The 144,179-nt window shown below is 41.3% G+C and overlaps 10 protein-coding genes and 4 pseudogenes across 10 annotated transcripts in view; 11 read left to right on the top strand and 3 right to left on the bottom strand.

The window, feature by feature from the left end:
• The first annotated feature begins 8,676 nt into the window (after window positions 1–8,676).
• LOC119537057 (olfactory receptor 52H1) lies at window positions 8,677–9,636 on the top strand. Its single transcript, XM_037839674.1, has one exon. It carries the CDS (start codon window positions 8,689–8,691, stop codon window positions 9,634–9,636), a length of 948 nt encoding a protein of 315 aa, XP_037695602.1. The 5' UTR covers window positions 8,677–8,688.
• A 12,776-nt stretch (window positions 9,637–22,412) lies between these two features.
• On the top strand, window positions 22,413–23,073 carry LOC119537059 (annotated as a pseudogene).
• A 14,398-nt stretch (window positions 23,074–37,471) lies between these two features.
• LOC119537060 (olfactory receptor 52H1-like) lies at window positions 37,472–38,431 on the top strand. The gene has a single exon (XM_037839675.1). It carries the CDS (start codon window positions 37,484–37,486, stop codon window positions 38,429–38,431), a length of 948 nt encoding a protein of 315 aa, XP_037695603.1. The 5' UTR covers window positions 37,472–37,483.
• Window positions 38,432–47,400: 8,969 nt separating this feature from the next.
• LOC119536333 lies at window positions 47,401–47,969 on the top strand (annotated as a pseudogene).
• A 2,583-nt stretch (window positions 47,970–50,552) lies between these two features.
• LOC119537061 lies at window positions 50,553–57,748 on the top strand (annotated as a pseudogene).
• A 2,136-nt stretch (window positions 57,749–59,884) lies between these two features.
• Window positions 59,885–61,717, top strand: UBQLNL (ubiquilin like). The gene has a single exon (XM_037842064.1). It carries the CDS (start codon window positions 59,885–59,887, stop codon window positions 61,715–61,717), a length of 1,833 nt encoding a protein of 610 aa, XP_037697992.1.
• Window positions 61,718–67,152: 5,435 nt separating this feature from the next.
• On the top strand, window positions 67,153–69,150 carry UBQLN3 (ubiquilin 3). The gene has a single exon (XM_037840130.1). The coding sequence runs from the start codon at window positions 67,183–67,185 to the stop codon at window positions 69,148–69,150; it is 1,968 nt and encodes a 655-aa protein (XP_037696058.1). The 5' UTR covers window positions 67,153–67,182.
• A 7,088-nt stretch (window positions 69,151–76,238) lies between these two features.
• Window positions 76,239–77,789, top strand: LOC119537062 (ubiquilin-3-like). Its single transcript, XM_037839676.1, has one exon. The coding sequence runs from the start codon at window positions 76,239–76,241 to the stop codon at window positions 77,787–77,789; it is 1,551 nt and encodes a 516-aa protein (XP_037695604.1).
• A 9,807-nt stretch (window positions 77,790–87,596) lies between these two features.
• LOC119536471 (olfactory receptor 52D1) lies at window positions 87,597–88,547 on the bottom strand. The gene has a single exon (XM_037839277.1). It carries the CDS (start codon window positions 88,545–88,547, stop codon window positions 87,597–87,599), a length of 951 nt encoding a protein of 316 aa, XP_037695205.1.
• An 11,776-nt stretch (window positions 88,548–100,323) lies between these two features.
• Window positions 100,324–101,274, bottom strand: LOC119536540 (olfactory receptor 52D1-like). Its single transcript, XM_037839391.1, has one exon. The coding sequence runs from the start codon at window positions 101,272–101,274 to the stop codon at window positions 100,324–100,326; it is 951 nt and encodes a 316-aa protein (XP_037695319.1).
• A 10,897-nt stretch (window positions 101,275–112,171) lies between these two features.
• Window positions 112,172–113,116, top strand: LOC119537487 (olfactory receptor 51I2-like). The gene has a single exon (XM_037839973.1). The coding sequence runs from the start codon at window positions 112,172–112,174 to the stop codon at window positions 113,114–113,116; it is 945 nt and encodes a 314-aa protein (XP_037695901.1).
• A 7,992-nt stretch (window positions 113,117–121,108) lies between these two features.
• LOC119537501 lies at window positions 121,109–122,046 on the top strand (annotated as a pseudogene).
• A 5,477-nt stretch (window positions 122,047–127,523) lies between these two features.
• Window positions 127,524–128,468, bottom strand: LOC119537440 (olfactory receptor 51I2). The gene has a single exon (XM_037839884.1). The coding sequence runs from the start codon at window positions 128,460–128,462 to the stop codon at window positions 127,524–127,526; it is 939 nt and encodes a 312-aa protein (XP_037695812.1). The 5' UTR covers window positions 128,463–128,468.
• Window positions 128,469–143,074: 14,606 nt separating this feature from the next.
• Window positions 143,075–144,179, top strand: part of LOC119537063 (olfactory receptor 51I1-like) — a 3,734-nt gene continuing 2,629 nt past the window's right edge. Inside the window, 1 exon segment of the mRNA XM_037839677.1 lies at window positions 143,075–143,291. Coding sequence (XP_037695605.1) covers window positions 143,075–143,291 — 217 coding nt within the window.

Genomic DNA, 144,179 nt, shown 5'->3' on the forward strand with positions numbered 1-144,179 from the left:
CTAAATTGCTTTGAAGGGACTGTTCATGGAATTATGGACTCTAAAGATCCTTCTGATGAGAACTTGAACAGAAATGATGAATGTGTCATTGCCAACATGAAGAAAGGAGATCCTTGTTTTAAAGTGGCAGAGAATGTGGCAAAATTGTGTCCTGGTGTTGGATGGAACGCAGAATCTGAAAGCAATGAGCTGGAATACTTAGCTGAGGAAATCTCCAGAATACATGTGGAACATGTACCCTGGCTTCCCCTTGCAGCTTACAGTAAAATGCAACAGGACAGAGATAAGCTGAGAAATGAATGCTTGGGTACAAAGAAACCAGAAACTGATAGTTTGGAAAATTCTGGGTTTCCAAAAAGTGAGACCCCAGAAGCTATAGCCCCATGTGAGGATTTAACCAAACATGGAACCCGACTGCCATCTCAGTAAGCCAGGACTGGGGATGGAGTTATCCAGAAAGGATTTGTGGAACTCTTGTTGTCTGATGGTTTTGACCCCTGTGTGCTTCACGCCAAGTCAATGAGATTTTTGTGAAATCTATATGAATGGAACCACTGCTGGTCTGGACTAGAGTAGATGAAGAAGGAACAAATGCAAGGAAAAAGTTCCTCGAAGGCAGAGCTATGGAGATTGAGTTCTGTAGTCAAGAGGTCTTGGTCCAGAAGTTCAGAGCAGCCACACACGTAGAAAGGATGAGTTTGCCCCGGAGGCTGAGCACGGGCTTTCCCCTCAATGTTCAGGAAGAGTGCTGCCGTCTCAGGCCCCAGAGAAGGTGGATCACATTCCCTGGGGATCGAGGAGAGCCTGGCTGCCACCCCATTGTTCATAGAGGGGAGAGCATTTGTCCTGGAGAGGCAGAGTCCAGGTGGCACACCAATGCTTGAGAAGGATGGGACCAAGAAAAAGGTGGTCTCCCCAATATGTGGATATATTGGAGTACTCACCCCAGCATTTGGAGAGAAAAGGGCTGCTGCATAAGACTTTGGAAAGTGTTGGACTCCTGTACTCTCAAGTCTCAAGGATAAAACGTCATTTTCAGACTTTGGAATCCAATGAAGTTTTCCCAGCAGGTTTTAGGAACTGTTTTGGTCCCTTAAACCCTGTTTTGCTTTCAATTTCTCCTTATGGCAATGGTAATGTTTATCCTATGACTGTCCCTCCTTTGTATATTGGAAGCAGAATACTTGCTCTAAGTTTCACAGGTCTATAGCCAGAGAGGAATTTTGCTTTAGGACAAGACCACACATGTAACTGCTTTTGATGGGATCTTGTACTTTGCTACTGTTGCTGAAATGATTAAAGTTTCTGTGATGTTGTGATGGGATGAATGGAAAGATCTTGTCATTTTGGCTTCCTGGGGTTGGAATGTGTCAGTTTGAATGTATTATGTCCTCCCAAACTCCATGTACTTTGATGCAATCTTGTGTGGGCAGATGTATTAGTGTTGATTAGGTTGGAACCTTTGGATTAGGTTGTTTCATGGTGATGTGACCAACTCAACTGTAGGTGATAACTCTCATTAGATAATCATGGAGGTGTGGCCCCACTCATTCAGTGTGGGCCTTGGTTGTTTACTAGAACACTATGTAAGAGCTCAGACAGAAGGAGCTTGTGAGCTGCAGCTGAGGGACACATTTTGAAGACGGCCATTGGAAGACGGCCATTGACATTTTGGAGAATCCATTTGGAAATGTAACCTGGAAGCAATCAGATGCCATTCACCTGCCTTCCAAGCTAACAGAGGTTTTCGGACACCATCGGCCATCCTTCAGAGAAAGAACCCTGTTGTTGATGCTTTACCTTGGACACTTTATGGCTTTAAGACTGTAACTTTGTAACCAAATAAACCCCCTATATGAAAGCCAATCCATTTCTGGTGTTTTGCAAAATGACAGCATTAGCAAACTGGAATAACAATGAATCCTGTTGAACATTCTGTACTCCTCCAGCATCAAATGCCTGATCTTCATCTCTTTCTATCTCTTGGTGTCTTCATTTCTTCATTCTTCTCCAAACCACTCTCTCCTGTCTTTTCCTATCTGTCTGCAGCACTCCCTTTAGTATTTCTTGTAGAGGAGGTTTCCTGTTCAGGAACTCTCTCAGTTTCTGTTTGTAAATATTTTAAACTCTTCCTCATGTTTGAAGGACAGTTTTGCTAGATATATGATTCTCATTTGGCAGTTTTTCTCTTTTAGTATCTTGAATATATCATACCACTGCCTCCTCACCTCCATGTTTTCTACTGACAAATCTGCACTTAGTCTCACTGATCTTCCCTTGTATGTGATGGATTGCTTTTATCTTTCTGCTTTCAGAATTCTCTCTTTGTCTTTGACATTTGACAATCTGTTTAGTAAGTGTCTTGGCATAGGTCTATTTGAATCAATTCTGTTTGGGGTACACTGTGCTTCTGGGACCTGTACTTTTATTTCTTTCATAAGAGTTGGGAAATTCTCATTGAATATTTCCTCTATTATTTTTTCTTCCTCTTTTCCTTTCTGTTCTCCTTCTGGGACACCCATAACATGTACATTCCTGTGCTTCTAGTTGTCCTTGAGTTCCCTGAGGCCCTCCTTATATTTTTCCATTGTTTTCCCTATCTGTTCTTTTGTGTGTAGGATTTCAGATTCTCTGTTCTCTAGTTCAGAAATCTTTTCTTCTGCCTCTCCAAGTCTGCTGTTGTATATCTCCATTGTTTTTTTTTCATCTCTTCTATTGTGTCTTTCATTCCAAATAAGTTCTGCCATTTGTTTTTTCAAGCTTACAAATTCTTCCTTTTGCTCACCCAATGGCTTGCTTATATACTTCATCTCTTTTGTCACATTTTCTTTCATCTCATTGATTTGATTTAGAATATTTGTTTCAACATCTTTAATTAGTTGTTTCACCTTTTGAATCTCAAATTTGAGGGGTTAGTTTGTTCCTTTGGGCCATATCTTCATGTATCCTGGTGTGGCTCATGATTTTTGCTGTCTGGGTATCTGATTTTCTTGATTAGTTTATTCTGGAGGTTGTTTACTCTCTTTTGCCTTGGGTTTTCTTGTTGGTTTTCTTTGATCTCTTTATTACTTTGTTTCTCTCACTGACCAGTTGTCAGATTGGCTCTGTCCCCCTTTCTTCCCCAACATCAGGCAACCACCATGGCCTGCAATGTGGATGGGGGGTAGGCATTGGGCATCACAGCATGTTCACTGAGTGTGGTAATATAGATCTGCTGACTTCCAGTGGTGCTCTCTTTCCCGTACTTTCCAGACTGTCCAGGAGATGGTGCTGTTTAGTAACTGACTATTTCTGAGAGGATGCTTTGCCTCCCAGAACAGGGTGCATACAGGTGAGTTGAAGTCACAGGATTCCTATGCCCTCATTTTGCTATCCACAATCTGGCTGGATGTTGGGCTACACCTTTGGCTGAGTACTTCCCCATGTGGCCCAGTACTCCAGCCATCCCCTAGGCAGGTAAACACCTGCCAGCTGCTGCTTCCCTAAGGGTAGGGGAAGGGCTTTCAGACCCAGGGCTGGAAATGCCATCTCTGTCCACATTTTCTCAGTCTCTTTGTCCCTCACTGATCTGGGACTTGAAATATTCTCCTCTGTCCCCTGTGTCTCAAAACAGTGGGGATATTTGTCACTGGTGTTAAAGATTTTAAAATCTGTCCCTGGTGGGAGGGTTCCTGTTTGTTGATTCTGTGCAGAGGATGGGAGAGGATGGGCTGATCTGGGACAGAAGATTCCCACTTGGTATTTCTTCTATTTCTTCAATTCAGCATCCGTAGGGCCACTCTCCAGTATATATCTTCTTCCAGAGTTTAAAACAATTCAGATTTGTCCTTTTTTTTTCATTGAATCTCTGGAGAAGTGTTTTCAGTAGCTGTTTACATTGCCATGTTGATAACATCACTCATGACATGTTTTTAAATTAAGACAAGAAATAGGCTAATGTGCCTTCCACTACCATGAATCCCTGTTCTATTATTACACATGGGCCAGGGATTCAGTTCTGACCTGTGTCACAGTCTATTTGAAGAGGTAAGGAACACCATTTACAAAGTTCATGATGCCTAAAAATTCTAATCCAGTCAGTTGTTCAGAGAAGGAAAAATATTCCTGATATGAAGAACAGAAAGAGATAATTTCAGAGAGTGCTTAGAAAAAGGACCCTGAATAATGTAATTACCCACGTTTTTACAGAGTATACAGTTTCATGGGATACTTCAGTCTTATACCTCAGCTTAAAGCAGGGGAACTCCCTAAATTTCCATTCAATAAAAACTGTATGTCCTGTTTTGGAAGCCAATATGATGCTAATCTCTTCAGGTCTGCTTTCCCCCAAGTGTTCAGAGTACTGGGTGAACTTCAGGCAATCTTTGTTCATTCATTAATCAGTACTGGTCACCAACTACTCCACAAACATTTTCTACATCTCAAACAGTGAGTTAAGTACTCTCAGTTAACAACTCTCTTGCACAGACATGGCCCTTTTTCTCATGGAGTCTTTATTCTAGTGAGGGAGGAAGGTTGGGAAGAAGGCAGGTGGAGTCATGAAAAGGTGTAAATGAACATGTAACTGCAGATTGTGTTATGTTTATGACAGACATAAAGGCAAATGAAATAAACAAACAAAACAAACAAATTGCTCTTGGGGAGAGCCCATCAGAGGAAAACAGCTTTAAATTAGGCATGCCTTCCTGAAAGAAATGACTTTATCTCTAAGACATGAGTCATTCAAGGGAGTGGGGAGGCCATGTTGTAGGTAAAGAAACAGCATTTTTAAAGAAGGATCCATGCATTAAAGGAACTGGAGGACAGTGCTGTTGCAGGGTAAGTTTATGTAGAAGGAGCATCGAAAGGTGAGCTTTCAGAAGGCTGAAGAACCCAGATCATTTCACAGAGTTTGTTTAATATTCTAAGAACAGTGAGAAACCAGGAAGGAATTTTCTTACATCCTGATATTCTATCTATTCTCTATCCATTGTGAAACTGGTGTATTGAAGGACAAATTATGAGGTTAGAGGTGTTTGTTTCTCCCTTTGGTTTTGCAAATGTTTTCCCCATGTACTTCGGGGCACAACCATCAGAGTGGAGATTGTAAATGTAGATTCTGAGGCCTCACTCGGAAAGAGTATTATAATGCTTTGGAGATGACCATGTCATCTTTGTTTTAGTAGGCACTCTGGGTTGTTATGATTTATGTGGAAATGGATTACACATGGAAAACATGAACTACACTAAGATCATGATTTTTACAAGCACCGTCCCACTGAATTTGTCAATTCTTAAGATAATCTTGAGAAGCAGGTAAAAATATTATCACCTTTTTATGGACATTAGGTAACTTGCCCAAAGTCATTTATCTCGTAAGTGAGGACATGGGTTATGCCTAATTGTTCCAATAGGTGTTCACATATGGCTAGAGAGAGATTTGTACATACACTACCAGGTATGTCAGGACATGTATAAATGAACCATTTAACGCACAGGCATGGGAAGGGTTAATAGAAACTGCTTCATCTTCTTCCCTTGAGGATGAGAAGAGAGGTTCTCAGGGTCCCTCATGGCACTAACTACCCACCTCTTCATCTACTTGAGCAAAGACCTGAAAATACAAATGGGGACACAGAATCAACCTCTCTATCAGTCCCTTCCTTACCTCTCCACTCATTTCTTTGGTTGTTGTGTCTTCTCCTTTTACAGATGTGCTTTTTCTCAATCAATACAATCTGCTTTCTTTCCCTTTGGACGTATCCCGAAGTGTAGGTGAGTGCCATTAAGTGTAGTGTAGGTGAGTTTCATTAGAAAGAGGATTTGGAAAGAAACACGGACTGAATGCGAAGATCAGTACCTCATTTTCTAGTGGCCATGGCCTGGGCACTATAACTTCCTTTCTTGAGCAACTCCCATTTGTATGATGAAGTCGTGGTCTCCAGTACTCGTGTATATGCTCCCTTGAATGGACAACAACAGTACAGAAGAGATTGACAGTTACACCACTGGGTGAAGAATGACCACTGCTAGTGTTTCACTGGGACAAGAATGACCACTGCTCTGACTGGTACGTGACAAAGCACATAACCCTAACCTCAGTGTTGGCATAAATGGATGTATATGTGTATATGCCCAGGGGTGTTTCTGTTAGTTTTCATTCATCTAAAACTGCCTGTATGTTTCCTTCTTCACCATGTCATTTGAATGCTAATGATTATAGTGATGATATAAAATATAATCTCATAACATGCAGTAGTACTTATTCCATCTTGCTATGTGCCAGGCACTGCACTAATGATTAATTTTGGGTGTGTCTTATTTTTACCTAATAATATTTGTAAAAACTGGGGGGTAATACGACTTTTTCATCAATGAAGAACTTGAGGGTCAGTAGGTCAAATATCTTGCCTAAATTTTCACAGCCAGTACATTGTGGAGCCTGTAATTCTGGCTCCAAAGGAGGCCTTTGCACTAATAAATTATTCTTGCCCTCCATGGATGCCTGTGTGTGTCTGAATGTGTGCATATGTTTACATCTGCCATAATACTTCATTGCATCCAATAAAAACAACACTAATTCCTTCATAGCTTCTATTGCAAGTTCATATTTAAATCTCCCCAGTATTTTTTAGTTATCTCCTGTACCTGTTTGTTTGAAAACAAAATCCAATTAAGGACCACATTGCATTTGGTTTTGTGTTCTCTTAGATTTATTTTAACCAAGAAACTTATTTCTTTCCTGCCTCCTCCTCTTTTTTAATGAATTATCGAAAAGACCAGACTGAGTGTCTTGCAGTTTGTCCGACATTGTGGATTTGTTGACCATAGAAGGATAGATCTAGGAGTGAACTTTCTGCATGCAGGCCATAGTGTGTCAGTGCTTCTGGTGATATATGAACATCTGTTGTGTTTAAGTGCATGGAAATACAAATCCCAGAGAGGAACCAACCCCTCCTCTCAATGTATGAATAAAAGATCACCTCAGCAAATTCGGGAAGCTGTGACTGGAAACATTATTTTAAGGAAGCTGATACCATATATTGTTGACTGTGTGACTAGCACAGGGAGGGGTTTTCAATGAAGGCTGAACAGCCTAAGCAGCTCTCTAATGTTGGGCTCCTCACTGGAGAAGAGAATTGTGGTGAAACTTTCTGAGCTGGAGAACACAAATATTTAGCAGATGTTTAGGGTGCTCTGCAAAAAGCTATCTGAACTGTGGTCTGTGTCCTCAGAACCTCAAACGTGAAATATCAAGACACTCTGCAGGAGCGTTTCTGTTACTAGAAGAACAGTGCTTTTACTTATAGATACAGGAAGATTTCCAAAGAAAACTATCCTGTTTCTCATATGCTACATGGAGGAAAGAAGAGAAACTCAGCCTTCTTTTCAAAGATAGAAGGTATTGTGAGCTGGTTTCTTACCTGAGAAAGAAGTAAAATGGGATTGGGGGAAGTTTGAAGATGATCACTGGCCTTATCAAGTTAAGAATCTGAAGGATATAGGTATTGCACATCTCATCTTAGAATTGATACTAGGACTTCCTGGCCTTAGTGTTTGGGTATATGTAGAGTAAAAGTAGCGTTCTGTGCATTCAGAGTAAGGGATTACTAGAAACTAGGCTATTTAAAAGAGATAATCATGATTTGGGGAATATAGAAAGTATGTGACATCTTCACAATCCAGACTTGAAATCTTTTATGTCCTTGTGTTCTCTGTCTGCTGTGGATGCCATGTATATATGTGTTTGTCCTTGTGTACACATGTCTGTGTGCTTGTAAGAGACAAAAAGGAGTGTTGTGAGTTTAGTTTCATATAAGATTATGTGTGGGTAAAATATGCGAGCATAAAATGTACTAGAGAATGAAAACATGAATCAGTACATGTCTAAGCTATAGCTGTTAAATTTGCAGGTATTTGAGAGAGTATGTATCTGAGATACAATGGTTTTCTAGGATATTATGTGTTCTAACAAAACAAATTTTGACAGAAATTTTGACTAAAAATGGAGCTAAGTCAAAGGTGTTAGGGTATTACAAACCTCTAATGTAGGCTGCTGGAAATTGTCTCTTTGGAAGAACAAGGACACATGATCCTCAGCTGTCAAGGACTTTTCTAATTTGTGTTTGAGTTGCAAGTTGTACCAAAAATAATACAGGAATTCAGTAAGGTTTTGTTGAACAGATTTCAATTTCAGGAGTACTGAGCTCACAACTCAAAAGCCACAGTCATAGTAGCTTTGAAAGTTCAGAGATGCATATTCCACTGTAGCAGAGTAAGCCAATCTTAAAGAATGATGATCACAAAGGTATATAAATTATAATCAAGCAACCCATGCAAAAGTATGTCCTGTAATCAGGTACCTTGTATCAGGAGAGAGTGTGTAATGAAAAGGGTAATTGTAGGCAGTCTGGAAGGCTTCTTGAAGTTTCAGTGAAGACCAGGGGGTTCGTCAGAAGAGAGAAGATATTCTGTTTAGGTAGAATGACCATTCATCCTGATGTGTCTGGACCAATCGAGGTTTGCGCGTGTTGCCTGATGTCAATATTCATCTCAAACTTCTTTCACTCTCGGATGTATTCTGCTTTAACTAATTTTTTCATAACCATGTTTTAGATGTCAATAATGATGAGTGATTGGAAATGACCCAAACTACCTTTTATCACTCTTTGTCCTCAGAGCCTGGACCTTGTGCTTTCCCAGTTTGCAATGATCATATTCAATCTGAGTAGTTACAACTCAGGTCCTTTCCTTCTGGTGGGGATCCCAGGCTTGGAGCAGTTTCATGTGTGGATTGGGATTCCCTTCTGTGCCATCTACATTGTGGCTCTTGTGGGAAACTGCATTCTTCTCTACCTCATTGCTGTGGAGTGCAGCCTGCATGAACCCATGTTCTTCTTTCTCTCCATGCTGGCCATGACTGACCTCATCTTATCCACAGCCGGTGTGCCGAAAACACTCAGTATCTTTTGGCTTGAGCATCGAGAAATCACCTTTGCTGGGTGCCTTACACAAATGTTCTTTCACCATTCCACTTTTGTTCTGGATTCAGCCATCCTGATGTCCATGGCATTTGATCGCTATGTGGCCATCTGTTCTCCCTTGAGATATACAACCATCTTGACTCCCAAAACCGTCATCAAGATTATTGTGGCCATCTCCTTCCGAAGCTTCTGCATCATCTTGCCGGTTGTATTCCTGCTGACTCGCCTGCCTTTCTGCAGGACACACATCATCCCCCACACATACTGTGAGCACATAGGAGTTGCCAGACTTGCCTGTGCTGATATCTCTATCAACATCTGGTATGGATTTTGTGTTCCCATTATGACAGTCATCTCAGATGTCATTCTCATTGCCATTTCCTATATCTTCATCCTTTGTGCTGTCTTTCGTCTCCCCTCTCGAGAGGCCCGCCAGAAAGCCCTTGGCACCTGTGGTTCCCATGTCTGTGTCATCCTCATGTTCTATATTCCAGCCTTTTTCTCTATCCTTGCCCATCGTTTTGGACACAATGTTTCCCGCAGTTTCCATATTATGTTTGCTAACCTTTACGTTGTTATCCCACCTGCCCTCAATCCCATTGTCTACGGAGTAAAGACCAAGCAGATCAGAGATAAGTTCATACTTTTGTTTTCTTTGAAGAATCCAGGTTGATGGTCCACCGGTTAATGGTAAGAGTAGATTGCAGTCATAGTGTTTATAGATGTAGCAAAAAATCAAATGCTATTTAAAGCAAGAATGGCCTATAGCTACTATTTTGTAGTAGGGAATATGTATAATCTATATGAGATGTTGTTTCGATAAAAATAAAACCCATCATGATGTCTTCATTTGTGGAATAAGCAATTGCACTGGATATAATCTGGAAGAAGGAGGTGAAAGCAGAGAGTCAAATTATTCTAAATGGACTAAAGAAATAGGAGAATTGTAGCTGGGAGGTTAGAAAAAAATTTTAAGTTGGGATAGAGACAAACTAAAGAAGAGAGACTAAAAATAAACATCTGTGAGAAAGTTGTCCTTTGGGGTTTACAAGATGGAAAAATAAGATATTAATCATAATTTTCAATTCAAAGTAGTGCCTATTTTATGCTTCACTGTAATTTCCTTAAATTTCTCAACTCCACAAATTTTGCATTACAAATCTCCTCTAAACAATGAATTCTAATGGTAGTGCAGAAATGGGTATGAGAGAACTAGGATATTGGATATTGCTCTATGCCAGGGTTGTTGGCAGCAGAGCTGGGAGGGGAGAATAGCTGCTGGGCTCCAGATTGCATTAGGGGGGTAAACTACAGAGGTAGTGTCCAGGAGATCATAACCCCTGGAAATAAATGTAGATCTGGGAAAAGAGCTGGACTTTCCACGGTTCATGAGTGTGGTCTCAAGCCAGTTCCTTTGGATAATAAAGTAAAAAATTTAACCTCATTGATTGGAGGACACAGGGATTTCTTGTCTACAGACTATATTTACTTGATTGTAAGAGAGAGTCCATTACTAGACACATTTTGGCAGTGGAGGTGGAGGTTGAGGAGGGGAACACTACAATAAAATAACCCAACCACTTAAAGATGCATCCAAATTTCATATGCATTGAAATTGAGAAAATACAATATGTTGTGAATAAAGAAGGATCCTAGAGACACAATTTAAAGATATTTTTAATTTTTCAGTTAATCTAGTCCAGTTGGCTTTTAACCCTAATCTAAGGAGCCAGGCTATCAAAGTTGCGTGAGGTACATCTCATAGCATGTGTGTCCCTTGATGTTTTCTCTATAACACAGCAGATCAACATCTAGTTTATGTATTAAGTGTCCAAGGAAGATTTTATTTGAAAAATAATGTTCTGACAATAAATATGTTTTTAAAAATCATCCATTTCCATGGAAACTATTTATTTAGTTTATGCTATATTCAAAATATCTTTTTAAATATTCATGATATCAGATTGCTTTCTAGGAGTTATGTTCTAGGGATAGTGACCAATAAAAAAACAAGAAAACAAAATAATTACCTCAAAATAGTGATACAACTGTGGAAAAAATAAAGCTGAATGATATGATGGGTAATAACCTGGCAAGGAAGGTAATGGCACAAGGGCTAGAAAATGAAAATATCATGGGGCAATAATTTCCATGCAATAACATCCTCAAATCAGCTATTATATCAAAGAAACTGCATGCAAACTGGGAGTAGAGATATGAAGTGGGTCTACATGCTGTTTACAAGAAGCTAATAGCTTAGCAGGAGGAAAAAATCATATACAGATAATTTACATAGATTAATTCAGCCTTACATATCACAATGATTGAGGTAAGGTCCTTGGGAAGCACAAAGGAAGCATATCTAACTGTCCTTGAGAGTCAAAGAAAGCCTCTAGAGTTCATTTCTCCCATATGTCTTGAAGAACCCCAATAATTTTAGCCACAAGCATAAGGGGAATGGGACCTCCCAGGCAGAAGGGATTGCCTGAGCTTACAGTCATCAGTGTGTTCAAAGATGAGTAAGTCTAGGTTGATGGAATAATCATCCAAATTGATGATGATATTGCTCAGAGTGGTGGTAGAGGTTGGGTGGTGAAGAATATGGGAGCCTATATGCCAATGTCTCCAGAGAATGCAGCAATTGATTGGAATATTAGTAGATGAAGCTACTAAACTGTCTCATAGCTTGATGCTATTGTTGCTTGATGATTTTGATAACTAATCACAAATCTCTTTCTACGCATCTTCCAAACCCATTTAGAGAAAGGTACTGGAGTTACATAGATGGATATCAAAATATGTGCTTTATTTCTGGTAGTACTGAGTTCAAGAACATGATGTGTCTGCATAGACAGACTGGCTTCTTACTACTTTATTTCCACATGTAAACTTTGGAGGACACACCCAATAATGAGTGGATGGGTGAGTGGGATCCACAGAACAACCACAGTAGCTCCCTGTCTGCAGAGGTGACCATTGTATCACAACCCTCAAAAATGTAGATATACATAAAGTCATTTAGATCATGTCTTCCTGAAGAATCTATGATGAAGAACCAATATTTTTAAAAAAAATCATCTAAATTTGGATTGATACTTAAAAAAAATACAGGAAAAATAATATAAAATATAATCAGATGTAGAAATGCAAGTCTCATTTCTGTTATTGTATTAAAAAAACACAGAATGTCTTTGGTTTCTGAATCAATTGCATCTCTGCAAAGAACACATTCTAATTTCAGCCCTTCACAGTTATGTCTACTAAATGGAATTCTGGATATGAGGAATCATACTTCTGGGTTAAGAGTTTGCAAAGTCTTTAATGATCATTTTTCCAAAATCATTTCGCATATCATCAGTTGGTATACTGCTACTGTTGCCTTAAGAAAAAAAATGTCATGAAAATTTTCTTTGCTATAGATTCATCCAATATCTTGGGTGGATAGTCAAGTGAAGCTTAGCATTATAAATAATACAAATTTTACTTTTCTAATTCAGCTCGTGATGTTAAACTTATAAATGAAGAATATCTTAATGACATTAAAATAATTGCAAAACTAGCATCTTGTAAAATAAATTTTCTCAGATCTTTGTATATTTTTAGATCACATTTGGGAAGGTTCACTTAAAATCTCTTATGCTGATGTCACCAAAGAGGATATACACATGGCAAATAAACATATAAAAAGATGCTCAAACATCAGCTGTCATTAGGGAATTGCAAATTAAAACAACAGTGATGTACCACTTTACACCTGTTGGGATGGGTGAATTTCAAAACCCTGACAACACTAAATGCTGCTGAGGATGTGGAGACACAGGCACTCCCCCTCAGTTTAGGTGGGAATGCAAAATGGTACAGTCACTTTGGAAGACAATCTGGTAGTTTCTTACAAAATAAAACATAGGCTCAACATATGATCCTGAAATCATCATCCTAGGTATTTATCCAAATAAGTTGAAAATTTATCCAAATATGTTGAAAACAAAACCTGCACCAGAGTATTTATAGCAGCTTTCTTCATAATTGCTAAAAATGGGAATTAACCAAACTGTCCTTTAATAAGTGAGTGAATAAACAAAATGTGGCACATTGTACAAGGGACCATTATTCTTTGATATAAAGAAATGAGCTATCGAGTCATGAAAAGATAGGGAAGAATCCTAAATGTATTTTGCTAAGTGAAAGACACCAGACTGAAATAGCTACATACTGCCTTATTGCAATTATTTGACATTCTGCAAAAGACAAAACTATAGAGACAGTAAAATGATCAGTGGCTGCTGGAGGTTCAGGGGGAGGGGACTGATAGTTTTAAGGCAGTGAAACTATTCTGCATGGTACTGTAATGGTGGATAGAAGACATTATGCATTGGTTAAAACCATAGAACTGTACAACACAGAGTGAACTTGCATGTAAGCTATGGACCTTAATTAATAATAATGCATGAATATTGGATCATCAGTTGTACATTCGTTTGAAGTGGCCTCCCTCCCCTTAATCTGTAACAAGAGAGTCCCCTTCCCCCTCAACCGGTAATGACTGCAAAGTAAACATTAAAGCCCTGAGAGGAAGGGAGTGAAACTGTGCCGTTTTAGGGAGTGAGACTTGCGGATGTATGTATTAGCCAAGCGTAACCGTTTCAATAATTAACCATTGCACCGGCCTTGAGAAAATTTCTCAAGGTTGCTAAAGATCTTAAGCACCCATTAATTAACCGCCAACTCTGCTTTTGTCAAAGTAGCTTGCTTGCATTTTCAGGATGTGGTTTCTGCCTATATAAGTCTCAAGCAATCTCCGGTGGGGACTGCTTACTAAACTCCCTGCGCGGAGTGACAGGCGGCAGCCGCCGGCCCAGCTAATAAAAGGCTCTTTAAATTCTGTTTGGCCGTCTCGTACTTTAACTTGCGGGCACCGTAACATCGTTCATCAGTTGTAACAAATGTACCACATTAACATAAGATGTTAATAACAGAAGAAACTGTATTCTGAGGCCAGAGGGAGCATATGAGAACTCTGTAGACTTTCTGTAACATTTTTTCTGAACATCCAAAACTTCTCTGAAAATAAAGTCTTAAAACATGAAGAAATATCATTGAGTAAATACCCTGGAAAAAATACTATGCAGTAAATACACTAGGTATGTAGCTCTCACTCCATGTGTCTCGACAAAGCAACATTGAAACTCCAGAACTGGTTACCTAGTGTCTTCAATGATAGAAATCCACAAATGATGCTCTTGGATAAAGCTGCAATGCTAAATTGCTAGAAGTGTTCATAAACACTCTTAATTTCTGCACGTAACCGTTCCTGAACTCAATCAGTCCTTGGCTGGTAGCACTTTGCAGACTGTCGTTGGTTTTCCATCCACATTTTGAGCAGCACTCCTTTTGACCAGAGTTGGAGGGCAGGCCTGGGACTTCCTGCAGAGCCAGGAGCAGAACAGAGGCCTGAGCTCTGCTGGAGGCATGTTTGGAAACAGATGGAAGTGAGCCCAAACTGTATGTGTTGAGACCCTATCCCCATCTCACGAACCCAACAAATTCTTCTTACCAACTGGATGGACCACTTGTCATGTGGGGAGAAGTGAGTGAAGGAGAATTAGGAAGTGCTTTTCCCAAACCTTTCCCTTCTGGGGCGGAATGGAGTAGAAACTCTCTCTCCTCTATGCAAGAGTAAAGAGTGAGAAATAGGAAGTACCAATTTCAAAGAAGGGAAATTTTTTTCCGAACCTCAAAGATTGATGGTTTGGAAGCACCAAGGGGGAGGAGGAAATGGAGAACACATTCCAATGTGGTGAAACAGGGATATAGGAAAAAGAACAGCTTCTGATAAAAGGCTTTAAAAGAAATGATGTGTTTCAGGGAGAGCTGTTGACATTGTGGGTTTCAGTCTCTGGACCACATCACAGTTACTGTTCCCACATGCTCTGGGTTATAATGCACACACTCACACACACAGAGCACAAGGCGTAGCCTCAGCATGGAAGGCGTTATGTAACTATTCTGAAATATCAAAGCACATGACCACAATAGTACACAGATATTTTTTGTTTGTGTGTTTGTTTGTTTGTTTGGTAAATTTTTAATATGTTCTATAACAGAGCAAATGTATTCAAACTAGGGAACTAGAGATAAAAAACAAAAATGAACTGTCCCTCTAAATGACAGGGAGTATATTTTTTGAGGGTGTGGAGATGCTGTGAACTTACTATTTCCATATATGTCTATAATCACATGTGTGTTTAGCAGGTATCTCAGATGGTCAGAGTATGTTCTCAAACTGAGTCTTTCTAAGTCACATCATGTGTGTAATGTATTAATTTTCCTAAGTTCCTCCTATTGCAAAGCAGCCTTCTAGATAGCTAAGCATGTTATTCTGATCTTCATAAGCACATTTTGGAAAGATGTGTTAATCCTCATTGTACAGAGAAAAAAACTACCATTAGAGGAGTTAAGAAACTGGCTCAAGGGCACACTGTAATGGAGTCTTATTCCAACCCAGTTTTGCCTGAGGCAAAAGTCTAGACTGTTTCCAAGAAGCTACTGTGATTCTTTGCAGGGCTCGGGGGTAGAAACAGTGCTAAACAATGATGACTGTCTATTTATAGGTACCCACTGTCCCTGTCCTTTGAGTAGAGTAAAGCACAGCCCCATCTGGCTTTGCTATGTCTCCATCTGGTGGTTTTGGGACCTTAGCGCCATCAAAGGCCCGGCTACTCAGTCTCTCTCTCTCCCCGTCTTGAGCATGCCAGGAACCTAAGCCTGGAGCCCAGGAAAGTCAGCAGAGGTGACCACAGCCCTCTGCTAACCCTCTTTCACAGTTCATAGCTGAGAGTAGTAGGTTCTAAATCCCTTGGATCCTAAGGACTCAGGGTTCATTGCTCCCTGAGTGGCTCACCAGAAAGCCACAACCCTCCTCACCCCTCCCTCTGTTCCCCAGGATCACCACAGGAGCATCTTCGGAGTCTCCTAGGTCCTGGGAGCACTAAGTACAGAATGGACAAAGTGGAGCATCAGGGAATGGAGCAGAACTGGGTGCCTAGAGGCTGGATGTCCATTCCTTATCCTTAATTCCACCTCCACAGCAGAGGTGAGAGACCCCTGACCCATTAGCAGCAGGAGCTGCTCAGCCAGGATGAGTCAATCACAGACAGGGTTGGGTGCTTCTGAGAAGCTCTCCTGCATTGTCCTGTATTTATACCACATTGTATCAAATGCAGAAGGTCCCTCTAAAAGTGCCAGTCCTCAAGGAGATGCCCCAGGAACCCTCTATGTCCTGATGTAAATGACTTGCTCAGACTCTCTTAAGAGAAAAACTTTGTCATGAAGGGTCAGTAGGGCTGGTAAGTTGGAGAAGCGGGGCTGAAGCAGCATCATTCCCTGTCTCCATCTCCCCATCCCATGTTCAGAATGTTGTAAATGGTGGAGTTTTAGCCAGGAGTAGGGATTAAAAGACAAATGCCCCAAATGTTCCACTTTATTTAAAAAGTCTTATACTGAGCCTCTTTCCCTCTACTCCATTGGCAAAGGAAGTTCATTCTTTGATCTAATTGTGCTCTTTCTGTCTGCCTTTCAGCCACTTTTATTAGAAATGCAGGGCCATTATGCTTTCATATATGCTTGTTCAGTTCACAGCTCATCCTTTTTTTTTTTTTTTTTTAAGAAGCTCCTATCTTAAGGCTGTTGTAGTCTACGAAACTGAGAACTAAATATGCAGTGAAAAGGAGCTGAAAAGAAATGATGTTCAAGGAGTAATATATGTGATAATGATAATGAAAACAATGTCATTTAACATGGTGGCATTTACTATGTTTTAGGCATTGTTATAGCTTATATAATTGCTCTACATATGTTATTTTATTTAATCCTTACATTACTGCCATCAGATAGGCACATTTATTATTATCACCCATTTAGAGATGTGGAAATTGTGGCACAGAGAAGTATATTAGCTCATCCAAATTCACAGAACTAAACATGACAGAAATAGGATTTGAACCTGGGTAATGTTTTAAGAGCCCTTGTTGGATCCTAACTACCATATTTGTGCTGGTTTGGATTTTTTAAGTCCCCCAAAACACCGTTATCTTTGATGTAATCCTGTGTGCACAGAAGTATTAGTGTTGATTAGATTGTAATTCTTTGATTGAGTGTTTCCATGGAGGTGTGGCCCTGCCCATTGAGCATGGGCCTTCATTAGTCCACTGGAGCACTATATAAGCTCAGACAGATGGAATGAGCTTGCTACAGCCAAGAGGGACACTTTGAAGAACACACAGGAGCTGAGAGAGTAGCTGCAGATGAGAAACAGTTTGAAGACAGCTGTTGAAAGCAGACTTTTGCTCTGGAGAAGCTGAGAGGAAAAACACCCAAGAGAAACTAAGAGTGACATTTCTGAGAAACTGTAGCCTAGAGAGGAATGTCCTGGGAAAAAGCCATTTTGAAACCAGAACTCTGGAGCAGAAACCAGCCACATGTCTTCCCAGCTAACAGGTTTTCCGGACACCACTAGCCATCCTCCAGTGAAGGTACCCAATTGTTGATGATTTACCTTGGACACTTTATGGCCTTAAGACTGTAACTTTGTAACCAAATAAACCCCCCTTATAAAAGCCACTCCATTTCTGGTGTTTTGCAAAAAGGCAGCATTAGCAAACTAGAACAGATTTTGGTACCAGAGAAGTGGGGTGCTAGTGCTGCTGTGTTTGCAAATACTAAACATGTTGGAATGGCTTTTTAAATGGATAAGGGGAAGATTCTGGAAGAATTGTGAGGAGCTTGATAGAAAAGGCCTAAAATGCTTTGAAGAGACTGTTTGAGGAATTATGGACTCTAAAGTTACTTCTGATCAGGCATTGAGCAGAAATGATGAATGTGTCATTGCCAACTGGAAGAATGGTGAATCTTGTTTTAAAGTGGCAGAGAATTTGGCAAAATTTAGTCCTGGTGTCATATGAAAGGAAGAATTTGAATGCGACAAGCTGAGATACTTGGCTGATGAGTTTTCAAAAGTAAAATTTGTGGATATAGCATGGTTTCTCCTTGCAGCTTAGCATAAAATGTGAGTGAAGAGAAAGAAACTTAGAACTGAACACTTGGGTTCAAAGAAAGCAAAACTGATGGTTTGGAAAATTCTGGGCTTCTACGGGGTGGAACCCCAGAAGCTACAGCCCAACATGAGGATTTAACCAAATGTGGAACCCTACCACCATTCTAGTACAAGCCAAAATTGGAGACGGAGTTATCCAGAAAGGAATTGTGGGAAGTCCTATTGTCTGACGGCTTTGACCCCTGTGTGCTTCATGTGAAGCCAATAGAATTTTTGTGAGATCTTTATAGATGGAACCACTGACAGTCTGGACTGGAGGAGACAGACAAGGAACGTATTGAAGGAACATTTCTTCAAAGACAGAGCCATGGAAGTTAAGGTCTGGATTCAAGAGGTCTCCGGTTGGGAGAGGGAGTGGCCCACATGCATGGAAATGGTGAGTTTGCCCCGGAGGTCAGGGGTGGGCCTTCCACCTCAATGTTCAGGAAAGCTGTTGGCAACTCAGGCCTCAAAGGGGGTAGAGCATATTACCAGGGAACTGGGGAGATCCTGGCAGCCACCCCACTTTTCTGAAGGGGTTGAGCATATGCCCCAGAGATGGAAGAGAATCCGGGTGCTGCCCCAATGTTTGAGGAGGGTGGGCTGGAAGGTGGTCTCCCCAATGTGTGGATATGTTGGAGCACTCACGGCAGCGTTTGGAAAGGAAAGGGCTGCTGCAAACGCCCTTAGGAAGGGTTAGACTCTTGCTCCCTCAAGCCCCAAGGATACAATGTCATTCTGTTAATGACTCTCAGACTTTGAAATCTAATGGAGTTTGCCCTGTGGGTTTTAGGAACTGTTTTGGTCCTGTTAACCTTGTTTTCCTTCAGTTTCTCCTTATGGCAATGGGAATGTTTATCCTGTGACTGTCCCTCCTTTGTATATTGGAAGTACCAAACTTGTTCTAAGTTTCATAGATCCACAGCTAAAGGAGAATTATGCCTTAGGACTTACCACACCTGTAATTGATTTTGATGGGATCTTGTACTTAACTACTGTTACTGAAATGATTTAAGTTTTTGTGATATTCTGATGGATGGATGTATTTTGTATATGGAAAGATCATGTCATTTTGGGGTCCAGGGGGTGGAATGTGCTGGTTTGTATGTATTATGTCCCTGAAAACTCCATTATCTTTGATGCAGTCTTGTGTGGGCAGGAAACCTATTGGTATTGATTGGGTTGGAGACTTTTGATTGGATGTTTCTATGGAGATATGCTCATTCAACTGTGGACAAGACCTTTCATTGGATGATTTCCATGGAGCTGTGGCCATGCCCATTCAGCATGGGCCTTGATTGGTTAACTGGAGCACTATATAAGCTCAGACAGAAGAAGCGAGCTTGCTACAGCCAAGAGGTACACTTTGAAGAACGCACAGGAGCTGAGGGAGGAGCTGCAGATGAGAGACAGTTTGAAGATGGCCATTAAAGGCAGACTTTTGCTCTGGAGAAGCTAAGAGAGGAAGAACACCGCAAGAGCAAGTAAGAGTGACATTTTTGAGAAACTGCAGCCTAGAGAGGAATGTCCTGGGAAAAAGCCGTTTTGAAACCAGAACTCTGGAGCAGACATCAGCCACATGCCTTCCCAGCTAACAGAAGTTTTCTGGACACCACTAGCCATCCTTCAGTGAAGGTACCCAATTGCTGATGACTTACCTTGGACACTTTATGGCTTTCAGACTGTAACTTTGTAACCAAATAAAACCCCTTTATCAAAACTGATCCATTTCTCATATTTTGCAAAAAGGCACCATTAGCAAACTAGAACAATGTTGTAATGGGCATCAACGGATACAAGAAGAATTTACCATTATGTATGTTTCCCTCCCATCATTGCATCCTGATAAGGAAAACAAGCTGGGTGGAGAACACATATCTTGAGTCCACCTCAGTTCAAAGTGGTTAATGGATTTACCTCAGATCATACAGAAAAGTGGAAACTGAACACAGGCTCTCTCAGTTGTCTGATCTCTTTTTCCACACCTTCTGTTTTCACCCTGGCAGGTGAAAGATGACAAGGGTGCAGCTAAGTTCTGCAGAAAACAGGATACAGAGCAGAGGCTGATGTTGGAGGGTGGGAGGTCCTCACATGCTTCTTTCTCCTCCCCTTCACTTAGCTTTTGGGAGGAGATGAAAGGAACAGAAGTGTGGGCTGTGGACATGGGTGGGTAGGGGGTGTCCCAGGAACTGTACCAAGAGGAGGTGTGCTGGTAGGGCCTGCACCCTGAATACAGGACATTCTTACAGGCCCCCTGCATGTGTATAGGCTGTGCTTGCCCAGTGATTTGGGGAGATATGTTCCCAGGCCCTGAGTGAGCTGTTTTCTTCCTCTGTGGTAAAGGCTGGCCTTCCCTGTGGTTAACTGGGCCCTCGCAGGATGTTTCCAGGATCCAGAGGAGACGGAAGGGCCCCTATTACGAGTGGAGCTGGGTCTGACCCTGTGACTCAGAAAGCCTCATCCTTAAGGAGGAAGCTCTGTTTTGTAAGTCAACAAGACTTCCATGTGTTTCAAGTCCACTTGGTTTATTACCTGTGTGTACTTTGCAGGATATGGGGTGTGGAAGTATGAGAGAAGACAAACAGAATAGTACTGCAGAGAGGGCTGGGGCAGACAAAAACCTTTGAAAGAGAATGGAAGGCTTAATCCAGAGACCCTTTTCTTCACTACTGCACCAGATTCCTCAGTCACCAGGACCAAGTTAGGATAGCAGATTCTATCTTCGATGAAGTACAAAGATATAACTCCGGTCTTTATGTTGGCGTGTTACATGCTCCCTCCAGGCTTTTCTTTCTGCATTTAAACCTAGGTAAGTGAAGTCCACACCCACACACCCCCTCCTCTGTATTAACCTGACCTCTAGCTGCACTGTCCTTATGATATGTGAACCTCGTCCTTCCTACTCTAGCCTTACCTGATGCCCTGCCATGTCCTAGGTGGGCATCAGAACTTTCCCAACTCTTCTGCCCAGAATAAGTTCTGCAGAAGCCAGAAATGAGTTCCATATAAAGTCTTCACATGGAAAGACAAGCCACAAATCTGCATTAGGCGATGGATGTCCATCCTGGGCAAAGAAGAATTACGTTCCATGAACCAGGTACCTAGAACTGGGCCCGTAGACTAGAGCTGGAGGGATCTATGTCAGAGGCTATGCGCAGCTGGGATAACTTAATGCTCAGACTGAGAGGGATATAGTGTTTGGGAGAGCAGGTAAGAGCTAATAGTGTGGCTTCTACAAAGGAAGGATTGTCTCATTATCTGTCAGCGAATAGAGTGGAAAGAAGCCGTTCAAGATTTCCTGCCTCCACATTTTCTTTCTCCTTCTCTGGAGGGAGCACAAAGGCTGCAATGATGCTGGGGGGATTAGGCTTAGATAGCACAAATGACTTCGTCTGATTGCATAGCACAAAAGGAGACAGGTGATCAGGAAAATCCTACCCCTGTCTCCATGTGCCTGAGCCGAGAGGGAAACTTCATGGACAGTGAGGACTATCAGAAAAACATGGTCTTCTGTTACATGGGTTTTGATTCCAATTCCAGCTCTTCCATTTACCACTGTGGGAACTGGAGTGAGTCTGTTAACCTCTCAGAACTGTGTTCCTTGATCCATCATATGGAAATGCTAGCAAACCCAGAAGACTGTTAGGGAATCCATGGGCCAATGTGGAAAGATCTGAATTGTATTTTTTTTTCCTTTTACAAAAAATGCTTACTCTGTAATTAGCCTCTCTCACACTCTTTGGGGCCATAATCTTCCTGGAGTTCCAATATATTATGGAGAAGAAAAAACATGGAGATACAGTACTGAATTCCTGGAAATTATGATACAGTAGATGAGTCTATAAAGACATCAAAATTCCAGATCAAAGCAGAATAATTTGAGAATAAAAATACCACCGATTAAAACTCTTTCTTTGCTACAATTTCATGGTCTAACCCAAGTAAAGAAAACCCATTTCTGCCCCAATTCTAGTATCAGAAAAATCTACAACTGATGACAAGCATGATTAATAGAGAAGGAAAAATAGAATTAACACATCTAACTGTTGCAATCACTTGCTACAGCAGCGGTTAATACAGGTATGACTGGGGCATCACTTTCCAGTTGAGTGGATGCTGTGTCTCAGCTGAGTGAGGTAGTAAAGGGCAGGAAGGATATTCCTGTAAGTGTGAACAACATATGTAAAATGGTAATGCTTGAGAAAATAAATTGTGTATTTTGAACTCCAAAACATTGCTTAGTCTGCAATTTAGTGTGGACTTTGGGGGAGAGGATGAGTAGCAAGACATGGAAATGAAGTGAAAGGCCTGAAATTAGTGGATCTTTTATGTTATGTCATGTTAATGGATGTTAATGCTTTGTCCTGGACTCGGCTATACTGATGGCCATGGCATTCGACTGCTCGTGGCCATCTGCTCCTCCTTAAGGTATACCACTATACTGACCCTAGGAACATTGTCAAAATTGCTGTGGGAATCTGTTTCCGAAGTTTCTGTGTTTTTGTCCCATGTTTTCCTTGTGACTCGCCTACCATTCTGCAGGACACACTTATCCCCCACACATATTGTGAGCACATAGGTGTTGCCTGGCTCACGTGTTCTGTTATCTCCATCAATATGTGGTATGGTTTTTGTGTTCCCATCATGACAGTCATTGGAGATGTGATCATAATTGCTATCTCTTACATGCTCATCCTCTGTGCTTTCACCTCCCCTCTCGAGAAGCCCGCCAGAAGACTCTTGGCACATGTGGTTCCCATGTCTTTGTCATCCTCATGAGTCTATATCCCAGCATTCTTCTCCTTTCTTGCACATTGTTTTGGGCATAATGTCCCGCGCACCTTTCACATTGTGTTTGCCAACCTCTATGTAGTTATCCCTCCTATGCTCAACCCTTTTGTCTATGGCGTAAAGACCAAACAGATGTGGACAAAGTCATTCTTCTGCTCTTTCCCAAGGGGGCCCAGTGACAGAGGCCTGAGATCTGGTGTTTGGAGACAAGTTCATAGCGTATGTTAAGCCAGAGGCTGAACCTGCACCCAGTGTCCCTAGATAAGGGGTGAACAAAAACATTCCCAATTCAGCAGAACTGTGGTTTTGCTTTCTTTGTCATTTTAGGCAGACATCAATGCAGCCATTCCAGTTATAAGAAAGTAAATTCAGAGCTTACAGGATAGTAAATGTTTTACTTTAAATCTAGGAGCTAAACATTTTGCAATTCTTCATGATTGCTTTAAGGCCATTACAAAAGTTTCTATGAAAACATAGAAAAAATCTGCGTTTTTTTCAATATAAAGTTGTTTCTAAAGAATCTAATTATTTTGTAAAATTGTACATCCTGTTAGTTTGTTTATATATCAGAGTAAGTTAGGGAATCACTGTCATGATTACACTGTGAGGCTCTGGACATTTAGCTTGGATTTTTCTGTCCATTTCTGGGAGATAAAGGATAGAATCTGGCTTATACCAGTGCATAAACAACATTTATAAAATAAATGAATGGGATATAATCATGTATGTAATTCAATTAAGAGCTCATGTGTTTATTTTGAACAAAGAAAGGAAGCAATGAAGAAACCGGAAACTCGTTTCTCACTCAATTCTGAGAAATCCAAATTAACTGTGAGTGGCAGAAGTCCCCTACAAGTTAAAACAAAGAAGGCAGGCTAAATTCCTTTATCCAATGAGAAGATGGAAATGGATATACAGACTAAGAAGGGTATTTAAGATTCAACCAATTAAAGAACTTGTGATCCCAAATCTTTTCTTCCTGTACATCTCAATAGAGATGAAGTCCTCTGCTAAAAATCTTCCCATTTGCATGTGTCATGATAATTTTACATCCAATAAGCCCAACTTGGGTAGGGTGAATCATTCACTCATTCAAACAGTGAACAATTAGCTTTAGGTATTTGCCAGGTGTCAATGATAGTTGCTGTGCCAGTTTGGATGTATTATGTCCCCCAAAATGCTATGTTCTTTAATGCAATATTGGGGGCCAGACATATTAGTGTTGATTGGGTTGGAATCCTTTGATTGAGTGTTTCCATGGAGATGTGACTCAATCAACTGTGGGCGAGAACTTTGATTAGATAATTTTCATGGAGATGTGATCCATCCAACTCTACCCAACTGTGGGTAATACCTTTGATTAGATTATTTCCATGGAGTTGTGGCCCTGCCCATTCATGGAGGGTCTTAATTAAATCACTGGAAAAAAGAGCCACACAGGCCCAGACTCTTGGAGCAGTTTAGAGAGAAATCTGAAGATGGCTGTTGAAAGCTGATGCTGACACTTTGGAGAATGCTATTTTGAAATGCAACTTGGGAGCAAGCAGACACCAGCCATGTGCCTTCCCAACTAACAGAGGTTTTCCAGATGCTAATGGCCTTTTTCCAGTGAAGGTACCCAATTGCTGATGCCTTTCCATGGACACTTCATGGCCTTAAGGTGATAGCTTTGTAACCAAATAAACCAGTCTATAAAAGCCAATCCTTTTCTGGTATTTTGCAAGATGGCAGCATTAGCGAACTGGAACAGTTGCTATGTAATTTTGTCTTGTATATAATATGTCCTCAAAACCTTCCTAAAGAGCCTCTTGGATTTACAAATCCCATGTACTCCACTCCTCATGTCTCACCACATTAGTCCAAACACCCATTTCTTTCCACTTCAATCAGAATTCCAGAGTTCTACATGCTCTCTCTTCCTCTAATCCACGTTCCCACCCTGTGCACATATCCCTAGATTTATATTTCTACAGTATCTCTCCATATATAATGTTCATAGGAGAAATATATCTTTGGACACAGAGGATCAAGGCTGAATCTGTATTTTACCTGTTTTTGAGTGATAGCAGGCACATAATCTGATTTCCAAAATTAATGAATGTATTTTTTATATCATAAATAAAAATACTGTAAGTAATAGAGAAAGAGAAAAAGGAAAATTGGGATAATGTTTTTATTTTTTTAAATTAAAATTAAGACAATAAAAATGCCTATTTCTTCACCTACTATGAATTCCTGTTCTTTTATTACACGTGGGCCAAGAATTAGGTTCCGAACTTTGTAGCAGTCTACTTGAAGAGGTAAGCAACATCATTTACACAGTTCATGATGCCTATAAATCAGAAGCCAGTCAATTGTTCAGAGAAGGAAAGGTACTCCTGCTATGAAGAACAGAAAGAGATATTTTCAGAGAATGCTAAGAAAAATGAGGCTGAATGATGTAATTAACCATATCATTAACAGAGTATAGAGTGTCATGGAACCCTTCCATCCCTTTTGCCTCAGTATAAACAAGGGGATCCCCCTAAACTTCCATTAAATAAAAGTTAAAATTTCTGTGGGGTGAGACAATAAGATGCTAATCTCTTCAAGTCTGCTGTCATCCAAGTGTTCAGAGTACAGGGTGGGCTGCAGGCAATCTTTATTCATTCATTACTCAACAATGGTTACCAACTACTCCACAGACATTTTCTACATCTCGAACGCCATGTTAAGTACTCTCTGTTTCACATGGAACAAAACAGACATGGTTCTTTTCCTTATGGAGTTTTTATTCTAGTGAGGGAGACAGGCAGGGAAAGAGGCAGGTGGAATCATGAAAAGATGTAAATGAACATGTAACTGCAGATTGTGTTTGTTTATGACAGACATACAGAGAAGTGAAATAAACAAACGGAATAAACGAATTATGAGATTTTATAAATTTGTCTCATGCAACTGTGGAGATGCATAAGTTCAAATTCCATAGGGCAGCCTGCAAGCTGGGAACTCCCATGAACGTTTTCGAGGAATTCCCTGGGATGAGCTGGCCTGCTGAAACAGAGATGAGCATTCTCCATTCTGACTCCTGAAGTCATCACTTTTTTACAGCATTCAACTGATTGAATGAAATGTCTTTAATTGCTGAAGGCAATCTTCTCAGTTGATTGTAGATGCAATCAGGAATTGATATTGTGGTAGTTTAAAGCTATATGTACCCCAGAAAAGAGCATGTTATTTTCATCCATTCCTGTGGCTGTAGACTTATTGTAGGTGGAAATTTTGATTAGGTTATTTCAGTTGGGGTCTGCCCCAGGGTGGGTGTTAAGTCTCTTACTGGAGTCCTTTATAAAAGGATAGAAGAGACAGAGAATCTCAGAGAGAAAAGTCCCAGAGAAGCTAAAAGAGGATCCACACAAAACAGAGAGGAAGCCACTGAAGCCAGAAGCAAAAGCAATGAAATCTGGGATAAAAGAACTAACAGATGCTGGCCATGTGGCTTCCATGTGACAGAGGTGTCCCAAAAGCTGGCAGCCAGTCTCTAGAGTCCAAGTAACATCCTGTTGATACTTTGTGTTGGACATTTTCATGGCCGAAGAACTGTAGAGTGTAAGTTAATAAACTCCCATTGTAAACGCCAACACATTCTTGGTATTTTGCATTGTGGCAGCTTTACCAATTCAAAACATGTGGTAAGTGAGGACATGAGTTTTGCCTAATTGTTCTGGTAAGTATGTGTATATGGCTACACAGAGATTTGGAAGAACACTCACAGGATGTAAATATTATCAGTTAGTGCACAGCTATGGGAAGGTTAATAGGAACTGCTTCATCTTCTTCCCTTGAGGGTGAGAAGAGAGGCCCTCAGGGACCCCTCAGGACCCTAACGACCCACCTCTTCCTCACCTTGAGCAAAGTCCTTAAAATATAAATGGGGACACAGAATCAACCTATCAGTCCCTTACTTTCCCCTCCATTCATTTCTTTTGTTGGTGTATCTTCCCCTTTTACCGATGTGCTGTGTTTCTATCAGCCCAATCTTCCTTTTCTTTTGGACCTGTCATCAAGTGTAGGTGAGTACTGGCTGCTTAAAGAGGTTTCATTAGGAAGAGTATTTGGAGAGAAATAGGGAGTGAATGAGATCAGTATCCATTGTTTATTGGCCTTGGGCTTGGCACTATAAGTTCCTTTCTTGAGCAACTCCCATGTATACGATGAAGTCATGGTCTCCAGTACTCGTGTATATGCTCCCTTGAATGGACACCAAAAGAATAGAAGCGATTGGCAGTTATACCACGGGGTCAAGAATGCCCATGGCTTGTGCTTACAGTTAATATCTTTGACTGGCATGTGACAAGGCACATAACCCTAACCTCAGAATAAATGGGTGTGTGTGTATATAGGCCCAGGGGTGCTTTTGTTAGTTTTCATTCATCTAAAACTGCCTGTATGTTCTCTTTTTCACCATGTGTTCTGACTGCTAATGAATATAGTTATGATATAAAATATAATTTACTAACAAACAGTAGCACTTATTCTATCTTCTGTGTGCCAGACACTGCACTAAGGAGTAATTTTGGGCCTGTCTTATTTTATCTTAAGAACAGCTGTAAGAACCAGGGGAAATATTCCATTTTCATCAGTGAAGTACCTGAGGGTCAGATAGGTCAAGTATCTTCCCCAAGTTTTCACAGCCAGTACATCGTGGAGCTAGAATTAAAGTTCCTATATTTCTGGCTCCAAAGGAGGCCCTCTGCATTAATAAATTATTCTTGCACTCCATGGACTCCTGTGTGTGTATCTGAATGTGTGTATATTTGTACAACTGCCCTAATACTTCATCGCATCCAATGAAATCAACACTAATTTCTTCATATTTTTATTGCTAAGTTCATATTTAAATCTCCCAGTTATTTATTAATGATTTTCTATACCTGTTTTTTGTAAACAAAATCCAATCAAGGCCCACATTGCATTTGATTTTGAGTTCTCTTAGATTTATTTTCCTATAGAAAGGTATTTCCTTTCCTGATTCCTCATTTTTTTTAATGACTTATTGAAAAGACCAGATTGAGTGTCTTGTATTTTGTCTCATGTTGTGGATTGTTGATTGTAGAAGGACGAGCTGGGAGTAAACTTCCTACATGCATGCCAAAGTGTGTGTTCGTGAATGGTTTGGGGTGTTGCATAAACATGTGTTGTGTTTTAGTGCAGGAAATATAAATCCCAGAGATGAACATACCCCTCCACTGTATGTATAAAAAAGGATGACCTCAGACAAGCTGGGAAGCTGTGACTTAAAACATATTTTTAAGGAAGCTGATGCTGTATATTGTTGAGTGTGTGACTTACCATGGGGGACAGGTTTCAAATGAAGGCTGAATAGCCTAAGCAGGCCTCTAATGCTGGGCTTCTCACTGGAGAAGAGAATTGTGGTGATGGTGTCTGAGCGGGAGAACATAAACATTTAGCAGATGTGGAGGCTGGTCTACAACAAGCCGTCTGAACTGTGGTCTGTGTCCCCAGAACCTTGAACATGTAATCTATGAAGACACTCTAGAGGAGGGCTTCTGTTACAAAAAGAAAAAGTGCTTTTACTTATAGATAAGGGAAGAGTCTAAGTGGAAAAAGTAATTTTCTGTTTCTCATGTACTATATGGAGGAAAGAGGAAAAACTCAGCCTTGGTCTCAGAGATGGAAGGTATTGTGAGCTGGCTTCTTACATAAGGAAGTAGTAAAAAAGGAGTTGGGGGAAGTTTCAACATGATTGCTGGCCTTGACAAGTCAAGTATCTGAAGGAATACACCTATACCAGAGTAGTGGGGTGCTGCTCAGTTTGCAAATACCAAACATGTTGGAACAGCTTTTTAAATGGAGAAAGGGAAGATTCTGGAAGAATTGTGAGGAGCTTGATAGAAAAAGCCTAAATTGCTTTGAAGGGACTGTTTGTGGAATTATGGACTCTAAAGATCCTTCTGATGAGGACTTGAACAGAAATGATGAATGTGTCATTGCCAACCGGAAGAAAGGAGACCCTTGTTTTAAAGTGGCAGAGAATTTGGCAAAATTGTGTCCTGGTGTTGGATGGAAGGCAGAATCTGAAAGCAATGAGCTGGAATACTTAGCCGAGAAAATCTCCAGAATATGTGTGGAAGAAGTACCCTGGCTTCTCCTTGCAGCTTACAGTAAAATGCAACAGGACAGAGATAAGCTGAGAAATGAATGCTTGGGTACTAAGAAACCAGAAACTGATAGTTTGCAAAATTCTGGGTTTCCAAAAAGTGAGACCCCAGAAGCTACAGCCCCATGTGAGGATTTAACCAAACATGGAACCCGACTGCCATCTCAGTAAGCCAGGACTGGAGATGGAGTTATCCAGAAAGGGTTTGTGGAACTCTTATTGTCTGACGGTTTTGACCCCTGTGTGCTTCATGCCAAATCAATGAGATTTTTGCAAAATCTATATGAATGGAACCACTGCTGGTCTGGACTAGAGTAGATGAAGAAGGAACAAATGCAAGGAAAAAGTTCCTCAAAGACAGAGCCATGGAGATTGAGTTCTGTTGTCAAGAGGTGTCAGTCCAGAAGTGCAGAGCAGCCACACACGTGGAAAGGATGAGATTTCCCCAGAGGCAGAGCGCGGGCTTTCCGCTCAATGTTCAGGAAGAGTGCTGTCATCTCAGGCCCCAGAGAAGGTGGATCACATCCCCTGGGGATCGAGGAGAGCCTTGCCGCCACCCCATTGTTCGTAGAGGGGAGAGCATTTGTCCTGGAGAGGCAGAGTCCAGGTGGCACACCAATGCTTGAGAAGGATGGGACCAAGAAAAAGGTGGTCTCCCCAATATGTGGATATGTTGGAGTACTCACCCCAGCATTTGGAGAGAAAAGGGCTGCTGCATAAGACTTTGGAAAGTGTTGGACTCTTATACTCTCAAGTCCCAAGGATAAAATGTCATTTTCAGACTTTGGAATCCAGTGAAGTTTGCCCAGCGGGTTTTAAGAACTGTTTTGGTCCCTTAAACCCTAATTTAATTTATCCTTATGGCAATGGTAATGTTTATCCTATGACTGTCCCACCTTTGTATATTGGAAGCAGAAAACTTGTTGTAAGTTTCACGGGTCTATAGCCAGAGGGGAATTTTGCTTTAGGACAAGACCACACATGTAACTGCTTTTGATGGGATCTTGTACTTTGCTATTGTTGCTGAAATGATTTAAGTTTCTGTGATGTCGTGATGGGATAAATGTATTTTGTATATGGAAAGATCTTGTCATTTTGGCTTCCTGAGGGTGGAACATGCCAGTTTGAATGTATTATGTTCTCCCAAACTCCATGTTCTTTGATGCAATCTTGTGTGGGCAGATGTATTAGTGTTGATTAAGTTGGAAACTTTGGATTAGGTTGTTTCATGGTGATGTGACCAACCCAACTGTAGGTGATAACTCTCATTAGATAACCATGGAGGTGTGGCCCCACTCATTCAGCCTGGGCCTTGGTTGTTTACTAGAACACTATATAAGAGCTCAGACAGAAGGAGCTTGTGAGCTGCAGCTGAGGGACACAATTTTGAAGACGGCCATTGGAAGTTGACACTGACATTTTGGAGAACCCATTTTGAAATGCAACCTGGAAGCCATCAGATGCCAGTCACATGCCTTGCCAGCTAACAGAGGTTTTCGGACACCATCGGCCATCCTTCAGAGAAAGAATCCTGTTGTTGATGCTTTGCCTTGGACACTTTATGGCCTTAAGACTGTAACTTTGTAACCAAATAAACCCCTATATGAGAGCCAATCCATTTCTGGTGTTTTGCAAAATGACAGCATTAGCAAACTGGAATAACAATAAATCCTGTTGAACATTCTGTACTCCTTCAGCATCAAATGCCTGATCTTTATCTCTTTCTATCTCCTGGTGTCTTCATTTCTTCATTCTTCTCCAAACGACTCTCTCCTGTCTTTTCCTTTCTGTCTGCAGCACTCCCTTACTATTTCTTGTAGAGGAGGTCTCCTGTTCAGGAACTCTCTCAGTGTCTGTTTGTAAATATTTTAAACTCTTCCTCATGTTTGAAGGACAGTTTTGCTAGATATATGATTCTCATTTGGCAGTTTTTCTCTTTCAGTATCTTGAATGTATCATACCGCTGCCTCCTCACCTCCATGGTTTCTACTGACAAATCTGCACTTAGTCTCACTGATCTTCCCTTGTATGTGATGGATTGCTTTTATCTTTCTGCTTTCAGAATTCTCTTTGTCTTTGACATTTGACAATCTGTTTAGTAAGTGTCTTGGCATAAGTCTATTTGAATCAATTCTGTTTGGGGTACACTGTGCTTCTGGGACCTGTACTTTTATTTCTTTCATAAGAGTTGGGGAATTCTCATTGACTATTTCCTCTATTATTTTTTCTTCCTGTTTTCCTTTCTGTTCTCCTTCTGGGACACCCATAACATGTATATTCCTGTACTTCTAGTTGTCCTTGAGTTCCCTGAGGCCCTGCTTATATTTTTCCATTGTTTTCCCTACCTGTTCTTTCGTGTGTAGGATTTCAGATGCTCTGTTCTCTAGTTCAGAAATCTTTTCTTCTGCCTCTCCAAGTCTGCTGTCGTATATCTCCATTGTTTTTTTCATCTCTTTTATTGTGTCTTTCATTCCCAATAAGTTCTGCCATTTGTTTTTTCAAGCTTACAAATTCTTCCTTTTGCTCACCCAATGGCTTGTTTATATACTTCATCTCTTTTGTCACATTTTCTTTCATCTCACTGATTTGATTTAGAATATTTGTTTCAACATCTTTAATTAGTTGTTTCCCCTTTTGAATCTCGAATTTGACATGTTAGTTTGTTCCTTTGGGCCATATCTTCATGTTTCCTGGTATGGCTCATGATTTTTGCTGTCTGGGTATCTGATTTTCTTGATTAGTTTATTCTGGAGGTTGTTTTCTCTCTTTTGCCTTGGGTTTTCTTGTTGGTTTTCTTTGATCTCTTTATGTCTTTGTTTCTCTCACTGACCAGTTGTCAGATTGGCTCTGTCCCCCACTCTTCCCCAACATCAGGCAACCACCGTGGCCTGCAGTGGGGATGGGGGGTAGGCATTGGGCATCACAGCAAGGTCACTGTGTGTGGTAATATAGATCTGCTGACTTCCAGTGGTGCTCTCTTTCCCGTGCTTTCCAGACTGTCCAGGAGATAGTGGTGTTTAGTAGCTTACTATTCCTCAGAGGATGCTTTCCCTCCAAGCATGGGGTGTAGACAGGTGAGTTGGAATCACAGGATTCCTATGCCCTCATTTTGCCATCCACAATCTGGCTCCATGTGGGGTTACACCTTTGGCTGAGTATTTCCCCATGTGGCCCAGTACTCCAGCCATCCCCTAGGCAAGTAAACACCTTCCAGCTGCTGCTTCCCTAAAGGTAGGGGAGGGGCTTTCAGATACAAGGCTTGAAATGCCATCTCTGTCCACATTTGCTCAGTCTCTTTGTCCCTCACTGATCTGGGACTTGAAATATTCTCCTCTGTCCCCTGTGTCTCAAAACAGTGGGGATATTTCTCACTGGTGTTAGAGATTTTAAAATCTATCTGTGGTGGGAGGGTTCCTGTTTGCTGATTCTGAGAGGAGGAGGGGAGAGGATGGGCTGGTCTGGGACAGAAGATTCCCACCTGGTATTTCTTCTCTTTCTTCAGTTCAGCATCTGTAGGGCCTGTCTCCAGTATATCTTCTTCCAGAGTTTCAAACAATTAAGATATGTCCTTTTATTCTTTGAATCTCTGGAGAAGAGTTTTCAGTAGCTATTTACATTACCATGTTGATGACATCACTCATGACATGTTTTTAAATTAAGACAAGAAATAGGCTAATGTGCCTTCCACTGCCATGAATCCCTATTCTCTTATTACACATGGGCCAGGGATTCAGTTCTGACCTGTGTCACAGTCTATTTGAAGAGGTAAACAACATCATTTACACAGTTCATGATGCCTAAAAATTAGAATCCAGTCAGTTGTTCAGAGAAGGAAAAATATTCCTGATACAAAGAACAGAAAGAGATAATTTAAGAGAGTGCTTAGAAAAATGACCCTGAATGATGTAATTACCACGTTTTTACAGAGTATACACTTTCATGGGATACTTCATTCCCTAAATCCTCAGCTTAAAGCAGGGGAACCCCCTAAATTTCCACTCAATAAAAACTATACATCCTGTTGAGGAAGCCAATATGATGCTAATCTCTTCAGCTCTGCTTTCCCCCAAATGTTCAGAGTACTGGGTGAACTTCAGGCAATCTTTGTTCATTCATTACTCAGTACTGGTCACCAACTACTCCACAAACATTTTCTACATCTCTAACACTGAGTTAAGTACTCTCAGTTAACAACTCTCTTGCACAGACATGGCCCTTTTTCTCATGGAGTCTTTATTCTAGTGAGGGAGGGAGGTTGGGAAGAAGGCAGGTGGAGTCATGAACAGATGTAAATGAACATGTAACTGCAGACTGCATTATGTTTATGACAGACATAAAGGCAAATGAAATAAACAAACAAAACAAACAAGTTGCTCTTGGGGAGAGCCCATCAGAGGAAAACAGCTTTAAATTAGGCATGCATTCCTGAAAGAAATGACTTTTTCTCTAGGAGATGAGTCATTCAAGGGAGTGGGGAGGCCATGTTGTAGGTAAAGAAACAGCATTTTTAAAGAAGGATCCATGCACTAAAGGAACTGGAGGACAGTGCTGTTGCAGGGTGAGTTTATGTAGAGGGAACAGCAAAAGGTGAGCTTCCAGAAGGCTGAAGAATCCAGATCATTTCATAGAGTTGGTTTAATATTCTAGGAACAGTGAGAAACCAGGAAGGAATTTTCTTATATCCTGATATTCTATCCATTTTCTATCCATTGTGAAACTGGTGTATTGAAGAACAAATTATGAGGTTAGAGGTGTTTGTTTCTCCCTTTGGTTTTGCAAATGTTTTCCCCATGTGTTTTGGGGCACAATCATCCAGAGTGGAGATTGTAAATGTAGATTCTGAGGCCTCACTCTGAAAGAGTATTATAATGCTTTGGAGATGACCATGTCATCTTTGTTTTAGTAGGCACTCTGGGTTGTTATGATTTATGTGGAAATGGATTACACATGGAAAACATGAACTACACTAAGATCATGATTTTTACAAGCACCATCCCACTGAATTTGTCAATTCTTAAGATAATCTTGAGAAGCAGATACAAATATTATCACCTTTTTCTAGACATTAGGTAACTTGCCCAAAGTCACTTATCTAGTAAGTGAAGATATGAGTTTTGCCTAATTGTTCCAATAGGTGTTCACATATGGCTAGAAAGATATTTGTACATACACTACCAGGTACATCAGAACACGTATAAATGAACCACTTAATGCACAGGCATGGGAAGGGTTAATATAAACTGCTTAGTCTTTTTCCCTTGAGGGTGAGAAGAGAGGTTCTCAGGGTCCCTCATGGCCCTAACTACCCACCTCTTCATCTACTTGACCAAAGACCTGAAAATATAAATGGGGACAAAAAATCAGTATATCAGTCCCCCCTTTCCCCTACACTCATTTGTTTGGTTGGTGTGTCTTCCCCTTTTACACATGTGCTGTTTCTTAATCAACACAATCTGCCTTCTTTCCCTTCGGACATATTCCCATGAATAGGTGAGTACTGTCTGCTTAAAGGAGTTTCATTAGGGCTAAGATTTGGAGAGAAATAGGGACTGAATGGGAAGATCAGCACCTCATTTTCTAGTGGCCTTGGCCTGGACACTATAACTTCCTTTCTTGAGCAACTCCCATTTACGCGATGAAGTCATGGTCTCCAGTACTTGGGTATATGTTCCCTTGAATGGACACCAAAAGAATAGAAGAGATTGGCAGTTATACCACTGGGTCAAGAATGACCATGGCTTGTGTTTACAGTTAACATCTTTGACTGGCATGTGACAAGGCACATAACCCTAACCTCAGCACTGGCATAAATGGGTGTATATGTGTATATGCCCAGGGCTGCTTTCATTAGTTTTCCTTCACCCATTACTGCCTGTATGTTCTCTTCTTCACTATGTGGCGTGACTGCTAATGAATATAGTAATGATATAAAATGTAATCTAATAACAAGCAGTAGTACTTATTCCATCTTGCTTTGTGCCAGGCACTGAACTTAGGATTAATTTTTGGTGTGTCTTATTTTGTCCTAATAACAACTTATAAGAACCAGGGGTAAAATGCCCTTTTCATCAACAAAGAACATTAGGATCAGATAGGTCAAGTATTTTGCCCATGTTTTCACAGCCAGTATATCATGGAGCTAGAATTAAACTACCTATATTTCTGTCTCCAAAGGAGGCCCTCTCTACCAATAATTATTCTTGCACTCCATTGGCACCTGTATGTGTATCTGAATGTGTTTATACGTGTACATCTGCCATAATACTTCATCGCATCCAATAAAATCAACACTAATTGCTTCATATCTTCTATTGCTAAATTCACATTTAAATCTTCCCAGTTATTTATTAATTATCTTCTATACTTGTTGTTTTGTAAACAAAATCCAATCAAGGCCCACATTACATTTGGTTTTGTGTCCTCTTAGGTTTATTTTAATCTAGAAAGGCATTTCCTTTCCTGCCCCCTCCTCTTTTTTAATAACTTATTGAATAGACCAGACTGATTATCTTATGGTTTGTCTCATGTTGTGGATTTGTTGATTACAGAAGGACAGAGCTGGGAATAAACTTTCTGCGTGCACACCAAAGTTTGTCTGTCAATACTTTTGGTGATATGTGAACATCTGTTATGTTTAAGTGCATGGAAATATAAATCCCAGAGAAGAACTAACCCTTCCACTGTATATATGAATAAAGGACACCTCAGATAAGCCGGGAAGCTGTTACTGAAATCATATTTTTTAAGGAAGCTGACATCGTATATTGTTGAGATTGTGACTAGCATGGGAGAGGGGTTTTCAGATGAAGGTTGAACAGCCTCAGCAGGTCTCTAAGACAGGGCTCCTCACTGGAGAAGAGAATTGTGGTGATGATGCCTGAGCTGGAGAACACAGATATTTCGAAGATGTTGGGGTGCTCTAGAAAAAGCTATCTGAACTGTGGACTGTGTCCCCAGAACCTAAAACATGTGAACCATGAAGAGACTCTAGAGAAGGGTTTCTGTTACAAGACAAAACATGTCTTTACTTATAGATAAGGGAAGAGTCCAAGAGAAAAAAGTAAAATCCCGTTTCTCATATGCCACATGGAGGAAAGAGGAAAAACTCAGCTTTGTCTTGAAGATGGAAGGTATTATGAGGTGGCTTCTTACCTGAGAAAGAAGTAAAAGGGGATTAGAGGGGAGTTTGAACATGATTGCTGGCCTTGTTAAGAATCTGATGGATATAGGTATCACACCTCTTACTCAGAACTGATACTAGACTTCCTGTCCTTACTGTATGGCTATATGTAAAGTAAAAATAGCTTCCTGTGTATTCACAGTAAGGGATTACAAGAAAATAGAGAAGGTATTTGAAGGGGAAAATCACTGGGTGAAGATTTTGGGAATATACAAATTACTTGACACCTCCGCAATCCAGTCATGAAATCTTTTATATCCTCCTTGTGTTCTCTGTCTACTATGCGTGCTGTGTGTGTATGTGTGTTTGTGCATGTGTGCATAAAAAGGAGTATGGTGAGTTTAATTTTGTATAAGATTTTCTGTTGGTAAAATACATATACATAAAATGTACTAGAGAATGTATGCCTGAAACAGGGTGTGTCAAAACTGTAATCATTAAATTTGTAGGTATATGAGAGATTATGTTCCTTGGGATACAATGGCTTTCTAGGACAATATTTGTTCATAAAAAAACAAACTTCTATTGGACTGAAATCTTGACCAATAATGGTAATAAATGAAAGGTGTTAGGATATTACAAACCTCTAACGTAAGGTGCTAGAAATTGTCTCTTTGGAAGTATAAGGACATATTATACTAAGCTATCGAGGAATTTTCTAATTTGTTTGAGTTACAAGTGGTACCAAAAATAGTACAGGAATTTAGTAAGGGTTTGTTGAAAGGAATTCAATTTTGGGTGTTAATAAAGGAGCGTTGAGCTCACAACCCTAAAACCACAGTCATCTAGCAGTCTTGAAAGGAAAGAGTAGTTACCATGAGTCAGAGATGCATTTTCCACTGTAACAGAGCAAGCCAATCTTAAAGAATGATGATCATAAAGGCATATAAATTATAATCAATCAACCCATGCAAAAGTGTTTCCTGTAATCAGTTAACTTGTGTCAGGGTAGAGTGCATAATGAAAAGGGCGATTTTAGGCAGTATGGAAGGCTTTCTCAAGCTTCGATGAAGACCAGGGTGTTGGTCAGAAGAGAGAAGAGATTCCCTTGAGGTAGAATGACCATTCATTGTGATGTGTTCGGCCAATCCTGGTTTACATATGTTGCCTGCTGTCATTATTCATCTCAAACTTCTTTCACTCTCAGATGTATCCTGCTTTAACTAATTATGTAGTAACCTTTTTTTAGGTGTCAATAATGATGAGTAGTTGGAATTGAGTCTGTCATCCCATGACCCTAACTACCTTTTATCACTCTTTGTCCTCAGGGCCTGCAACTTCTGCCTTCCCAGTTTGCAATGATCATTTTCAACCTGAGCAGTTACAACTCAGGTCCTTTCCTTCTGGTGGGGATCCCAGGCCTGGAGCAGTTCCATGTGTGGATTGGGATTCCCTTCTGTGCCATCTACATTGTGGCTCTTGTGGGAAACTGCATCCTTCTCTACCTCATTGCAGTGGAGCGCAGCCTGCATGAACCCATGTTCTTCCTTCTCTCCATGCTGGCCATGACTGATCTCATCTTGTCCACAGCCAGTGTGCCAAAAACACTGAGCATCTTTTGGCTTGGGGATCAAGAAATTCCCATTGCAGGGTGCCTTACACAAATATTCTTCATCCATTACTCTTCTTTTCTGGATTCAGCCATCCTGATGTCCATGGCTTTTGATCGCTTTGTGGCAATCTGTTCTCCCTTGAGATATACAACCATCTTGACTCCCAAGACCATCATCAAGATCATTGTGGCCATCTCCTTCCGAAGCTTCTGCATCATCCTGCCGGTTGTATTCCTGCTGACACGTCTGCCTTTCTGCAGGACACACATCATCCCCCACACATACTGTGAGCACATAGGTGTTGCCAGACTGGCCTGTGCTGATATCTCCATCAACATCTGGTATGGATTTTTTGTTCCCTTTTTGATAGTCATCTCAGATGTCATTCTCATTGCCATTTCCTATATCTTCATCCTTTGTGCTGTCTTTCATCTCCCCTCTCGAGAGGCCCGCCAGAAAGCCCTTGGCACCTGTGGCTCTCATGTCTGTGTCATCCTCATGTTCTATATCCCAGCCTTTTTTTCCGTCCTTGCCCATCGGTTTGGGCATAATGTCTCCCACAGTTTCCATATTATGTTCGCTAACTTTTATGTTGTTATCCCACCTGCGCTCAACCCCATTGTCTACGGAGTAAAGACCAAGCAGATCAGGGATAAGGTCATATTTCTGTTTTCTTTGAAGTATCTAGGTTGATGGCCCACTGGGCAACAGAAAGAGTAGGATAAGTTCATAGTGTTTTTAAATGTACCAAAAATATCAAATGCTATTTAAAATAAGAATGACCTGTAGTTACTGATTTGTACCAGTTTGAACAGCTACTGGGCTCCAGGTCACATTAGGGAGGTAAACTGCAGAGTTAGTGTCCAGGAAATCATAACCCCTGGAAGTATTTGGAGATCTGGGAAAAGAGCTGGGCTTCCCACAGCTCATAAGTGTGGCCTCAGGCTAGTTCCGTTGGATACTAAAGTAAAATGTTTAAATCCATTGATTGGGGTCAAGGGGAACTCTTGTCTACAGACTATATTTATTTGATTGTAAGAGAAAATCCATTACTAGACACATTTCGGCAGTGGAGGTGGAGGTTGAGGAGGGGAACACTGCAATAAAGTAACCCAACCACTGTAAGATGAATCCAAATTTCATGAGCATTAAAATTGAGAAAATATAATACATTGTGAATAAAGAAGGATCCTAGAAGTACAATTTAAAAATATTATGATTTTTTTTTTAATTAATCTAGTCCAGTTGGGTTTTAGCCCTAAGCTAAGGAGTCTGGCTTTCAGAAGTTGCTTGAGGTGTATCTCACAGTGTGTGTGTTCCTTGATGTTTTCTCTACAACACACAGATCAATATGTAGTTTATGTATCAAGTATCCAAAGAAGATTTTTTTGAAAAATAATGTTCTGACAATAAAGACATTTTTGAAAGTCATCCATGTACTTGGAAAGTTTTTATTTAGTACCTGCTATATTCCGAATATCCTTTTAAACATTCATCAAATCAGATTGCTTTCCAGGAGTTTTTGTTCTAGGGATAGTGGCCAATAAGAAAAGAGAAAACAAAATAATTACCTTAAAATAGTGGTACAAGTGTTGAATAAATAAAGCTGAATGATATGGTGGGTCACAACTGGCAAGGAAGATAATGGCACAAGGGCCAGAAAATGCAAATATCATGGGGCTTGAATCAGTTGGACATGAATTGAGGACAGAAAATAGTGCAGTGTGATTAGAGCAAAGTGAGTAAAGTGATATAAGGAAAGTAAGGGAGGTAGTGGAGGAATGTCAGATCCTTTGAATCTCGTCTTATCCAAACCTCCTTTTGGGATTAGGAAACTGAATCCCAGACTGTGAAAATGATTTGTCCAAGACCTCAGCTTGAAAGTTACAAATGTGGAGTTGGAACATAATCTGCAAACTCCCAACCCAGTGCTATTCCAATTGAATATGTCCTCATTCTTGCAAAAACCGATTCTAGAAGAAGGAAAAATATCATCTAGGAATACAGAGACAGTGGTTTTTGTTTTTGTCTTTTTTTTTTTTTTTTCTGTTGTGAACTGTAGTTGTCTTTAATTAAGTCACATCCAACTTAACCACAATTCTACTTTCTGTTTCTGTACCACTTGGTAAAAACACAAACAGATACCATAAGGGATGACCTCTTCTTTTCTTTTCTTTGGTTTTTTCCACCTTTCTGAGAACATGGATTGACCAAGAGCTGATGATTTAAAAGATTGCTGAAGGAAGAACAAATTACTGTGTCTGAGCAGAGATAATTTTAAAGTACATCCTCCTTTCATCCTACTAGGAACTGAAACCCATATTACTCCCAGACATGCATGAAGGGTTCCCTGGAAGCCAATTGGCCGAATAAAAACAACAAAGGAGAGGACGGTCTCCTGGACATTGTCCTTGTCCTCCCCCACCTGCTGACCCAACTGTCTGTCATGATTTTTCTACTCTCCTTCCCCCAGAAGAGTTCCTTTATTTCTATGGCTTCAACTGTGGTGTCTTTGCTGGTAACTCCAGCCCTTAGTTTTTCTATGTTATCTTCCTCATGAACTCCAATGTGTGCACTCCTATCTCTGGTCAACACAAAGATTAAAAGAAAAATGCAGATGAATGTGATTTGCAGACTGGAAAATATTATTCAAACATTAGGTGTTATTTTCTTATGTCCCTGTGATTGTAAAAATTTTGTGACTGAGACCCCCTTTATCCAGTGAATGGGTAAATGAGTAATACAATAAAGACATGAATGAAAAAAAAATGCAGCTTGTAAACAAAACCTAATCCCTTTCCAATTTTCATCACACAATACATACATTATCTTGCATAAAGTAACTTATTTAAAGTGGAAGAAAAAAATTAAAATTCGCCCTTCACTAAAAAAAAATATATTAGCTATGTTGTTATTTTACTTATTTTACTATTTTACTAATTTTACTATATTATTATTTTACTCATTACTCATCTCTGAATGGGTGACTCATGATCACCTCATGAACTTATCATTGTCATTTAAAATCCTCCTTCCTCTTTTCTGATCTTGTCAGGGACACCTTGGGAGGAGAAACAGGCAGGGCCCAGTTTTGCTCTTCCCCCAAGATCAGATTCACTCCCTTAGCTGCCAGTGGCTCCTTCTGGCAATGGTGGTTACAATATTCTGTCCAGTCCTGACTGTGAATGAAGTTACATGTTCTGGTTTTGATTCAAAAAGAATAATTATACAAAGATCAGCAGTTAACTTTCTCACACATAAACTGACTTCTCCTATCCCTCACCCCATTATGAATATTCTCCATATCATATACTAGATAGTAAGACTGTATAAATAGAGGAATTGTGAATTGTTTTATCTTCTTGTCCCCAGAATTTAGTGTAATATACCACAATTAGTAATAATGATTAATGCATACCTAATACTCTCCTCCTTGATTTTCCACATCTAACCATGTTTTATTTCTTGTGATTCTACTTCCTGTTGCCTCTTGGATTTTCAACTCTGTTCACTCCCCATCCCATTTGTATCACCTTAGTCCAGGCACTTGCACCTTGTACCTAGACTAGATAGTGCATAGATGCTGTAGGTCATCTGCCATGGACAACTGCATGTAGTTTTTGTGTTCAGAAGAATAATGAGGCTATGTCAGTGGTTGTCAAGAAAAAGTAATGGAATAGATTTACGATGTTTGCCTGAAAGAGAAAGGAGGCTCTTCTGTCTTCTATCTGCCATTTTGAATCTAGATTATTAAAATATATTTATAAATCACTAATATGCCACAATTTCCATGCAATAACATCCTCAAGCCAGTTGTTATATGAAAGAAACTGCATGCAAACTGGGAGTAGAGATATGGAGTGTGTCTACATGCTGTTTATAATCAAGAAGCTAATAGCTTAGCAGGAGGAAAGAACCATGTACAGATAACTTACACATATAATTTCAACCTTACATATTGCAATGACTGGGGTAAAATCCCTAGGAAGCACAAAGGAAGCATATCTAACCATCCTTGAGAGTCAAACAAAGCCTGGAAGAGTTCATTTCTGTCATATGCCTTGAAGAACACAAAGAACTTGAACCACAAGTATAAGGGGAATGGGACCTACCAGGCAGAAGGGATTGCCTGAGCTTACAGTCAGTAGTGTGTTCAAAGATGTGTAAGTCTAGGCTGATGGAATAATCATCCAAATTGATGATGATATTGTTCAGAGTGGTGGTAGAGGTTGGATGGTGAAGAATATTGAAGCTTATAGCCAATGTCTCTAGAGAATGGAACAACTGATTGGAATATTTGTAGATGATGCCACTAAACTGTCTCATAGCTTGGTGCTATTGTTGGCTTGAGAATTTTGATAATTAATAACACATCTCTCTCTATCCCATCTCCCAAATCCATGTAGAGATAGGCATAGTTGTTAGACACATGGATACAAAAATACCAGCTTTATTTTTCATAGATCTGAGTTCAAGAACATGATGGGTCTGTGTGGTCAGATTGGCTTCTTACTACTTTATTTCTACACGTAAACTTTGGAGGACACACCCAATGCTGAGTGGATAGGTCAGTGGAATCCACAGAACAACCAGAGTAGCTCATGGTCTGCAGAGGGAAATCTTTGAATCAAAACCCTGAAAAGTGTTGATATACATACGGAAAGTCATCTATATCAGATCTTCTTAACGAATCTATGATGAAGAACCAGTTTGTTTTTTTTTTTTAATTCACCCAAATTCTGGATTGATACATTAAAAAAAAATACAAGAAAAATAGAATAAAACATAAACAGATATAAAAATGCAATTCTCATTTCTATTATTAAATTAAAAAACAAAAATTGTCTTTGGTTTCTGAATCAATTACATCTCTGCTAATAAGAGACTCTAGTTTCAGCACTTCATAATTATGACTACAAAATGGGATTAAATATATGAGGACTCATACTCCTGAGTAAAGAATTTGCAAAGCCTTCATGTATCTCAGATGGTCAGAGTATGTTCTCAAACTGAGTCTTTCTTAGTCACACCACGTGTGTAATGTGTTAATTTTCCTGAGTTTTTCTCTTACAAAGCACCCTGCTACATACACTAAGCCTTTTATTCTGATCTTCATAAGCACCTTTTGGGAAGATGCATTAATCCTCATTTTACAGAGGAAAAAGCTACTGTTAGAAAAGTTAGGAAACTGGCTCAAGGGCACACCATAATGGAGTCTTATTCAAAGCCAGTTCTGCCTGATTCAAAAGTCTAGACTGTTTCCATCCAGCTGCTGTGATTCTTTGCAGGGCTTGGGGGTAGAAACAGTGCTAAAGAATGATGCCTGTCAATGTAGAGGTACCCACTGTCCCTGTCCTTTGAGTAGAGTGAAGCATAGCCCTGTCTGGCTTTGCTATGTCTCCGTCCGGTGGTTTTGGGACCCTAGCGCCATCAAAGGCCCGGCTACTCAGTCTCTTTCTCTCCCTCTGTCCTGAGCATGCCAAGAACCTAAGCCTGGAGCCCAGCAAAGTCAGCAGAGGTGACCACAGCCCTCTGCTAACCCTTGTTAACAGCTCACAGCTGAGATAGTAGGTTCTCAATCCCTTGGATCCTAAGGGCTCCGGGTCCATTGCTCTCTGAGGGGCTCACCAGAGAGCCACAACCCTCCGCCCCGTCCCCCCCCCCACCTTCACTACCACTGTCTCTCCCCCAGGATCACCACAGGAGCATCTTTGGAGTCTCCTAGGTCCTGGGAGCACTGAGTGCAGAATGGACAAAGTGGAGCAGCAGGGAATGGAGTAGGACTGGGTGCCTAGAGGCTGGATGTCCATTCCTTATCCTTAATTCCACCTCCACAGCAGAGGTGAGAGACCCCTGCCCCATCAGCAGCAGGAGCTGCTCAGCCAGGATGAGTCAATCATAGATAGGGTTGGGGGCTTCTGCAAAGTCTCCTGCATCGTTCTGGATTTATTCCACATTGTACCAAATGCTGACTGTCTCTCTAAAAGTGCCAGTCCTCAAGGAGATGCCCCAGGAACCCTCTATGTCCTGCTGGAAATGACTTGCTCAGACTCATTTCAGAGAAAAACTTGGGGGCACAAAGGAGATCCTTTCATGAAGGGCCAGTAAGGCTGCTAAGTTGGAGAAGGAGGCCGAGGCAGCGTCATTCCCTGTGTCATCTCCCCATCCCAGGATCAGAGTGTTGTACATGGTGGAGTTTGGTGCCAGGAGTTGGGATTAAAAGACAAATGCCACCAAAGGTCCCACTTTACTTAAAAGTCTTATACTCAGCTTCCTTGCCTTGGCTCTATTGACAAAGCAAGTTCATTTTTTGATCTAATTGGGCTCTTTCAGTCTGCTTTCAGCTAATGTTATTCCAAATGCAGGGCCATTATGGTTTCAAATATGCTTGGTTCAGTTCCCAACTCTATTTATTTATTTATTTATTTATTTATTTATTTATTTATTTATTTCTAACAAGGTCCTATCTTAGGGCTGTTGATCAGTCTTTGAAACTGAGAACTAAGTATGCAGGGAAAAGGAACTCAGGAGAAATGGTGTTCAAGGAGTAACATGTGATAATGATGATGAAAACAATATCATTTAACATGTTTGCATTTACCGTGTTTCAGGCATTGTTATAGTCTATGTAATTGCTTTACATATGTTATTTTATTTAATCCTTGCAGTACTCCCATCAAATAGGCACATTCATTATTATTCCCTGTTTAGAGATAAGAAAATTGTGGCACAGAGAAGTATATTAGCTACCCAAATTCACACAGCTAAAGACAGAAACAGGATTTGAACTAGGTAATCTGTCTTAAGAGCCCATGTTGGAGCCTAACTACCATGTTGAAATGGAATGAACAGATATAAGAAGAATTTACCATTATGTCATGTTTCCCTCCTATCACTACCTCCTGATAAGGGACACAGTTGGGGTGGGGAACACGCATATGGATTTCACCACAGTTCTAACTGTTAATTGATTTACCCCAAATTGTACAACAAATTGGAAACAGAACACAGGCTGTCTCAGTTGTCTGATCTCTTTTTACCACACCTTCTGTTTTCCCTTAGTGCTTCAAACACTAATATATTCTTTAATATATTCTTGCATGTTTTACTCTACTTTGGAAGGACGATCTTGACCCTCAAGCCTTGTTAAATAGAATACAGTATGTGAGCCACTCTGCATACCTGGCTAGAAACCAAGGCCACTTTGAGGAGGATCAGTGGAAAAAGGAGAGGGAGGTGCTGACCTTGGGGTGAGCTCTGGCTACAGGAGGAGGTAGCAGATGGTGGGCACAAGTCTCATTCTGCTACTGATTCATGCAGGCCTCTGTGCACAGTGCCCCCAACACCCTGTGAAAAGGAGCACATGTGTGAATGGAGCCAGAATGAGGACACCCTTAGGTGGGAGTGGGAGCCCAGGGTTAAATAGAGCTTTAGAGTCTATGTGAGTGTCAGAGTCAGCCTCTCTGCTGGCCAAGAAGAAAACTGCTGCCAATGGGGGAACAAGGTCCAGAATTAGTGAGAGGAAACAGCCCTGGACTAGGATCCAGGAGATCATTTTCTTAGCCCACCTTCATGTGACCTGGTGATGATCCTTCCTGTACATCAGTTTTCTGATGCTAGAAAGGGGCACAAGCTGGCATGACACTTCTGCAGCAGTGTAACCACCAAGGAGCTGTACCAGGTCTTGGAGCCACAGCTCAGAGACATTCCTGTGCCTTGAATCTCAAGGAGAATGGATATCCTACCTTTCTTCTCCCTTCTCATATCCCTTGATGAGCTTCTGATTTATATTGGAAGCTGAGATGTGCGTGACTTAGAGATAGGATGACAGGAGAGAAACAGGGCTGGGGAGACAAGAAGAACTGGCAAGAGAAAGGTGAGAAGAGTGAAGCTAGGTTCTGCAGAAAATAGGATATAGGGCAGAGACTGATGCTGGAGGGTGAGAGGAGAATCACTGGCTTCCTCCTCCTCCTCTTCACTTAGCCTTTGGGAGGAAATGAAAGGAGCGGAAGTGTGGGCTGTGGACTTGGGTAGGAGGATGTTCTGGGAACCTTGCCAAGAGGAAGTGTGCTTGCAGGGCCTGTGCCCTGAATACAGGATTTTCTTACAGGGCCCCTGCATGGGTATGGGCTGTGGGTGCCCTGTGGTTTGGGGAAGGATGTTCTCAGGCCCTGAAGGAGCTATTTTCTTCCTCTGTGGTAAAGGCTGGCCTTCCCTGTGGTGAGCTGGGCCCTTGCAGGATGTTTCCAGGATCCAGAGGAGACAGAAGGGCCCCCATTATGAGCGGAGCTGGGCCTGACCCTGTGACTCAATGAAGTCTCATCATTTAGGAGGAAGCTCTAGTTCCTAAGTCAACAAGACTTCCCTGTGTTCCAAGTTCACTTGGTTTATTACCTGTGTGTACTTGCAGGATTTGGGGTGTCGGAGTGTGAGAGAAGGCAAAGCAGACCGCACTGCAGAGAGAGCTGGGGCAGTCCAGAGACCCCTTCCTTAACTCCTGCCCTATTTTCCTAAGTCCCTAGGACCAAGTTAGGATACCAGATACTATCTTTGATGAAGTACAAAGACATAACTCTGGTCCTCATGTTGGGCATGGGAAACCCATCCTTCCTTAGTTGCTCCCTCCAGGCTGTTCTTTCTGTACTTAAAGCTAGGTAAGTGAAGTCCACACCCACACACCCCCTCTTCCATATTCACCTGACCCCTAGCTGCAGTGTCACTATGGTGTGTGGACCCAGTCCCTCCTACTCCAGCCTGACCTTGATGTTCTGCTATGTCCTAAGTGGGCATCTGAACTTTTCTAACTCTTCTGTGCAGGCTAAGTTCTGGGTTCTGTGGAACCCAGAAACAAGTTCTGTATAAAGTCTTCACATGGACAGAGGAGCCACAAATCTGCATCAGATGATGGATATCTACTCTGGGCAAGAAGGAATTATGTTACATGAACCAGGTGCCTAGAACTGGATTAGTGGAGCAGAGCTGGAAAGATTGATGTCAGAGGTCCTTGGCAGCTGGGATAAATTACTGTTCAGACTGTGAGGAATATAGTGTTTGGGGGAGCAGGTCTGAGCTAATATTGTGGCTTCTATAAAGGAAGGATTGTCTTAGTATCTGTCAGTGAACAGAGTGGGAAGTAGCCTTTCAACATTTCCTACTTTCTGACTCACATCACTACTAAGGTGGGGGGAGCACAAAGACTCTAATGCACTTTGAGGGTTTAGGCTTAGATAGCACAGATGACTGTCTGCCAGGTAATCAGGGAAAACCTACCCTTCAGTCTGCAGGTGCCTGGGCTGATGGGGTAACTTCCACCCAGTGGTGAAGTTTGTCTGAAGAGCATGGCCTGCTGTCAAGATCGGTTTTGGTTCATTTCTCAGCTATTCCATTTACCAATATGTGACCTGGAATGAGTCTATTAAACTCTCAGAAACTGTTTCTTCATTCATCATATGGGAATGTTAGCAAGCTCACAAGACTGTTGGGAATCCGTGGGCCAACATGTGCCAAATCCCTAGCACAGTGCCTGGGATGAAACTGGTACTAAGCCAATGCTATAGCATCATAAGTCCTGATCCTCACCCCCACGTATCTAAAATCTCTGTAAGAAGTGGTGGTTGCTTCATGTGCCCCGTTTATGTCCCAGAGCCGGGTGGAACCAGGAGATGGAGCTGGATCTTGCAGTGACTGCTCTCAACCAGCTTATGCTGATCTCTGGGCCTGGGCTCTTTGCCCTCCTGGGGGTGCCAGGACTGGAGGGCCCTGCATGCCTGGCTTTCTGTGCCTTTGTGCCTACTGTACATGGTAGCTTTGGAGGAAATGCCCTTATTCTGGGGCTGGTGGCAGCCGACAAGACACTTCAGGCACCCATGTATCAGCCGTTGGGGATGCTGGTAGCAGCTGCCTTGGTTCTAGCCACATCCACAGTTCCAAAGGCACTTGCTGTGCTGTGGGGTGTGTCTGGGGGGACCTCCTTTGGGGCCTTCCTAGCCCAGCTCCTTATTGCTCATGTGACCTTCATTGCTGAGTCCTCAGTGCTGCTGGCCATGGCTGTTGACAACTGTGTGGCCATTTGCCAGCTCCTGCACTATGGGACATTGCTGACACAGCTTGTAGTGGGTGCAGTGGCTGTAGTCATTGTGACCCATGGTGCCTGTGACATAGTGTCCCCTGTGACCCTGCTCCTGAGACTGCCTTCCTATGGGTGGTGGGCACTGCCTCACACTTACTCTGAGCACCTGAGTGTGGCTCGGCTAGCCTGTGGCAACACACGCCCCAACATCTGGTATGGACTGGCCACCATCCTGCTCTGCCCAGTCCTGGATCTCGGGCTCATAGGTGCTTCCTGTGCCCTCATACACCATGCTATCTGCCGCCTGCCATCACTTGGTCCCCGCTGCAAGGCCCTTGGCACCTGTGGGGCCATGATCATTCTCTTCTACACACCGGCCCTCCCTCCTGGTCACCGTTTGGCCACCACGCAGTGCCCAGCCACATCCACATCCTCCCGGCCAACCTCTACGTGGTGTTCCTGCCTCTGCCCCCACCCTCAGTCCTGTGGTCTACACAGTACATACCTGGAAGGTCACTCAGAGGCTCAGGCACTTTCTTCGGCTCTGCTGGGCAGGGACACTCAGGGACTGTATGCCCTGAAAGGGCCTCCCCCCTGGAATGAAGGGGCACCCTATTTTCTCCATCCTGTGCTCTCAGATGGCAGAGACATGACCCAGGCCTCTCCATCATCTGCCCCAACCCTGCTCACCGCTGACACTTGGTCAGGGTGCACATTGAACTGTCCTCTCCCTGCCTGGGACCACCATGCCTAGTCTGTTTCTGTTCTTTCAAATTCTATATTGATCTACACAGATTTATTACACCATATGAATGAGTTTGGGTCTGGGCCATAACAGACAGGGAGACCCAGGCCACAGAGTTTTTAAAGCAGGGTGGTAGTCAGGGTCTTGTCTTTCTCTATCATACTCAGCCAGAACCAGATTAGTGAAAGGTGGTTCTGAGGGGGCGTTTTGTATAGGGTGTGACCTGAAGCAGTAACTCTGTGTTTGCTGAAGGGCTGAGAAAATGGTGCAATATGAATAAAATCGAACACAGCTCTGGGAAGTGACATGGTTTCTGACCTGGGTGATTATTACCTGGAGTTTGGGAGGTCTGCTGGCTGTGGGAAGGAAGGCAGTGGACAATACTGTGGCTACCTCCCTTGACTGTTTTCCCACTTTGCTCAGATGCTGAGTCTTCTCCTACTTTTCCAACTTGTGCCACTTGCTGTTGGCAAAATATGAGAAGTTGACCCCAGCACCAGTCACCATGACTCATACTCTTTATGTTCTTCTACCCCTCCTTCCCTTCATTCCTCAAAAGCCTCCATAAGGTGCTGTAGTTCTAGTGACACCCACCTAGATGCTGACCCAGGACAGGTTTCCTGGTCTCTGTAGCTGAAGTTTACCCAGCCCACTCTGTTCTTATCTCCTTGACCTCTGTGGCCTTATGGACACCGTGGTTACAGCAAGGCAAAGCCAGAGAGGTTGATGGAGAATGGATCCCTGGCACTGGGCAGGGGGTCAGAGGGTAAGGATCTGTAGATCTCTCATCAAGGATTAACAGATCCCTGGCACATCTTCCTTTAGTCATTTTCACCTAAGCTCTTAGCCCCTTTCCCCAGAAAGAGAAGTGGAAACTTCACACAGATTTCTCTACTAGGTATGTGCTGGGGAAGGGATTCTAAAGGATGGGATGAGTAACCAGAGACACTTTATGCCACAGTGCCCCTAATATCAGAATTGGGGGTGTATGAAAAGTAGGAGGTAATAAAAGATACAGAGAGCAGAACTATAGAGGCCAAATTTCTCAAAGAAAACAATGCGGGGACACATTCTCCATAAGGCAACTTTAATTCCTTTGGGCATTTGGGTGGATGTGAGACTACCCACTGCTTGAGAAGTACTCAAGAGTGATGGTGGAGGAGGAGAGAGTAACTCAGGGTGGCCAGCACTAGGAACAATATAAAGGTGGTTGAAGGAGCTGTGACTTCTCGTGCAGACCTCAGAAACCAAAATCTTCCTTTTCCATAGGGATGCTCCATTTGAGAGGCCAGGGGACTTGAGGCTTGACAAATCATATAGCTGCTCAGAGGCTATTGGAAGGGGGCTTTCTTGAGTGACAGGCAGTGGAGGCTGCTAGTACCAGGACCTCAGATTAGGGGAAACATTTGAATAGTGGGATGGGATGGAAATGTTTAGAGTACCTGGGACAGTGGAGGGGGCAATTACTCAGGGCAAGGGAGAGACCGAACAGAGCAAGCCGGTTTAGCCACTGTTGATGAAGCAATTCCCCCAGATACACACTTGGGCCTTTATCCAAGAACTTCATAATTAAGTATATGGCTTCTGTCCTAGAGATTGAGGAAGTAGGGTTGCATTTCCTTCTAGAGTAGTCTGTCCTTCAAAGTTGAGGGAAAGACCATAATCCCTTCTGAAAGGAACCTATCCCAAGGGCCCCACAGGATGTCTTACTTTTGCCTTAATCTATTTGGGCAGAGGGGCCCATTCGGTTGGGACAGATGTCAGCTTGAAGATGGATGAGAAAGACTGTTTTTAGTGAGAAACTTGCCTCCAACCCATCTTTGGAGGCCCCAGCCTGTTACAACTCTCTTTTTCCTATTATTCTCTCCCCACACCCGCTCACACTCTCAGTTCTTCCAGATGTTGCAATCTGTGCCTCTCCTGCTGAGATATTTATGTGAATTAGAGATAAAAGCCAAGGGGAGTCCTGAGAGCTCATGAACTCTTGCAGCTGATGCAAGATGCAGCCTGTCCAGGTTCTCCTGGCCACCCTACTGCTGCTGCTCCTGCTGCTCCCCGGACAGCCCCAGGTACAAGCCTGAGGGTAGCGGGATCATGAGCAGACAGGGCAGATGGAGAGATTGTTCTCTGTGTTTTGGGCTTGCTTCCTTCACTGCTTGGAGACTGCTCAAGAATCCCCAGGTTCTGGGAGAGCATGAGAGTGGAGAGTTCTCGGGGGAGAGGGAAGGAGGATGGGACATCCATTCTGCTCTGTTGTTCCCCTGGCTTGTGTATGCACGGGATGCGAGAGTGAAGAAAAAGATGAACATGATGGAGGGGGTAACTCTGAGATGTACACCTTGTTCTTTTTTGAGGACTCATTTTCTGCAAGTGTATCTCACCCTCTTCCTGTGCTAAGGATGCTGGAGCTAAGGGAGGCCAGTGAAGGTTATCATAGGCTATGGGACCTCTACCTGTTATCCATCTAAAGCCAAACTATTGGGCTGGAGTAGCAGGTTGAAGACATAGCCATATTAACTACCAGGACTAGGAAAACTGTGGGTTGGATTTCTCAGAGAAGGGCGGGTATCAAAAATCTTAATTCTTGAAGGTTGTTTAAGGGAACCCAGCCAATGCCACAGGCCCAATCAAAGACTTGGGAAAATGTCTTTGTTATAGTAATGACTCATCCAGCTTCAAAATAGGGGTGGGCATAAGGGAATTATAGTAGCTAATATAAGTAACTCTTAAATAGGCCAGGCATTGTCTTAAGTGCTTTATAAATATTGTATCTATACATATTTACAATTCTTAAAAGAATACAATAAGGTTAGTGCCATTACTATTCTCATTATATAGATGAGGAAACTTATAAACAGAGAGGTTAAGTAATTTACCTAATCTCAAAGAGCCAGAATTGGATCTCAGCTAGTCTGACTCTAGGGTAGGTGGGTTTGGTGTCTGAGTTGAGTCAGTAAGGTGATAGCCAAGGGGAAAAGATCCCAAATAATGCATCTCCTTGCCCTAGAACTGGTCCCCTTCTGATTTGCATTGCGTACCCTCCTTCCTACCCCACAGACCTTGGGGCTCTGCTGGTCCCTTAGGTATAAAAGCATGAGATCTAGAACAAATATGATACTTGAGGGCAGCTCACAGTCTTGTCACTAATTAAGCATGTAACTTAGTAAAATGTTTTTAATGATCAGAACCTCTGGTTTTTCAACTGTATATGTGGATTATAATTCATAAGATATCATATTTCTGTGAATGCTAATTATCAGTCCAGACTCTGGTGCCCCATGGTCCTGTTCTTGTTAACTTCTCTTCTTTGATGATTTGAAATTCTGTCTCTGTCGTCGAGCATGGTGAAGTTGTGGGAATCTGCTAAACCTCTGGTGTGTGTTGGGGTGGGGGGAGATGGTACTTCAGAAAACTGAAGCCCCTAAGCCTATCCCCAAACACTTTTTAAAATAGCTTTGCTCTCCCACAGAGCCCCAAGGAAAAATCTGCTTCCAGCCACAGGAACTGCAGCCAGATCCAGCCAGTTCATGAGGTAAGGTGAGGTTGGTCCCACCAATAGGGGCTGGAAGGGAGGAAATCAAGAGAAGTGTGACTCAAACCCATGGCAGGGGGATGCCCAGACGGGGGTGAAGGAGCCCCTGTTCAGAGGTCTACTTGAGCACTCCAGAGCAGTGTCAGCCTCTTCTACCTCAAGTTCCCAAACAACTTATCATGACCTAACATACATCTTTATGCTTAATATGCCTGTGACCATGTTTTTACAGCTGGTGAAAAGCATGCCAGGCTCCATGGATAAGGATGGCATGTGTGTTGTTGTGTGGTCCAGTTGCCCAACTACTCCATCCCCCTGCAGCACCTGGAGCAGCTACAGAGTCTAGCCCAGCAGCTCATGGGCAAGTATGAGCAAGAGCTCTCTAGGGTGAGTCTGGAGCTGGGGATCAACCAGGCTCGGCCTCTTTGGGACCTAACTGGGGTTAAGCCCTGGGGGTGGAGAAGGAGCTTAAGGAAGTATAGCCCTGATCATTGAGATGTATCCTTTGTATGAGGGGGACATTGGATTACTGTTCTTGTGATTCCCAGTGGTAGTACCAGAGCATAGAGAGGTTTATGTAGGGAATACTTCCTAAATTAATTGGTGAATTAATGGGTATGGATCTACTGGAAGATGAGGAGAAGGCAATTGAGGTACAGATATAGAATAAGCAAAGGCTTGAAAGTAGGATGACCAATAAATGGAGGCTGGGAAGAGATTAGATTAAAAAGTTTAAATAGGAGAAATATTTGGAGGGACATCTGGGCCAATTGGGGAGCTTGGGATTGATCCTCTAAGTAAGGCAAGTGATTGATCCTCTAAGTAATTGCAACAGCAATTGTGATGTGGTTAGGTTTGCTTTTAGTAAAGGTCGCCCTTGGAGCTCCTGGGGAAGGTTGATGGGATGGTATCAGATGGGAAGCTGAGCCCCTGTCCATTTATTCATTCAACAAGCTCTAACCAAGAAAAGGAAAAGAGAATGTGCATGGTGCAGGGTGGAGGGCTATTTTCCTGTGGGGAGTGGGGTGGAAGGGGAACAAATACGTAATGGAGATGACAGTAGCACCCACACTTATTTGGTAGCAAATAAGTTGACAGATATGAAAGTGTTTGCAGGCTATGTGACACTGGGAGGGTATGATGGGGAGACCTGCAGGTGTTGAAGTTTGGGGAACTACCTGACCATCCTGCCCATGCCCAGATCCGTGAGTATGCATGTGTCATTGAAGATCAGGATAACCAGGTCCTGGAAACGAACCATGTGAAGGAGAACAGGATTCCCAGTGCTTCTTCAACCTGCTGCACCTGGAGCTGGAGGGAACACAGCAGCTGGTGACCCAGCTAAAGGCCAAGGGAGGAGTTAGTGTGTCTGGGGGTCTCGTCCACCAACTCCAGAGCCAGGTACATGGATGGATTAAAGAACCCCTGTTCTGTCCCCAGCCTCCCATCTCATCTAATCTCACAAATCTGAACATTTCCAAGATTACTTCTTTCTGGGGGAGAAGACCCTGAACTGAGGAAGATGGGAGCCTGAGTTCAGTTTGGTGTACCAGTTTTCTTAAAAGCACTCAGTGACCAACATCTGTGACATCTCATTTCCTTAGGTGGCTAATGCAAGCCTCATGCTCAAGCTTCTGGTTGACTCTCACAGCTTCCGTGCTCTCCACCAGAAGGTGGATGTCCTCCAGGGCTGACTACAAGAGTGTGAGAGGGAAAGGGAGCAAGAACAGGCTTCCAGCCATGCTGGTCCATCTCTGCCCTCTGGTGAGGCTCTAGACTGAAATTCCCAAGATCTTTTCTCCCCAAGGATGGGGTTGGGAGTGTGAGGTTAGCTATGGCTTACTGAGGGGAGGGTAGTAAAAATCTTGTCAGAGAATACATCTTTTTCTTGTTTACTGTATCACTAAAGGATGCAGACAGAGATTGGTATACTCTCACATGTGGGCATATTCACATACGCAGACACTTTCACACACAATCAAAGATATAAACACACCTATAATCAGATATACACACAAACCTCTAGTCACGCAAAACCAAATCTGCTTCTACACTTATGCGCATATTCAGGTATATGGTCACGTACTCCAATGCACACACAGTTGTGCTTTCATATTCTGCTTTCTGTGGGCAGCATGCTTCACAATTGTTCATCCCTTACCTGCTCCCCTGCTAGGTTCCTGTGCCCATGGAGGCCTGCAGAAAATCGGCAGACCCCTTCTGGTGCAGCTCAATTGGAGAGGCTTCTCATATGAGGCAGGTGCTTGGGGCAGAGACTCAGCATCCAGTCCAGCTTCTTTCCTCTACTGGGTGGCCCCTCTGTGCACAGATGGCAAGTAAGTCCGGGTTGACTTCTGTTTTGCAACCCAGTGCATCCCAAAGGCCTGCTACCCCCACCCCAGCAGGCTCCCTTGTGGTCCCAGCCCACTTCCTCTCCCTATTTCAGGTATACCCCCAGATAATCCCAGCCTAGGCCTGACAGGTTACCTCCTAGAGCCCCTCTCATGGATCAAGTATGGCCTAGACTGTCCTGAGCGTCTTTCATAGATGCACAAATTTCTAATTCCACCCCAAGCCAAAGCTGGTTCTATCCCTAAACTGAGCCTGTTTCAAGAAGAAACTCTTCTGGACTTGAGCCTCAGAATCCCAAATTCCTACTCACAAGAAGCTTTGTTCCAGAGGTTGGGGCTTAGAGGATATGTTAGAAAATGATCCCAGCCAGGCTTAAGGCTTGAAATCAAACAGATCTGAGTTTGAATCTCAGTACTGCCACTTAAGCTAGTTGACATTGGATAAATGAATTAACATCTCACACACATTTTTATCATCTGTAAAATGAGAATAATTAAATATAGGAGAATATCACATGAGATTACATAGCAAAGTGTGGACAATATATTAGGTCCTGATAAATATTTATTAAATGAAAGAGTGGTTAAATGAATCAATGAACAGATGGTGAGCCCCTCATGAACCTGGCAGCCTGGCTAGGGAGGAAGGAACAACTCCCAGGCACCAGGAAGAGTGTTAAAAGTTAGTAGGCATAGACATGTGGTATAGACCCAAGTGAGTAGGAGGTCATGGGAGGGAGGAGGAATGTGGGTTGAACCAGTCATAGAGGAGCCCCAGTAGAAACTCAGCTCAGAAAGACTAGCCTTACTGGTAACAAGGCTTCCCAATTCCTGTAGATACTCTATAGCACATGAAGTTCATTTGCATGTCTTTAGTCTTTGGATTTTCTCAAAAATCTCGGTCGGCAAAGGAAGACAGGATTTACAAGATGAAAATACTGATAACTCCGGAATAATTTCAGAGACTTTCTAAAGTCACCTCATGAGCACGTATCTCCCTGAAACCAGATCTAGAGCTATGTCCTACTACAGAACACCTATATCTCAAGGGCAGGTAAAGGCAGTGAAATCTAGAAACAGAAGAGTGTCCATAAAAAGAAGAAAAGAAAAACAGCTATTTGTTGATTGCTAAGTTTGAGACAAATACTGTGCACATCATTTTATTTGCATTATCTTGGACAGTCCTGACAACCAATGAGATAAATCCCTTTGTTATTTCTTTTACTTATCAGCTGTGACCTTGAGCAAATTACTTAACTTTTTTGAAACCCAGTCTCCTAATCTGCAGGGCTGAAACCTACCTTGCAGAGGTTTTACTGTAATTAAATGAGATGATTCACATATAGTGCTTATTAGGCACTGTGCTGGTTTGAATGTATTATGTCCCCCAGAAAAAGCCATATTCTTTGATGCAATCTTGTGGGGCAGACATAATAGTGGGGATTAAGTTGGAACATCTGGATTAGGTTGTTTGCATGGAGATGCGCCCCACCCAACTGTAGATGATAACTGATGGTATATTTTCATGGAGGTGTGGCCCCACCCATTCAGGGTGGGCCTTGATCAGTGGAGCCATATAAACGTGCTGACTCAAAGAGAAGGAACTCAGTGCAGCTGTGGGTGACATTTTGAAGAGGAGCAAGCTTGCTAGAGAGGAACGTCCTGGGAGAAAGCCATTTTGAAACCAGAACTTTGGAGCAGATGCCAGCCACGTGACTTCCCAGCTAACCAGAGGTTTTCTGGAAGCCATTGGCCATCCTCCAGTGAAGGTGCTCGATTACTGATGTGTTACCTTGGACACTTTATGGCATTAAGACTGTAACTGTGTAGCCAAATAAACCCCCTTTTTATAAAAGCCAATCCGTCTCTGGTGTTTTGCATTCCGCAGCATTAGCAAACTAGAACAGGCACCTTTGCTGTTGGTGCTTTATTACTATTATTGTCATTCTATCAATTATTTTTGTCCAAGTATACAGTAAATGACAGAGGAGGGATTAAAACTCAGTTGTTTTATTCCAGAGGCCCTGTTCTTAATTAGCACACTGCATGCACTTTTTTTAAAATTTTTATCAATTTTATTGAGATATATTAACATACCATATGATCTGTCCAAAGTGTCCAATCAATCGCTTTTGATATAATCAGAGTTGTACATTCATCACCACAATCAAATTTAGAACATTTCTGTTACCCCCCCAAAAAGCCTCATACCCCTTAGCAGTCACCTCTCAATCTCTCTATCCTTCTCTAGCCCTACATAACCACTAAACTGTCTCTATAGATTTATTTACACTTAAAGAATACTAAAATACTACTAACTATAGTCCATCATTTGCAGTAGGTGTATTTTTTCCAATATACCACCCTATTGTTAACACCTTGTACTAGTGGCATACATTTATTATAATTCATGAAAGAACATTTGTATATTTGTCTTATTCACTGCAGACATTGTCGACCAAACATGTGCATTTTAAATAGTACTTTGTTACCCTGATGTTCACTTTAACTTGATGATTCTGGTGTGGGGGCTTGGACTAAGTACTTTGATTACTACTGGCTGCAAAAGTCCTATGATGACTTGGTTCTGCTTAAGAACTATGAAGAGAGGAAGATGGGCTATGGTGACGGCAGTGGCAATACTGTGTACAAGAACTTCATGTACTTTAACTACTATGGCACAGGTGACATGGCCAAGGTGGACCTGTCCTCCAACACCCTGGTGCTGCAGCACCCCTTGCCCGGTGCCACCTACAACAACCATTTCTCCTATGCTGGTGTGCCCTGGAAGGACTTAGATTTCGCTGGTGATGAGAAGGGGCTGTGGGTCCTCTATGCCACCGAGGAGAGCAAGGGCAACCTGGTGGTGAGTCGTCTCAATGCCAGCACCCTAGAGGTGGAGAAAACCTGGTGTACCAGCCAGTACAAGCTCGCCCTATCAGGGGTCTTCATGGCCTGTGGGGTGCTCTATGCCTTATGCTCACTGAGCACCCACCAAGAAGAAATATTCTATGCTTTTGATACCACCACTGGGCAGGAGCAACTCTTTAGCATCCTACTGGACAAGGTACTGGAAACGCTGCAGGGCATCAATTACTGCCCCTCTGACCACAAGCTCTATGTCTACAATGATACTTATCTAATCAATTATGACCTCACCTTCCTGACCTTGAAACATAGACTCCTAAGACCAGCCAAAAAGCTTTGCCCGTGTGCCACTAAAACCTCTCAAACCCAGTGTGCTCTTCAGGCCTTGAGATCCCTGGCCCAGGTAGGGCATTGGCTGAAGCTGATCCTCTTCCTCACCCCCTAGCAGACCACTCCCCAAAATGATCATTAGCTCTTATGATTGAGAGGCATTAATCATGTCCAGCTCTTTCTTTATAAAATAATTTTCTCCATCAACACATTAAGGCTCCCTTTAATAAATGGTGTAGGTGGATCTGATTGGGGAAAACAAAACAAAACAAAAAATCTGAATGTTAGCTAGAAAACAGGACCCTTTTTTTCTGGAGTTTTGGAATCTCATAGACTGTTCTGAAAACTGAATCCAGCTCCTACAATTCTAAGATTCTTTGACCAAGTTGTTCAGAATTGTAAGGCGCAGGCTGAAAACACCTGGCTCCAGTGCTTCATTAGAGTGAAATATGGAAGTTTCCTCTCACCCCTATACTCTAATGGAAGACCTGGGGAGAAAAATGGGAAGATCTTGGTCTGAAAATCAGTATTTCTCTGTCCCGGTGTGATTTCATTTTTGAGTACAATTGAAAGGCATTACTAGGTATGAGTCCAGCTCTAGGAAGTTAGCGACTGATGGCTGAGCCTGAGGTGTATCTGACATAGATTGGGCTGGAGGTCCAGGCAGTTGTAATAAAGAATCCTCCTGTGGGATGTAGGGAGTCTGGCCAACTCTCTGTAGTCTCTTTGCTTGTCTTCAACACACTGAGAACATATGGCACTGGGCTTTCTCCTTGTCTCTTATTTGTCTGCCTGCTATTTCTCCCTACCAGGTAGGTGGATGGAGTCCTCAAGGATTCAGAGCCCTGAAGTCCTCACAATCACACCTAGGATACTAGAATACATCAGACACACCATCAACACTACCTCACCATACACTTTCACACATACATAAATTCACAGACATGCATTCAGTTGGACAGACATATGCATTCCCATATATGTATATGAGAATACACACGATATTCCCATCCATATGCAAACATCAACACAGTCATATATATACACATACATTTAAACATTTCAACTAATAGGAAATTCATGAACTTCCCAAATAAAAATCAAATGCCATCCTCCAAATTACATGGGATTGAGAATCTGGCTTTTTGGTGGCCTGACCCCTTGCCCTTAGGAAACCTGCTAGTAATCACCTCCACCCCCACATCACTGATTTATGGATGCTTCTCTCCCTTAATGATTTGACCCAAAGGTAGTCACTTAAGACCAGGCTGGGACATTGAAACAAATCATTCTAAAATTCTACTGTAATACATATAGGAAAGGCAGAGTGGTAGGTGAATACAAAGTGCTTTGCATAAAATGGCTCACTCACCTTTAGTTTGGAATGTCCCTAAAAGGAGCATCCCCAGCCAGCCCCACTCCAGCTTCCTAGGGCAGAAAACATCTTTTACCTACTACACAGGAGCACTCTCAATTAAGACTAGAATCCAAAAACCTAGATCCCAGAGAAAAACAATCTCTTTCTTCCATTTAAGGCCTTTTTTTCCTGCTCTATTTTCCTTTCTAAGGACCCAACTTTTCCAGATCACTAACAAGTATAATGTCTCCTCTTACATGGGAGATCCCATTCTTAAATGCAGGAATGTGGCTTTTTCTACGGCTTCAATAGACCCAATTTTTCATACAAGCCTGATATCTTTATAAGGGACCCACACACGGAACTACATAGAAATGCACCCTATAGAAACAATCTGGCCTTTGATTTTTCAAAACTAGTTCCACAAGGAGAATTTTGTCCTCAATTCAGATTTCCTGATTTTGTTTCATTATGCACATCTGGAGCCCCAAATATGTTTTCTTCCCCTAGCCAGTCCTACCATAGCAGAGACTGTGAGGCTAGAGCTGACATCATAATATCCCTTTTCTAAGAGGATATGCTTTGGTGAGTGGGAGGTGGGGGAAGGGCAGCCCTGGGAGGAGTCATCAGCACTTAGCCCACCCTGTGCCAAGTATGAATCAGTAGCCACAACAGGTCTCAGCTGGGCCACATCTGGAGAGCTGGGGTAGGGGTACAATACCACAGAAGATCTGGCCCCAGCCCAGGAACTCATCCCTTTTTGGGCAACAAGGAAACTGGCCTGTGGCTTGAGAACACCGGAGACAAGACGGAGGCCAACAGAAACATTTGCCTGCCCTCACCCCTTCTGCCCCTGCATCCACCTGCTCCCCATCTGCCCATTCTCTAAGGTCCATGCCGCATGTGACTTCCAGAACACCCAGGATGGCCCAGACTGAGCATCCTTCAGGTTTGCCTACAGACAAGAATATCTCTCCGAATGTCACCCGAGTGATAGTGAAGACAGCAGGCAATCAGGATGACTTTATAGTAGCTGATGACACTTCGGTGAGGCAGTTCAAAGAGGAGCTATCAGCTCATTTCAAATGCCAAATGGACCAGTTAGTGCTGGTCTTCATGGGCCGCCTTCTCAAAGATCATGACACACTGAGCCAGAGAGGCATCCTGGATGGCCACACCATCCACCTGGTCATCAAATCCAAACCTGGTTCCCAGCCCCTAGCCTGTTTCTCCCAGAATCTGTCAACCAATGAGCCCTGTCACCAGGATGGGAACACCAAAGGAAACAGCAGTGGGGTGCCTCAGTCTGCTGGCATGAGCCAAACCCCAATGGAACCAGCCCCTTTTCTGGAGTCTGAGATGCCCAAGGTGAATACCCAGAACCTGGAAGTGGACAATCCAGAGTATCTGCTGGAGAATCTTAACATTCAGAGGCTTCTGTCCAACATGGACCTTATGCGGTGGTTTATCTCAGATCACCCAGAGATGCAACAACTGATGCAGCAGAATCCTGAGGTCTCCCACATCCTTGACAATTCTGAGATCTTATGGCAGACTCTGGAGCTAGCTAGGAATCTTACCATGATCCAAGAGATAATGCAGACCCAGCTACCTGCACAAAACCTTGAGCACCCACTGAACTCACAGTCATACCTGGGCTTAGAGACAATCCCAGGTGGGGACAATGTCCTGGGACAGGACTATTCTGATTTCAATGACCAAATGCTCAACAGTTTGCATGATCCCTTTGGTGGCAACCCTTTTATAGCTCTCCTGGAAGGACAAGTGCCAGAACAAGTCCGGTCCTCACCCCCACCTCCACCACCATCCCAGGAACTGCAGGACCATCTCCCACAGCTCCCCACAACCCGAGTCATCTATTCTAGTTCTCACGGCTTATCCTCAACAACCTCAGCCAATGCCCCACGCAACAGGGTCAACTGTGCTGCCAGGGCCAATGCTGCCACTATTTCCACCAAAGGTCAGAGCCAGATTTGTGCCATACAGCAACCAACTGGGGTGCCAGCCCTACCCAGTGTAGACCTCACCCAGCAGTACCAAGCAGAAGGCAAGGATGCCACCATATCTCTAGGTGGCTCTAGCCAGAGACTGGAGGGTGATCTCCAGCTGTCAGTTGAACGGAGCAGCTCCCAGGTCACAGGAAGCATGATGCAGCTGCTTACGAACAACCCACACCTGGCAGCCCAGATATTGTTCATGAGTATGCCCCACCTGAGTGAACAGAAGAGGCAGCAGCTGCTCACATTTCTGCAGCAGACACAGCTTTCTGACCTACTGACAGCCTTAGGCAACGCTAAAGCATCACAGGCAATAGTGCAGATACAGCAGGGTTTCCAGCTGCTGGCCACAGAGGCCCCTGTTCTTTTGCCCTGGGTTGCACCCTACTTATGGGGCCTTGGTTGGCTTCCTGCCCCCAGCTGCAACTACCCTAACACAGTATCCTGGGCCTGGAATGTGCCAGACATGGCTGAGCCAAAAGGGGCTGAGGGCTGCCAGAAATCTGGAGCAATCCTGCAAAGGCTACAATCCCTAGCTGGAGATCCTCCTCATCATCAACAAGCCCCTGAGATTCGCTTCTGCAAGCAGATGGAATATCTCCAGGCCATGGGCTTTGGAGATCAACATGCCAATTTGCAGGCACTCATTGCCACTGAGGGAGACACCACTGCTGCTATCAGCAAGCTCAAGAGATCCCAGGGATTCTAACCACCATTCCTACCTACGTGCTGACCCATTTGGCTGCCTCATCTGCCTTTTTCCACCTCTCCTGACACCTACAGCCATGAGCAGTTCTGGGACAGGAGTAAAGAACCAATGCTTTCCCTACTGAATAACAGGACTTTGGCCATGGCTGGAAGATCTGTCAATAAAATGGCTACACCTACTTGCCCCCATCTGAGATTTGGCTTTACTTCCTTTGCAAGAAAGCAACCAGCTGTTTGTGTTACCTTCTTTCACCTACTATATATTCCTGAACACACACACAAATATCATATGCACATATCAATATAGAGATGAAAGGAATCACAGTTGCACACATAGAATCACATGTACAGATATGTGAGACCATGCTCACATACCCTAGAGCATGCATCTGTAGCCTCAGACAGGTGAACACACATAACACAAGCTCACAGACACAGATCCTCATATACAGACATAGAGTCAGCACAGAGAGGTTAGTGCAGTCATGTGCACACACACATGCACACAAAAACTTAGAGACATATAATAGACTCACATGTATGGAAAGAAGGTAATAACATACCCATACAAAAGGGAAAACATTATATAAATATACACAGATATTTTACCATAAAAACCATCTTGATTTCTCAAACCCAGGCTGTTCAAGTTTGAAGGTAGAGGAATGACCTGGTGGGCTGGAGCAGGAAGAACCTGTGCTATCAATGAGGTCATGATGAGTATTTATCATCAGTAGTATCCACTTGCTAATGGCTGTAATCACAAGGTTTTGAAGAGGCTGTCTTCTACTCTCTTTAGCTCAGAGTGATACTGGTAGTGTTACTGCCACTGCATATTCCAGCCACACACTCAGCCCTCCATGGGGCACAGCACCTTCCAAGAACATCATGCCCTTCAGCATAGCCAATGTTTGTATCTTGTGTTTTCTACAGTTAGCTAAGGCCCCCTCCCCTCCTCTTCCTGCCTCAGAGATCCCAACATGGCAGGATATGCAACCTATTTCTGGTTCAATTATTCAATTACTGAAAAATAATTTAGGCAATGAAGAAGTAGAGGTGACAAAATTGAGTTCCTTATGGTTCTTATGGAGTTGAAGTTCTCATGTGGGGATGCAGGCGGTATTCAAATTAAGTAAAAAATTATATTAGGTAATGATAAATGCAATGAAGAAAAATGAGATAGGATAAGCTATTTTAATAGGGTGATCTGGGAAGCCCTGTTTGAAAGGGTGACATTTGAACAGACATCAGAAGGAAATGTGAGACTGGGAAAACAGTGATTCAGGCAGAAGGCTGCATGAGAGTAAAGACTTCAAGGTAGGAGTATTCTTGTTGTTTGTTTGAAGAATTGCATGGAAGCAGTGTAACTGGAGTGGAAAGGAAAAAAGGAATGGTAGGGCACTAATGTGAACATTGCTGGGGGAGAATGTGGGGGTGTTGGGCTTCCCCACTTTGATGGTTGCTGATGTGCTCACAGACATAGGGTACTGGTGGTTTGATGGGCTGAGCCCTCTACCACAGGACTTGCCCTTGGCAAGACGGTTGCTGCAAAGGAGAGGCTAGGCCTCCCTATAATTGTGCCTAAGAGCCTCCTCCCGAATGCCTCTTTGTTGCTCAGATGTGGCCCTCTCTCTAGCTAAGCCAACTTGAAAGGTGAAATCACTGCCCTCCCCTCTATGTGGGATCTGACACCCAGGGGTGTAAATCCCCTGGCAATGTGGAATATGACTCCCAGGGAGGAATCTGGACCCGTCATCATGGGATGGAGAAAATCTTCTTGACCCAAAGGGGGATGTAAAATGAAATGAAATAAGTTTCAGTGGCTGAGAGATTCTGAAAGGAGCCGAGAGGTCACTCTGGTGGGCACTCTTATGCACAACATAGACAACCCTTTTTAGGTACTAATAAATTGGAATAGCTAGCAGTAAATATCTGAAACTATCAAACTACAACCCAGAACCCTTGAATCTTGAAGACAATTGCATAAAAATGTAGCTTATGAGGGGTGACAAGGTGCTTGGGAAAGCCATGTGGCTCACACTCCCCTTTGTTCAGTGGAACACCCTGTGTTTTTTTTTTTTTTTTACTTTAATTGTTCTTTTTTCACTGTAACTTTTATTCTTACTACTTTTGTGTGTGTGGTAATGAAAATGTTCAAAATTAATTTTGGTGATGAACACACAGCTATATGGTGGTACTTTGAAAAACTGATTGCACACTTTGTATGACTGCATGGTATGTGAATGTATCTCAATAAAATTGAATTATTAAAAAAAAAAAAAGAATGGTAGGAGAGGATATCAGAGAGATCAAAAAGAGGTCTATGGGCCTGGTGAGGACTTTGGATTTTACTGTGAATGAAAACAATAAAATCACTGGAGGGCTTTGAGCAAAGGAATGGAGTGATTCAATTTATCAGCCTTGCTGCTGAGTGGAGCATAGACTGTGGTAGAGGAGAAGTTGGAAGCAGAGAAATAAGTTGGGAGGCTTTTGTGATAAAACAGATAAGACATGGTATTATCTGGGTGTAGGGTGGGATTAGTGGAGGTGGAGAAAAGTAGTCACATTCTGGACTCTAAATGTGTGCTCCTCACAGACCACGCCTTCCAATCCTGACATCACCATCAGCAGGATAGAAAGATAGCTCATAAAGTTCCCAGTGATTCTAGCAAGTCCAATACTACCACAAAATGTATCAAAAAAAAATAATAATAAGTACCAAGAAAGAAATTATAGCTAAAATAGAGTTTTTGCCTCCCCATTAAGGTGTCTCTAATAATCCCATTAAGGCTTACATCAATTTGTCTCAGCCTATACAAGAAGCCAAAGCTTTTTTTTTTTTGCCTCAGTTTACGTAAAATGCCCAAGGTCATCTTCCTGATTTTCATTCCTAAATGCTCTGAAAATTCTTCATCTGACTTAATTTTCCCCTACTCATGGATTCCCCGAATCTTTCCCTCCTACTACTTAGAACCCATAATTTAACAGCAGAAAACCTCTCATGTCCACAATCTTTCAAATTGGCTGTCCACTGAGGACACTGCTTCTCCAGCAGTGGTGGCTATTTTTCATTTTCTGTGAACTTACAAGTGGGTTGGTGTCCTCTTTGCAGCTTGTTTCTGCTTTCTGTCCATTTTTCTATCTTCAGCATGTCTTGATGGTCCATTAATATAATTACCCCACGTAGTGCTCGCTTAACAAACTCAACATGGTTAGATTCAATTCTTTGCCTAATCTCTTTCTAGGCAGAGTAAAGCACACAATTGTGCTGACAAATCTCATTTACATTCATTACCAAAAGCTTGAATTAGCCTGTTGGTAATCCTATTGCATTTTTTCTAGTAAAATGGTTTGCACTAGAATCTGCATCAGATTCATCAGGATCACCTGGAGAGTGTGTTAAAACACATATTTCTGAGCTCCACTCTCAGGGTTTCCAATTCAGTAGGTCTAGGTTGGGGTTCCAAATGTTGTATCTCTTAACAAGTTTCTAGGAGATGCTGATGCTGCTGGTCTGGGAACTACATCTGGGGACTCACTGTCTTCGTTGATTCACACTCTTGTTCTTTGAGATGATCATTTCATACTTTTTCTGCTTGTCTCAAATCATCAACACCTGTTTTTCTAGTCTCATTCTCTGTTGTTTTCCTATATTCAACAAGATAGAAGTGATCTGTGCTTGAGTCTACCACCAAATCTACCAACTAACTTGCATTTGTACCTGTATAATGGGCCCTCTACTCTGTTGTAATGGATAAACTCTCGATGCTCCTAAACTAAGCTCTCCAGTTAGCCAGCTGATCCCCACCCCTCTAATCTATCTACTCAAGGACTTACTCCTTCAATTATTACTTCTTTCTTCTGCATCTGTTTTTCTTCCTCATTGGATTGTTCCCATCAGAATAAAAACATGATGTAATATTCCCATCTGAAAAAAGAGTCTTTAATATAATTCCCACACAGTCTTTAACTTTTTCTCTCATTTATAACACTTTTGTTGGATCTATTTCCTCTCCAACTCATTTGCTCTTAAACCTACTCCAATAAGGGTTTTTTGCTCCCACCACTCTTCCAAAGCTGGTCTTATCATAGTCCCTGATTCTCTATTTTATCAAATCTAATGATCAATTCTCAGGCCTCAGCCTACTGATCTAAGAGGATCATTTAACATAGCGGTTTACTCTTTCGTTTTTTAAAACTCTTTCATTTGTTTTATCTTAATATTTTATTTGCTGCCTTATTGCTTTCTCTCATTTTACTGAATTCTGATTTTTCAGACTTCTAAATTTTATAGTACCATGACTCAGTCTTTTTACTTCTTTACTTTTCATGTACTTACTCATTAGGTAATCTTAAATCTTAACCAGTCTCATGATTGTCAATACTCTATGCTGATGAACTGTAGACTGATAATATTCAACTACCTTCCTACATCTTCATCTGGATATATAAAAGAAATCTCAAATATTAATTAAACTGAACTCTTAATTTTATGTTTAACAACTTGTTCATTCCTGATCTTTTTTATCTCAGGAAACAGCCACTTCATTCTTTGAGTTCCTCTGGGAGCATAGCAATTTAAAAAGAGAGTAAAATAAAAACTTTATATCATTCATGATCCCTTTTTCACACCCCAAATCTATCCATGGGCAAATCCATTTAATACCTTGAAAATACAGAATTCATGGATGATGTTGAATCACAGAGAGGTCAGGGACATAGGATGCCAGGAAGAAAAGCCTTGATTGGGTAGTGGTTGAATATGGCTCTGCATGGGAATGAAGGGACTGAGAAGCCTTTCCCAATTGTCCAACCCCAATCTGAGTCTCCATATACCACATACCAGTTTGTGCGGAGGCAGGACTCTTAGCCTGCAAAGGAGTGGGCACCTCAGTCCCCTCACTAAGAAAAGGCAATTGTGGTGAATGAGGTGGAAGAGTTAAAAGGCTAGGGAGAAAGAGTTCCCAGGAATTCACAGCATCTTGGAGAAGTCTCAAGAATCCATTGCATGAGGCTGTGATGTCAGTGCTGAGGTCACAGAGGTGACCTGAAGGAGTGGATTCCAGCCCAGAAGGCCTCAAGGGTGGCTGTGCAGCAAGATGAGGGTGGTTTGGAGCCCTGCATAAGAGGAAAGACAGGGCCACAGCTGATTGGTATGTATTCCCCAACTGGTCCCTTCTTCCTGTCTTTACTCCTTCACTCATGAACTATATGCCTCTTTCCCAAGACCCCAGATTTCCCTTCCCTGACTCTAATATCCCTCCATCTCATAATCCTCCCAAATCATCCTGTCCCAGGGGGCTCATCACCCCCTCCAGGCAGACTCTCTGGCTTCTCCCACCCCAAGACCCAGATCCTCTTCTTGTTCACCTTTCTTAATTTCACCACTGTCCAAGAGGATGATCTTGTTCTCCTATCCCATTTCCCAGCTGTGTCCCCACAGACCTGGGCCTCCTGCTGCCCACCATGGCCAAAAGTGGAGAGGCCCTGCCACAGGGCAGCCCAGCACCAGTTCAGGATCCCCACCTCATCAAGGTGACAGTGAAGACGCCCAAGGACAAGGAGGATTTCTCAGTTACAGACACATGCACCATCCAGCAGCTGAAAGAAGAGATATCCCAGCGCTTTAAGGCCCACCCTGATCAGCTGTTCCTAATCTTTGCTGGCAAGATCCTAAAGGACCCTGACTCGCTGGCACAATGTGGAGTGCGAGATGGCCTCACTGTCCACCTGGTCATCAAGATGCAGCGTCGCACCATGGGCACTGAGTCTCCAGCTCCTTCAATCCCTACCTCAGCCCCAAGCCCTGGAACACTATCTCAGCCAAGCTCCACTTACCCAGCAGATGGGTCTCCCACCTTCAGCTTAGGCATCCTCACAGGTCTCAGTGGGCTGGGCCTGACCTCTGCTAGCTTCCCTGACCAGCCAAGCTCAATGACGTGGCAGCATGTGTCTGTGCCTGAGTTTGTGGCTCAAATCATTGATGACCCCTTCATTCAGGGTCTGCTGTCCAACACAGGCCTGGTGCGCCAGCTGGTTCTTGACAACCCTCATATGCAGCAGCTGATCCAGCACAACCCTGAGATAGGGCATGTTCTCAACAACCCTGAAATCATGCGCCAGACACTGGAGTTCCTACGCAACCCAGCCATGATGCAAGAGATGATGCGTAGCCAGGACCGGGCACTCAGTAACTTGGAGAGCATCCCTGGTGGCTACAATGTTCTTCGCACCATGTACATGGATATTATGGACCCGATGCTTAATGCAGTACAAGAGCAGTTTGGTGGCAATCCCTTTGCTACTGCCACTACCGCTGATGCCACCACCAGCAGCAGCCAACCTTCAAGGACTGAGAATTGTGACCCTCTTCCCAACCCCTGGGCATCCACATATGGAGGCTCAGGTGGCAGGAGAGGAAGGCGGCCTGAGGATCAGGATATACCTGACAATAGAAATAGAGTCCCCAACTTTCTGGGTAATATAGGGCTCTACGACTATCTCCAGCAAATACCTGAGATCCCCCAGTCCCTGGAAACCTACGTACAAGGGACTGCATCCTCACTCAGCCCAAGCCAGGAACCACCCCCACCAGGAAACAGAGTTCCACCAACTTCACCCTCATCCCAGGAACCTAGATCAGGCCCATCTCTCCCCAAGGAGTCACTAGCAATCAAGGGAAAGTCCTCCTGCCCAGCTTTCCTGACATACTCCATGGAGAACAGGACTGGCCAAGGTGGAAGCCAAGATAGTGCAGGGAAAGGCTCCTCTGGCCAGAACACCAACATGCCTGATCTTGTCTCAGGTCTGGGGGATTCTGCCAACAGGGTCCCATTTGCTCCTTCATCACCTTCACCCATGGCAGCTACCCCTGGAGTTCCTGAGCCTGCCTGGATGCCAGCATCAGCTTATCCAAGAACTCTGAGGCCAACTGGCATGAATCAGGTCCCACAGTTGCAGGATGAGATGCGCCGGCAGCTGCCACTGCTGCTGCACCTTCAGGCAGCCATGGCTAACCCCCGTGCCATGCACGCCCTGATGCAGATTGAGCAGGGTCTCCAGATCCTGGCTACTGAAGCACCCCGCCTCCTGCTCTGGTTCATGCCTTGCCCAGGGGGGCTGGGGAGCATGGCAGGAAGTGTAGAGCCTAGAGGGGACACAAATATGCCTGAGGATCTCCCTCCAAATCTTGCCCCTGAAGTTCTCCCTGTACAAGGCTCTACCGAGTTGGGCTTCTATTCAACTTCTTTCCTCCAGATGTTGCAAACCCTAGCTGGTAATAATTCCCAGCACCTGCAGCCTGAGGTTCACTTCCATGTGCAGCTGGAGCAACTCCGGGCTATGGGCTTTCTGAATCCTGAAGCCAATCTCCAGGCCCTCATTGCTACGGGGGGTGATGTAGATGCTGCTGTGGAGAAGCTGAGGCAGTCATAGGGCCCTAGTTCTTCAGACCCTATCTTTCCCTTATACCTATTCCCCATTCCCCACTACCCCAGTTTCCCCATCCTTGAATGCAGCTGCACTATAAACCAAATTTACTTTGATGACCTTTACTGCGGAGACAGTGTTGTTCCAGTGTCAACGAGGAAGAATGAGAGCCAGAAACAGAGCGGGGGTGCCGGATGTGACCCAACCACCTCTGCCACAAACCACCATGGGGGGCCCCAGTCTGAGCTCTGCTTATGCCTATCTTGAGATGCAATTACATCCAATCTCCAGTGTCAGCCACTGCCTGAGTCTGATTCTTTGTAGACTACAAGAAGAAAGGGGAGAATGCAGAAGAAGGATGATAAGGGCTGTTGCTAAACAGATGGGAGGGATCAGAGGAGGAACTAAAAGGTTTGAAATTAGAAGAGCACAGGGAGACTGTGTGCCCTTTAGGAGCTACCACTATCTACTCAGTTCTTTGGGGTTCAGTCCCACCAGCCGGACTCCAGAGTGGAAGCAATTTCCTTTCTAAATTGCCCCTGAAGACTATCTCTCAGATGGTTCTCACTTCAAGGTTCTGAGTGTATATAGAGCAGGAAGGATTCAGGCTGGTTGAGTTCTAAAACTCACTAACCTCACTGAGTTTACAAAGTTACTTTCCCTAGTAGCCAGAGTGAGAACTGATTTCATTTTCATGGACTCTGCTTGTCCTGGATTTTGTCTTTCTTGTAACCTTTAGTTCATTTAGTCAGTCTCACAGAAATTGGGTACCCCCCATGTGCTCAGCTTTCTGCTGTGTATCAGAAATTCAGTGTGAGCAAAAGAGAAAAAGTCCTGCCCTTATAAAGTATGATTTGGTAGCTGGAACTGATACTTTTCAAGTATTCATTGTATATAATTACATAGTATGACAAGTGCTATAAAGAAAAATACAGGGAGCTGTAAAATAGTTTAAAAGGAGCTTGACCTAGTCTGGGTAATCAAGGAAGGCTTCTGAGAGTATACACCAAGCTGAAATCTGAAAAGTGGTAAGAATGAATTAGGCATAGACCTGAGTGGGAGGAGGGGAGTAGTTCTGCAGAAGGGTCATTATGTACAAAGACACTGAGGTAGGAGTGCAATAACATGCATATGGAAGGTGTTCTCAGCATCTCAGACTAAATCGTTGTTTTCACGCAGTGGAGCCTTTCATTACCCGTGCACTTCTAGAGTAAAATTGTTACAATTCATAAATCAGGTGAATGCAACATGCTTCCAGGATAAATACCCAGAGGCATGCCAATGGCCATGGGATCACACTGATCAATTTGGAGAAATGCATAAACATGCTATGCGTAGTCTCACCTTCAATGTGGGCACACCTTATGTACATGTGCACAAGCACATATAGCACAGTATGTTGGGGTTATAGTTCAGAATGAGAGTGCGAACATAGGAAACATCAATGGTGTATTGTCAAGGAATGCAAAGGGCCTTGGGGAGGCTACCTCTATAGTGAAAGTGGCCATGGAATGTGCTTAAACATCAGAGACTCAGTTTTGTAGGTCTTTTCAGAGACTGGTAGAAACAAAACCTCCTCTGGGAACCCAAGATACTTAGACCACCCTGTCTTTATCTTTTAGCTACCATCCTGTGGGTGAAGGAGATGATATAGGCTTTTTTTAAAAATTCAATTTTACTGAGATATATTCACATACCATACAATCATCCAAAGTGTACAATCAGTTGTTCACAGTACTATCATATAGTTGTGCATTCATCACCCCAATCTATTTTTTGAATATTTTCTTTGTACCAGAAAAAGTGAAAATAATAAAAAAAAAGTAAAAGGGAACACCCAAATCATTACCCCCTCACATCCTATTTTTCATTTAGTTATTTGTCCCCATTTTTCTACTCATCCATCCATACACTGGATAAAGGGAATGTGATCCACAAGGCTTCCACAATCACACTGACATAGGCCTTTGGGGACAAATTTCTCCCACATTTTTAGATTTCAACCTCTGTGAAAGAAGGGGAGCACACTCTGTCCTCAGTGTTCATGCAAAATAAAGTTTTATTCTGCTCATTTCTACAGGTCTTTATAGCATACAAGGTAGTTTCCTACATGACTGTTTTCAGGTATCTCCAGGAGGGTACATTTTTTCTAGAGCCAAAAGGTGTATTTACATATCTTTAGTCTTAAGGGACAATTTCTTCGGGGGCTAGACAGGAAACAGTGGGGGCAGGAGACAGGAGTGAAACAGTGGGGGCGGGAGACAGGAGCAAGGAAGGAGCCCAGCAGGAGCTCAGAGACTATTCCCTTATCTAAATTGCAGTCCGACTTCAGACATGCAAAGCTTTTGGCCTTTTCCTTGCCCAGTGCCCACCTTCAGACATCTGGAGCTTTGGGAAGGCTCTGCTCTATAGTTTGTTAAGCCAGGGGGCCTTCCATGTCTCCACAAATCTCTAAGTGCAACAGGAGGATTTAAGCCCTCACACTTACCCCTTCTAAGTTCCAGATCAAAGGTACTGTTTTTATGGTGTGCTAGGGGTAAAAAAGAGAGAAATCTTGCCTCTCTGTCTCCTGCAGTTAATAAGGCAAGAACTCTGGGGACTGCCTCTAACTCAGGAAGATGTGGATTTAAAGCTAGACAAAGAATTTGGATTTTATTCTATGGGTGATAAGGATGTAGCCTTTGCTACTCCCAGAAGGGGTCTTCTTGGGTTGGTTAAATAGGTTTACAAGACTGTCACTGTAGTTTACTCAGAGAACACAGGAAGGAAACCATAGCTTGCCAAAGAGCAGCATCAGACACCTCTCATTCAGAAGGAGTCCTTACAGCAGCCCATGCAGCAGTTCACATTGCACTCAGGGATCCTCTTCTTCCAGGTAATAGTTTCAGATGTATGAAGACAAGATTCACATCAGACAGATGGGAGAGATGCCCTAGGTTAAAAGAATCCTAAGGCCCAATAGGAGCTAATATGTTTTGTAACCATTCTGTAGGCCTAGCTTCCTGGATTCCTCCAGGAGACATGCCCTATTATAATATAACTTCCCCACACTCAGGGAAGCCCAAATCATGGAATCTCCATCAGGTATTTATGATTCATTTTAGATTCTCTCAGTTTATAGGCAGTTTATCAATTGGACTCATTTTTATCATAAGCAATGCTGCCCAACAATGTAGTTGATATTTCATAGTTATTAGCTTGCCAGGGTAACAGAGCTGGGGGTTTATTGAAAATCACATTTTTATGCAACAGAGGAAAGAATTTTGTTAACTCTTTTACCCACATAGCCTAGATTGTATAGGGTACTATTGTCAGAGTAGATAATTTAGACCTGGTTCAAGTAAATTTCACTTAGATTTACCACTAAAAAACAAAGAAGCTGGACAAGAGATATGTAAAATCAAGAATACTGAAAAGTGGGTGGCTATAGCTCCTCAATGCCTCCAAAGTTCCAAAAAGGTGCACCTGAATTGTGCTGGTCGGTGCATCCCTTACCAAGAGTGTGAAGGAGTCCAGAGCTGTGGACTTGTTCTTATTCTGTGAAGCTAGCAGGAACCACATCAGCACTCAGGGAGCCCACTTACAACATAGAAGGCAATTCTTTATATGTTCCATGCTCTTGCTAATGTTTCTTCAGGACTACAGTAGTCCTAGACAGAGATGGAAATTTAACCAGGAGAGTGACATGAACTGATTTCCCTTGATTGTTAAATTAGCAGTCGCTGGAGGGGATAAGAGTAGAAGCTGGCAGACTAGTAGGACATTTACAGAAGTCCAGGTAAGAGATTGCCTAGACTTGTGTGTCAACAGTAAAAATAGAGGAATTGATTTAGTATTTGTTTTGAGATTTAGTGGACAAGAATTGCTGATGGAATTGATATGGGGCAGAAGGTTTTGGCTTGAGTAAGAGGATAGTAGCCTTTTAATTAAGATGAAAAATTGGGGAGAGGAAGGTTTCCATAGGGGAATCAATAATTCTGTTCTGGTCATGTTAAGTTTGAGGTACCTGTTAGACTTCAAATGGACATGAAAAGTCTAGAGTTCTGGTTACAGTGCAAGGCTGGAAATGTAGACTTGTTATTCCTTCACATGTATGGATGTTAATGAAAGCTGAGGATGAGATCATTTAGGCAGACTGCTGACAGAGAAAAAAAATGGGGCTCAGGACTGATACCAATTTTTGGCTGTTTATTTTCATAGGATAAATTCTTAGACTTATCCCTGGGTCAAGCAGTAAGGAAAATTTTAGGCTTGTTTAACAAGTTAAAGTGCCTTTTGCAGAGACTGCAGCATATCTCCCCATTAAAACTGGATACAGAGGCTCTGGGGTCAACCCTGCTCTTAATGATAAGAGTTCAAGGACACTTAGATTAGAAGTTCAAGTGGTGGAACAATTGTGCCATCCTAGCACCTAGTTCCCCTCTCAATTTGCACTTTATTCTTAAAACTCAGTTCCTGGCTGAGTGACCTAGAACAATTGGGCCCAACTCCAATGACAGAGTTCTTTGTTTTGTTCGACCTTGCAATTGTACTTAGATACCCTGCCTAGTTCTTTAATTTTCACTGCAGTCTTGCCTTCATCTTCCCAGTTCTTCTGAGGGAAAATATCCAAACCCTCACTGGCTGTCTCTGAAGCAAGTTGCTCACAAGAAACAGTAAAACTACATGCAATACTAAGCTTTCCATACAGCTTTAAAGAACCTAATGCAATTGTTCTTAAATGGGAAAGCCTTAATGGATATCTGTGAAAATATGGAATTATAATATATATCCTGAAAATTAGATATTTAGTATAATATACCTTAGGTCGAATGCATTATGCCAGTGTTTTATTTAATCTGGGAGGGAGCTGTTTGTCTGACAGTAGGTTTCCTGTGTATTATGCTCCCCATATCACCCTGTCTGGAATTTTATCCATCATCTGCTCTTGACTATATTCCTGAGTATCTGTTCAACTCTGACAACTACCATCTGTTCTCTGTCTCCCAATCCAATTATGATCCTGACTAAAGGATGTGCCAAACGTTGCCAGGGATTGTTGAAGGTTAATATTTTATGGCTGAAATAATACTCAGTATTTAACAAGTGTTTGTCATATGCAGTTGGGTTATAGTTCATATGCATAATCTCCTTGAAATATCAAAATAAATACATCAGAAAAATCACAATTTTAAAGGTGATGAAACCCAGGCTTAAGAAGGATAAATAACTCATTGAAGCTTATGAAGCAGCGGCAGTAGGATTCAAAAGTAAGACTATTAGACTCTAAAAAGTCCAAGTTCCCTGTTTTCCTAAATAGTGTATTTGTAAATTTATTGCTTTTATTTTATTTTATAATTATAAAAGTGATATGTCCAATGTAAAATATTCAACAGACATCAGCTCTCAGGAAGGATAAAGTGTAGCTTTTAAGCTGGAGAGCTCTGTAGACAATGTTAACAGATATCCTGTCTGGAGAGAGAAGTGTGTAAATGGACTGGGAAAGGCTATCAGGTAGTGCTTGGGAAGGAGATATTCAGATGCTGACAATAGAGTCTGCAGTGGAGGAGATGAAGGGATGGTTCACCTCAAAGGCTTTGGCAGGTGAGAGTCCTTGGAACTAGGACATATGCAAAAGCAACTCTGGACAGTTATTACCTGGAATGTTCTTTAATCACTGCAGTGCATTAGCGTATCGGCTAAGAAAAAGCCAGAAACATTAATTTAAATATCGGATTCCTCTGGGGTCAACCCAAAGAGAATCCCTAACTTATTGGTTTTGCAAGTAATACTTGTATGGTGGAAGCTGTATGAGCTCTTGGGCATCACCAAAGAAGGGCCACCAAGCAGATTGGCTGAGCTATCAGAAGGCTCACTCTATGAAATTCCCTGGGTTTGGGAAGGTTCTTCACATTTAGAAATTTGAAATATACCAGAAAATACAGGTTCAAACTAATGAAATTTCAAAATACATGATAATATACATGAATGATGTAGTTACAGAGGGATCTAGACACTCAAGTTTTCCGTGTCTATCAGAATCTTCCAGAGGTAGCATTCTTAGGCTGCCAAATCTTAATTTTGTAGTCCTTGGAAATTCTAGAATCAGAAAATGGGTCAAGTCTATAATGGCAGCAGTTATGTTTAAATCAGCTTGATGCATCCAAAATAATTGCTATAGGGATGAGATGGGCTTTACCCTGGGCCCCACCGGCCTGGAGCAGACAAAACAGTGCCTCAGAGACTCATCTTTTCTGAGTTTTTATAACTGAGTTTTTTTCCCTCTGAAGTGACAAGTCTCTTCTTTAAATATGTTAATACCTTAACTAAGAATTGTTAAGTCATAAAGATCTAGCGTCAAACTGTTACTTTCTGTTGATTTCTCTTATTCAGCTCTCATCCTCTGAGAGTTGTGATCATATCTCTCAGAGAGCAGCTTAGTTTACAAGTTCTTGGAGAGTGTTGTACTATCTTTAAGAACTATGTAGAAGGTTTACTCATGTAGAAGGGTTACTCAGTCTGGAGGGCCTCAGAGGTGCAGGCTGCCTATATGACCCCAGCGAAGCAGGCAGAGTCATTATGCATCTTGTCATTCCATTCATACAAAATTGGGACCTGGAGGCCATGCTTGGACCATGTTCTGTACATAGTAATTTAGTGGTGGAAGATATGTGACTAGAATCAGTACTTCCTAAGCTAGTTCTTAGACCAGTATTCATTTATCAAACTAAAACGGTAGGATTTTAAACAGTGGGAGGAGCTGGTTTGAAATTAGTGTCTAGACAGGGTCATTTTAATTCTTTTCTAGTGCTATTTGAACCAAATCATAAAGAAAGCCCAACCTTGGACAAGTTGTGGAGACTCCTGCCCTTCCCCCATTCATGTCAACTTCCCAACTATGACCTCATCACTGACATCATCTCCCTCAAAGCTGGCCCAGGAGTAGGGTGGCTGCCACCCCTATGGGAGGTGTGTCTGCAGGACGTGGGTGAGCGGACATCGCTGGACACCTATTGGTCCCTGCACCTAGGTGTGCTCAGTGTTACATCTAGGATTCTGCAGGCCTGTGCCTCACACTGCCCTCCGGTGGCCCTACATTTGGTTCTCAAGAAAATATGGCACGGGCCAGGGAAGAAGCAGGGGACAGCCAGTTGGTGTCTGGTTGTGAGCCATCACCACATATCATCAGGGTATCTGTCAAGACTCCACAGGACTGTCAGGAATTTATGCTGGCAGAAAATAGCAGCGTCCGCCATTTTAAGAAGCAGATCTCCAAACGCCTTCACTGTGACACTGACCGGCTGGTGCTCATCTTCACTGGAAAGATCCTCAGGGATCAAGACATACTGAGCCAGCGTGGCATCCTTGATGGTGCTGTGGTCCACTTGGTGGTGAGGTCCCATTTGAAGGGGTCAGCTGGTCTCGGAACTGTGCGGGTCTCCACAGGCCACTGCACCAGTCACTCTGGACCATCTAGGGGCAATGGGATGGTAGCCAGGCTGAGCCGGCTGGTCCGGAGCTCACCTGAACTGGCTGACTTCCTTGGCCAGTTGGCTCAACTCCTGATGGCTGCACCCGAGTCTGAGGTGCAGTTCTTAGAAGACCCTCTGGTTCAAGGCCTGGCAAGTGAGAAACCAGATAATGCCAGTCACATTTCTGAATCCTCAAGGGCAGGACAGAAATCTGAGCCAGCTCCCAAGGCTCTAGACACATTGCAGAGCCAAGCCCAGGAACAGGAGCTCCTGCAGGCAGACAAACAGGGGCTAGAGGCCTTGAAGGTAGTGTCAGGTGGTGACAATGCTATGCGTCCAGTTTGCTCTGACATCCAGCATCTCATACTCTCCACTCTGGCCGCATTGGCTACCTCCAAAGGCCACTGCCCAGGTTCAGAGCCTTGGAGAGGGGAGATCAAGACTCACAGCAGTTCTGATGCGGCTGCCACCATCCCCACCACCTCTGCCCCTGCTAGGCCATTGGTATCAGAAGGCAGTACAGCAATAATCACCCAAGCCAGAGGCATGGCATCAGAGAAGGCTAATTCCAGGTGCAGGACCAATATGCCAGACTTAAACTCAGGCCAGGATCTTCCCTCCCATTATAGCCAGCAGTTCTCAGGGAAGGGCACTCTAACCAATCAGCTGAGACCCTCACCCTCTGCCTTGTATAGAGCCTTGCACATCCTGCAGCAGAATCCAACTCTGCTACACCAGCTGGCAACTGGCAGCCCCTTGAGACATCCTATGCCACTACTTCCCATCCTTACCAATCCACGAGCATTGCAGGCATTGATCCAGATAGAACAGGGCCTGCAGATATTGTCTAGAGAGGTGCCTGGGCTGGGACCCTACTTATGGGGCCCAGGCAGTCCACGTGGGGCCAGAGGAGCCTTTGAATTAAGGGGTAGAAGGCAGGGTCATAGAGCAGATCCTGTGCAACCCACCTTGACTGTTCTTCAGCTCCTCCACACACTAGCCAATGCCTGCACCCTGTCTATGCAATCCTCACTTCCCCCAAATCTCTTCACTGAAGGCTGTTACCAGCAAGAACTGGAGCAGCTGAAGGACATGGGTTTTGCTAATAGTGATGCCAATCTGCAGGCCCTGAATGAAACAGGTGGAGACATCCATGCTGCCATTGAAAGGCTGCTGGGGGTGCCACAGACCTAGGTCCCTCCAGCTGATCTCCTTGGAGCACCACCCTATTGAGAGGGAGAGAAAAAAGGGGGAAGGGAAAGAGAGGGAAGCAGCTTATTTTGGGAATTTCTCCTACTCGGATCATGTGAACATTTGGACAACCCCTCTCTCACCACCGAAGTCTGTTCTACATTAAAAGGTTTGCTTGGATATCATGTGTGATGTCAATTTGGGAGTGGGCGGGCAAAGGGAAGGTTATTAGGTGTTGGGGATTGCTTATATTGCCTGCTTTTGGTTTGGACTCCATCTATTTACATGCCCCTATCCTTAGAATATTTTCCAATTTTGAGCATGTGGTGGGGACATCTTGAGTTCTTTTAGTATCTGTACCCCTGCTCATTTGGCAACCTGGTTCCCCGTCACTACAAATCACCTCTGTGCTTCATGCCCTGGACTCTGAAGGAAACTCCTGAGAAGCCACGGCTTTACTTATGCACTCTTTCACCGTTATGTTTCTCTGTTGTTAGGTCTAGCATCTTGATGCTGCAGAAAGGATGTCTTCTTTCGTATTTGGTATGAATCTTCTTTTGTTATCTGCCTGTGTCAGGTGCCTGCTCTATTAAGTTAAGCTCCACTACTTCTAAAGCTCAATCTTCTCCTTTTATGCAGGGTTCTTTCCCTTGTCCTGCAAAATGCTTGGCTTTGTTGCCTTAACAGCCTCTGAACTTTATCTCTCCTTTTTGCCTCTGAATTTCTTGAAAGCTTCTGTGCTTCCAGTGGCCATGATTTCAGCATCCTCTACAATCAGGGACTTATACCCAGCATGGTGCAGAGGCTTTCTTGAAATTGTTTCTCATTCCTCCTCCTCCAAAATTTGACATTCTGTAGAAAAACTTTTAGAAGTGTAGCTTTCTGTCAGGGCTGTACACTCCATCTGTTATCTCTGGTGAGTGCAACGTTTTTGTCAGTAAGAGGAAACCATGGGGAAAGAACCATCCTGTATTATCTCCATAGGGTATCAGTCCAAGGGAGAAGCCATAGCTGGACCAGCAAGGTGTGTGGATGCTGTAAGGTCCCTGCATCCCAGATTATCTCTTTAGACAGAACTACTGGAAAAAGCCAGAACTCAAGGCGGGGAGGGAGAGGTAGGGTCCAGCACCCAGGAGTCTCAATAATAATGCCCAAGTCTCCAGCACACTCAGGTACCCGGCCACTGGGCCCAGATGATGTGGGGAAGAAGAAGCATGCTTCCAGGATCCAAGGCCACTGCCCCTCCCATCACCTCCCTCCATTCCAGACTCTAGTTTTTCCCTGGTACCAAACATGAACGAATGATCTTCTTTGTCTCTCAGGCCAGCATCCTGGTGTTATAGAAAGATGAAGAATTAACTGTGTATAAAGCTCTTTAGTGGGAAATGAAGCCCCAGAGAATATTTGGTCCATAGTCTCTGACCTCCACGATCTTCAGGGCTCCAAGCTCAAGGAGCAACACAACTTCTAAAGAAAATTGAGTCACAGTGTCTAGCTCAGAGATATCCATTATTCCTTGCCCCCAGGGAGTATGAGACTCAGCCACTCCTCAGCCCAGTATCAAACAGACCTAGAGGCTGGCTCTGAATTTTTAGTCCCTAATTTTCCCTGAAGCAACTTTCCAAATATGCTTCTTACTCTCTCTTCCATGAGCCCTCACCCTGCTACATGGCTGCATTTAGCCACTGGTCCTCTGGGGCATGCTCCATTTGACTGCACTTTGAGCCACATCACTGATAGATCAGAGGTTTACAGAAGAGGCAATTGAGTGGATTGGGAAAATATTAATGACTTTCACCGAGATACAGAGAATGCAGAATTTAGAGCAGGAATAGGGATCAGGAGAAAGATGCTGAGCTATATTTGGATATACTGAGCCAGATGTTCCTCTGGAACTCCCAAAGTGAAGGCCAGTGGCCTGTGAAAAGTACAAATATTAGGCTCAGGGATTTAGTAACCATGAGCATAGAGGTAAAATCCAGTGTCATGGAAATGCCCAAATCTTTAAGGGATGAATAAGAAAGTAATTCTGTTGTGACGCACCACTCTGTAAGTGATTGATTAGATAAGAAAAGAGATTGAGGAAAGCAGTTAGATAGAAGTCTCCTGGCTTCCAAGAATCATCTTCCTCCCCCATGATATTTTGCACCTTAGCTTCAGGATGATTAAAGAGCTTTAAGGAGCGAAGCTTTCTGGTAGGTCTGCATCCTCTTCCTGTCTGTTATCTCTGATGAGTGTAAGTTTAGCTTTTGGTCAGTAAGGGAAAGCCATGGGGAAGAATCATCCTGTATTATGTCAACAGTGTTATCAGTCCAGGGCAGAGGCCATGGGGACCCAGCAAGGTATTGTAAACTGTGTGGTCCCTGCATCTCAGATTATCTCTTCAGACAGAGCAAAGGGAGGAGCTGCTAGAAAAACCAGGACTGGAAGAGAGGTTTGGTGTGCTAATTTGGACATATTATGTCCCACCAAAAGCAATATTCTTTAATTCAATCTTGTGGGGGCAGATGTATTAGTGTTGATTAAGTTGGAACCTTTGGATTAGGCTGTTTCCATGGAGATGTGACCCACCCAACTGTAGGTGATAACTCTGATTAGATAATTTCTATGGAGGTGTGGCCCCACCCATTCAGTGTGGGCCTTGATTGGTTACTGGAGGCCCAGACACTAGCTGCAGCTAAGAGACATATTTTGAAGACAGCCGTTGAAAGCTGAGACTGATGTTTTGGAGAACACCATTTTGAAATGCAACCTGGGAGCAAGCAGATGCCAGCCACGTGCCTTCCCAGCTAACAGAGGTTTTCAGACACCATTGGCCATCCTTCAGTGAAGGTACCCTTTGTTGATGCCTTACCTTGGACACTTCATGGCCTTAAGACTGTAACTCTTTAACGAAATAACCCCCCGTTTATAAAAGCCAATCCATTTCTGGTGTTTTGAGAAAGGGCAGCATTAGCAAACTGGAACAGCTGGGGATCTCTGCTAAAACAAGTCCTTTCCTCAAAACCAGTTTAAGGTTTAAGGAAGGAGGAAGTATGCTAGGCAGAATCTCATAATGCTCACATATGCATGTGGAAACCTACTGTGGAGTGAGGTGCTACAAGGTGAATTATGAGAACACAGTCTCAGGCACAACAGGACTTTTCAGCAAGTGACCAGTTTATTATTTACACAGCATGAAGGGTCCAAAAGAAAAGGGAAAGAGGCCCATTGTGGCCAGTCTCCTGGGGAAGCGAACTGCTTGGGTCAGGGTGGGTAGATGGTGGCTCTGCACACCTAGCTACATGTCAGAGATGACAAACACTTGTGTTGCCTTGTTGTTGGGTTTTCATACAGCTCAGGGGGAGGGTGCCCTACACCTGAGCAAAGAAGCATGCCTCAAGCAACCTTTGTGCAGTTTCTACTCTGGTGAGCAGCTGGGGCTGCTTGTTCTCAGTTCCCACTTCAACGTATAGCTAGGCCATTCTATTTATTATTTATGTAGCTTGTTCTCCATGGTTGAGATCTAATGCCTCCTCTGGGCTGCTTGTGGTTCCTTGCGAAATGAAAATATACCAAACACCTGCATGCAGGAGGGGAAAAGGACAAGGGGGAAGGCGCAGGCTGGGAGACGGCCACTCTGCATGTCTGTGATTTCCGTAGCTCCCATATAAACATTAACAATGAAAAATACGGTCACTGATACATGTAGTAGAATTACAGACTACAGTAAGACTAGGTCACATGGAATATATCACAGTGGCCTACAAGGAGTAACAATACTTAAAAAAAAAAAAAACAACTCTGATAGCACATGCATACACTTTGAGACATTGTCATACAATGTCAAAATTAGAGGCACAGAGATAAATTATGTATATTCAACAGCAACTATTTATTGAATGTCTACCTTTGCCCATTGTAGATTTTTTATCACAAAACCATAAACAATTCAAATCACAGACACATAGTTGGCACATAAACATCTATTCATGTATAGAAATGTAAGATAAAAGAAAATAAATTACAGTAATACAGTGACATTGCAGCTTTCCTTATAGGACATGAAAATAAAATACTCAACTGTTTTGCTCAATATAGTACACTTAGAAACCCTAATTGTTGGTGCTACCTATTATTGAGGCACTCAAGGGTAGGAAATAATAACAATGCTTGTGACCATTTGTCGCAGCCCAAGAGGGCCATGCCACTCCAGAGGCCAAAGAAGACAACGAGCATTTTCTGATACATGAACTTTTTTTCAGGGCTTACTTACAGGGTGAGAAGTCTTCGAGAGATCACAACAGCTCTCTCAGGCAGGGCAGGCATCGCGTTCACAGGGAAGACACCCAAACGATGCAAAAAGGGCAGAAAGCCTTTTATAAGGGTTTAAGACAAAGGCCTTCCTAAGGGTGGGGGGAGCATAGATGCAGGAATATGTCATTTTGACCTGGGGGGTGGTGCAGGAAGGACTAGAACAACACTTGAACAATTACATTTTGCTCTTTTTGTGAGACTAACAGCCTCTCACTTCCTGCCTGCTTGCATAAAGTTACATTTTAAGGTCAATGTGCCGGTTTGAATGTATTGTGTCCCCCAAATGCCATTATCTTTGTGGTCTTGTGGGACAGACGTTTTGGTGCTGGTTAGATTTGCTTGGAATGTGCCCTACCCAGCTGTGGGTGGTGACTTTGGTGGGATACTCCCATGGAGGTGTGACCCCACCCATTCAGGGTGGGTCTTGATCAGTGGAGCCATATAAAACATGCTGACTCAAGAGACTGAACGGAGTGCAGCTGTGAGTGACGGTTTGAAGAGGAGCAAGCTTGCTAGAGAGGAATGTCCTGGGAGAAAGCCATTTTGAAACTAGAACTTTGGAGCAGATGCCAGCCACGTGCCTTCCCAGCTAACAGAGGTTTTCCGGATGCCATCTGCCATCCTCCAGTGAAGGTACCTGATTACTGATGTGTTACCTTGGACACTTTATGGCCTTAAGACTGTAACTGTATAGCCAAATAAACCCCCTTTTTATAAAAGCCAATCCATCTCTGGTGTTTTGCATTCTGCAGCATTAGCAAACTAGGACAGTCAATTTACCCTTTTTTTCTTTACTGGCTTAGAAAGGCAATAGGTTAAACATTTAGCTGCCTAGCTCATGCAGACTGCCATGCACCAAAGATCTGCAGGCCTGTTTTGCTCAGGCCATGGGTTGCTACATCATTATTTAAGCATTAGGAACTATTCATTTTAGAGGTATTATGGCTATTCCTTTGAAAATGCCTGCAGGACATATGTGTGGATGGAATTTTACACACAGCCTGCCACAGGGTACCATGGAGTACTATCACCCACTGAGCTCTCCTCTCTCGGAAGCTTGTCTCCAATCTGGCACCCAACCACCCACCTCCCCTGCCCTCTACATTCTTACCCGACTAGGAATGGACCTTTCCCAGCTCGTGAGACACACCAGTTTCCCTCAACCAAATCCTGAATAAAACTTCTTCTTCCATATTGCTGGTTTCTAGAGCATTGGCTTTGGAGAAAAATGGCCTAACCTCAGATTTAGGCCCTTTTATAATTACTTGATTGAACTTGTATTGGTTGCTTGATCACTTTATCCCTCAGTTTCTGTAGTTAATAGAGGGATAATAGTACTTACCCTTTAGGATTATTGTTAGGAACAAATAATCTATGTGAAGCTTTCAGCAGAGGGTACATAGAACATAAGGGCTAGTAAGTGTTAGGTATTAAACATCATTCAAACTCTCTGAGTCTCTGTTTTCTCATCTGTAAAATGGTGATAATGATATCTACCGAGTATTAGAAAAGATTTCTGTAAGTTTAAGCATATTAACATCTAGCACAGTACCCAGCTCACAGGCACTCATTAAAGGGCAGTTATATTTCCACCTTTCTATGCCCCCAAACCTCTCTTATCCCATTTCACCTAACATTGGCAGGTAAGAGTAGTTGACATCTGTGACATTCAATGAATTGCTTTGATTTCTCAGAACACATCTCCAGGCCTGCTCCCACCAACAGTGGGATCGAATTTCGCAGCAGCTTTCCAAACAAATATTTGGTTTACAATCTCTCCCATCCTGGAAAGAGGGGAGAGAAGTGTGGCCACTCCTGAAGAAAATCAAAGGAACTTTATCTCCTCATGGCAAATGCTTGTGATTTCCCGGAAATTTTCTTACGGCTCAACCCCCTCATGAAGGGCTCTGCAGGCCTAGGGACTAAGGACATCTCTTGCTTATGAACATCAGGGTTCAGAGTCCAGTGGGCCCTACAGGCTTCATGCCACATGTGTGCAATGTGCACTTTCCACACTTAACCCCAGGGGACTACTGCCAAACTGTGAGGGCCCTGGGTGAGGCCATGGTCATACAGGTCTACAACGGCTGTCATCCCATGCCCCAAATAAAGAAACAGATAAACTGAAACTTCCTCATCCTGCCCTCTCTCTCATGACTCCCTTTCTCCTTGTACATTTCACTTGTAGAAAGGCCTGTCTACACACCCTATCTGTATTTCCTCAGATACCATTTGTTTTCCCAATAACTGCTATCTAGCTTCTGGATTCATCATCCTAGTCCACAGAAATCACCCTCACGAAGGTCAGTCGTGACCTCCTAAAGGCCAGATGTGGTGAACATTTCTTAGCAGATCCCTCTTTTAAATCTTTCTGTAGCATTTTACATCAACATTGCCAGGGTTATTTTTTTTTTTTCCCTTGATCTTCTCTTTTCTCTCTATACTTCATTCCCTGAGTGAACTCATATTTCATCCCTTTTCCTGGCTTATTGAAACTATACCATCCCCTATCTTTCCTCATGTTTACCTGAATTATTTCCTGTTTCAGTGAGAAGACATAAGTACTGAGAGAGAACACCCACACCTTCTCACTTCTGCAGATGTGCATTTGTGCCTACATATTCTTCTTCCTCTCCTGTGGCTGTGGATGGAATTCCTACCTAACTTCAACTCTTCCACCTAAACACACGATTTCTTTCTCTCTCACCTGTTAAGGACAGTCTCTCTCTCTCTCTTTCCTGCAACATTAAATTTTCCTTTTCTACAATTCATTTACATATATATATATATATATATATATATATATTCTGTTATTTTCTAATCTTAAAAAAATACTAAATAACCAAAAAAATTTGGCTTGAATCCCCTTACCTCTCTACCTAACATTCCATTTTTCTGCTCCCCTTCATAACAAAATCAGTCTTTGCCATTTTAAATACTAAGTCAGATTATATCTAGTTTTACATATGAGGAAACAGGAACAGAGAGGGTCTGTAATTTTCCCAAGGTCACACAGTTTGTGAGTGATGATGCTGGAGGAACCTGAGCTCTTTGATTACAGAGCTTGTGCTCTTAGTTTCTTTGATGCTAGTGAGTCCATGGTGTGTCCAGTCATGCCTGGTCTAGATAAAAGGGCAGATTATGTTACCAGTCCTTCAGTAGTTTAGAATCTCATTTACAGAGGGAAAGCTCAGAGGATAATCCAAAGCACAATGAAGAAATTAACTATAAATCCATTTACAATTATAATACATTGAATCTTCTCTGTTGCCAATAATTATTATTAGCACATCAAAAGAAAATAAAACAATTTGGCAATCCAGTTGTGTAGAGGAGCAGGGGGAGTTCCCTCAGGGGGAGGAAATTTTTTTTTTAAGTGTTACAAGAAAATGTGTGTGCTTGCACAAATCTATGTGTGTTTTGTTTTGTGAGACAGATGCAGACAGACAGACACACACACAAACTTGAGAATGATGGTGTGGGGTGAATTCTGGTCCTGGAGATTGACTGTAGCTTTAGGGAAAACTTGGCAGGATGGCTCCTTAGGGCCTCACCAGGGGTGCCTCACTTAGAATCAATTTAGAAGGTCTCCCTAGATGCAAATTGAAAGGGCTAGATATAGAGAAAAAAGAAGCAAGTATATCCAGAAGGCAAGATTCAGAAGTTAGGCTTATTGCAAAGTCTTTTCTGCAATTCAGTAATTGTATTGACTTATACTGCAAAGGTGTAAACATGCTTCTCAAAAGGTCCAGGAGAAGGTTTGCTTAAAGCTCTAGCAAGGCCAGAGTTACCCAGCAGACTAAATCATTTATACATGCTTTAGGATTGGTGACTTCTGTTCGTCTTCAAAATTTGAATTCCTGTTGAGTGCACACAAATAAACACATGCTTTTTTAAAGGAAGGCTGATGCTTAACACTGGGCACTGGGAGATCAGTCTGTAAACCACCAATGTCACCTTACTTTGGATTTAAATAAAACCAGGTTGAGATTGATCCATCACTTGTTTCAATATAGACTAATTCATAAAACTTCTAAGGGCTGTCCATGTATTCAGCTCTCAGCCCAACTTTTTAGGTCCCCGAGGAATCTAATCTCCTCTACCTTCCTCAAGCTTTCTCAGTAATATTCTCTGTTGACTTCTTCCTGCCCCATTGTCTTATCCCTTCTCTTCCAGGTTCTGGTATACCCTTTTAATCTTTCTCCTTGATCTCCTCTGAGGCCAGAGACATGTCTGGCCCTGGCCCTGACTTCTTATAGCCACCTGTGTGTGAACTCATCTCTACTGCTAAACTTCAGTTCTCTGTGTTCACAACTGAAGCTTCGTCTCTTCTTATCACCCATGGACTTGGCAATGTTTTCTGTCAAATTTCTTTCCTGCGTTGATTACTCTGCTTTCTCTCTATTCTGATCCTTGTTCTCTAGATGTTTTTATCAAGATGGCCCCAGTGTAATATAAATAAAACAAAAATCAAATCACTGAATAGCTACTCTGTGCCTTGACTATGATAGACAGTTGCCATACATTGTCTTTATACACTGCAACAACATTATGAACACATCTTTCATCTATTCACTGATTCAATAAAGAAAATGATGTGATCCATAATATTTAGTCCATAATATTAACCATGTATAAGTCACAGACTGATGCATGATGTGGAGAAGTTTTAGAAAGCCAAGAGAGCCATCAATTGATCAATAAAGAAATCATACATATTATAGATTATTTTGTTATATAATTATAATAAACATAGTATACCTTTATAAATTTAAGGGCTATTAACCAAAATATCATCAACTACCACAAATCTTTATTGAATGCTTACTTTGTGTCAGGTACTGTGATAAGCACTTTACAAAGGCTGGGGTTAAGTGTGACTAGTAATGTTTAGAGAGTTTATATAACTTTCTTATTTTATGTTTATTTATTACATTTCAGGCACTATTCTGTTTTCTAATATATTAGATCATTTAATGCTCGCTAAACCTTGGGAGTTAGGTGGTATCATTATTTCCATGTTAGTTGGCCAAATTAAGACATAGAAAAATTTAAAAAGTTCAAGGTCACATAACCTGAAAATTCAGAAGCCAGGATGCAAACCCAGGCAGTCTAATTTCAAACTATGTGCTCTGAAACAAGATCCAAAGTGGTGGAGTTCAGATTCAAATTCATTCCAAAATTTTTCATATTTTCCACTTCACCTCACAAAGAATATCTCCACTGTGAGACACAGTATTCTCTACAGAGCAGGAATAGCCTTGATTTTTGGAAAGTTATAGTCTCTTCTCAGATAACAGAGAAAATACAAGCCCTTTCAGGGAAATTCAGATTTGCTCAAGGGCTTCAGTAATATGCCATGTTCATTGTGATTGTTTCTAATGCTAATTTATTGGCCATTTCTCTTCCTTCCATATCAACCCATCATTCTCAAATCATAGATCTTTTTCAATATAAATGCAATTAGACACCTCCCTTACCCATTTACCTTTCTTTCTTGACTCCAAACTCTGTTCAGACCTTCTCCAAGTGAAACAGTCTCAGAAGTCGACTCCGAATCTCCTTGGTCCTGGCTCCATAGATGATTGGGTTGAGCACAGGAGGCACCAACACATAGAGATTAGCCAGAAAGATGTGTACATGCTTGGGGACATGGTGCTGGCCAAAGCGGTGAGTGAGGAAGGAGAAGAAGGCAGGAATGTAGAAAACCAAGATCACCCCAAGGTGGGAGCCACAGGTACTCAGAGCCTTGTGCCGGGCATCAAGGGATGGGAGGCGGAAGACAGCATTGAGGATAAAGACATAGGAGATGGCAATGAGGATGGAATCCAGACCCATGGCCAGCAGGGCCACAGTCAGCCCATAGACAATATTGACAGTAATATTGGCACAGGCCAGCCGAGCAATGCCCATATGCTCACAGTATGTGTGTGCCATGACACGATGCCCACAGTAGGGCAGTTGCTTAAGCAAGAAGATGAAAGGGGAGACGACAGCTATACTACGGACTATTCCAACCAGGCCAATTCTGCCTATGACAACATGATTGAGGATAGTTGTGTATCTCAGGGGGTTGCAGATAGCCACGTATCTATCAAAAGCCATGGCCAGAAGAACAGAAGACTCCAGGGCATAGATAGAATGGACACAAAACATCTGGGCCAAGCATCCGCCAAAAGAAATCTCACCAGCATGAAGCCATAAAATGGCCAGTGTCTTGGGCACAGTGGTGGAGCTGAGGGCCAGGTCGGTGAGGGAGAGAAGGCAGAGGAAGAGGTACATGGGTGCATGAAGGGCATGATCTGTTGCAATGAGCAATATGAGGGCAGCATTTCCAGCCAGTGCTACCAGGTACATGGCACAAAAGGGGATGGCAATCCATGCGTGGGCAGGTTCCAATCCTGGGATCCCCGTCAGGAAGAGAGTATCTGGGAGGCCATGATCACTGATGTTGGGAGCCGACATCGCACTTGAGAAATGAAGGGCTTTATCTAAGGGTTGGTAGTAAGCGTTCCCTTTAACAAGTATTTGATTCATTTACATAAAATGATGACATTTCTGTGAAATAACCTTTTTTAGACTGAGAAAAGATATTTTTTGTTATTCACTTGTTCAAGTATCTGAAATGACTTTTTATACCTAATCCAACTTTTCTCATCAGTTATTTCCTACATTCTACACTCATGTTTTGAATTTTACATTCCAAACATGAACCTAAGTATGTAAGCATCTACTCAGCCTGACTCTTCCTCACTTTTCTGCTACATGCCCTGTACATCATTTAGCGGTATTTTCCTAAGCACATCTAGGGCTATTTCTTGCCTCTGTTCTGTAGTTTATATCATTCCCTAGGTCTACCATCCCTTCTTTATTTCCCTTCTCTCCAATTTTTAAGCTTCAGGACAAGTTTCCTTGTTTCCCAGAAGCCTTCCCTTTCTAATCCAGTCCATAGAGATTGTTTCATGTTTTGTGGTCAGACAAAAAACAGCTGTGTTTTCAGATTAGCGAAGGCTTAATTTGAAGCTTCTGGCCACTGGAGCCCGGAAGGGGTGCAAAGCTACACTGATAAGTAGGAAGAGCACGAAGACCAAAAGAAGCCCACTGTTGGGGTTCAAGAGCAGCTGGACGGATCTTTACCCAAACTATATCCCCCAAAAGGCCTGGTACAGTGCCTCAACGGGCATCCATTTATTTTGTTTATTTATTTTTTATTAGATAAGTCATAGATTTACAGAAAAATCATGTATAGAATACAGAATTCTCATATACCACCCTATTATTAGCACCTTACATTAGTGTGGTACATTTGTTAAAACTGATGGAAGAACATTTTTATAATTTTACATTTTCCTATAGTACAACATTTAATTGGGGTCACCGTTCCGTTTGTCCTAAGTTTTTTGTTTATGTTTGTTTTAAAATTTTTATTCTAGTAACATAGCTACAACCCCAAAATTTCCCTTTTAGCCACATTCAATATGTATTTAAGTGCTGTTAGTTACATTCATCATCAAAACCTTTCCATCAACCCAAATAGAAAATCTGTACAATTTGAGCATTAACTCCACATTCCCTGCCCCCACCTTGACCCCTGGTAACCTATTTACATTATGGATTTGTTTATTCTACTTATTTCATATCAGTGAGATCATACACAGGATCTTGAAGAAATCATGTTGAGTGAAATAAGCCAGACACAAAAGGACAAATATTGTTTGATCTTTTCTTTCTAACTTTACTATAAAAGAATCTCTGTGGACTGGGACTATATCTTTATACAACTGCAATCTCCACACTGCCCATGTCTGTGTCTGCACCTAGATATTTTGCTCAATGTTTACTAAAAGAATAATTTTTTGACAACTCTTAGTAACATAACATTGACTTCTTGACTTAATGCTATAATGCTGTACTCATGTTATTTTCTGTGTTTGTAACTCATCTGTCCAGATATACACCAAATAGCTTCATTTTATATATTACCTGAAATGCTGAGAAAGAGGCTACACAACCTGAATGTACTTATATACCTCACGATTGAACATCTGTAGTGCTATGAGCTCTCAGGTGGGTATAATAGAAGAAAATAAGAGATGGGACAGACATGCTAGCTGGGGAGACAGCACTTCCAACTGAGGCAAAGTCCGCTCAAAGTCCTGCAGGGCCTCCAGTGTAATGACTGAATGTGTCTTGATCAGGATGTCAAATGCCAATGGAGGCAGAATGAGGGAGAGAGTGTTGTGTCCTGGAGTTGCCAACGGTAAAAGCAATCTCATTGGGAATCATTTTTGTTATAGAGGACTAGTATTATATATAGCTTCCCTAAGTAACACAGTATAATGAAAAGGATCCTGTGTAGGATTCCAGGAAACCTGACGTTTTATTCTGACTATGCGACCTTGAGTAAATCCTTCCACACTGTGGGAAGTATCAGTTTAGAAAGAGCAATGATTCTAGAGTTTCAGGTTGTCTATTTCCTCACTATGTGGCATTGAAAAGTCCCATAAACTTCCTGAGCCTTATGCTTCTCATCTTTAAATTGGGAATGGCAACAACTGGCTTACTTGTCATAAACAGTTTTTGTGGTTGATCATTGATTAAAGAATATGGATTGAAAAGTTGGACACCAAAATGATGCCCTCTCCTTTTTTTACAAGCTTTTTTTTCCATAATGGTGTATTGAAGTGGCACAGCACATAATAATCATTATTACCTCTGTCTTACCAGTGGGAAAAACGAGTCCATAGAGATGAACTGATGTAATTGAGATCACAAAGCATGTTGTTGTCAGAATTGAAATTATTTCTGAAATATCCTGATTCAGTATTTGATGTTCTCACTTCACTCAACAAACCAGTTATATGGCCCATACTTGAATTCCTATCCTTTCTTTCAAGGCTTTATGTCTACTATCACTCCCTACTGCTGTGATCACTTTATTCTTTCTCTGAACTCTGAAGGAATAGAGAGAATTAGGGAGCCCTTCCAATTTGCAAGAACATATTCACTGATGGCACCAGCTGCTCCTGGATTCTGCCTTAAGACTGTCCTCTGACATTAGGTGAAAGAAGCTTGAGGGTGGAGGGTGGCGAGCTGGAGACCCTACTGTCATCTTTCCCTGTCTCCTCCATTTCTATCCTTGCCCTCAAAAGAAGATTTTATTGGCTATTTTAAGAAAGCTGCTTCTCTGTGAGCCTCTATGGTTGTAGGGACCAGAAAGATTACAGTACAGATTGTTTACCAGGTTAAAATATGAGAAACAGAGCTGAACTGGAGACCTTCTCTGGTCCAGATAAGATACATTTTCCCCAGGTTGCCCCACCCAGTCTTGTCTCCTGGACACTGTGATGTCTGAGCTTTTGAGGTCCTCCTTTCAGAGCTAAATCTCAGTAATTTAACCCAGAATTCCTTTCTCGAACATGTTGATTTTAAGAACATACCTGTGTGGAAGACCTTCATTTGCAAGTAGAGCACATTCAGCTTGCAACTCTGTGAGGGTGCTGGGTGGCTGGTTGTGAGGCTGTCTGGGAGATTGTGGTGGAGTGATGTCTGGTGCAGGTGATGTGTGCTTGAATGCAGAGCTGTTTTTAAGGAGCTGTAAATTGTGTTTTTGTATAGGTTGGGTGGATATGATATGGGTGTGGGGGAGAGCTGGCTGAATGTGCAATCTGGGTTGAAATGTCTTTTCTTTCCTCGGTTTTGTGGACTCAGTGTGTTTCTTCAGCTCAGTTCTGGGTTCTGGCCTCCTGTGGTTGAGAGTCTCATTAAGTGGGGCTATTTATTACCTCCTTCTTAGATTTTCATGTGTGGAAACCCAGGGGACCTGCTCTAGGGATTTTATGTGTCCTTCACATTTTGAGGGTGAGAAGGAAATGGAGGAGCTGATAGAAAGAGGGAGAATTAAGGAAGGAAAAATTTCAAATATGGCTTTTCAAGGAAAGTAGAAATTATAAGTTGAGTATTTTTATGCTTTATGCTTTACCCCCCTTTCTCTTCTCTTTCATTATTTCCTTGTCTATTTTTTCTGTCCTCTTCTGAACTTCTCCTGTCTTCATTCCATCAAAGCCCCTTGCAAGGATGAATTGATTTCTTCTCTATGACTTTAGAATACTCCATTCTCTGTCTCTTATAGTACCCTTCTCTCATTAATTCAAACCACTGGTGTTCAGAATTTTTGCCTGGGGTATGCCTTAAAGAATTTTAAAAATGCTATGTTTCCAGAAAAGCTTTAAATTTAAATATAGAAAATGTTATTAAAAGTTTAAGGTAGAAAATGATGTAATTTTCTGTTATATTGCAAATATTGATTTTAAAATTAAACAGTCACATCGCTCTTTTAAATGTATCTCATGGAATCTAAATACCTTATATATTTCCAACCTACAGTTTCCATTTTAATATATATAAGCAAGTTTTTCTTAATTATCAGAAATTTAATATTGATTTTTCTCATTAAAGTTGGCTTGTTTGTCTACTTATTTATTTCTAATGCTTAAATATCCCAGGGTGATCACTCTTTTATACTTGTTTGCAATAAAAATATGTGTGTAAACTGGAATTATTTAATTTCTTATAGGCTCAAAGTACTAAAATATTCTATTTTGATAATAATTACACAATAATAAAGGCTATATAAACATTTATTTCAGAAAATCTTAAATATCAGCCTACTTTGTGAATACATTCTTTAATGAGTTGATGGAGTTTTATTCCTCCCAATTCATTCATTTGTCCACAAATCAATGTCAGTGGAATAACACAGGTTCACCCTCATTTATTTTTATTATTTTGTTCATGAAAGTAAGCTCTGAGAGCCCTTTTTTGCGTAAGAACTTAGATGGGAGTGGGAGGAGTTGTGCAGTGGACGGAATGATGCCATAACAGAAAGGAGTGTCTGCTGTGATCAGCTACCTCCTAAGGAAGGAATTTCTGGTTATAAGAAGCTCAAAGGTGTGTACCCATGAAGCTGGGCCTGAGACCACTGAGGAGAGACCTGGCCAGGTGGTGCTGGTGTATCTTGGGATACAGTAAGTATGGTTCCCACCAAGGAGAAGGAAACAAACACATGAACAATAAATAAATAAAACAACAAAGTCAACTAACAGCCTCTATTACAGTCAAATGCTTTGCCAAGAAAAAGAACAATTGCTTGACTGACTCCCAAAGGAACAGGATGCAAACAGAAACAAATTCCTGATCCGTTTCCCGGTTTGCCAGTTTGCCTCTAGTGCCTCTTACTGACAGAGCCTAACAGGCAGCCGTTAGCGTGGTAGTCTCATCATCAGTGCCACAAAGCAGAGAACAGAAGAGTGGCTTAATCAGACAGTATCCTTTTTATACTTATGGATACCTACATGTATTAAACATTGTAATTGGCATATTTGCAATGATTAAGTGCGAATCACATCTACAAACCAGAAAAAAAATTAATTCATTTTGTTAGAGCAATCAATTTTTCTTTAGTATTTTATGAGAGAAAACATTATATATTGCTAAAGAATAGGACTCAAGAAGATTAAGTAAGATTGGGATCGACTGTTAGTCAATAACTATTTCATGATAAAGTTTGATTAAAAAATAGTATTAATTGAGTAATGCACACCTGACTTTATGCACCCCTTCTGCTAAAAGCACACACGTGATATAAATTTTTATCCTCCAGTTTAATCTAGTGAAACTTGAGAAATTTGGTAATCCTTATAAACATTTCAATTATATTTGCAATTACTAAATATAATACTTCAACTTGTTGGACTTATTTCTCTTTGCAGCTAATAGCAAGTCCTTAAGATAAATGTTTGATTATAGCCAAGAAAATTGAAGTTAAATGCATGGAAAAAGAAATTTTTAGTATTTAACCTTTCTTGACTATTAACCCTAGACCAAGACAATGAGGCAAAGCCACTCCCACTCTCCAGCTTACTCTACAGTATATTTAACTTTAGAACATTTAAACATGACAAACAACGTACACTGGATCTAAAGCCACATATTCTTAAAGCAAATGTGTGTAAGACAGGAAAAGCAAGCCATAGGCAGGTATATACTGATTTAAATAATTATTAAAGACGTTTGTTCTAAATCAGAAATTGGAGTTGTACCTTTGTTTTGCAAAGAAGGGGAAATGCAACAAATAAGAAACTAAGAAGGGCTAAGTTTAAATGAAATTCAGAATCATAGAATTTTAGAGCTAAGTTTGTAATCATTATCCTAAAAGAGTGCAAATCATAAAAATTCATGTTTTTCCATAAGATATGTTTTTTGGGACAGTTTATTCTTTGTTTTTTCATCATATTAGGTCTTTGCTTCTTATGATGGATAAATTTTACCATCAGCTTCTTTGCTTCAACCCCTGGGACTGGAGAATATACTGGACAAGATCAAATTACCCATAGAATAACACAATGTAAATTCATGGACTTGAACCTCATATTTACCCAGCAATTTTTCTGCTATCTCCAGTTAATTTTATCATTCCCCTTAATTGGTATTTCAGATATACACTGCACCTTTAGAAGCATCTGTACTACTTATACTTAGTGGTGGAATATTTAGCTTTGGTGATTGAATAAATAGATATCAGGGTGAAGAGAGGAAGGATGTGTAGAATGATACCCAGAATTTGGTATATTGCAAAACAAAAGTCATTTTGTTCATTGAGAAAAGGAATCTAGAAAGAAGAACAAGTTTATTCATAATTTGAACATGTTGATTTTAAAGTTCCTATGAAACAGCCAATTATAGATGCCGCATTGTCAGTTGGAAAGTAAGATGTAAATGAGGGCTAAAATTATAGATCTGAATGTCATAACCATGTTAGAGTTAGTGGAAAATCTAACTTTATTCCAAGATCATGCCAGGAGAGGAGATAGAGTTAAAATTGAAGAAGGTATAGAAAAAAGCCATGGAGAAGTTAATATTAAGGATCAAAAGGAGGGAGGGACATTTGTAAAGGAAACTGACAAGAGGTAGACATGGAGGTAGGTGGTAGATCAGAAGAATGTGCATTAGTGATCTAAGAAAGGAGAAACAATTGAGAAAGAAGGAATAGTCAATTGTATCAATAAAGGGACTGAGAACTTATTGAATTTAGTAATACTGAGGTCAGTGGTTAGCGTGGAAGCACTTGTTGTGTGGTATGAGAATGCTAATATACAGTCTATTACGGAGTGAATGAGAAACAAGAGGGAAGAGATAGTAAGAGGATATGGATGGCAGATGAACTTGCCCTTGAGTGGGGCATGACATTCTGACTCACATTGGGTGAAGTGGATACAATTCCCCTTTATAAAACTCAAGCAATGGAAGAAGAGATTAGTTTTTCCAGCAGAAAATTTAATAGATCAAAAGTAGACAAATAAATTTATACCAATTGCTGAATGACTATACAAGCCTGAGACATTGATTTCGTTTTAAATGAAGGTTACATGAACACATTGAAGAACTTAAGTGGAATATTTGGATTTTGGAAAGATCCCTCTGTTATCAGAAGTAAGAAACTTGGATACTGGCAGAGTGGGTAAAGGGAGAAGGTAGGATGCTGCTTCAGTAAATATTGAAGTCTAAACTCAGGCAGATATGGTATAAATGAAATGGAAAAAAAAATTTGAAGAATTGTGATGAGACTTGATAGCTAAGAGGGCATGAAGAATGAGAGAAACTAGTCAAAGAAAAGTAGAAAACGTCAGGCCAGGGTTGAGAATGATGGTGCCTTTAATGAGAAAATATACTGGGAGAACAGAGTGGACTTTTGCCTGTCTTTCTTCACTGAAGACAGAAGGCCTCATCCCAGCCTTAGCATTCCTGCCTTAGTGTTCTCATATTGCCACTTATGAATAGAGGAAGCACTTCTGGCTTCTACCCTATCAGTCCTCTCTTTGTGCTGAAAGTGAGTAGATGGTCTATTCCTGAATTATAATGGCTATCTCCAGATTCCGAAATGCTGATCCCTTTGTGTGTAATCTGATCAATCCCTGGAATTTTGGGTATCTGTGTGACACCTGAAATTCACAGCTAGAACTCTGCAGATATGAATGTCAGTATTTGCACATATAGCAACTTTAAAAAAGCTGAAAAAGAGCCCAGACTTCAGCTAGAGATATGAATGAAGCAGATATGGTTAGGACTAGGGCAAATCGGATCAAAGGGTAAAGGACAATACTGAATGCATTTTAAAACTTCAAATTCCATGTGAGACCAAGGGAAGAGATGTTTAGTTGGTGCACATTCTATATTTCCTGAACAACTTAAATTGTACAGTTTGTTCAAATACCATAATTACATGGAACTTTTCAAAGGAAGTGAGACTGGTAGGTTTGCATAGGTTAGTGTGAAATAGAGACACATCCCAAAGTAATTTGGGCAGAGAATAAAAATGTATTTGCAGGGCCTCCCTGAGGAGCTGTGGGAAAATGCAGAGGTGTTGGACTTCCTTACCTGCTGTTCTCACAAACGTTGAGGATTGGTGGTTTGATGTACCCAACCCTCTATCAGGGGACTTGCCCTTTTGAAGCTCGTTACTGCAAAGGAGAGGCTAAACCTGCTTATAATTATGCCTAAGAGTCTCCCCCTGAGTGCCTCTTTGTTGCTCAGATGTGGCCTTCCCTCTCTAGCTAAGCCAACTCGGTGGGTGAATTCACTGCCCTCCCTCCTTCATGGGATCTGACACCCAGAGATGTAAATCTCCCTAGCAATGCGGGATATGACTCCCGGGGAAGGATGTGGACCCAGCATCATGGGATTGAGAACATCTTCTTGAGCAAAAGGGGGATGTGAAATGAACAAAATAAAGTTTCAGTGGCTGAGAGATTCCAAATGGAGCGGAGAGGTCACTCTGGTGGGCATTCTCATGCACTATATAGATAACTCTTTTTAGGTTTTAATGTATTGGAATAGCTAGAAGTAAATATCTGAAACTATCAAACTGCAACCCAGTAGCCTTGACTCTTGAAGATGATTGTATAGCAATGTAGCTTACAAGGGGTGACAGTGTGATTGTGAAAGCCTGTGGATTATGTTCCCTTTATCCAGTGTATGGATGGATGAGTAGAAATATGGAGACAAAAATCTAAATGAAATATAGGGTGGGTGAGTGATTTGGGTGTTCTTTTTTGCTTTTTTTTAAATTCTTATTTTCACTTTTTCTGGTACAAGGAAAATGTTCAAAAAATAGATTGGAGTGATAAATGCACAACTATATGATGGTAATGTGAACAATTGATTGTACACTTTGGATGATTGTATGGAATGTGAATATATCTCAATAAAATTGAATTAACAAAAGTGAGTAGATGCTGATAAAGGAAGGGGAGCAAGATTTCTTGCATTCTTACCATGTTCCAAGATAAGTGAAGAATCTATTTGATTCTCACAACTCCCCAATGAGGAAATTTGGAAGAAAATATCTTGTTTACTTAAACATGGAGGACTTGAAATTTAGGTTATGATTTCAGAAGATGTAAATGGCAAGTGACATATTTAGAATTCATACCAGGTTTGATCCAAAAACTGTTTTCTAAAGTAAACCACGTTTCCTCCCTTCTTTCCAAATGAATTTCTTGGTTTTCTCAATGGATTTCTTGATTCCATGTCCACCACTATAAAGATCATATTGTAAATGAGGGGTGATATTAGTGAAAATGGTGGAACAGAGACCTCTGGAAATTTTCTCATCAATAAAAGAAAGAGAAAATTCATAAAAATTGTCAGAATTAACTCTACCAAAACTCTGGACATTAAACAAAGGCTTGCAGCAATCCTGTAGGACTATATCCAAGAAAAAACAGCTGAATTTTTGTAAGAGGAAGATCTTTATGGCATTTTAACTTGCCTTAATCCTGTGCTCCACTCTCTGGCTCTGCTGTAGCCTTAAAAAAATAACAGCCTGTATTTACATTGAAAACCAATAGACTGGAAATAGGTAAGGGTATGGGAAATGGGCTGGAGCTCTTTCAAAGTCTCTTTCTCAGAGAATTGTCATTATTTGACTGGTCTGGTGGTTCCCTGGAAGCCTTTGCTTTCAAGGATGCCTATATTTCACATGATTCAGAGATTACCCAGTATGAATAGCCTTTCCCCCCATGAGATTTGTGAAAAACAACTGCAGAAATCAATTAATTGCAGATGCCTGATGTGATGGATAACAGTTGGGGCAAATGATAACTAACCAAAAAGCTCTATAAAGGAAAAAGCGAGGAAAAAGATGTCTTTAGCTGTTGTGAAAATTTCTGACAATCCCTGGGGGATGTAGAAATCCATGACTATGCAAATGGTTAGGTTGTGGAAATGGCCATTTAGGACCTGAGAAGGCACGAAGCTCTTCCAGTTGACCTTGAAACTCTGCATAAGCAGGAAGAGTGAGCTAAGGCAGAGTTGTGAAATGCCTTACTGAGTCTTGAAGTTATGCTCCATCATGCCCATCTGCAAAGACTGTGAGACTTACCGGTCTTCATATTTAAGGAAATCTCTGTCTCTATGTCAATTGACATCTAAGCTAACTGAGCAGAGACTTCAGTGACCAGACAGGACAAAGAATAGATGTTACAGATTTAGTTCAGAAAAGTCACTAAACAAACAAACAGCAATTATAACAGCAAATAGCAGCAGCACAAACCCTGGGGATAGGGGGAGAAATGATTTTCTGATTGCTACATTATATCATATTATTCAATATATCCAGTTTTCAAACGATATTTATGAGCCATGCAAAGAAACAAGAAAGTATGACACATACACAGGAAAAAATAGGAAAAGAATATGCCCCCAAGAAAGTCTGAATGATGGGCTTTGTAGAGAAAGACATAACATCATTTATTTTAAATTTGTCTAAAGAATTAAAGGAAACTATGTCAAAAGAACTAAAGGAAAGTATGAGAAGTGATGACCCAGCAAATAGAGAACACCAGTAAAGAGATGGGAAATATATATATAAATACACACACACACACACACACACATATAATACCTGGACTTGAAAAGTACAATAACTGAAAAACTTACTATGGGACCTCAAAAGCAGATTTGAAGAGTCCAAAGAAAGGCATAGTGAACTTGAAGATAGGTCAATTGAGATTATCCAGTATGAGTAACTGAAAGGCTAAAGAATGAATAAAAACTAGCAGAGCTTCAGAGACCTGTGACACACCATCAAGCACATCAATATACATGTGTCCCAGGAAGAGAGGAGAGAAACAAAAGGAAAGAAGGAATATTTGAAGAAATAATGGCTGAAACTTCCCAGTTTGATGAAAAATATTAATATAAACATACAGGAGGCTCCACAAACTCTAAGTAGGAAGAACTCAAAGAGATGCACTCAGTAAATGATGTTGTTAAGGCAATAAAGGATTATGAAAAAAGGCACTTGGACCCTTAGCAGGCTCCCCTGAATCCAAAAAAAGGAATAACTTTAAGGCTAAAAGGAAAGAATCACAAAAATGGAACAGCGGAATTTCAGTTTTTTGCACACAAATCACATACCAAACCTTGTCTAGCTATTATAGAGTTGTTATGTAACATAATTATCACAATGACCCTGTTACGTGAGATAATGTAATAAAATTTTAAATAAGTTATTAACTTGGCTATTATTATTTTGAACAATTACATAACTTCTGCCTCATATTTATTTATTTAGCAAAATTACATGTCAGGCAGTTTTCTTCACACATTCATTAATGTATTTAATCCTCTCCACAACCTTAAGAGTTAGGTATTATTATCATCCTCATTTTATAGTTGGCCAGATACATAAAACTATTTAGCAAAATGTTCAAGTCACAAAAGTAGTAAGCAGAGTAGCTGGGTTCAAACCCAGGCACTCTGATTTTAAACCTTGTGCTTCTAAACACCACACAATGTTGTGGAGTTTAGATTAAAATTTGTTTCAGAAGTTCTTTATGTTTTCCACTTGACCTCACCAAAGAAAAGCCCTACCACGAGTCACAGCATTATCTCCAGAACAGAAACGAACTTGCTCTTTGGAAGGGTATAGCCTCTTCTTAGAAGATGAGAAAATTCCATCCTTTTCTTGGAAATTCAGAGTTGTTCAAAGAGCCTCAGGATTATGGCATGTTCAATGTGACTGTTTATATTTCCAATTCATCTGGCTAGTTCTCTTCCTTGTAGACACCCCTTCCATATCAACCCATCTCAGTCATATCACAGGTCTTAGATCCATGTAAATGCAACTAGACAGCACCCCACCCAATCATTTACCTTCTTTCTCAACTCCAAACTCTGCTCAGACCTTCTCCAAGTGAAACAGTCTCAGAAGTCGACTCCAAATCTCCTTGGTCCTAGCCCCATAGATGATTGGGTTGAGCACAGGAGGCACCAACACATAGAGATTAGCCAGAAAGATATGTACATGCTTGGGGACATGGTGCTGGCCAAAGCGGTGAGTGAGGAAGGAGAAGAAGGCTGGAATGTAGAAAACCAAGATCACTCCAAGGTGGGAGCCACAGGTGCTCAGAGCCTTGTGCCGGGCATCAAGGGATGGGAGGCGGAAGACAGCATTGAGGATAAAGACATAGGAGATGGCAATGAGGATGGAATCCAGACCTACAGCCAACAGGGCCACAGTCAGCCCATAGACAATATTGACAGTAATATTGGCACAGGCCAGCCGAGCAATGCCCATATGCTCACAGTATGTGTGTGCCATGACACGATGCCCACAGTAGGGCAGTCGCTTAAGCAAGAAGATGAAAGGGGAGACGACAGCTATACTACGGACTATTCCAACCAGGCCAATTCTGCCTATGACAGCATGATTGAGGATAGTTGTGTATCTCAGGGGGTTGCAGACAGCCACGTATCTATCAAAAGCCATGGCCAGAAGAACCGAGGACTCCAGAGCATAGATAGAATGGACACAAAACATCTGGGCCAAGCATCCACCAAAAGAAATCTCACCAGCATGAAGCCATAAAATGGCCAGTGTCTTGGGCACAGTGGTGGAGCTGAGGGCCAGGTCTGTGAGGGAGAGAAGGCAGAGGAAGAGGTACATGGGTGCATGAAGGGCATGATCTGTTGCAATGAGCAATATGAGGGCAGCATTTCCAGCCAGTGCTACCAGGTACATGGCACAAAAGGGGATGGCAATCCATGCGTGGGCAGGTTCCAATCCTGGGATCCCCGTCAGGAAGAGAGTATCTGGTAGATTGTCTTCACTGATGTTGGGAGCTGCCATCCTTGCTGGAACACCGAGGGGATTGTTATGCCTGCCTCGTAATATTTAGTATTTGGTTCATTCACAAAAATGATGGCCTCCCTTAAAATAATCTTCTACTGAAAGAAAAAATATTTGTTATTCACTTGTTTAATAATATGAACTCTTTCACATATAATCCATTTATTCATCAGCTGTTTTCTACACTGAAAACATGTTTTGAGTTCTATTTTCTAAGCACCAAAGAGTTAACCATCTCCCAAGTCTGACTATTCCAGACCTATCACCTACAACAACATGTAAATAATTGATTGACCTTCTGTACACATGAGTGTAGGGATATTTCTTGCCACTTTATTTCTTGACCTTCCTCATTGCTAAGATGTCTTCTTTCCCTATTTACCTCCTATTTTTTAAGCTTAGGACAAGTTTCTCTCTTTCCTCTAACCTTCATTTTCTATTCTAGTTCTTAGTGATTTTTAATTTATTTTTTTCACTTCTCCACTACATTACAAAATTTCTTTTGGCTGGGATGATATTGTAATCTCAACAGTGCCCACATCTGTATCTGTACCTAAGCATTTTGATCAATGTTCACTAAAAAAATTTTCTGACAACTCTTAATAACATACCATTGACTTCTTGTGTTTATGACTCATCTGCCCCTAAACCAAATAATGTTTCTTTATATCTCAAGTGAAATGCCTAGAAAGATGCTAGGCAGTACTAATACCCTCACATACCTCATGATTGAATATTTAAAATACTCTGAGCACTCACATGGGTACAATAGAAGAAAGCAAGAATGCAGCAGGCATGTTAGCTGTGGAGACAGCACCTCCAAGTGAGATGTCAGTTCAGACCTGCATTCCTACCAGCATCATGGCTGGATGTGACATCCAGGTCTGAGTGCCAAGTGCTGATGGAGGCAGGTGGAGGGAGACAGTGGAGTGTCCTGATTTGCCAGCCATAAAGTCATCTTGGAAGAGGGAATGTGCTTTTGTTTTAGAGGACTAGAATTATACACACTCACACTCAGTAAGATATTGTAGTGCAAAGAATCCTGTAAAGCATTTCAAGAGACCTGAAAGTTCAGCCGTTATTCAATCTTAAGACTGTTGTGTGATCTTGAGCATTCCTTTCACTACTCTCAGAAGTATCAATTTAGAAAGAGCAATGACTCTGGAGTCCCAGTTTCCTGTTTTCTGCTTCCTCACAATGTGATGTTGAAACGTTCCATAAACTACTTGAGCCTCAAGTTTCTCATTTCTGCATTGCAAATGACAAAACCTGGCCTTCTTAAACATGATTTTTGTGGTTGAACATAGAGTAAAGTATATGAGATTAAAAAGTTTGAACACCCAATGTCCTCCCCATTTTAAAAGCTTTGTTCAATAAATTCCTATTGGAGTGTTACAATGCATGGTAATCATTCTCACCTCTGTCTTACCAGAGGAAAGAACAAGTTCATAGAGATGAACTGATATAGTCAAGATCCTAAAGTTTATTAATGGCAGAACTGAAGTCAGTTCTGCAGTCTCATGATTCAGAATTTGGTGTTCTCACCTCACCAACTGTCCAATTACATGCAAATACTTGAATTTCTTTTTGTATGCAAAACATTCTGTTTAACTTCAGATCCTAATGCTGTGATCACTTTACTCATCCTCTACAGGGAGAATTAGGAAGCCCCTCCAACTTGCATGGGTATGTTCAGTGATGGCACCAGCTATTCCTACATTCAGTCTTATCACTGTCCTGTAATATTAGAGGACAGAAGTTTGAGCAGAAGAGAGTGAAGAGCTGGAGTCACTACTGTTTACTCTTCCCTTCTCCTCCCTCTTTATTGCTGCTCCCAAGGAATGATTTTGACTGGTTATTGTAAGAAAGCTGCTTCTCTGTGAGCATCTGTGGTTGTAGGGACCTAATGAGAAGTGGACCTTCTGGTACCCTGTGGTCCAGATAGGGGGCATCTTCCCAAACTTGCCCCCCAAAGCCTTGTCTTTGGCTACTCTGCTGGCTGAGTTTTTGAGGTTACCTTTCAGATCTAGATTTCAAAAACAACTCATCAAACATAGTCAAACACAATTTCATTGAACATCATTGTTAGGGAACTTAATATCAAGAACATACGTGTGTGACAGACATTCATTTGCAGGTGGAGAAAACTTAGCTTGCAGCCATGTGAGTGTGTAGTGTGTATGGGTGTCAGACTGTGTGGCTCTGTGTTTTGGAGTGACAGCTTGTGCAGGTAATGTGCACCTGAAGGCAAAATTTGTCTTTAAGGAGGGGTAAACTGTTTCTGTGCAGGTGAGAAGGTTTGATTTGGGTCTGAGCATGCAATCTGCATTGAAATATCTTCTCCTTCCTGAGTTCTGTGGAATTAGTGTGTGTCTTCAACTGAGCTGTGTGTCCCAGCATCCTCTGGAAAAGGGGCTTATTGAGGGAGGTTATTTAATGACTCTCTCTGTTACATTCTAGGTGTGAAAACCCAGGGGATCTGCCCTAGGGATTAGATCCCTGGTGCACATTTTGAAAGAGAAAGGGAAGGAGGGGTGATAAAAAGAGAAAGAAATGAGGAAGGGACATTTTCCAGAATTCTTTCTCCAGAAAGCAGAAATTAAATATCTAGTATGTTTATGTTTTCTATTTCCTTCTCTTCTATTTTATCTTCTTTCCTTCTCTACTTTTTTTCTCCTTTTATCCACATTTCTGTGTTTCTCCCTGATCTCCCACACATTACAGGTCCACTGGTATTCTCTTCTCATAGGGTATCACTAATATTATGCACAAATGAGTTGACAAGACATAGAGGTGGACAAGTACATTATCCATTGGTTCATTAACTTTAACTTAGGACACACAAGTACAAAGTTAAAATTATTAAGTTTCCAGACCATGTCGGAAAACATTAAAAAGCGCAGTGCTTTTCTGAGTGTGAGGCCCTGTGTAACTGCCCAGATTACATGCCCCATGAGTCAGTGCCAGATACCCTTATATCCCTAGATATTGGCCATCATCAAGTTCATGTGCCAATGATTCCTTCCATCAAAGCCTTCAGATTTCCACACTCGGTCCTCTTGGAACATACTTACCTGTCTCCTGTTATATTAAAATAAACCAGCAGTCTTCAGTATGTTTTCTTGGGTACTTTTTAAAATAATGTGTACCCTTTAAAAACTCTATGGTGACTACCAAAAACCATCATTAAATGTTTAAATAGTAGAAAATGATGAATTTTCAATATGTTGTTAATATTTAAATCAAAAAAAACCTGCCACATCGCTCTTTTAAATGCATCCTATGGAATCTAAATAATTCTAGAAATTTCCTGCCCAAAATTATTGATTTAAAAATATATGAACAAGTTTTTCTTAACTGTCAAAATTTTTATTATTGTTTTATTTCCTTGAACTTGGTCCATTTTACTACATATTTATACTTATGCTTAAACAATCTGTGGTGACAACCCTTTCGTACTTGGTTCCAATAAAAACATGTATGTAAACTGGAATAATTTATTTAATTTCCTATATAATAGGCTGAAGGTTTTAAAATATTCTATTATTACAATTATTTTAAGGACACATTAATAAAAGCAATATAAAAAACTAAATTTCATAAAATATTAAACATAAGCCAAATTTGTTTTGGAAATACATTCCTTAATGGATAGAATTTTTTTTTTTTTAATTCCCAACTAGTTCGTATACCCACAAATCAATATTAATGGAAGAGCACAGGGTTCACCCTCAGTTATTGTTACTGTTATGTTGAAAGAAAGCTCTGAGAGCCGTTGTTTACATAGAACTTAGTTGGGATTGGGAAAGTTGAGCAGTGCAGGGAACCCTGCCCTAACGGAGGGTAGAGAGGAGTGACTGCTGCGATCAGCTACCTCTCCAGGGACGAGTTTCTGGTTTTCAGATACTCAAAGGTGTGGGCTCAGCGGACCCAGACCGCTGAGCAGAGAGCCCAGACAGCTGGTGCTCGTATAACTGAAGGAAACATGAGGCTGATTCAGAGATGAGGGAATGATAATGAGTTTTGGAACTGACTGCTGCTATTCGAATCAACTGCTGTTGGTTAATGAAAAGACTGTTGCTTTGGTGACACAAAGAGGAACACAACAGGAAGAGGAAAAGCACAGCCCTTGCCCTCTTGCAGCTTTCCAGTTTGCCTCTAGCGCCTCCTGCTGGCAGAGCGTAGCAGGCAGCCGTCTGACGGGAGAAAGGGGGACCCAGCTCCAGCATCACAAAGCAGAGAAAGGTAGTTTTGGAAGTGAGAATCAATAGCTTAATAACTAACCCAATATCCCTTTGATACATATGTATATATGTATATTAAACTCTGGTGTGGGAAGGGTTAAATGAGAACATATGTAAAAATCAGAAAAAAATCAATTCATTTTGTTAGACATTACAATCCAATTTGTATTATAAAAATAGTATTCAATGGAAGAGAAAATTGTATAATACTAAGAAAATAGGACTATTTCATCAGATTAAAAAGATCAGGATAGAAGTTAATCTGAAAAGCATTTTATGATATGATTTGATAAAAATACTTCTTAAGTACCCTACTGAATAAAGTACACCTTACTTAAATACACACACAGCCCACATACAATATTTATTCTTAAGTTTCCTGTAATGTAAGTTTAAAAATTTGTCGGTCTTTTAAAATATTCCAATTACATATACAATTCTAAATGTAACACTTCAGTTGTTGTTATTCTTCTTTCCAGCTAAACATATGTGCTACTGATAAATATATTTGATTATAACTGTAAGAATTTCCTTAAGTTAATGTGGGGAAAAGGAATGTTTTTGGTGTTTGAATCTTTTTTTTTTTCTTTTATGGAGGTCTCCTTTAAGAATTTTGTCTTATTTAATTCTCGACCAGGGATGAAAGAGGCAAAGCCATTCTCACCCCTCTACCTATTTTATAATATATTTAAATTCAGAGCCTCCAAATACTCCCCAAATACCCTCATACTAGAGCCATACTTTTCCTTAAGGTGTGTATATAAAAGGCAGGGAAAACAAGCCTAGGCAGATGCATAGTGATTTAAACAATCACTTAATAGCTTGCTATAATTGAAATTATCACTTTTGCTTGTTGCCTTGGAAAGGAAATGCAACAGATGAGAAAACTAAGATGCATGAAATTTAAATGTCTTTTTTTAATATCACAAAAATTTTTAAAGCTATATTCATAATTATAATCATAAAAAAGCAAGAAGCATAAAATTATTTCTTTCCATTAGAGATGGTTTATCTGGAAGTTTAGGCTTTGTTCATACATGATAACTAGGTCTTTGGTTCCTGCACCAGATCAGTCTTACAACTGAGCTTTCCTCCTCTTATCCCTAAGTCAATGAATACTATAGACAACAATCACAAATATCCACAAATTAACACAATTCAGATTCATGACTTCAAACCTCACCTTCTCTCAGTAACCACTCTGTTTTATTCACTTATTTTTTTCTAACATTCCACTTAACTGACATTTCAACCATCCACTGCTTCCTCAACCCACCCCCCCCCGCCCCACTTTTAATCAGCTACAATATTTAGAATTTGTTGACTGCTTAAACAGGTATGGGGGATGAATGAAAGGAAGGATATGGAAAAAGGCACCCAGGATTTGGCATAGTCAACTTTAAAAGTCATGCCACTCATTAGGGAAAGCACTTTAAATATGTCTTCCCACTGCCTTCTTGCCTCCATGGTTTCTGATGTGAAATCGGCACTTCATCTTATTGTGGTTCCCTTTTATGTATCATGTTCCTTCTTTCTTGCAGCTTTCATAATTCTCTCTTTATCTTTTGCATTTGACAGTTTGATTATAACACAGTACAGTATAGGTCTGTTTGGGTTTATCCCGTTTAGAATTTGTTGAACTTTCTAGATGTGTATATTCATGTCTTTCATTAAATTTGGGAAGTTTTCAGCCATTATTTATTCAAATACTTCCTCTTTCTTTTTCTTCTGGGACCCACACAAAGCTGATATTGGTACATTTTATGGTGTCCCACGGCTTCCTCAGTCTCTGTTTACTTTTCTTCAATATTTCTTCTTCTGGCTCCTCAGAAGTATTGATACATGCAACAACCTCGATGAACTTTGAAAACATTATGCTAAGTGAAAGAAGCCAGACCCCAAAAGTCAAATATTTTATTGTTCCATTTATAGGAAATGTTCAGAATAGGAAAATCAAAAGAAACAGAAAGTAGATTAGTCTTTGCCAGATGCTGGGGTAGGGGAGAATGAGAAATGACTGCTAACGGTTTCGGAGTTTCTTTTTAGGGTGATGAAAATGTTCTGGATGGTGATGCTGCATAACTTTGTGAGTATACTGAAAACTACTGAACAGTACACTGAAAAAGCACGGTAAGTAAATTATTTCCCAATAATAAAAAACAAATTATAGAATCATTTAATCATTGGGACCTAAAAGTCCCGATGGGGAAGCAGTAACTGGAAGATTAAAACTGCAGAGGGAGAAGAAATGAAAGACAAATAAGAAGACCAAGAACAACTACAAGGGCCTACCTGTCCAAGTGTCAGTACAGATGAAGCAGGCACAAGCCCTGGGTCTGGCTGAGAGGTACAGAGGGAGGGGTCAGGTTTGCCCTCTAGTTCTCAGCTGGGAACATTATAGGGAAGTCAGAACTATGCAATCATAAAGATAAGAAAGATTTATTTTAGCTTCTATTTTTTTTAGTCTGTTTTTGATGGACATTGCACAAAGAGAAGCAAAGGCAGAGAAACAATTGGTTAAATAGAAAAGAAAGGATACACAGGAAAAATGATTACTATGGTAATGACTAGCAGATAAGTAGGGCAATGTTCCTAGGTCTTTGCTGGATAAAAGTTCTTATTAGGTGTTCTGAAAGTGTTAAGTGAATAACTGTTTGAATGCAGCACTGCTACTCAGTGGTATTATTATTTTGAACCTAGTATGACCTACCAGGCATGCAGTTTTCTGAACTGTAAAATGGAAAGAGAATCCTTCCCTCTTAATTTGGTTTTAGGATTGAAGACACAGTGCTCATAAAGTTCTTAACAGAGTTCCTGGAACATTGTAAAACTTGAGTATCATCAATGATTATTAAATTTTCATCACCTGCCTACTCCATTCAGCCCTAATTTATGGTTTCTGAAAGTCCCCCAAGAAGGGAGCCTGGAGTGGAAACTACATGGGGGAAAAAAAACAAACTCTTGGAGTTGGAGGGCAAGGAGAATGAGTTCTATTCCTTCCTCAGCATTTACTATCTCTGGGCTCCCCTGGCAATCAGACTCCTCATATGCCAGAGCGTCCTTAGGGACCCAGTCCTGAAAGGACCTCAGCAGCCAGGACTGGCTGTGGGGACAGGTAAGTCCTGTCCAACGAGGAGGAGAGAACCTGTGGCCTTGGCAATTGCAGAGAGGTCTGGACCACCCTGGGCATAAGCAAGTGGTGCCCACTGGGACCTGCTGTGAAGAACCTTTTCTCAAAGGGTTTAAAAGAGGGTTGTTATGCTTGCCATAGCCCTTCCACTGCTCAAAGCCTGGGAGATGGCTCCTGTAAAATGTGGTGTGAGTGTGGTGTGAGTGGAGGCTTTCTACAACCTTGGCCTGGCTCGGGGACAGTACAGACTATTCTCCTTGGAAAAACTGGGGTTGCTTGGGCATTGCCTTGTAGTTGTTCTTGGTCATCTTATTTGTCTTTCATTCCTTCTCCCTCTGCAGTTTCAATGTTCCAGTCACTGTTTCCCTAAAATTCCCTCTTTGGCTTTGCATCCCCTTCCCCATCTCTGCATTCTTTTCTTGTTTCTGTATTTTTATGTCCTCTTTCTCTCTTCTTCGCTGTCTGCCCTTTTCTCTGTCTCTCTACCCCTGCCTCCACTCTGACTGTTTCTCATTTCTCTCTTCACCTTCCACCCCACCTTTTGCATGGCGTGAATATTGAGAAAGAACATTAAGGATCAGAGAGGATGCTACTGTCAGCAGGGAATACTCAGCTCAACTCCACCATCTCCAATTAGGACAGAAAACAGATACTGAAATTGAACTTAATCTGCAGCAGCAAGTGGAATTTAGTTTAGACTTAATTTGAGAACATTTGACATGATGGAATGAGACTCACGTCTGGGATTCTCAGGGAGTGTGTGACTCTTTCATCTCTTTGCGATCAATCTTCTGAAATTCAGGGTAGGTTTCTTTTTTTGCACAGGTTTCCCAGAGCTTATATGGCTCACCCTGCCTGCTTCTTTGAATCTAGGGCTGCTGCTCAGCGTTGACATCCTTCAGTAGTAGTTCCCTGAATCATTGTCCCAGATGCATACCTGGTACGATAAGTAATTCTGGTAGATAATTTCTTGCTATCAGTTTGTGCCAACTGATGTGAATGGTCCCAGCCTCTCATGGACAACTACAGGATCAAAGCATCTGGTACTCCCTGCTTTATCCTGATGCTTCCCAGGAATGGAGGCAATGGAACCCTAATGAACCCTCCATCTCCTTCTGCTCTGTGCCATCTCAATTGCAGGTAACACCCTGATCCTCTTCATTGTTGAGGAGGAGGAGAGCTTGCTGCAGTCCATGTGCTATTTCTTGTCCCTACTCTTAATCAATGACTTGGCTGTGTGTCCTTCTCTACATTGTCTAATGTGCTGGCTGCACTCTGCTTCCATGCCTGGTGATTGCCTTTAATGCATGCTGGGCCCAAATGATTTTCACCCATCTCTTCTCCTGGACAGAGCCTGGAATCTTTCCAGGCATGAACTTTAATCTCTGTGCAGCTATTTGCAACCCGCATGCTATGCTACAGTGCTCACCAGTGTCCACATTGTAGCATTGGGCCTGGGTATTCTACTCTCCAGCTTTAGCCTCGTCCTGGTCTTCCCACTGCTGCTGCCCAGATTGTCCTTCTGCACACATTTCTCAGAACAATTTGGGATGGGACAGTGGATAAAAGACCCTGGCTATTTGGAAACTATTTGGCAGGGCCCTACTTTAGTTCTCGAAGATTCCCACTCAGAGGTGTCTGCACATCACGTACAGAGGCAAATAGAAAAATTTAGGAAGAGCTTGGGGGTATGGAAAACAAAGGGGCTCTAAGAATATGAAAGGGAAAAATGTGTTCTGAGAAGCAAGAATAAAGGGGTACTGAGTGACAATAGAGGAGCAAGACAGTTGAGGGGATGCAGGTAAGGCTATAGAGCAAGTATTAGATTGCAGAGTTGCAAAGTCCTTGGTCTGAGGAATTTTGACATTTATCCTCTTCTGGATCTTCACAACCCATTAGGTAAGTTTCTTATCATGTCTCGTTTACAGCAAAAGGATTTGGTACCCAGATAGGGTCAGTGACTTACTGAGCTCCTATCCTGGCCAAGACTAAATACAGCAGGATTGCAAGGATGAATAGGAGGCAGGATTAAGTCCTTGGAGACTGTGACACGGGAGAGAAGGTAAGACTCACAAAGCTACAGCACAGGGTAGACTGAGAGAGGGAGATGTTACCTCTGTTGGCCATGATCAGCTAGCATTCACGGAGGAGGGCATCGCTGGACCCAGACCCTGGGAGAGTTACTGAATGGGGGGTGCTCATACGTTCCGAGCAAGTTCTGGGACCTGGGGAGCTACAGATCATGGTTAGGTAATAGGAAATAGACTTATCCAGGTAACTTCAGGTACAAGGAAAGTCACTTTGAGAATTGAAGCCAGAAATATTGATTTAACATTGACCACAGAAGACCTTTAATTCTAGCTTAATTAGTTTGGATTTGATCCTTTGGTAATGAGGGAACATTTAAGGTTTCTAACAGAAGAGTGCCACTTGCAGATATGCTTTTTAAAAATGTTAGCCTTTCTCCAGATTCAGATTAGAGAATGGATTGGAGAAAGGCAAGAGTTTTATTAGGAAGCTGTTAAGCAGAGGAATGTGATACATTGAGTTTGGAGTGTGGTGTGCTGGTGAAATGAAACAGAGAAAGGTGCTGACAGAGACACTTAGAAGTCTGTGTTTTCATTGTTTGTTACCCAGTTTAATCTAGTAGGTAAAGGAAAAGAGGGAAGTCAAAATGATGTTTGGATATTATGGGTATCATGATGGTATCATTCTAAAAGGTGGAGAACACAGATGAGAAGCAATTCTATGGTACAGGGAAATGAATAATTCAGTGTCTTTCTGGAGTCAAGCACTATTTCTTTCTGAAAGAAATTATTTAGAAATGACTCAACAGTAAATTAAATTATTCAGGGAGAAAAGTGATGTCATAAACTAAATGGAGAGAGGAATTAAAAGGTAGGTTGAAATATGGAAGTTTAATGCGTATCTTGATGAATGTCTGCAAGGTTATCTCTATAGATCATTGTCTTTTTGTCCATCTGTCTTCTGTATGGATGAATGGATGGAAGAACTGAGAGACTCTACAGAAGTAAGGAAGCTGGGGAGTCACAATAAGGAAGGGAAGGTTCAGAGGCATGAGAGAGTGGAAGAAGGAAAGGTTGAAGGCTCAGTAAATAAGAGTTCGGAATGAACAAGGAAGGGTCATCACAGTGGAGGAACAATGATCAGAAGAGTTTGTCTTATGTCTTGAATAAAGTAAGGCCAATAGATTGCTAGAGAAAAGAGTTCATAGTTCTGAAAGTGAGAAAGATGGTAATGACAGTAGAAACAGGCATAAACGAAGGCAAAGCAACCTGTCTAGATAGCTGGATAAACTCAGAAATCTCAGACAATTCAGAAATCTTGATGACAATGAGGGACAAGGATGAGTGATTTGTGGAACAAAATCGATTAGTGTTATTAAGTGAGGTGTTGGAAGGTATATAAAGATCTTACAATATTAGGCAGAGACCATAGATAAGGCTGTATGTTTGTCTTCTTTACAGGTTAGCAGCCACAGAATTGAAGTAGGAGTCCCAGCATGGGAGGTAACTTCCACAACAGCTCAGGGCTGCCTCACTTCACCCTGACAGGGCTACCCGGGCTGGAGACCTCCCAGCACTGGGTGTTTCTGCTCCTTGGTGCCCTCTACATGGTCTCCACTGTGGGCAATGGCCTTATCCTTTTCATTATCAAGGAGGAGCAGAGCTTGCATCAGCCTATGTACTACTTCCTGTCCCTACTCTCAATCAATGACCTGGGTGTATCCTTCTCCACACTGCCCACGGTGCTGGCCACATATTGCTTCCACCTAAGGGAAATCAGCTTTGACTCTTGCATGGCTCAGATGTTCTTTATCCACCTCTTCTCCTTCATGGAGTCTGGGATCCTGCTGTCCATGAGCTTTGACCGCTATGTGGCCATCTGTAACCCTCTGCGCTATGCCACAGTGCTCACCAATGTCCACATGTTGTGCATGGGCTTGTCTGTTTTCATCCGCAGTTTCTGCATGGTTTTCCCACTTCCTTTCCTTCTGAAGAGGCTGTCCTTCTGCAAGACAAATATACTCTCCCACGCCTACTGCCTGCATCCAGATCTGATCCGCCTGCCTTGTGATGATGTCACCATCAACAATATTTTTGGTCTATTCATTGTCATCTCTACTTTTGGCCTGGACTCTGCACTCATTCTCCTCTCTTATGTGCTCATACTGCGCTCTGTACTGGCTATTGCCTCCCGGGAAGAGCGGCTAAAGACATTCAACACGTGCGTGTCACACATCTGTGCTGTGCTCATCTTCTACGTGCCCATGGTTGGGGTGTCCATGGCTGCTCGCTATGGGAGGCATGCCCCACAATATGTGCACACGCTCATGTCCCTGGTATATCTCTTTGTGCCCCCAATGCTCAATCCTGTCATCTATTCCATCAAAACAAAAGAGATTCGTCAGAGGCTTTGCAAAATACTGCTGGGAACAAAATTTTGAGCAGGAGACATGTTGAAGGGTCAGAATTCAGGAGTGTTTACTGTTACTCCACAATTTAAGTTTTCAATACTTTTGACAAAAAAATGACAAGGCTTTTAAAATTTCCTTTTAGAAACTGACTTCCTGTTGGAATTCTGGAATTCTTGCTAAACAAGTATATAGTGACAGTCTGGCAATGATTAAGACCTAAACTAATATGTTTCACCAAGGTTAACTGGGCCATAATTTAGAAAAAAAAATGCTCAAGTTTTTTGTTTCCCTCTTTGGCCAATAAAAAAAAAATATACATTCTAATAACTAGTTCCTCATTTTGTAACAATGTGTTGTTATTATCTCTGTTTAAAATGAATCACCACAAAGGAAATTATTTATAACATGCTCATATGCCTGAAAACTCTGCATCATTCATTAAAATGTTCATTGGACAGATATCATGGGTGGCCACTGGTTTAGCTTTGGGTTTTCTACTCTGTGAAGCATTTCCACTTGCTCCCCATACTCCCAACAAGAGTAAAGCATATTTTATTACTTTTAATGCTTTGATGTGTTTTTTATGGAATTACATCATCCGCATGAGATCATCATTCTGCACGTTTCTGTTTATTTGTATATAGTGCTTATATTTAGCTCTCTATTTCAGTAAACTTACTTAAAGAATGGATTGTGTGTTAATATTAGAAAGAAAGTGAACTTTGTGGCAAGTAGGTCATGGCCTTGGAAAAATCCCAACTTTTTTGAGCCACAATTTACTCATTGGTTAAATTGGTACAACAATGACCAGGTTACTGTTTTTTTTTTTAAAAGTTTGTAGATAATGCATGTAAGGCAGTTGGTATATTGCTTGTCATTTAATCATCACTCAATAAAGGAAAACTATTATTTTAGAATAACCAAATTTTTATTTTTAGTGTTTGAGCATTGTATTAGGTATAGCTTTCAATAAATACTTGTAGTTTGAATAATAAATGAATAAGAATGCATCAGTATTTATAAATGATGTAACTTGTGGGTTAAGAAAACACAAAGGCTTCAATGGAAAATTCCTGAAAATTGAGAAAATTACCCAAATACAATATAATAATACAAAAACCATCACTTCCAAAATCTTGCAGATACTTTGTTAATAAATTATTGAATTCTCAAATTATGTAATTCTCACTTCAGAAATATTTTAATGAGAAAATGTATGGCAGAAATTTAAAAATAGTATTGACAGCTTTAACAATATCCTGGAATGAATGGGCACAAATGCATGTGACTAAATGAAAGATTAAACAACATTTTAAAGGTGTCAGTTCTTCCCAACAATTTTCCTTAATTCAGGATATTTTTGAGAACCTAATAAAATGATTTAAAGTAAATTTAGGATTCTTATACAAGTGAGATTACCCTCCTTTGTTACTTCTAAAAAGGTGAGAAACTGGAGACAGGGATATAGTAGACTCCCCAAATGTCAAAACATTAAGAAAAACAAAAATGCTATACTGATTAAAATAGAAGATATGGCTGCAACAAAACAAGAGATTTACAGCAAAGAAAAATGCATAAACCAATGTTAAAGTGCATTTTCAAATAAAACACATTGTCAGATAGTAAGTATATCATGATACCTTTATTTTTTAGTAAAAACACTAAGAGAATGTTTTTAAACATTTGTACATTTGCATAGAAAAAAGTGTATGAAAGGAATCACAGAAGTTTCATTAGTAGTTGTCTCTGTTTAGTGACGTTTGGGAAGACTTACTGTTTATATAGTGTTATAATGAAATGGGCTGGGAAGAGAGAGAGAGGGAGAGAGAAATGCAGGCAACTGAGAACAATCTGCGAGCTCCAAGGGTGGGCGCCTCCCAGGGGAGTGGAGCTCTGTGGGCACCTCACTGGTTCTTTCCAAGTGCTCCTTTCCACCCATCCTCAGGAGAAGTTCCTCCTTTTCCTAGAGGAGCTGTTCCCTTCCACATGCAGCTCTGGGCTGTGGAGGGCCCACAGTCACCACCCACGGGAACCTAATTCTGGGCCCAAAGGGACTCACCCCTCTGGTTCTCAGGAAAATTCAGTGAAGAGTGAGAACACATCAAGTTTTCACTCCCCACATCCCATCTCACCAGAAGCCTGTGGTGTCCTGTAGTCAGTGGATAATATCAAATAATTAGTCTAAAACAAAATAACAAAGTATTTTATTTTTGGAATACTCATGTCAGCACTAATCCCCCCTGATCTCTTCTCCTTTCTTCTGGGTTACCTAGACCAAGTCATTTAAATCCTCTGATGCTCAGTTTTACCAGCTGCAAAGTAATGGTAATGATAACATTTCTTGATGGCTTATTGTGAGGTATGCAATGTTCAAAAGTTTTTTTGATTTTATTTTTTTCATTATTTTAAAAGATTCATTATTTTCATCTTAGGATGTAGGTAAAATTTATATTCTTGTTTTACGGTTGAGGATAGTGAGGCTGACAAAGTAGATTGAGCAACTTGTCCAGGATCACACAACTGGTACGTGGAGAAGTAGGAGGTGAACCCAGGTAGTCTAACTCCCAGGCTCAAGGTGCATGTGATTTTCACTGGTAACACTACTTTGAAAACTGTTGTAATTCTGGTTCTTTCCCTTATTGTCTTCAATAGCTAAGTACATTTCACACTGATGGGACAAATTTGGACTGGTGGTCTGCAACACCAAATTGCAGAGGAGCCTCATTCATTCGTTCAATGACTATTTATTGAGCACCATTATGTGCCAAGCCCCACGTTCTGTGCTGAGGGAATCCACGGAGAACAGGCAGAGAGATGCTTACCCTTTGAGCTCACTATTGTGTATGACACAATGTTAATAGAACCTAGTTCTGCCACTGACATGTTTTGTGACTTTGGAAATCCTATTTATTTATTGATGCACCTCAGCACTACCCTCAGTGTAGTTCTGTCTCTCAGGGATGAACTACACTAACCAAGACCATGACATAGACGTGTGATGGTAATAATTTACGATGAGAAATAAAATGATTACATGGGCAAAAATCTTCTTGTGGTCTTGACTAGCACATTGTCCTTAGTGGGAGACACACTGTAATTATATTTCCGGGTGAAAAAGGCATATATGATTCAAAAATTTCAAGCCTCAGAGTCTGCTGGGCAAGTGTCCGACTCCAAAAAACAATGTGTTAACACGTGAGCCCCTGGTGCTTTGCGTAACTGTCTTGTCTTTGCTTGAAGCTGTCTTTCAAGTTGCTTTTTCTTTAACTCTTCTTCCAACTGGTGATTTTATGCATGCATGCGTGTGTGTGTGTGTGTGTGTGTGTGTGTGTGTGTGTGTGTGTGTAGTATATTTGTTTACAGTTGTAGGTTTTTGTTCCTGTATTGGAATATTGGCTCTTCCAATAATTTAATGATTTTGGCAAGTTTCATAAACTCTCGGAATCTGCAATATATCATCTGTAAAGAGTAGTTTAAAAACCTGATAGACTTCTGTGATTACAAAATGATGCCTATAAAGATCCTAGTAAATTTTTGGCATGTAGTAAGTGCTCAATAAATAGTAACAATTTTTCTTCTCCTATATTTTCAATCAGGTTAAATAAGTCAAATCTTAAGTCTCTGGGAATCATTTAAAAATAAAAGTGTCATTTTATTTCTCTCTGCTGATCTCTTGTGACTGATTTCTTGATAAGAATGCAGACCTATGTTTCTTATTTCCAAGTAATTTGAGACACTTTCCCTTGTATCCCTTTCTCCATTCCAATGCATACATGTACATACATTCAATCGCACACACTCAATGCATACATGCAGATGCTACAAGCCGGCCTTAATAAAGGCTTTTAGTGGCATTAATTCCTGCACAGATTTTGCACGCCTCTACATAAATTTAAAAACAATAAAAAAAATTAAACTCTAAAATAGAGGTAAGGAAGTCCAGTAACGTTTTAGTTTTCCCATGAGTATAACTTTGCATTAATATATATCGTCATATATGTATAACATCTCAATATATTTAAACAAAATATTTTGAGTATTCTCTATTGCTGAAAATGTGTATGCTTAGTCTGCTACTGCATAATTCAGTACTGCTTTTTGACATAAAATTTATTTATCAGGTTTTCTATAGGATTAAATGACGTAACCTATATCAAAGAAACCCTTATGGTCCCAAACACTTAGTAGATGTGCGTGCACACGCTCACTCTCTCTCTCTTTCTACATATATATATAAGTGAAGATTATGTATTATTTATTTACTTATCCTCCTCTTCAATCCCCAAACCTGGTGATAAGAGAGAACAGGGAGTGGGGGAAGACTTGGGACTGGATTGGGATAATTTTGTTCAAGTTCTGATTCTGTGAACAATTTCTCTGTGCATATCAGTAAGCCTTTTCCCCTTAGAGACTCAATTTCTCTATTACTAAAGTTTGGATGTGATGCTAGATGAAACAAAATCTCTTCTAGTCTTAAGACCCTTGAATTTGTGACTTAGGGGTCAGCCTGCCCTCTGAGTCCCCAAAGCCAAGTGACTATCCAACCTCTGTTCAAGTTCTCCTCTGCAGACGACAAATTGGCAAGTCACTATAATAGCTCCTGTTTTATAAGCACTTGTAGGGTGATATGTTTCACAGTTACCCCAATCAATTGGCATTTGTACTCCAGTTTTAAAAATGAATAATTTGAAACTCAAACAAATTGGATAATTTTCTGGAGGCCACTCACTTAAATATGGAAGAAGCTGGTTTGGACCCAGTTTGTTGGTGACTGAGGAGTTGCCCTGGGAGCAGGACTTTCAGTGTTAAAACCAGCACAGCCCCTGCAAACCAGGGTGTTACTCTCTAAAAACTTACGCTCTGAATAGTTATGCTGTTATGCCTCTTGGAATCTGTTTGGGATGTGTCATGGTTAATTGAAAGATCCCTGCTCTGGGAATCAGTGGGAATCAGTGGGTCTGGGAATCCAATCAAGCTCTGTTTACTTACTTTGAATTCTTTCTGGGACTCAGCTCCTTCCCTATAAAGGCATCACCCCAGGCCTACCCAGTTCTAACTCTTCATTTCTATGAAATCCAGGAGTGGGGGAAATGCCAGGGCACAGGGGAGTTATCCACTCAAGCTCCTTTGCATTCCCTATTGCCCCAGCCACCGCTCTGAGCCTCTGGAATTACCAGGCCCCGGAGACCCTTCAGTGGCAGCTTTACAGATATCAGGGCAGGGAGAGGGTGGAGGTTGGCCGTGGGACTGTGTGCAGAATGTGCAGAATCATCACTGTTCTCCCCTCAGAGGATACTGCACCTACCTCTCTCATTCCATCCATGAAAGCTATCCAGGGGAGGTAAGGTTTTCCCTTACAGAGGCCCCTAGGAACCTCATCCGTAGTTTCAAAGTGCAAAAGTGGGGAGGCTATCTCTGATCCAGCGTTACACATTTTTCCTGTATCCCACCTCTGCCCCCATTACCACACTCCCCATTTATAGCCCCTGTTGCCTGAAATCCCACTATCTAGTCTCATTCCCACAGCTTTTCTCTATGATTCCTAGGATGTATAGACTTGGCTCAGAGGGACAACTTCTGAAGCTTTTGTTTGGTATGAAAACTTCAATGTGAATGACTCACATCCAACGTTCTCATTGGGTGGTGGATAAAAGGTCTAGAAAAAGAAGAGAGCCTTTGGTTGGGGACCTGAAAGTGAGAGGACAGTATGGAAAGGGACCAGGGACCTTCAGTCCCTAAATGTCTCTATTCTTCATCACTTTCTTGATTGCCATTTATTCAGCACACATTTTGCACTACGGACCTGAATATGTACTTTAATTGTTTTATGTTGTATTGCTTTTCTTATATTAAAGATACGAAAATGAGGAATGAAGACATTAATTAAAGTCACAGTAGGTATATGGCAAAGCTGAGATAAAACACTATTGATGACATTAGGAAACTTATTTTACTTATCTGAATTCATGTTTCCTAAAAATTGAACCTCTTGATACCTGCTTCCTAGGATAGTTGATTAATCTATTTAACCAATATTTCACTAGAACTGGAACCAGGGATCTCTGACTCCTAATCAAGGGTTCTATGTCCAGTCCCTTGGCTTGTTAAAATGATAAGAGAAAAAGACAATTATTGGAGATTATAATTTATTGTGGAGAAAGTCATTAATTAAATCATCAAATAGATACATGATAATGTATTATAACTCTAAAATGTGTTAAGAACGATGAAGAAATTGACATGATCTTTAGAGGCACTAATTCCTGAATAGTTTTTGTGCTCCTCTGTATAAATTTAAAAACAATACAAATTAAACTTTACTTTATTTATATATTAGAGACTGTACAACAAGAACAAAAAAACCATGAACACACAAATAATGAATAATTATACTAATTATACTGATTGTGCTGTATATCACGGTAAGAATGCTTGCATTCTTATTTGAATTCTTATTTCAAAGGCTAAGGGAAGCTGTTGGGGGTTTTCAGCAGGACCATATCATTTGAGGTATAACAAATACTTTGACTACTTTGTGGAGAAAGGATTAGAAGTGACACTGAACTGGGAAACAAGTAAGGAAGCCTCAGCAGACATCCTGGCCAAATATGCTGAGGGATGGATTACAATTGGAAGTGAGGTAGAGAGAAGAAGCCAGTGTTATTATAAATAGATAGATCTGGGAGTGAGAGAGAGTGAGAGGATGTGGGAGGGTCAGAGATGCCATGGATGCCTCCTAGGTTTTTCCGGCTTGAGCACCTGAATAGATGGTAAGGGAGTTTAATAAGATGATGTATATTGTCAATTGAGTGATTGGCAAAGAGCTCAAATATGTATATGTTTTGTTTGAGATGCTAATGAGCTATTAAAATTAATAGTCAAGAAGGAAGTTTAGTTCGTAAATCTATAGCTAGAAGAAAAGTGAGTTAGACACATAAATTTTGGAATAATTGATATTGAGAAGACAGACATGAGGACATTATGAGTAAAAAATAATTATGAGAATACTACTTGTGAAAGGGAGCAGAGAAATAGGTGATAAATAGAGGACATGTGGAGACCATATAGAGTTTTTGTTTGTTTATTGTTCCTATGATAGCAGCTCCTGAAATTGATTCTTAGCAAGGAGAATGGTCAGTGGGGAGTGGGACATGTTTGACTGCTTATGGAAGAGTGATGTAAACCTCTGGTTCTCAAACTTGGTTGTACTTTGGAATAATCTGGGAAGTTTAAAAAAAATACAACTGATTTCTGAGTTCCATACCCAGAGATTCTGATGTGACTGCTATGGGTGTGGCCTGGGCAAAGAGACTTTTAAAAGTTCCTCAAGTGACTCTAACATAGAGTACAGTTTTGGTAATACCTGATCTAAACAGAGAAAAATCATGTGTAAATGCAGGGGTGGGGGGACGGGGAAGAACAACCAGAAGTGGAGCAGTGTGGACTTTTGGGCCCTTGCTGAATAAGTGAGGAGCTGAAGCAATAACAAGAGGATGAGCAGCTGGAGTGAAGCCTGAATGTTTGCATGGGAAGAAGGCAGTTCAGAATACAGACAGAAAGGGGCTTCTCTTTCACAACAGTGAATACATCAGTGGGAGGATGGTAGTAAGGGAAAGCATCAAGGAGGGTTATTTGTAGCTTGATTCTTGAAGAATGTGTTGGCTAAGGACTATTAGAGAGAAAGGGCAGCATCATTTTCCATAACTGGAAAAAAATTCAAACTTAGATAGAGTACAGAGATAAAAATAAGGGATAATGTCCAAAAAGAGTTGAAGGATTTCTATAGGGAAGAGCTGGAGCCTACGATATGTGGGTACAGTCAGACCACCGAAGGCCCTCTGTGTACCCAGTGATCCCTGACCTGTCCCTTCCCAACCTTTTCATGATCATGGTGGAATCTAAGCATCATTGTCCCCCCCCCATCCTGAGGACATGACCTCTCTCCTGGTCTTTATGTCTTCCACTCCCTGACCTTCATCCACTCTGATTCTTGTTTTTCCAAAAAACACTCAGGAACTTTGCATGGGAAGCTTCAAGCTTAACACTTCAAGCACCAACAGCTTTACACTAACAGGCTTTTCAGAGATAGAGGGCCTGGAGCACTGGCTGGCTGCAGTCCTCATGAAGCTTTATGCTATTTCCATTTTGGGCAACACCCTAATTCTCTTCGTTGTAGAGGAGCAGAGCCTGCACCAGCCAATGTACTACCTTCTATCCCTGTTGTCTATAAATGACCTCGGTGTGTCTTTTCTACGTTACCCACTGTACTGGCTGCCCTGTGCTTTCATGCTCCAGAAACTACCTTTGATGCCTGCCTGGCCCAGATGTTCTTCATTCACTTTTTCTCCTGGATGGAATCTGGGATCCTGCTGGCCATGAGCTTTGACCGCTATGTGGCCATCTGTAACCCCTTGCGCTATGCCACAGTGCTCACGGATGCCTGTGTGGCTCACATGGGCATATCCATCATCATCCGCAGCTTCTGCATGGTTTTCCCACTGCCTTTCCTCCTGAATAGACTGCCTTTCTGTAAGGCCAATGTCCTGACCCATTCCTACTGCCTGCACCCAGACCTGATCCGCCTGCCCTGTGGGGATACCACTGTCAACAGCATGTATGGCCTGTTCATTGTTATCTCTGCCTTTGGTGCAGACTCAGTGCTCATTCTCCTTTCCTATGTGCTCATACTGCACTCTGTGCTGACCATTGCCTCCCAGGAGGAGAGGTTCAAGACACTCAACACGTGTGTGTCACACATCTGTGCTGTGCTCATCTTCTATGTACCCATGGTTAGTGTGTCCATGGTCCATCGATTTGGGAAGCATGCTCCTGAGTATGTGCACAAATTCATGTCCCTAGTCTATCTTTTTGTGCCTCCAATGGTTAATCCTATTATCTATCCCATCAAGACTTAGGAGATTCGCAGGAAGATACAAAAGATTTTATTGGGAAAGCTATGAGTGGGGAGCGATCTTATGGAAAGCCAAGTACCCTAGCATTTTGTAGTTATTCCTATTTTTTTGGGTGTGCCAGGCTAGTCCTTTGAAATTTTCCAACTTCTCCTGAACATGGAATTACAACTGGGTAGTTGCCTTTGATTATATGGCATAGCCTGGCTAAAACCCATAACTCAAAACATTAGGCTTTTCTGCATTGTAATCAACTATGTCACAGGATACTGCAATTTTTTCTCAGACTCAAGAAGGAGAAGGGTCTTCAATTAGGCCCTTTTTTTTTGTTCCAAAATACTACTAACATCTATGCTTTCAAGTAAGTCTTCTGATAAAGAAACAGACAGTAACTAACATATCCCTACAGACCAAGATATAATCGGGGATTATGTCACTTGAGATCAAAAGTATCAGTCCACAATTTTTAAAAAGAGCAATTGTTTTGGACATCTTTAAACTTTAGAAGGTAAAGATGCAAAAGATTTGTGACCAACACATACTGAAATAAGGCAATAATAAACAATATTAACCAAAAATACCTGAAATTCAGAAGCTTAAAACCAGGAGGAATCTGTGGAAAAATCATGTGCTGTTATCCCTGAGACATGACTGGTAGGGGGAGGGGCTGAGTTCTTCCAGGGAACCAGAAAACACTCTAAATGGAAAACTAACAATGCCGGTGATGGATGGTGGGGAGAGGATGCTTCAGTGGCAGTGATCGCCTGATCTCACAGGCTTCAGGACTACAGAACTTCAGTTCCTCTAGTGAGCAGCCCAGGGACTCCATCACATGTCAGAGCAGAGGAGGGGAGCTGAAGGACATTGGGTAATTCACAGAGCATCATCCCTGGGGGGTAACAGCTCTGAAGAGAGGGGAATCTTCTGCAAATTCATGCACAGCACACACAGCGCAGTCCACTTAGGCAGGTGGGCACTTGGCAGAGGAAAACACAATGATGCAGGGATATTCACTGGGCTGTGGACAGGCCATGGCACAACTCAACCCTGACAGCTGATGGCAGAAAGCACCTGGGCACAGAATGAAGCCCAAAGTTATTTTTTTTAAAAGACATCCCTTTCCATATTTTTCCTCTTAGGATCATGAGATGCGTTTTTTTCAGACTGTAAAATAAGGGTTCTTTTTTTTTTAGTGTACTTACATCTAAGTAAATGATATATAAACATGTTTATAATATTTGTATATGGACTGAATACTGAGAGGGTTCTTTAATAAATTATATAGGAAATAAATCTATATCTGTTTCAAAACAGGGATCAATAGTCCAATTTACACCTTAATTGTATCTTATCGCTCTTTTGCTTTTTTTCTCATAATAATAAACATATTTTACCACATTATTTGTAAAATGTTCTGGTAGGTAATTGGACTCTAAATTATGGATGTTATTTCCTGTTGAATGTGACAATCAACCTCGAAACTTTGCTGAATAGTTCGCATGTGAAATATTTCCAATCGCGTATCTATAATTCACTTACGTAAAGTTTTGAATATATCTGTTTAGCAGGAATTTCTTTGTTTGAGTTTTAGATTATTTTATCTCCCTCTTCTTATTAGTCAAAGGCTTGTTTATTAAACCACTGACAGATGTTTGTGTTAAAGATCACACAGAAGATTCTGTTTTTACACTATCATGTCAGGTATACAAAAGGCCACTTGGAAATCTATTAAGTTGAAACCTTTTAAAAATTTACAGAAAAATGTGTCTCTGTAACACAAGCATTGGGCTTGGCTGTTAGGACTAATAACTAGGGTTTACTGTGAGCCATGAGTGAGCTGATATGATTCTTATAAGAAAACAAACAAAAAGCAAAGATCACAGGAAAACGAGCTTGCCACTAAAATCACATCCACCACCCTCTCTGCAAAACCTCAACAAATTTTTAGACCTAAAGAAAGTAAGGAACAGAGACTAAAATTCTCTGCTTGAAAAAATAAAAGTTGAAGGACACTTCAGGGAGAAACTATTCTAAGTGACATGGATAGCAGATCAAGGTACAGGATCAAGGTTGACTAATTTTTGCATTTCTGTTATGTGAACTCTGTTTGTCATCCTGAGCCTTTAATAAAACCTACCACATACCAATGCTTTGGTTGAGTTAAGTTTTGTCTGGAGATTATACTTCCCATTAAAAGAGTGTTGGAGGCTTATGCATATTTCAGTGAAATATCAAAAGTCAAGGTGCTATCAGCTCACCTCTGAGTTGTACATTTACAAAACAAACTAAATAAATTAAAGAATCACTCATTGGATAATTTATTTCCTCTTTTTATCTTCTAAGTATATTTGATGAACAAGTCTTACACATACAGTGGGAGAAAATAAAAAGGGAAAAACACTTATTATAAATATGAACACCAGCCACAAAATCACCCCCTTCACTAACACCACAACTCCATGAAACCAAATCCTGTTTTCTGACATTTAAGCCAAGTCAGTGCTTGCTTAGCAGTTCTCCTGTTCTCCTGCAGAGGGGACTTGCTTGGCAGTGGCCCTCAATTAATTGTTTGACTTAGAGAGATAATTAAAAAGGAACTGCTGACTTCACAACCTATATGTTGTCTCTATGAAACCTGAGAGCATTTAGGAACACACATTCCATCAGATGCCTGGATGTTGACAGGTTGCCTGTCCAAGAACCAACAAACAGATCGCTTTTGATCTGAGAATTATATGGAACAATGGGCCCTGAGCCCACGGTAACATCAGCACAGTTAGAAAATATGCCCAGTTGATCGTGGAGTATTGAAGAGTCTCCTGATGAGGAAATGCCCTTGCTAAGGACTCTATGTTGCTGCTTCCATTAATTAATCCCTAAAACTATGTCTGGGTGAAGAGTATTTCTCATTCTACAGAATCATTACTGCACCAGAAAGCAGTCTTGTCCCAGGGTTGCTGATCAGGTCTGGAGATCACTTCACTGAGTAAGGCTGGGCTCTTTGAGGTATTCAGAAGGTGAGGCTGAAATTGCCCCCTTGTGCCAAGTTCTCCTTTTTCTGAAGGTTTCCCCAATCCCTTGTTTCATGCAGAAATAAATTCCGTAAAATCCATGCAATAAGGATTTTAAAAAGTTCTTATATTCTAGTTATATACTCTTCTATGAGTCTTATCTGTGAGGTACAGAGATCAATAATTCATATGCTACCCTAATTCATCTTCCTAATTTCTTCTCTGTCTCTCCTTACCAACCACCCAGCATTGGCTGTGGAGAATGATATACACACTCATGACAAGACAAGACAAGACAAAAACATGACCTTTATTACTCAGGTTTTTAACACAAATCTCTAAGTAGTCTCCTTACAACCTTTGCTGGGCCATGTTCAGTACTTCATTTTCCCAGATTAGAAGTTGTTTTAAGGGGCCTAAAACAGAAGAAGTACAAGAGTTTTTTCTCTCCTTTTTGCTAGGTCAAATTTCAGATATTTTACCATTTCCACAGGGAAAGTAGTGAATTCAAAGAAAAGCATGTCATATAAAAAAGGCAAAAGATAATTTCCACTGAAGTTCAAAAAAACAAAACAAAACAAAACAGCAAAACAACAAAACAACAACAAAACAAAAACAAAAAGAAATACAGTTGACCTTAGACCTTTCTAAGATAGTTGCTGTAGGAGTGAATCTAAGCTTTTCTGAGGGCACTTGCCTCATGAGAGGAGAAGAACCTAACAATGCCTGTTCCCTCAGCCAGTGCAAACCAGCAGCTCTTTTAATTGATGAAGGGGAAAGGAGGGGAAAGAAAGAGGGTAGGAGCAGAGGCGTAAATTCCTCTGCTCTCAGTTCCTTATCCTGTTAAGCTTCTTGGCTTCAAAGTCAGGCCTGTGCTCAGAAGGCGGTTTCTCTCTTTCCCTGGGGTGAGAATCAGTGAAGGGTTTTCCTCACTTTCACATAGCAGCTTCCCTAAGCTTTGCCTTTGCATCCATATATTCATTTGAAACTAACAGCTCAAGGCATTATAAATTATTATTATAATTATAATCATTTTTGATATTGCAAAGAAGAGCATCTTACAAGAATCAGGAAGTACATTTCAAAAATGACTGAAGGCCATATTTTATTTTAGACCACTAAACACTATTTTTCATTTGAAGTCATATTGAATTATGATATTCATTCATATCCCTAAAGTAATTTACTTAGGGGAAAAGCAGCACATATATTATTAATCTTTTATTGTACTTTTGAACATTTTTGGAAAACTGGATCTCAGATACTCACATTGCGTAGTAATAGCTCCCTTTCTCTAGTCTCTGAAACTTCTTGATATTTCAGTAAAGCTGTGTATAGGAATGAGAGAAAGTCTCCAAATGAATGTATGCTCTGTTGCTCTGAGATCTCAGGCCCAGTTTCATTGGTGAGCTACCTTAGATTTCATGGGATATCTTCTTTATTTTAGTCCAGAATAAGCTTAAATTTAGACTAAAAGCATGAAAATTAAGCCAAAGATTACTTGTTGTATCCTACCTGATATCAAGGAAAACTATGCCAGGAAAATCAGTCTAAGGGAAGGTTTGAAACAATTGTTTTTCTAGAATCTAAATCACAAATATTCTAATCTGCCTATCCTAGGCCTTTCTGGAGCTGGAAAACAGAAGGACATGATTTCTGTCATGGCTTTTCTTGTCATTTTGGGAAAGGAAGTTAAAATCTCAAAAGAAGAAGAGAAAGAAAAATCATGCCCTCAGCTCAATGGCAAAAAAAAAAAAAAAAAAAAAAAAAAAAATATATGGCTTAGATACTGAATATTGTTTTCTTTTGGAGAGAATTAAGTGGTAGACAGGGGAAAAGGGAATCTGGAACTTCTAAATGTGAAGTTCTACCCATTTTTCTGGGTCACATTTTTTTCATATACTTTCTGATGAACTTTGAGTAGGCATCAAATTTCACTTTGTGAAGTTAAAAGGAGTCATGATTGTTTGAGGATGACAAAGGTGGTGAAAGCAGGAATAGCAAAGGCAATGTCAATATGATGTCAATTAGGCAGAGATCAAATCCCATCTGGACCACATATCATCTGTTTGACCCTGGACACCTTACTTAATTCTCTATGCCTCATAGTGTTGTTATGAAGATTAAATGAATTAACACATATAAATGATTTAGGATAGAACATGACACATTTAAGCCTTCAATGCATTAATTATTAATTTATTGGTGATATTCACTATTGCAGAAAATGATTACCAGCTCAGATCAAACTTTCTTGGTAAATCCTTGTCTAATCACTCAATTGCCTCTAATATTTATACCTCTATGAATTCCATTGGCATTTACAGAACATACCACTCATTTTCACTCATTTTCTCTCAAAAGTTTTGTAGGTCCATTTCCTGCCCTTTTACTTTTTGTCCAGTACACGTAAGTCCATCTTACACTTGATGACAATGATGATGATGAAAATGATGATTCCACTGATGATAGCCTATGGCCACAATCAACAGCAGATCCCAAAGCCAAATGTGAAAGTCACATCTTGATGCGGTGAAACATACGGACAATGGCACGGCGGATCTCCTTTGTCTTGGCACTATAAATGATAGGGTTGAGTACGGGAGGCACGAAGAGGTAAATATTGGACATGAGGACATGTATATAGCGTGGGGCATGCTTACCAAAGCGGTGCATTGTGGAGACCCCAATCATTGGCACATAAAATGCAAGAACACCTAGGATATGTGACACACATGTGTTGAGAGTTTTGAGACGTTCTTGACGGGAAGCAATGGCCATGACAGACTGCAGAATAAGCCCATAGGAGAGGAAGATAAAAAACAGGTCCATGCCGAAGGTAGATACAAGAACGAAGAACCCGTAGACGCTGTTGATGGTGATATCAGCACAGGCCAGTTTCATCATGTCTGGGTGCAGGCAATAGGAGTGGGAAAGAACATTGGATCTGCAAATAGGCAGCCTCTTGATAAGGAAGGGAAGTGGGAAGAGGGTGGTAAAGCTCCGGGTGGCCACAGCTAAGCCCGTCCCCGCAATGACTCTATTGGTGAGCATAGTAGCATAGTGTAAGGGGTTACAAATGGCCACATAGCGGTCAAAGCTCATGGCCAGCAGAATACCTGACTCCATCATGGAAAAGGAGTGGATGAGAAACATCTGGATTAGGCAGGCATCAAAAGCAATGTGGCGGGCATTGAGACAGAAGGTTCTGAGGACAGTGGGCAGTGTGGTCATGGACATGGCCACGTCACTGAAGGACAGCATGGACAGGAAGTAGTACATGGGCTCATGGAGGCTGGGCTCCAGTCGCACAGCCTGCAGGATCACTGTGTTGCCTGTAAGTGCCACAGCATACATCACACAGAGGGGCCCTGCCAGCCAGGAGTGAGAGTTTTCCAGGCCAGGGACACCAGTCAGGAGGAAGGAAGCAGGGTGAGTGACATTGATGAACCCCATGGCAGGAGGAAGCCAAGACATTTTTCCGACTTCTGGAAGTTGCACTTACTGGAGGACAGAAAGCAGGGAATAAGCTACACAGCAGATGATATCTACAAGGTTGGAAATGGATGCATTCATGAACTCACTGATTTTGGAAAAATGCAGGCAATCTTCTTCACATTTTTCTGATCATCAGGCCACAGGCTGGCCCTGTATTTCCTTCTGTTTTGTGGAAGAGGGTAAACATTGCCAAATACATTAAAAATAACAATTAAAATTACCTGAAGTTGTTTAAATTTCATTATCCACAATTTTCATGCATTTTAGATGCATATTCAATAGCACTATGTTAAACTACAATTCATAGCTAGTTATGACAGAAGGACAACAGGAGTTTGAGTTATTAATAGCTCTTGGAAGTATATACATATTTTCTTCAAAATGTTGTAGAATTCAGATGTGTTATCAATTAATGCAAGAATTCCCCAGAGCTAGTTTGAATTAGACATGTGTATGGTTAGGGAAGGGAAAGGACTGTGGGAGTGGGATGAGGACGTAATCTACTGCCTCTGGACATCAACATTTCATTGGCAGAATTGTTGCAAAACAGGAGCAAAAAATCATATGGTTGTACAAAGGCACAAAACTGTTTCTGTTTTTGGAAAAATTGCTAATTCTTTCCCAAATATTCTATATGCATACTAATATTCAGTTGGCAGAGGGCATTGATCTAAATATAAACTTTCACATCTTCACTTAATCATATATACTCTCAAAATACTCATTATCTGCATAGACACATTCAAGCACTTTCACCACAGCCTTATACTGGATCCCTTCATGCACATAAAATACTTACCCGCTTTCTCTTTCTCTCTTACAATCATACCTGCATATGCAAATACATCCACATATTCCCTCTTGAGCTTACACTCTTTACCATGCACGTGTCCTGCCATGCTCATATTCTCAGTCCACATTGACGTATATACAGCATTTACATATGCTTACCCATTCATTTGTACACATGGATTTGTCAAGTCACACAGCACTCCTGCTCGCCTGCTCATAGACTTCTGCCTGTCCACTGCCATTAACCCACTCACCCACCTTGGCCCTCATGCACTGCATTTGCTCACAGCCTTTCTCATGATGGCACTCACACGTTACTTACTCAATTCCTAGAAGCTAACCCACAGCCAGTTCTCTGTGAGAATATAGTAACAGACAAGAAATGTTTAGCTACTCATGGTTCATCTAAAGATCACAGTTAGTTCCCCTCCCTCTACTCTTTTAATATCCTTGTACATATTTTGCTATCTCAGAGTTTATAAGATAAGAGCAAAGTTAGAGCATGTGTGTCTCAGCTGTGGAATAGGTTGTAACCACTTTGCTCCTGGATTTCTGAACCTTTCCTTTGTCCTGAGCTCTATTTCACTTCCTGAATTTGTAGCAATTGTAATGAATTATAGAAACATTCATCTTGTGAGCTTGATATCCAGTGAGATAGGCTCTGACAAGTGAGCAATTTAGAAGTAAAATGAATCACCCAGGGTTAAACCATCAGCTAGTGACAGCGTCAGAACAAAAGCCTGCTCTGCTCACCTACTAAGATGCTGCTAAAGATACCTGTCTCCCTACAGCCCTGCAACACACACACACTCTCACACTCAGTCTCTCCACTTTACCTCATCCCACCCCTTCCTCAAGTTTACCTTTTCTTGGAGCAGGCTGCAGGAGAGGCAGCTTGTCCACCTCTGTGGGTTTTCAGAACTCACCAGAACACAGACAAACACCAACAGAACAACGTATCCTTCTCTCTATCTGCTAAAGTGAATTCATGCTTGGGTGCTTTTATATCTCACTCTAAGCCCTGGGGAAAAGAGGGGTTACACTGAATTTGTGTCTGAAAATTCTTCTGGGAGGTTTTAGTCTTTTGAAGTCCTTAATGACAACTGATAATAAAGCTGAAAAAGATCTCAGCAATCTGCTGGACCAGTTCTCTATAAGTCATCAACTGATGATGGATGGTCAGGTACTGTAAGAGAGGAGATCATTACCCTTTCAGAAATCCCAGGTCTATGTAATCTGTTGACCAAGCCCAATACATAAAGAAAACAACTTTATTTTGACTCTTCTCAACCCTTTAAATATATTGAGTGAGGCTAGCTCCTTGTTTACCCCTGGGTGAAAACTCAGTTTTCTGTTTTCTGGTTGTGTTCAGATAATAAAGCATCTTCTTTGAGTAAATAGGATGCCCAGCCTCGTGTTACAGTCAGACTTTTTAGCATTCAGAGTTACAGACCTTCCTCCGCTCCATCCCTCATGACTTGCTAAGCTTGGTTTCTTGCTCTTCAGTTAGGGAGGAGAGAGATGCAGAAAAAAGAAAGTTCATAATTCACTGGTGCTGCAGTCAGCTGCTGTGGTGTTTTCTGGGTCTGTTGTATGTTTAAAGCTGACCCTTTCATTGTTTGTTTTCATGGATTATTCATAGAACCCTGTTTCCATCTCTCACCTGTTCTCCCCTTAATTTAAACTAATTGTCTCCTTAGTCTGTATGATCCATACACAGCCCAGGTTCCCCTGTACAACCACATACTCTTTCAGACTGGATCTAAGACAACCCTATGCCAGCTGTCTCCAGCATGTAGCTCATCTAGGAAATGATCAGCATCCTCTATCCTTACATATGCTCTACTCGAATGCAGCAGCAGTTTTTCATTCCAGCTGGCTAACAGAACAGACAGGTCACTTTTCTCCCTTCATTTAGATTTCTATGCATGAGTAAGGAACCAGCCCACAGTTTCACCCTCTCTCCCTCAAATTTCAAGGGGCATTCATGCTTTCTGAGTGGAATACTTCACAAGGTAATTTGAAATGTATCTCCCCATTTCTCTCTCTTAGTGGATGGGTGGGGATCTTAGATCTTTCCAATAGATCTCTTCAAACCTCTTTTTTAAAATCTTCCATGTCCTGACTCATTTATACCTTCAATCATGACAGATTTTTTTTTTTAATTCCAGCACTATTAATATTTTGGAGTAAATAATTCTTTGTTGTGAGGGGACGTCCTATGCACTGCAGGATGTTTGGCCTCTACACAATAGATGCCAGTTGTACCCCCCCACCCATTGGTGACAGCCAAAAATGTGTCCAGACATCGCCAAATGTCCTGTGGGAACGGAACTTACCCCTGGTTGAGAACTACTGAATTTGGAGAAGGAATTTTAAAAGTCAACTTTCTGGTTCTTTGAAAATTCAATATTTCTCAGTGGTGGTCCATTAAGAAAACAGAATTGATTGTCTTTATGACTTAGCTGAATTTAGACAGGTAGAATCCATTTTAAAATTCTCTTCCACGTAGAGGTACATCTCGTACTCCTAGCTGACTAGAATTTCTTTTCTCTACAGGCCATGTTCTGAGCTACCATTATGCAATTTTGGGATTTGCCTATTTGTCATTCAATTGCTCCATGGTAAAAGCTGTAGCTGTTGCATTTTACAAGGCCCCTCTTCACTCCCCATTCTAATGTTCTCCCTTCACTCCCAGGCTCACAGCATTCATTCCCACCTTACGAAACCTCTTGCAGATTCTCAAATGAATACCCTATTTCATGAATCTGTGCTTTTGTGGTTTTGCTCACATTATTTCCTCTGCAGGGAACTTCCCTACCCAAAACTTGCCTAGTGAATCCGACAGCTGTAAGTTCCATTATAAGTTTCACTTACCATGTGATTCTCTTAATCTCCTGAGCTTCTCTGTGACCCCATGGTATCTTGACGTTTCTGCATTACAGAGCTTACCAAGGACTATTGAAATGTTCTATAGCCTTCATTAAATCATGAGCTCTGTGTCTTATTCATTACGTTATCCGCAGTGCTTGCTCAGTGCCTGGGATTTTTTGACCGTTAGAATGAATAAGTGAATAACATACATATTTGTGTGCTCCATTATCACAGAAACCATGTCTTATGCCCAGACTAGCAGAGCCTGGTGTGACATAGGTATTCACATGGCTTTTGGAATAGAACAAGCCCATGCAAGTGTACATTTTCAGGAAGTGTCTAAAGCTGTTTCCCATAAATGAGCAGTTACCACCTGCAGCCTAAGCAGGTATCACTTATATTCTTTATCATTCATTGATTTTCAAAGTTTCTTTAAAACTTGAAGCTTGAGAAATATTTCCTGAAGTAAGAAAGTAACATGGGATATACCACCAACCATATTTAGAATATTATATGGGATTCAGGACTCTTTTATCACAAAGAGGTTGAGCCTTGTCCTGGCATCAATGGATTTCTTTTAACACTTCCCTCTTCCTTGTTTTGTTTTGAATGATACAGGTACTGGCAACGGGGAATTTCTTCATGATTTTCTCAGAGTATAGTCACAAAATTCACTTCGGAGACTATAAAGAAGGAATGGATTGGTTCCTCTCACTTCCTCCAACTTAGTGTTTTCTCAGCCCATTCCCATTCCAAAGTTCTATCACAATCTCTTTTAAAATTGTTTATATCCTTCAATTAAAGATATCACTGAAGTGAGTCTGGTTAGGACTAAGGCAAATCAGGCCTAGGGGTAAAGAATGATATTGATTGTGTTTTAAACCTCAACTTCTGTGTAAGACCAACAGAGGAGATGCTTCTTTGGTGCAGGATCTATATTTTCTGTAGCACACTAAATAATTTAACTTGTGCAGTCAGCTTCTTCAAACACCATAATTACATGGAACTTTGAATAAGAAGTGAGATCTGATTGTTTTGTACAGGTTAGTGTGAAATCTCAATACATCCCAAAGTAATTTGGGCAGAAAATAAAAATGTATTTTCAGGGCCCCTCTGAGGACTGGGAGAAAATGTGGAAACATTAAGTTTCCGCACCTGAGGAGCTACTGATTTTCTCACAAGCATTGGGGACTACCAGTTTAGAAGGCCAAGCCCTCAATCTTGGGGTTTTCCTTTTGAAGCTTGTTACTGCAAAGAAGAGGCATAGGTTACTTTTAATTGTGCCTAAAAGTCTCCCCAAGATAACTCCTTTTGTTGCTCAGAAGTATCCTCTCTCTCTCTAAGCCCGTTCAGCAGGTAAATTCACTACCCTTCCCACTATGTGGGACATGACTCCCAGGGGTGTAAATCTCCTTGGAAATGTGGGACATGACTCCTAAGGATGAGCCCTGCCAGCATTGTGGGACTGAGAAATTTGCCTTGACCTAAAGGGGGCAGCAAAATGAAACAAAATGAAATTTCAGTGGCTGCGTGATTTCAAATGGAGTTGAGAGGTCATTCTGGAGGATATTCTTATGAACTATATGCTAGAAGGAAATACCTGAAACTGTTGAACTGCAACCCAGTAGCCTTGATTCTTGAAGACAATTGTGTAACTATGTATCATACACAGTGTGACTGTGCCATTGTAAAATCCTTGTGGCTCACATTCCCTTCATCCAGTGTATGACAGATGAGTAGAAAAATGGGGACAAACATTAGTTGAAAAATAAAGTGGGACAACGGGGATGGGATGTTTCAGGTGTTCATTTTTACTTTTATTTTTATTCTTATTTTTATTTTTGTTGGAGCCTTGATTGTTAAAGATGATTGTATAACTATGTAGCTTACATGGTGTGACTGGGTGATTGTGAAAACCTTGTGGCTCATACGCTCTTTATCCAGTTTGTGGACAGATGAATAGAACAATGGGGACAAAAATTAAATTAAAAATGGGGGAGGGGATGGGATGTTTTAGGTGCTCTTTTTAACTTTTATATTTATGTTTATTTTTTGGAGTAATGAAAATGTTCAAAATTGTGATGAATGCACAACTATATCATAGAACTGTGAACAATTTATTACACACTCTGAATGATTATATGGTATGTGAATATATCTCAATAAAGCTTAATTCAAAAATAAATAATAATAAAAGAAAAAAAACAAAAAAAGTCTATATATCCTAGTGTAAGGGACCTTCTTAAACATATTGGGTACTTAATAATGTTTGTTGAAAAATAACATAAATGAATAAATGATTGAGCCAAGCAGCATTATTAAGTGTCTTTTCTATGCCTAGCCTTTCAGATTCTTTGAAATATAAGACTTGCATCCATATTAATTATCAAGTGATATAGTAACACAAAACTCAGCAGCTTAAAACAACAAAAATGTATTATTTCATTAAATTATGAACTCTATGTTTTATTCACTGAGTAGCAGCTTAGCTGGGTGGTTCTGCCTGAGAGTTCATCACAAGTTTGCATCCAAGGGCTTGGCCAGGGCTACAATCTCTGAAGATTTAACTGGGTCTGGGGGATCCACTGTCAAGCTCACTCACGTGGCTGTTAGCAGTCGGTTTCAGCACAGCCATGTAGGGCTCTCCATGGAGATGCTCATGATATAACTCCCCCCAGAACAAGTGATCTGACAGAGAGCAGAGAGCGCGAGAAATGTCACAAGTCATCATCGTCATCATCATCTTCTTCACCTAGTCTTTGCTTCACACACTCTTATTTATGCCATATTTGATTTCTTAGAAGTGAGTCACTAAGTTGACACACTTAATGGGATGGGATTAGGCAGATGCAAGAATATCAGTAGCTGGGGATCTTTGGGGGCAGCGGAGAATTAAATGTTAAAGCATGAGATGATTATTAAAAGTTTGACTTCTAGGAGTTTAAAGAGGCTATTATCACCCCAAAGTTGGAAGGAAGAGATCGGGGAAGTTTCCATGAAGAGTGATTATAAACCATTAGATGACCAAACTTTTGTTTCTTTTTCTTCTTCTTCTTCTCTTCCTCCTCTTCTTTTCCTTTCTCTTTCTTATCCCCTTTCCTCTCTTCCACTTCTTCTTCCTCCTCTTTCTTATAGTCCTTTTTCTTCCAAGCTTTCCTCTTATTCTTTCTCATTTTTGCACCTTTCCTTCATCCTCCCTAACTCTCTTCTGCCTCTTCTTCGACCCTTCTTTTCTCCATATTCTCGTGCACTTATTTCCTTTTATCTTATTCCACAACAACAGCTGTGGCAGAAGTGTCTCCTTCTGCCTGACATGATAAAACCCCTGACTTCAGTTCATGCCGTTCCTTTTCTTTCATCACACTGCAAAACACAACTCTGGTTCTACATTGCCCAAGTCACTTGAAACTTCTTCTGTTTGTTCAATAAATATTTAGTAAGTTCCTAATAAGTGCCGAGGGACCATGAAAAGCATTGTGATAAGCCAAAGAATACAATAGTATATTCCTAGTTTTGATTTTATTTTCTTCATTCCATTTCCCATTATTTGTTTGTTGTCGGTCACCTCAACTAGAATATAAGCACCATCAGAGTGAGTCTTGGCTATTTTGTTGACTGCCTTATCTACATTATGTAAAATATTATAGGACACCTGGTAGGTACTCAGCAATTATTGAATTTGTGAATGCATGATTCCTGGCTGTACTTTTTGATGAAAATATTGTGATTGCGTTTCTTGATTAAAGAAGAAAGATGTAGGGTCTTTGATATTTTAGCATCTTTCTTCTCCTTTTAAATATTTCTGATTGTCTGTATAATACAAGGTTTAGGTATTCCCACAATATGCCTTTCACACTGATTGCAATGAATTTTTGCTTGTTGTATTTCTAATTACTCTGTATGTTTTTTGAGGGTAAGCCCCATTGGTCTGGATTATCACTATGTCCTGAGATCCTAGCAGAAGGCTTGGAATGTGGTTGATAAGTGGTGGTTCTCTGCTGAATTCATATGTATCCAACATGTTCTAAGCCAAGATATATAAAAAGGGTCCAATTATAATGTAAGAAACGCACCAGTTACCCTAACTGAGAAAGTTAAAGAATTGTAACTAAGTATTGGAGAAACATCAAGACAAAAAGGAGATACTAAGGTGTCATGGAGATAGCAATAGTAGGAAGTAGCTTCTATCCCTAGGGCTGGAGAAACAAAGGAAGGGATTTGGATAAAGGATCACATTTTAGAATCTTGAAGAAGGAGCACTAAAGAGCTAAAACTCAGATCTTTTAAGGAGTGGAAACTGTTTAGGAGTTGCTGGGGCTTCAGGAGTTTGGAAGAGAGGCCCCATGGGACTGGGATTTACTTGCTGCGGAGGGGTTATCACCTGTCTTGATCTGGTGTCTTTAGTGGGCATGGTGAGACAAGTTCTAGGAGTGCTAGAAAGCTGCAAAACAGAACCACCTGATGCCATTTGGATGAATCGCTGCTGCTTGGCTGAAGAAGTGTTGCTGGGGTAACACTGACAGCAACAGGAAGCAAACTGGAGGGGATGAGTCCCTTCTTCTGACCAGCCTCCTAGCACCCCCTATCTGCAGAGTTTTGGGAGCTATTTGGCAAAAGAGGAACATGGTTGGAAGAGGCCCAGCCCCAGAATCACAAAGAATGATACAGAAAGGAGGGTTTGATTGGCAGACAACAATGTGGTAACCAGGGCAATATTTACAATGGACTAAATTTAATTCTGGAAATTGTTTCTACAGATATTAAAAGAGCTTAGAGACAGACTAGGGGATGCTAAAAGACAAACCAGGGATTTTCAACAACAGGAAGCCACTACCATCCCTAGGCTGGAAGGTCAAAGGTGACATTACAACAACGAGACCAAGATGAAACCCAACCAATGGACGCTGCAGCATGGAAGAGGCAAAGTCCATGTCAGAGACACCACCCAAGGTGGAGGAGCAGAGGGAGAGATTTACCTTTCATCTGCCAATGCCTCTCACTGGCTGAACCTATCTGGAAACCAGCTGACACCGAAGTCTGAGATATTCTTCCAGTGATTATTGGACCCCTTCAGGATGCAGAAGAGCCACAGAAGGGTGAGGAGGGAGTCTTGGGCAAAAGCGACTAGACTTGGTAAAGAATAGAACCATAATTCATTCCCCTCACTCAATGAATCATTAACATTGGTAGTTACATGCTTTTTCATGGGCTTTCATCTTCTTCAGCAAGGTGTCATCTCACTGTAGTTTATGAAATATGAGAGAAATTGAACTTCTCAAGTTCTCAGGAGTACAATTCTGTAGTATAAAATGATCTCTCTCAAAACCTGGTAGCCAGAACTTGGGGATTCTACTTCAGGGTGGATATATTATCAAAGCCTACTTATATCCTCAAATCTTTACCACTCAAGTAGAACAGATTTCTTTTTCTTCATAACACTGCTCATTTCTGTTATGAAAGCAGTGATCAGTGATCACTCTATCATCCATCCATCACCTATCTATCATCTATATAACTATCCTTCTGTCTGTCTATCATCATCTACTTGTCTGTCATCTTTCTATGTATGTATCTATGTATCTATCATCTTTCTCTCTATTTGGTTAGCTCTGTCAGGTCCTGTGGCCTTTGCTAGAGAATTAGAGCATGAGGTCTCTGGGAGAAGAACCAAATTCCCTAAATTGGAGAATTGTTGAACATAAACAGTTTTCCTTGGGGCAAACAAGTTGTAGTTGAGAAATTTGAATCTTGTTTCAATCATATGAAAAAGGTATGAATAATTATGCCAAATACATACAATTTCCCCCATAACCCATTATACTACTGAGTTGGCACACAAGATGCTCAGGGTTGATTTAAACTAAAGCCTGATATCACTTGTCTGAGGTTGAATTTTCATTAAATGTTTGAACATGGTATGGGCCTTCAGAAAAAAGGTCTATGTCTTGCTTCATTCTTTTTCTTTTTTTATTAATTTTTTTCACAAAATTTTATCTTGAAAACACTTAAATACACAGAAAGCTAGAAATAATTTAACAGTGGACACCAGTATACCTACTACCTAGTTAGATTATACTGTTAATATTTTATTATGTTTGTGTGATCATATATCTATCCACATATTTATCCTTTTATCCATCCATCAATCATCTTATCTTTTTGATGTAATTCAAAGTAAGTTGCAGACAATAATACACTTCCCCCTAAATGTTTCAGCATTCATACATTTAATTGGGAATCAAATATATTAATAGGTTTTTTTCTTTCATTTAAACATACAATTTCTAAATATTATATGTACATTAGGTATGTTTTGAAATGCATTGGTTTTATTGTGAAATATATTTATGACTTATTTCTAGGTAGGATCTGGAGGCACATTTGTCTGGGCTGTTCAGTGGATCAGTTTTTTGAGTATTTATCTTCTTTGCAAGGATAGGTATTGTGTCTTTATTCATCTGTATACTCTGAGTCCTGTGGAATAAAATAAGCACTTAAAAACATGTTTTTCTTTCATTTTTTGTTTGGTTTTAGTTGAACTGAGCTAAGTTAGTGATTTTAGGCACCTTAATGCAATGGAATAAAAGGAATATTTGCATAAGAAACATGTTTATATGGCTCCTAGCATGCATGTGTACAAAAATATGCAATGTATTTAAATTTCATGTATGAATCTGTGACTAGACGTAGGGATATGAATTTGTTGAATGTCTTGTTGATCTGTTAATGAGTGTGTGAGTATGTGTTTGAAATATGTGCTTTGGGATATATAAGCATGTGAATATATTTGAAATATATTTGATCATTTCTTCAAGCATGTGCATTAGTCTCAATTTAAGTGTGTATTTCTAAAATTTTGTCTATAATCTAAATGACTCTCTATATTCAATGTAAAAATACACAGATTATAGTGTATATACTTGAAGTGTCAAGATATGTGATTAATGACAAGAATCGGGCAGTTGTATGGAACACATTTGCATGTATCTGTATGTATGTATGTAAAAGAGGTGGTGTGAGTGTTAGTAAATGAATAACTGAATGTGCCTAAGGGTTCATCTGTGAGGGTTTCAGAGGCCCATGAATGTGTCTGTGTGTGCATCTGTGTGAAGTGCACAGGCATTCACTGCACAGGGAAGGATTTACAGAGTAATCGATATGGATGATGACATTTGCAATGATGGGGCCAAGAGCAGGAATCTCCTGGGAGCAATTCTCCTAAGGCACAATTCACTGCTCCTTGACATCACTGATGGCTCCTTATCTCTGCAACTCCCCTCCCAACGGCATGCAAATGAGCCTTGGGATTCTGGGATATTCATAAATTTAAGAGATAGAGAGTGAGCTGATGCTGCTCGTCCTGCCAGATCCACAGAATGATACATCTAACTACAGGGAAAAGAGGTGTCTTCCACCCAGTGAGTGTGTCCTTCTTCAGACTGTCCTTATCCAGACCTTTCTCAAACTTCAGCACTCTTATTACAGCCTCAGGCAGACTCTGACACTTACCTCCCCTCCAAACTTGAGCCAAATCTGTCCTCGTCCAAAGCCAAGGATCACATTGTCTGGTGACAAAACCCTAATCCCAATCCACAAACCCTTACACTAACAGGCTCTTGCATCAGATCTAAATTTTGTCTGTAGTGTATTCTATACTTCTTTTTTCAATCCTCTGATTTGAATTATTATCTCCTCTTGGTTATACAGCTGGAGAAAAAATCACAGGACTAAGTGAACTGAAGCCATTCTTCAATCTTAAATGGATTTTAGTACTGAGTATGCCAAGGGGATACTAGTGTATGGATATTAGTAGCTATTAGGGGATATTAATGTGGGTCTGCCAATTCTGATGCATTTGCAGCACCATGTGTTTCTATGTGTGTTTGTGTGCATATTTGTATTTGTAAGTGTGTGTTCAGGAAGGTATCAACCTGGGAGGGTACTGACAGATAATAATGATGAATAGATATGAGACTTCCCGAGTGCTGTGGTTGTGAAAGTGTTTGTGTATGACTGAGAGAGTGTCAGTTTCTGTGTATATGGATATAAGTTAGTGCTTATGAATAGTTGAGTGTGTGAGTGTGTGTACACATATGCATTTGTATTCACTAATACCTGTGCATGACCGTGTGTGTGTGTGTGCATGCCGATGCATATGCTGTGCAAGGAGGAGGCATTGCTTGTCTCCCTTTCCATCTCACTGACCTTTCTTGTCAGGTTAGTCACATTTGGGAAGCTTTGCCTGACATCCTCTTGGTTAAAGCAAATAAGGGATAGCTGTGGATTACTGATGGGGCATTTCCCTGGGGAAAGAAGTGTTCAAAGTTGCTTTCCAGACATAGAAATCTGGAGCATGGATGAAATAGTCCCTAGACTACTTAAATTTGGAAACCAGAGGTTAAGAACAGTGGGCAAAACTAGCTACTGGGAGACTGAGTTGTTAGGGTTTATTGGTGCCCCTAAGAGTTTTTTTTTTTGTTTTGTTTTGTTTTGTTTTGTTTTGTTTTTTCATTTCTTCAGGACCCAGAGATAATCTTAGAGTGTAAAAGATTAAAAAAATAAAGTCATATCTGGACAGGTTACATCTAAAAAGGCTGTATGGAGACATTGACAATCCTGGAATTGAAGGAAAGGAGGGGTTTAGAGGGCAGAGAAAGGGTCAAGAAATCCTACTTTTAAAGGGGTGCTTTCCAATCTCAGTGAGAGGAAAGTGAAAACAAAAGGGAGGGATAAATTCCTCCTCACTGACCATATAGCTTCAGGACTGTTGCTGATATTGTCTCTGACACCCTATTGGCAACAGTGCCAGGCAGAACTTTGTTCCAGTTTTGGGCATCTCACCATGGAATGAATTCAGAGACAAGAGGGGCCATTGGGAATGGCTATCAGGACTTGTGCCCTGCTGTAAGGTAGCCAAAATTTTTCTATGGACAGACGTTTAACAATCTTTATGAACCCATGCTTCTTGTAATTAACTAAGAGTTTGCTTTGGGTCCATGATTTTATAAGTTTTTAAGGTTTGGGGATGCTTCAGAGCTTTAGTGGAAATTCTGGCCCCATGAAGTCTGCAGCTGAATCTTGCAGGTTTGCATTAACTCTTTCCAAACTGAATAGAAGACCAGGGACCACAGCCTTGAAGCTCTATTCTATCTTGCCTCAATAACAGCATATTATCCAGTCTCTCCTCACCATCTAATGTCACAGTGTTTACTCAGTAGGGTTAGGAAGGGGATGAAAACTCTAGGAAAGGCTAAGGAATGAGGGAGGCATTCTGCATAAATTCTAGAATAAAGCTTTAATTTTGAGATGTCAGACATCATGGAAAAACAGTTGCAGAGATATTTTGTGAAAAGATTGAGAAGACATCCTTTATGATACAGTTCCTCAATTTGACCATTTTGACTGTTGTTTCATTTGCCTGGAGTTAGGCTGATGCTGTTTTGGGGCAAAGATAGAGGAAAAAGAATCAACAAAGAAGGTAGAGAGGAAGAAGCCAAGGTAGGAGGAAAATCAGTGAACAGGGTGCTTCTGAAGGAAGAAGACAGTTCAAAAGGGCGAGTGTCCAACAGCGCTAACTGTGGCAGACAGGCCAATAGATTAGGGGACAGAAGAGACAGAGAGGTTACTGGACTCAGGGAGATGAGTTTCAGTTGGGCCTGGGGAGTTTAGAGTAGATTGAGCAGTGACTGGAAAGTAAGATAAATAAGATCAAATCCTTCACACTGAGGATTTCAGAATCAAGTTGGAGGAGCTCCCCTTCATTGACTTCTGAAGAGAGAGTTAGGGTTTCAAGAAATTTGACTGATAGTAGAGGAAGGGTAATAGAGCGGTAATGAGAGAGGCAAGGTTTCTGTGTTCTTATGAAGGGAGGATCTTGCACATACTTACAGCCTGAAGGTAAGAGACAGAAAGGTAGAGCTTGATGATACAATTTAATGGCCTGAGGAAAGAGGACTCTGGCAGAGCTGAAAACAGAATAATGAAGGTGCAGGGCATGACCTTGGAGAAGGAGAGACATCTTTTCCTCAGATACCAAGGAGTAAGAATGAATAAAGCCTCTAATACGTTTAAAATTTAGGTACTAGGGAGCTAGGTCTCCCCCCATATATTTTTCCCCAACAAAACACTTGCTTCTTTGATTTTATCCAGCTGCACACCCAGAATTTATCAAAGGTTGAGGTTTACATGTGAAGAGGAGATGAAAATACAGGTCTTAGTGGGGGTAGTAGGCCAGGAAAGAAAGTGAGAAAGAAAAGCTAATAGACCAGTAGACTGGAAGGGAATGGAGGAATTTATGGAGGCACGAGGTAAGTACTCAGGAATGAGAAGATGAGAGAGCTGGAAGGCTGTAGACAGTGCAAAAAGTCAGAATTTAAGATTTCAGAGGTAGAACAGTTTTTGGTTATGAAAAGTGCAGGGATGGAAGGGGCGAAGAGGAAGGCGGAAAGGAGGGCCCTGCGTCCCGATCGGCCGTCAGGGGACGGGGCGAGGCGGGGCCGGGCATGGTAAGGGCTCGGAAGCCGAGGGGGTTGGGTCCGAGGGAGGCTGAGGAACCCGTGCCAGCTGCCGCCGCCGCCGCTTCCTTTCCAGCCTGCTCCGCGTGGCTCCCTCGGGTCCGGCCTCGGCCATGATGATCCATGGCTTCCAGAGCAGCCACCAGGACTTCTCCTTCGGGCCCTGGAAGCTGACGGCATCCAAGACCCACATCATGAAGTCAGCGGATGTGGAGAAGTTAGCTGATGAGTTGCATATGCCATCTCTCCCTGAAATGATGTTTGGAAACAATGTTTTAAGAATCCAGCATGGCTCTGGCTTTGGGATTGAGTTCAATGCTACAGATGCCTTAAGATGTGTAAATAACTACCAAGGAATGCTTAAAGTAGCCTGATGGGGTGCTTATCAGGATGAATGATACGAGACTTTACCATGAGGCCGGCAAGACCTATATGTTACGAGAATATACATCGCGAGAGAGCAAAATTGCTAATTTAATGCATGTTTCACCTTCCCTGTTCACGGAACCTAATGAAATATCCCAGCATTTACCAATAAAGGAGGCCATTTGTGAGAAGCTGATAATTCCAGAAAGAATCGATCCTAATCCTGCAGACTCACAAGAAAGTACACTTGTGGAATAGAATCGGATACAACATGCACTCACCATGGAATCTGACTGGAGACCTTGGCTTGTTAGTAGTGGGGTACTTTTATTATGAGAATTAATTGCCTTGTTTATGTACAGATTTTCTGTAACCTTAAAGAAAAATAATAAAAGATTGTTGCAGGCAGGTACCACTCAACTAATTGGTGTTTATACTGTCTATCTTCAGATTCATATTACAGATTTCTATTTTCTGGAGTTAGATTTGGCTTTCTAAATTGTCACAAAGTGGTACTTCAGCATAGTGATGTATCTGTCTCGATGAGCAGTGGGCATACTCTGCTTCCAACATGAAGCATGAGGAAGTTAATTTAAATCTCTGAATTCCAATACCTTGTGAATTTCATAAGATTTCCTGATTGTGCATGTCAAGTGGTACTGGCTCTTCACTTTTTGATGTTTTTTGTACTTCTAGAGAGTTGTGACTTGCCACCTGGAAAGTTGATCTCATACTTTAATGATTATCACCCACAAATTTTTTTAATGCTTCCCCCTCTAAATTTGAATTTAATTTTCTTTTGAAAACTAAAGAAAGTGCTAGACAGTGAACCAAAAATAACTAGTTCCTTTGGAGAACTTAAGCTTTTTTGTCCATGGAAACACATGAACATGGTTTACCACTGACAGGTAGGATGTCAGAGCTGCAAAGCTGTCTTTCTTCCTCCATCTTTAGGTGCTTTTTCTTATATTTGATTTCTCTTGTATTGACATTTCTGTACTCCCACTTCCTGTGAAACCTCACAGTGAGTAAATCCCTTGAATTTGGTACTGGTCCTAAAAGGTTTGAAGGGCTTATAGGGATTGTTTTTTTAGGAAATATTACATTAGCGCCTAAAACAACCAGATTG

The sequence above is a fragment of the Choloepus didactylus genome, chromosome 6 (genome assembly GCF_015220235.1).
Source record: "Choloepus didactylus isolate mChoDid1 chromosome 6, mChoDid1.pri, whole genome shotgun sequence".
NCBI classification, from domain to species: Eukaryota; Metazoa; Chordata; class Mammalia; order Pilosa; family Megalonychidae; genus Choloepus; species Choloepus didactylus.

Coding starts and splice junctions, on each gene's coding strand:
- LOC119536471 (XM_037839277.1), bottom strand. CDS start 88,547: ATGTCGGCTCCCAACATCAGTGATCATGGCCTCCCAGATACTCTCTTC.
- UBQLN3 (XM_037840130.1), top strand. CDS start 67,183: ATGGCCAAAAGTGGAGAGGCCCTGCCACAGGGCAGCCCAGCACCAGTT.
- LOC119537060 (XM_037839675.1), top strand. CDS start 37,484: ATGATCATTTTCAACCTGAGCAGTTACAACTCAGGTCCTTTCCTTCTG.
- LOC119537057 (XM_037839674.1), top strand. CDS start 8,689: ATGATCATATTCAATCTGAGTAGTTACAACTCAGGTCCTTTCCTTCTG.
- LOC119537487 (XM_037839973.1), top strand. CDS start 112,172: ATGGGAGGTAACTTCCACAACAGCTCAGGGCTGCCTCACTTCACCCTG.
- LOC119537062 (XM_037839676.1), top strand. CDS start 76,239: ATGGCACGGGCCAGGGAAGAAGCAGGGGACAGCCAGTTGGTGTCTGGT.
- LOC119537440 (XM_037839884.1), bottom strand. CDS start 128,462: ATGGGGTTCATCAATGTCACTCACCCTGCTTCCTTCCTCCTGACTGGT.
- UBQLNL (XM_037842064.1), top strand. CDS start 59,885: ATGCCGCATGTGACTTCCAGAACACCCAGGATGGCCCAGACTGAGCAT.
- LOC119536540 (XM_037839391.1), bottom strand. CDS start 101,274: ATGGCAGCTCCCAACATCAGTGAAGACAATCTACCAGATACTCTCTTC.